A 118,517-nucleotide genomic window follows, 5' to 3' on the forward strand; every position below is an offset into this window, starting at 1 on the left:
GCCTCCCCTGCACTGGGCATTTTGCCAGGGAAGGGTGAGGCTGGAAGCCTGGGTTTGGCCCCACTGGGCTTTCTCCATAAAGGTTTCAGCACCTCATCCCACATCAGGAGCCTTTTTGGAGAAAGCTCCACTCCACTGAGCTCAGGCTTCGGTGGAGGGAGGGAGCGAAGGAGCTCTCTGTGCCCAAGGACATTGCAGCTGAGACTCAGACAAGGTCTGTGAGTTGGGGGAACCCTGTTTTCAGCTTAGGTCTGCTGCTGGTCTCAGAGATGTGTGAAATTTAAACAAAAGCAAGGGGTCTGGGAGTCTCTGTAGGACTCGACAGAGATGAGACAGGGATGTAGAGAAAAATGATGGTTAAGATGGTGACCTTCATCTTGCTTTTCTGCAGATGACAATGAACCAACTCTGCTTCCTGCTGTTTCTCATTATGGCCGCCAGAGGGTGGACAGGTGAGTCAAGCTGCTAGGGACAGCAGTTCCTTCAGCTTGGTGGCTCCAGAGATCGGGATCCTGGTCTCTCCCACAACACAGAGGATGTCTTTGAGATGTACAGAGGCCGACTTGCATGTAGACCGAGTACCGTTTCCCGGTCTCTGGCCTGTGGCAGTGAGGGTGTTGCTTGTGTGGCCCTGAGGGGGCTCTGGTAAGAACTGTGTCACCTCCCAGCCACTGCCCAGTCCTGTGGCCTTGCCTGTGGGATTTCCATTGGAACTACATGGTCAGCTTGGTGCCTAGAGAATGTTCTCTTCAGTCTTCTTCTTTACAACAAGAATAACAATGACATTTTAAAATTTGTATTTTTCTTCCTGTTTTTAATTTTTTTTTTAAAGAAAAGCTATTTCTAAATATCTTCATCTTTGCAAAAACACCATTTATTAACTGTGTTTTAGGTATGAGAAAACTGAGGTCAGTCACCTCTGACCTCAAAGCTTTCCCCCAGACTGTTAGAAGAGTTTGCAGACTCTTTAGAGTAGAAGTTGGTCTCACCACCCTCTGGTGCACACCCCATGTTTCAGCCATATTAAGCAGCTTGTATTTCTACAGCTGTATTGCACCACATTTTTTTTTTTTCCCTCTAGACCTTTGGATATGCTGTTTTCCCTGCTTTGAATTCTCTTCCTACTGATAAATCATATGTATTCTCTCAGAATAAGCTAAGATGTCAGCTGGACTGGAAGCTCTTCTGTGACGAAGACATGAGACAACCCCTCTTGTCTCCGCCCAGGCACCTCCCCTGCCCACTGTCTGGCCTCTCCATTCTGCGGAGTCTTTCTTTTACCATTTATTCTTCCCAATACAATTTTCTGTTGACTTGTCAGTAATTCCCTCTAGAGGCAAGTTCTTGCTGGGGATATTTAATGTCTTTGATTACTCAGTGCTTAGGGAAGGACCCAGCACAAGGACAGGTCACGTGGCAGGTGTGCATTAAGTCTGTGCTGGCTGTCGGGTCGGATGGGCTAAGTGAATATGACACTGATGGGCTGAGTGGTTATGACACTGGCTGTCTCAGGCCTTACCACCCTGGCAGTCAGGTTCTGCTGCGGTGATGGAATGAGTGCGGGACTGGTGATAGGAGAGGCTAGGTTTTGGGTCAAACCAGGAATGAGACTAAAACTCTTGTGTATTCTGTAGATGAGGCTAATACTTGCGCCAAGGAACTGGACTTGACTTTGTTTCTGCCCAGAAGCTGCAAGGAAATCAAAGACAAGTGCTCTGATGCAGGTGGTGAGTGACGAAAACATTCAAACAGAGCTCAGTCAGGGTATCAGGACTGTGTCTTGTGGGAGTCTTTTTGTTTTTGTGTTTTAGTTTAAAAATTGTGGTAAAGTATATGTACATTATAATTTGCTATAAAATTGGCCATTTTAAGCAATTTTAAGTGTGCAGTTCATTGGCATTAATTACTTTCACGCTGTGTACCATCACTGCTATCCATATGCAGAACATTCTCATTATCCCAAACAGAAACTCTATACTTAATAACATGGAGGGGCTGGGTGCGGTGGCTCATGCCTGTAATCCCAGCACTTAGGAGGCTGAGGCGGGTGGATCATTTGAGGCCAGGAGTTCAAGACCAGCCTGGCCAACATGGTGAGACTCTATCTCTACTAAAATACAAAAAATATTTTGTGTAGTGGTGCACGCTTGTAATTCCAGCTACTTGGGAGGCTGACGTGGGAAGATCACTTGAACTCGGGAGGCAGAGGTTGTAGTGAGCCAAGATGGTGCCAGTGCACTCCAGCCTGGGTGACAGAGTGAGAGTCTGTCTCAAAAACAAAAACAAAATAAAACAAAAAATATCATAGTTATTAAGCAATAACTCCCTTCCCTCAGTCTCTGGTAGCTACCCTCTACTTTCTGTCGCTATGAATTTGTCTAGTGTAGTTACCTCATGTAATTGGAATCATATGGTATTTGTCCTTTAGTGTCTGGCTTATTTCACTTAGCACAGTGTTCTGAGGGTTTATCATGTTGTAGCATGGGTATTTCATTCCCTTTTATCCATTGTCGACACATATATGCACACACAACACGTTTTGTTTATTTATTCTCCTGTTGGTGAATATTTGAATTCTTTCTTCTGTTTGGCTCTTGTGACTAATGCCGCAATGAACATTGGTATAAAAGCATCAGCTTGAGGCCCTATTTTCAATTCTTTTGGGGACAGACCTGCAGTGGAATTGCTGGGTCATATGATAATTTGATGTTTAACTTTATGAAAAATATCACTGGGATTTTATATAATTCTGTGTTCTGCCTCAGTTACAGGAATATGATCTTCTGAACTCAGGGAGGCCCCAGTACCCTTAGGAGCACTTAGCAATGTGACTCAGGATAGAAGCCTTTAGGCCATGTTTCTGGTTCCTAGGGACTTTCTTGTCATGGGGCTGAGATGGACCCTGAGCTATAGACAGGGAGCTTCTGGGACGATTCTCTCTACAGATGGCCTATATTTTCTCCGCACCGAGAATGGTGTTGTCTACCAGACCTTCTGTGACATGACCTCTGGGGGTGGCGGCTGGACCCTGGTGGCCAGTGTGCACGAGAATGACATAGGTGGGAAGTGCACGGTGGGCGATCGCTGGTCCAGTCAGCAGGGCAACAAAGCAGACTACCCAGAGGGGGACGGCAACTGGGCCAACTACAACACCTTTGGGTCTGCAGAGGCGGCCACGAGCGATGACTACAAGGTTGGTGCCACTTCCCACCTGCTTGGGTCAGGGTGAGGAGTGGAGTGTGGCTGGCCACAGGCCAGGAGGGAGGGAGGGCTGGAAGGTGGGATGTGGGGAAGGGCTGGAGAAGAAGAGAAATACTTCCATCTTTCTTTTTTTTTTTTTCCTTGAGACAGACTTGCTCTGTTGCCCAGGTTGGAGTGCAGTGGTTTGATCTCAGCTCAGAGCAACCTCCGCCTCCTGGGTTCGAGTGATCCTCTGCCTCAAAAGCACCTGGGACTACAAGTCCCCAATGCCACACTCAGCTAATTTTTGTACTTTTAGTAGAGATGGGGTTTCACCATCTTGGCCAGGCTGGTCTCGAACTCCTGACCTCAAATGATCTGTCCGCCTCAGCCTCCCAAAGTGCTGGCTACCCTGCCCAGCCAACTTACACATTGAATCACAACTTCCTCATAACAAGACCATTAGGTCCCTGGGTGGTGGTGGGATCATCTGTTGGGAGTGGGGTGTCTGAGTGTGGCTGGCCATCTGCTCACTTGGAGTCCAGAGCTCTCAGCCCAGCAAAGGCTGCATGTGTGGGCCTTTTACCTCCTGGGACATCCTGGTCCAGTCAGGTTCAATGTCTGCTGCTTTCTAGAACCCCGGCTACTATGACATCCAGGCCAAGGACCTGGGCATCTGGCATGTGCCCAACAAGTCCCCCATGCAGCACTGGAGAAACAGCTCCCTGCTGAGGTACCGCACCAACACTGGCTTCTTCCAGTTCCTGGGACATAATCTGTTTGGCTTCTACCAGGTACACAGGACTGCTGGCTGGGACTGGTTTTCATGCATGTAACGAGAAGCACGTGTTAGAGGTTGGTCAGGAATCATTTTTTAATGGGCTTGTCTTCTCACCTAGATTTGCTGATGGCTTCTCTTAGGAATTCTGAGCCAGGCAAGAGAAAAGACTTATGGGAGAGGACAGCTGGGGTAGGAAGAGTGAGGACGGGTCAGGGAGAATGAGAGAGAGAATGAAGTGGTCTAGGCTGCTGCAGAAGCATAGCTCCCAAGTAACTGGCAGCAGTACAAGGGAAAGGTTCTCATTTTGACTGGTTTTGAAGTAATCTCAGTCCCTGAGAAAGCACTGTTTCCCCTCTTTTGAATGGCAGCAACCCAGGAGATGCTGGTAATGGCAAAGCCATTGTCTTCATGACTTTTTTTTTTTTTTCTTTGTAGGCATACCCAGTGAAATATGGAGAAGGAAAGTGCTGGAAGAACAATGGCCCGGCGATCCCTGTGGTCTATGACTTCGGCGATGCCAAGAAAACAGCATCTTATTACTCACCCTCCGGCCAGCGTGAGTCTTCAATGATCCTCTGAACTATTAGTAGGAAAGGGGATACATTCAACTATGCTGGGTAACAGTTTTGTATCCGACTGTAGCCTGGTTCTCTTCTGTAATGCTTCCCGTATTGCCTCACCTGCTTTGCATGACTGCCTTTGAGATCTGAACTATTATTCACCTCATTTTAGGAAAATGAAGCACTGAGAGGTTTAGAAACTTGCCAAGATCACAAGGCATATATGGAGAGTCAGCATTTGGGCTGAAGAAATTTGGCTCCAGATGGTTTTTTTTTTTTTTTTTTTTTTGACATGGAGTTTTGCTCTTGTTGCCCAGGCTGGAGTGCAATGGTGCGGTCTCAGCTCACCGCAACCTCTGCCTCCCAGGTTCAAGCAATTCTCCTGTCTCAGCCTCCCAAGTCGCCAGGATACAGGTGCCTACCACCACACCTAGCTAAGTTTTGTATTTTTAGTAGAGATGAGGTTTCACCATGTTGGCCAGGCTGGTCTCAAACTCCTGACCTCAGGTGATCCACCTGCCTCAGTCTCCCAAAGTGCTGGTATTACAGGAGTGAGCCACTGCGCCCAGCTGGGAATTTTTTTTTTTTTTTTTTCTATTTTGAGTTTATTTTGGGTGAAGCCAAAGTTGGTAGCATAGCATGTTTTGCAGAGGCTGAACATATAGAACTCGAAGCTGTTATTATTTACATTTGGGATTTGAGATTTTAAAATAAAGGAGAAAAGAAAAATGTAAACAGAGTGAATACATCTGTGAATTGCTGCAGCTGAGCCCCTGGAGGTGTTCAACGGCGATCTTCTTGCAGAGCTGAATTTCTCTTTACAAGCCTCTGGCAGATGAGGAGCCTTCTCTAAGGACCAGCTTTTGGTCTCTGGGGTTGGGAAAAGGTCCCTCTTGGTTAAGTTTGAGGCCAGGATGCACCAGCCATTGGCCACAGAGGTGCTGGGCTCCACCAGCTGGAATGTTGGGTTGTAGCCTGTGCTCCAGCATGAAGAATCTCTGGGCTGGCCTAAGGAAAGCGACTTCTAGCATCTTCCATGAATGCCGTTTTCTGCCTCTTGTTTTCAGATGAATTTACTGCGGGATTTGTTCAGTTCAGGGTATTTAATAATGAGAGAGCAGCCAACGCCTTGTGTGCTGGAGTGAGGGTCACTGGATGTAACACTGAGCACGTGAGTCTCTGCGGGGACCAAAAGGGCCTGTGAATAAGGTCGAGTTTGTCAGTGTGTGTCTATATGCATGTGTGTGTTGAGTGTGGTATGACTGGGGTGTGTGTATGTGTGTGGGAGTGCGACCTTCTCTTGCTCATTGCTGGGTTTCAGGGGCCAGGACTGTGGGACCCTTTGTCCAGGGACAGACGTTCTCTACCTTTGAGGACCCAAATCGAGGGCTGAGGCTTCAAAAGAACCATTGCTGGGTGCTCAGCCTTTGTGGGAAAATAGTCACTTTGGAGCTGGGGTGAGGCTTGTGTGCTGAAATATTCTGTAGAAGTCTTTAGAGCTGAGATTCCTTGAGAAACACCAGGTATTGTTTTTCTTTCTTTCTTTTTTTTTTGAGACCGAGTCTCGTCCTGTCACCCAGGCTGGAGTGCAATGGTGCGATCTCAGCTCACTGCAACCTCCACCTCCCGGGTTCAAATGATTCTCCTGTTTCAGCCTCCTGAATAGCTGGAATACGGGTGCCCACCACCACATCCAGCTAATTTTTGTATTTTAGTGGAGATGGGGTTTCACCATGTTGGCCAGGCTGGTCTCCTGACCTCATAATCTGCCTGTCTCGGCCTCTGAAAAGTGCTGGGATTATAGGCGTGAGCTACCACGCCCAGCCTAAGTTGCTGTTTTTCTTCATCTGAGGTTTAGCTTTCAGAAAAAACCTGGGCCTCCCCAACCATAGCCATGGTTTGCCTAGATACACACTGCACTGGGGAGTTGCTGGGGCAGTCCTGGACCTCACCTTCTAGAAACCTCACTCAGGCCATCTCTTGTGTGCTCAGGAATCCCAAATGGAGGGATTGATAAGTTCCAAAGATTGTAAATTGAATACCAGTTGTATTCGTCCTTTCTCTCACTGCTATAAAAAAATACCGGCTAGGCGCAGTGGCTCATGCCTGTAATTCCAGTACTTTCGGAGGCAAGATGGGTGGATCTCTTGGGTTCAGGAGTTTGAGACCAGCCTGGGAAACATGGTAAAACCATGTCTGTACAAAAAGTACAAAATTAGCCGAGCGTGGTGGCGCATGCCTGTGGTCTCAGCTACTTGAGAGGCTGAGGTGGGAGGATCTGCTTAAGCCCAAGAGGCAGAGGTTGCTGTGAGCCAAGATCACACGACTGCACTCCACCCTGGGTGACAGAGTGAGATCCTGTTTAAAACAAAAAACAAAAAACAAAAACAAAAACAAGAAAAAGAAATATCGAGACTAGGTAATTTATAAAGAAACAAGGTGTAATTGGCTCATGGTTCTGCAGGCTGTACAGGAAGTATAGTGGCTTCTGCTTCTGGGAAGGAAGGAGTGAGGTATCTCCCACGGTAGAAGCAGGAGCAAGGGCAGGGGAGGTGCGACACACTTCTAAATGACCAGATCTCATGAGAACTCACTCACTATCATGAGGACAGCATCAAGAGGCTGGTGCTAAAATCATTCACATGAAACCACCCCCATTAACCAATCACCTCCCACAACACTGGGGATTACAATTCAACAGGAGATTTTGTGTGAGCACACAGCTCCAAACCGTATCACCAGCTGAATACAGAGGATAGGCACAGAAGTTGAGAATAACATGGTTCTCATTTGGGTGAATGAGTGTCATTTATGAAGTCAGAGTGTCTGGATGATGAATAGGTTGGGGTGAATGAGGGATATAATTAACTCTGTTTTGGTCATTTGGAGCTTGAGATTCCTGTGTAGAGATCCCGGTCAGATTTTGAGGTCTTCAGCACAAGAAGCATCTTGACAGGAGATGGAGATTTTGAGGCCAGTGGTGAACTTTTAGTCATTGAGGGCACAGTGGTCATGCAGTCTCTAAGGGAGAGGGAGGTGGGTCCTCCACTAGGGAGCAGCACGTAGAGGATGCAGGGAGGGAAAGTACAGAAAGGGCCCCGAGCAGGAATGTTCAGAAAAGTTGGAAGAAAGCTGAGACAATATGTCACTAAAGCTAAAGGAAGAGAGGTTTTTTTGTTTTTGTTTTTTTTTTGAAGAGAGGGCCTTACTTTACTCTGTCACCCAGGCTGGAGTGCAACGGCACGATCTCCGCTCACTGCAACCTCTGCCTCCCCGGTTCAAGCCATTCTCCCGCCTCAGCCTCCCAAGTAGTGGGGCTACAGGTGGCTGTCACCACACCTGGCTAATTTTTGTATTTTTTTTTGTAGAGAAAATGAGGTTTTACCATGTTGGCCACACTTGTCTTGAATTCCTGGCCTCAACGGATCCACCCTCCTTAGCCTCCTAAACTGCTGGGATTACAGGTGTGAGCCAAGGAAGAGAGGTTTTTATGGGAAGGATAGATCAATACTGTCGATGAAGAGTCTGATAAGGACCGAAGAAATCACGAGATTGGGCTGCTAAGATGGCATTGGCCTCCCCGGGAGATCCCTCATGACCGCCTCTTCCTCTCTTTGTTTCTTAGCACTGCATTGGTGGAGGAGGATTCTTCCCAGAGTCTAGCCCCTGGCAGTGTGGAGATTTTTCTGGTTTTGATTGGAATGGATATGGAACTCATGTTGGTTTCAGCAGCAGCCGGGAGATAACAGAGGCAGCTGTGCTTCTATTCTACCGTTGAGAGCTTTGTGGTAGAACAGAAGACCTCTCCCCCCAACCATGGGGTCCCAAGGAGGGAGAACAACTTACCCAATAGCTAGAATGTCAATGGCAGAAGAGAAAAGAATAAATCATATTGATTCAAGGCTTGGTGTTTCTGTGAATTCCTTTCCTGTAGGAAATTTCAAAAGTCTGTGTATTCCTCTGGCTGATTGTACTTTTCAACCGTTTGTGTGCTTGGACTATTAGGACTCAGGAATCCTGACAAGCATGCCATCTCTACTTCCCTTTCAGGTAGGCCTTAAAATAGCCAGAGGAATACAGGACAAGGAGAAAGGAAGCATTTTATCCTAACCCTTCCTAACTCACCCACACGGACTGATTAATTTGTATCCTCAACCTGAAGACCCGAAAAGAAGAAGAGTCTATTTTTGGGGGGATGCACCAAAGAAGAAGGAGATATACCCACTATCTTTATCTAGTACATTCTAACCTTAGTGATTGGGGCATTCTCCTTAGGGAAGAATGGGCTGGCATGTTATGATGATGGTGACTCTTTGGGCAGTGGCTTAGCCATTCCTGGGCTCCCATCTGCAGGTGCTTATTCAGAAGGAGCCATGTGGCCAAATCATCCCCAATCTGTTATTGGTACAGATAGGATGGGGATGGCATCAGTTCTTACCCATGACTAAATATTAGGCATTTTATTGTGTTTCCTCTACATTGCAAATTTGGATTACGACAAGCCCTTCCAATTCTTCCCCATTCTAAGTGTCAAGTTACTTCTCACTGGCTAGAAAACGAAGTTTAAAGTTCTCAGGCCTTACGGGAATTAGAAGAAGAGGAAAGGGAAGAAGAAGGAAAAGAGGAAGGGGAAGAAGTTTGCTTAAAAAATGTCTAGGAGGGTTCCTTTTTTTTTTTGAGACAGAGTCTCACCTTGTCGCCAGGTGCCAGGCTGGAGTGCAGTGGCACAATCTCGGCTCACTGCAACCTCTGCCTCCTGGGTTCAAGCAATCCTTCCGCCTCAGCCTCCCAAGTAGCTGGGATTACAGGCGCACACCACCACGCCCAGCTAATTTTTTTTATTTTTAGTAGAGACGGGGTTTCACCATGTTGGCCAGGATGGTCTCGATCTCTTGACCTCGTGATCCGCCCGCTCCTTACTTTTGGGATTTTTATGAAGGCTTTACCATGTGGGTATGATCGATTGATATTAACCCTATTTCCAGCCCTTGTCCCCTCTCTAGAGGGACCGAAGAGCTGAAGATTCTAAGCTGCTTTTTTGTGGGTGGGAAAAAGGGGGACAAGGCGTGATCTCTGTTGCCCAGGTTGGAATGCAGTGACGTGACCACGACTCACTGCAGCCTTGACCTCCCAGGCTCATGCAATCCTTCCACTTCAGCTGGGACTACAGGTACATGCCACGCCTGGCTTATTTATTTGTTAATTTTTTGTGAGACAGGGTCTCACTATGTTACCCAGGCTGGTCTCAAACTCCTGGACTCAACTGATCCTCCTGCCCCAGCCTTTCAAAGCATTGGGGTTACAGGTGTGAGTCATCACACGTGGCCTAGGTTTCAAGCTTCTAATCATGGCTTTGTCTTTCTGGTGATCAACTCCCTTCCAGGAGCCCATCAGGAGTCATTTATTAGAACAAAAGACACTCCTATCACCCAGGAAATTCCAAAAGATTTAGGAGCTCTGTGTCAGAGACGAGGGTGAGAGACCAAATATTAGAACAAAACATTCTCTTAGTACTCTTATTTACAAGGCTTTTAGGAGTTCTGTGCCAGAAACTGGGAGCAGAGTATTCACCTATCTATTTAAATATAAATATAAATATATATATATATATATATATATATATATATATATATATGCATATATATGTTATTATTTTTTAAGACAGAGCTCTATCGCCAGGTGCCAGGCTGGAGTGAGGTGGCACGATCTTGGTTCACTGCAACCTCTGCCTCCCGGGTTTAAGCAATTCTCCTGTCTCAGCCTCCTGAGGGGCTGGGACTACAGGAGTGTGCCACCACACCCAGCTAATTTTTTAGTAGAGAAGGGGTTTCACTATGTTGGCCAGGATAGTCTCCATCTCTTGACCTTGTGATCCACCCACCTTGGCATCCCAAAGTGCTGGGATTACCGGCGTGAGCCACTGTGCCTAGCTGCACATATATATTTTAAACAGGAGCAAAAGTAGAAAAATTTGTTATGTGCACAGGGGCATCATGGGAAAGAAAAGTGAACACCTCCAAACCCTATGATATGGTTTGGCTGTATCCCCACCCAAATATCATCTTGTATTATATAGCTCCCATAATTCCCACATGTTGAAATGTGGGGGTGGTTTCCTCAGTACTGTTCTCATAGTAGTAAGGCTCATGAGATCTGATGGTTTTATAAGGGGAAACCCCTTTCACTTGGTTTTAATGCTTCTCTCTTGTCTGCCACCATGTAAGACATGCCTTTCACCTTCTGCCATGATTGTGAAGCTTCCCCAGCCATGTGAAATGGTGAGCCCATGTTTTTTTTTTTTTTTTTTTTTCTGAGATGGAGACTCACTCTGTCGCCCAGGCTGGAGTACAGTAGCACCATCTTGGCTCACTGCAACCTCCGGTCCCTGGATTCAAGAGATTCTCCTACCTCAGCCTCCTGAGTTTCTGGGATTATAGGTACCTGCCACCATGCCTGGCTAATTTTTGTGTTTTTAGTAGAGGTGGGATTTCATCATCTTGGCCAGGCTGGTCTTGAACTCCTGACTTTGTGATCCACCTGCCTCAGCCTCCCAAAGTGCTGGGATTACTGGCGTGAGCCACTGTGCCCAGCCACCTATTTTTCTTTATAAATTACCCAGTCTGAGGTATGTGTTTATCGGCAGCGTAGAAATAGACTTAATACACCCAGTGAGATTTAGAAGCTTATATACCCTCTTCACTGGGGGAAGGGAGTAATCATTACTTGAGAGTAATGATTCTTTTGGAAAGACGAATTGGCCCTCAGGAGAACAGATGATGGTTGGTAACAAAATCTGTCTGGGTGTGGTATCACTTTAGCCTCCTCCCCTTTGATGAGAGTCCATCTTCCCTGGGTAATGAAACTCCCTAGAGGGGGATTGATGACAACTGAGGTCCTTTGGGGGACTCCATCTTTGGGCTGACAGGGCAAGTTCAGGCTGTTTCTATTTCTTATTATTTCACAGATTATTATTATTACTATTATTTGAGCAGGGTCTCACTCTTTTCCGAGGCAGGAGTGCAGTGGCTATTCCCAGGTGTGATCGTATTGCACTGCAGCACTGCAGCTTTGAACTCCTGGCTCCAAGCTATCCTCCCACTTCAACCTTCCAAGTAGCTGGGACTACCAACATGTGTCACTGTACTGGGCCGTTTCACACTTTTCTACATAATTCGAGGGACGAATGCATTAAAAACATTATTAGTTTATGTTTTTGGACATAGCAGGTAAAAGAAGTAATTTTGTGACATCAATATCTGAAAGGGGTAAGGACAGAGCTGTAAAGGATCAGAGCTTTGGTGTGTTATTGAAGTTAAGCTGGTATAAATTCACATTAAAGTGTGATAACTTTAGGATGTAAAATGTAATCCCCACGGTAACCACAGAGAAAATAGATACAGGACATGAGAAAGGAACTTAAATATTTCATTACCAAAAAACCCAAAAACCAAAAACCAACCAAACACCAACCAAAAAAATAGTAATGCAGAACACGAGGGACCAAAAAGTTGTGGAGAAAACAAATAGCAAAAGGACAGAAAAAATCTCTCTTACCCATAATTACTTCAAGTGTAAACAGATTAAATTTTTGTTTTCTTTTTGAGACGGATTATTTCTCTGTCACCCATGCTGGAGTGCAGCTGTGCCCACTGTAACCTCTGCCTCCCCAGTTCAAGCAAAACAGATTAATTTCCTGAATATAAAAACAGAGGTTGGCAGAATGAATAAAATGCCATGATCCAACTATATGTTATTTACAAGAGATATGCGTTAGATCCAAAGATAACAAGTAGGTTAAAAACGAAAGGATGAAAAAGAATATTCCATGTGAATAGTAACCAAAAGGGAGCAGGGTGGCTGCACTAATATTAAACAAAATAGATTTTAAATCAAAAGTTTAGAAGAAACAAAGATGCACATTATCTATCAGTAAAGGTTTAATACAGCAAGAAGATATAAGACATAAACATTACTCACTTAATAACAAACCATTAAAATATATAAAACAATGATGGACAGAAGTGAAGGGGAAAACAGTTCTATAATAATAGTTGGAGACTTCAGTGCTCCACTCTCAAAAATGGATACAACAACCAGATGGAAGAGAAGTAAATAAAGCAGAGGACTTGAACAACATCATTAACCAACTAAGATGTAACAAATATACCAAACACCCTACCCAACAATAACAGAAAAACACATATTCTCAAGTGCACAATGCACATTTTCTAGAGTAGACTATGTTAGACCACAAATTAAGTTTTAATAGATTTAAAAAGATAAATACCATGCAGAGTATCTTATCTGACTGCAATGGAATAAAGTTAGAAATTAATAACAAGGAAAACTGGAATATTCACATATTTATGGAAATTAACACACTTATAAACAATGGATTATGAAAGAAATCACAGGGGAAATTAAAAAATAGAGATGAATGACAATGAAAACACAACATACCTAAACTTACGGGACGCAGCAAAAGCTATGCTAAGGGGGAAATTGATAACTATGAATACCTACCTTAAAAAAGAAGAACCAACCTAATTTTACAACTTAAGGAACTGGAAAAAGAACAAACTAAACTCAAGTCTAGCAGAAGAAAGGAAGTAAGATTAGAGATAAATGAGGCAGAAAATAGAAAAGCAATAGCAAAGTTGGTTCTTCAAAAAGCTAGACAAAATGGACAAGCCTTAAACTAGATGGCCTAAGAAAAAAGAAAGAAGACTCAAGTCACTAAAATTAGAAATGAAAATGGGCACATTATTACTGATTCTAAAGGAGTAACAAGGATTGTAAGAGAGAACTATGAAAAAAATTTTTTTTTTGTCAGAGATGGAATTTTGCTCTTACTGCCCAGGCTGGAGTGCAATGGCGCCATCTCGGTTCACTGCAACCCCCGCCTCCCAGGTTCAAGCGATTCTCCTACCTCAGCCTCCCTAGTAGCTGGGATTACAGGCATGCGCCATTATGCCCAGCTAATTTTTGTATTATTAGTAGAGACGGGGTTTCACCATGTTGGCTAGGCTGGTCTTGAACTCCTGACTTCAGGTGATCCACTTGCCTTGGCCTCCCAAAGTGTTGAGATTACAGATGTGAGCCACTGCATCTGGCCTAAGAACAATTTTACACCAACAAATTGTATAACCTAGATGAAATGGACACATTCCTAGAAACATAGAACTATCAAGACTAAATCATGAAGAAATAGAAAATAGGAATAGACATATATCTAGTAAGGAGATTGAATCAGTAGTCAAAAATCTCTTGACAAAGAAAAGCCCTGGACCTGATGGCTTCACTGGTGAATAAGAAACATTTGAAGAAGAACCAACAACAATTATTGTCAAACTTTTCCAAAAACTGAGGAGAAGGGTAAACTCCCTAACTAATTCTGTGAGTCCAGCGTTACTCTGATAACAGCCAGGTGAAGGCACTACAAGAAAAGAAAACCATAGATCAGTATCCTTTGTGAACACTGATGCAAAAATCTTTTGACAAAATACAAGCAAACCAAATTCAGCTGTGTACACACACACATATGTATGTATAAAAAAGAAAAAAGAAAAAATATATACGTATATGTATACATATACGTATATATTTATATATACATATATATTTTTTCTTTTTATTATTTTTTCTTTTTTCTCTTTGGGACAGAGTCTGTTGCCCAGGCTGGAGGCTGGAGTGTAGTGGCATGATCTCACTCACCGCAACCTCCACTTCCTCTGGGGTTCAAGTGATTCTCCCACCTCAGCCTCCCCAGTAGCTGGGATTACAGGTGCCTGTCACCACACCCAGCTAATTTTTTGTATTTTTAGCAGAGATGGGGTTTCGCCATGTTGGCTAAGCTGATCTCGATTTTCTAACCTCAAGTGATCTGCCTGCCTTGGCCTCTCAAAGTGCTGGAGTTACAGGTGTGAGCCACTGTGCCTGGTAATTTATGTAAATTTATGCAGTACATGAAAAATTTTGTTACATATATATAATTTGTAGTGACCAAGTTAGAGTGTTCAGGATGTCCATCACTCAAGTACAATACATTTTTGTTAAGTCTAGTCATCCTACTCTGCTATCAAATGTTGAATGTATTCCTCCTATTATAGTGTATATTTGTACCTTGTAATCCACTTCTTTTTGTCTTCTCCCTCCCCTCAAAAGCATATTAAAAGAATTTTTTTTTTTTTTAATTGAGATGGAGTTGCCCAGGCTGGAGTGCAGTGGCAGGATCTTGGCTCAGTGTAACCTCTGCCTCTTGGGTTAAAGCAATTCTTATGCCTCAGCTTTCTGAGTAGCTGAAACTATAGGGGCCCACCACAATGCCCAGCTTTTTTTTTTTTTTTTTTTTTCTGTATTTTTAGTAGAGACAGGGTTTCACCATGTTGGCCAGGCTGGTCTTGAACTCTTTTTTTTCTTTTAAAAATGGGGTTTCACCATGTTGGTCAGGCTGGTCTTGAACTCCTGACCTCAGGTGATCCTACTGCCTCGGCCTCCCAGAGTGCTAGGATTACAGGCGTGAGCCACCGCGCCAGGCCGGTCTTGAAATCTTGACCTCAAGTGATCCATCTGCCTTGGCCTCCCAAAGTACTGGGATTAGAGGCATGAGCCACCATGCCTGCTGCACACACACACACACACACACACACACACACACACACACACATATATATATATTTTTTTCTTAATGAGGGAGTCTTGTTTCATCTCCCAGACTGGAGTGCAGGGGCATGATCTCAGCTCACTGCAACATTTGCCTCCCAGATTCTCCTTTCTCAGCCTCCTGAGTAGCTGGGATTACAGGTACATGCCACCATGCCCAGCTAATGTTTGTATTTTTAGTAGAGATAGAATTTCACCATGTTGGCCAGGCTGGTCTTGAACTCCTCCGTTCAAGTGATCTGCCTGCCGTGGCTTCCCAAAGTGCTGGGATTAAAGGCATGAGCCATCACACTCAGCATCCTGCCTCATATTAAAATGATTTTACACCATGGCCAAGTGGGATTTATTTCTGGAATGCAAGAATGGTTGAACATATGAAATCTGATCAACCTAACACACCACATTAACAGAATGAAGGACAATAGCTATGTGATCATCTCAGTGGATGCAAGGAAAGCATTTGACAAAGCTCAGAACTCTTTCGTGATAAAACACTCAACAAACTAGGCAGAGAAGAAAACAACCACAATGCAATAAAATAAAACACACATAGAAAAAATCCACAGCAAACATCATACTTAATGATGAAAGTTTTTCTTTTATGTCAGGAACAAGACAAGAATGCCCACTTTGGCTACTTCTATTCAACATAGTAGTGGAAGTTCTAGTCAGAAGAATAAATCAAGAAAAACAAATAAAAGTCATCTAAATTGAAAAGAATAAGTAAAATTATCTCTGTTAACAGATGATATGCTTTCATAGGTCAAAAAAAACCCCTAAAGATTCCACAAAATATTGTTAGAACAAATAAACTCACCAAAGTAGCAAGATACAGAGTCAACACACAAAATTAGTTGCATTTGTATACACCAACAATGAACAATATGAAAATGAAAATTAAAAATTCCACTTACAATAGCACCAAAATGAATAACACACTTAGGAATTAACTTAGTCAAGGAAGTGAAAGACTTATACAGTGAAAACTGCAAAAAATTTCTGAAAGACATTAAAGAAGGCTTAAATAAATGAAAAGACATCTCATGTTTATGGATTTAAAGACTTAATATTGTTAAGATGTCAATACTACCCAAAGTGATTTACGGATTAAATGCATTATATATCAAAATCTCAATGATTTTTTTTTGCAGAAATAGAAAAAAATCCATTTTAAAATTCACATGGAATCTCAAGAGACTCCAAATAGCCAAAACCATCATGAAAAAAAACTAAGCTTGAAGACTCACATACCCGGATTTCAAGACTTGCTACAAAATTACAATATTCAAAGCAGTGTGCTACTGGCATGAAATCAGACATATAAACTAATACAACAGAATAGAGATCCCAGAAAAAAAACCTAGCATATATGGTCAAATGATTTTTGAGAAGGTTGCTAGGACCATTCAATGGGGAAAGGGCAGTGTTTTCAACAAATGATACTGAGAAGACTGAATATCCACATGTAAAAGAATAAAAGTTGGGACCAAGCATGGTGGCTAATGCCTGTAATCCCAGCACTTTGGGAGGCCAAGGCAGGCAGATCACAAGGTCAGGAGTTTGAGACTATCCTGACCAACATGGTGAAACCCCGTTTCAACTAAAAATACAAAAATTAGCCAGGCGTGGTGGTGCTACTTATAATCCCAGCTACTCAGGAGGCTGAGGCAGGAGAATTGCTTGAACCCAGGAGGTGGAGGTTGCAGTAAGCTGTGATGGTGCCACTGCACTCCAGCCTAGGTGACAGAGGGAGACTTTGTCTCAAAAAAAAAAAAGAAAGAATAAAAGAATAAAAGTTGGACTCTTACTTCCTAATACCATACATAAAAATTAACTCAAAACGGATCCATGACTTAAATATAAGACCTAAACTATGAAACTCTTAGATCAAAATAGGACAGAAGCATCACAGCATTGGATTTGGCAATAATTTCTTGACCATGACAATAAAGCATAGGCAACAAAGGAAAAAGGGAACAAAGTGTCCTTCATGAAAATTTAAAAATGTGCACCTGAAGACACTGTCAACAAAGTAAAAACTCACAGACTGGGAGAAAATATTTTCAAATCACATATCTTATAAAGAATTAACATCCAGACTATGTAGAGAACTCCGAAATTTCAACAAAATACCAAACAGCCCAATTCAAAAATGGGCAAAGGACTTGAACAGACCTTTCTCCAAACAAGATATACAAATGCCTAATAAGCGTATGAAAAAATGTTCAGTATCACTAGTGATTAGAGAAAGGCAAACCAAAATCATAATGAGATGCTACCTTATACCCATTAGGATGGCTACTATAAACAAAGCAAAACAAAACAAAGCAGAAAATAACAAGTGTTGGCAAGGATGTGGAGAAATGGAAACTCTTGTGCACTGACAGTGTGAATGTGTTTTAGTTTGTTCTCACATTGCTATAAATAAATACCTAACACTGGGTAATTTATAAAAATAAAAAAATTATAAAATAATTTTATAAATAAAATATTTATAAAAATAAAAAAATCTATTCCTTAAATCTCTATAAGGAATAGAGATTTAATTGGTTCATGGTTCCACAGGCTTTGCAGGAAGCATTGTAGCTTCTGGTAGGCTTCTAGGAGGCCTCAGAAAACTTACAATCATGGCAGAAGGCAAAGGAGCAGCAGGCACATCGTACAATCTTACATGGTGGGCAGAGGAAGGGAGAGAGAGGGGAGAGGTGCCACACACTTTTAAATAGCCAGATCTTGTGAGAACTCTTTTATGAGAACAGCACCAAAGGGGAAATCCATCCCCATGATCCAGTCACCTCCTACCAGACCCCACATCCAACACTGGGGATTACAACTGGACATGAGATTTGAGCAGGGACACAGATCCAAACCATATCAGAATGTAAAATGGTACAGCCTCTGTGGAAAACATTATTAGGTTCCTCAAAAGATTAACCTTAGGCTGGGCGCAGTGCTTCACGCCTGTTATCCCAACACTTTAGGAGGCTGAGGAGGGTGGATCACCTGAGGTCGAGAGTTCAAGACCAGCCTGGCCAACGTAATGAAACCCTGTCTCTGCTAAAAATACAAAGGGCCTCTTTTTTTTTTTTTTTTTGAGACGGAGTTTCGCTCTTGTTACCCAGGCTGGAGTACAATGGCGCGATCTCGGCTCACCGCAACCTCCGCCTCCTGGGTTCAGGCAATTCTCCTGCCTCAGCCTCCTGAGTAGCTGGGATTATAGGCACGCGCCACCATGCCCAGCTAATTTTTTGTATTTTTAGTAGAGACGGGGTTTCACCATGTTGACCAGGTTGGTCTCGATCTCTCGACCTCGTGATCCACCCGCCTCAGCCTCCCAAAGTGCTGGGATTACAGGCTTGAGCCACCGCACCCGGCCCCTCTTTTTTATGATGTAACAGTGTTACATTCTGTTACCCTGATGTCTTCCCTTAGAGCTCAAGAGCACTAAGTACATAACACACTTCTTGAGTGCCACAGGCAATACTCTTAACATTTTCACTTCTTACATAACATGGAGTACCATCTTTCCAACCTTCAAAATTAGTTTCTTCATCACCAGTAAGGCTATTACCAAGTCAATGCTGCGTGTTTTAGGTATTTACTGAAGCTGGAAAAAGAAGTATGTTGACTGGTGCCTTGCTTTTCTTAAAGGCTTCTGCCTGAAAGTGACCCTTTCTGTTTACATTGCTTGGCTAGAGGAAGTCGCATGGTCCTGTTTAACTTCAAAGAGAAGTACAGCCTTCCATGCCCCACCCTGCCCCAAAAGAGGAGAATTGTATCACAGTGAACAACACTGATTACCGGAAAGGTTTTATGCTGAGGTGTTATTAGTGGTCTTTGTTTCTTTCTTTTTTTTTTTTTTTTGTGACGGAGTTTCGCTCTTGTTACCCCGGCTGGAGTGCAATGGTGCGATCTCGGCTCACCGCAACCTCCGCCTCCTGGGTTCAGGCAATTCTCCTGCCTCAGCCTCCTGAGTAGCTCGGATTACAGGCACGCGCCACCATGCCCAGCTAATTTTTTGTATTTTTAGTAGAGACGAGGTTTCACCATGTTGACCAGGATGGTCTCGATCTCTTGACCTCGTGATCCACCCGCCTCGGCCTCCCAAAGTGCTGGGATTACAGGCTTGAGCCACCGTGCCCGGCCCTATTAGTGGTCTTTCTTTGTGGTTGTAACAGGCAGCAGAGATGCATGGCAGCTAAGTCAGCTCCGGTTCTCCCTCTCCTTCCCCTCCCTGTCCACCTCTCTCCCACCTTCCTTTGTTTCACAGTGCGATGGACACTTATCATGACACAATCCAACAACTAGAATGTTAATAATCTACACCTGTTTCCGCGTTCCTCTAAGTAACTCCCTCCCTCCCTTCTTCCTTAGTTTTTGCCGTTATCTCCATTTGTGGTTCAGGTACTATTGCTTAAACTACCTTGTAACAATCATGCACACACACAGCGCACATGCCTAAATGACACGCTGGTCAATGTTTCTGTTTTTAAACTACATAAAAATACTATCGGATAACTGCGCAGGCGCAGAAAGAACGCCTTTTTTCTGAGGATCCGGCAAGATGGCAGAGGTAGAGCAGAGGAAGCGGACCTTCCGCAAGTTCACCTACCGCGGCGTGGACCTGGACCAGCGGCTGGACATGTCCCACGAGCGACCGAGGCAGCTGCACAGCGCGCCCCAGCCGCGGGTGCCGGACCCGGGCCTTCGGCGGAAGCAGCTCTCGCTGCTGAAGCGCCTGCGCAAGGCCGAGAAGTAGGCGCCGGAAGTGGTGAAGACGCACCTGCGGGACGTGACCTTCCCGCCGGAGATGGCGGGCCGCATGGTGGGCGTCTGCAAGGGCAAGACTTTCAACCAGGTGGACAGCAAGCCAGAGATGATCGGCCACTACCTGGACGAGTTCTCCATCACCTACAAGCCCGTGAAGCACGGCCGGCCGGGCATCGGGACCCCTCACTCCTCCCGCTTCGTCTGCTCAGGTAGTGGCTCTGCTAATGAAGGCACACAGATCTCAAAACAAAAAACGATCATATTATATATTGCCTTTTGGTGCTTATTTTTTTCCTATGGCATTACATAACTACTATTCTCCTACGTTGTCCCACATTCATTTTCAATGCTATTGAGTTGACATTTTATGAATATATCACAGCTTGTTTTTCTACTCTCCCATTGTCATTTATTTTGTTTCCTTTTTCCCCCAATAATAATAATAATAAATGCTGCCGGGCGCGGTGGCTCAAGCCTGTAATCCCAGCACTTTGGGAGGCCGAGGCGGGTGGATCACGAGGTCGAGAGATCGAGACCATCCTGGTCAACATGGTGAAACCTCGTCTCTACTAAAAATACAAAAAATTAGCTGGGCATGGTGGCGCGTGCCTGTAATCCGAGCTACTCAGGAGGCTGAGACAGGAGAATTGCCTGAATCCAGGAGGTGGAGGTTGCGGTGAGCCGAGATCGTGCCATTGCACTCCAGCCTGGGTAACAAGAGCGAAACTCTGTCTCAAAAAAAAAAAAAAAAAAAAAAATGCTGCTATGCATATTGTCTTATGTGTCTCCAGGTACATATGTGCCAAACTTTCTCTTGTATGTGGGTATATAACTAGATGTCAAATTGCTGGATCATTAGAGTTTGTAAATATTTTACTTTACAAGATAACACCAATTTATTTCCACAAAATTGTACCAATTTACACTCCTATCAGCAGGTATATAATTGATCCAATTGATTCATATGCCCTCAAATACTTGGTATTACCAGACTTCTTTATTTTTGCCCATTAAATTCTCAAACTCAGCTTCCCAAAGGGTTGAGATTACAGGTGTGAGCCTTCGTGCCTGGCCAGAGGCAACTTCTTAGAAGGAGAGGGTATGTCAGAAAAACCCAGAGAGCTTCAGATGAAAATCATGTAGGGAGGTCGGATAGGGAAGGGATGGAGGAAGAAGAAGAGGAACTCTTAGAGGAACAGGAAGTCAGTTTTAGGTTCTTCATCTTCTGTAATCTCATATGTGAATGTGTGGGCACCTGCAACCTGTGTGGTAGATTCAGTGACACACAGAATCAGGGAAACTGTCGGCACTGGTAAGAATTCTACATGAGGGATAAACAGCAATGTGAAATAGAATAAAACAGCAACATGATGTAGAATAAAATACTCCACAGTGAAGTTTTGTCATGTTAAAACAATTTCATTTATGGTCAGTTATGGATATTCAAACCGTTAAAAAGATAACCAGTAAACTAGACAAATAGATAAACAGCAATGTGAAATAGAATAAAATACTCCACAGTGAAGTTTTGTCATGTCAAAACAATTTCACTTATGGTCAATGATGGATGTTCAAACCATTAAAATGACAGCTTGGCTGTAAGTTATATTGGTTCTTTTTCATGCTCCTGATAAAGACATACCCAAGACTAGGAAGAAAAAAGAGATTTAATTGGACTTACAGTTCCACATGGCTGAGGAGGCCTCAGAATCATGGTGGGAGGTGAAAGCTATTTCTTACATGGCAGCAGCAAGAAAAAATGAGGAAGAAGCAAACCAGAACCCCCTGATAAACCCATCAGATATCGTGAGACTTATTCACTATCATGAGAATAGCACAGAAAAGACCCACCCCTATGATTCAATTAACTTCCCCCTGGGTCCCTCCCACAACATGTGGGAATTCTGGGAGACACAATTCAAGTTGAGATTTGGGTGGGGACACAGCCAAACCATGTCATAAATTTATCTGATTACACCACTAAACTTTGATCACATGCACTTCTTTTTAGGTGCACACACACACACACAAAAAAAAAAACACAAACAACACACACACAAAAACACATGGCTTGCAGAAATGACTTTATCATTATAAGCTCAATTTTCATTTTCCATATTTGTAATTCACAAACTAGATGGTAGGGCACTTAGAAGTCATTTTTTTTAAATTGCAAAGCACCTGGTTTACTAATATGTCAAACATAAAAATCTCAGAATATAATTTCATACTAAATCAGATTCTGATTTATACAATGTAATAAAATATACAAATGTACAATACAAATTTATGTTTAATTATCTTTAAATTGTAGGAGGCTATTCTATGGTGCATTTTCCTTGCAATTTGGGAAAACTCTTTCATTCATTTTTCATTTACAAACATTTTGTTCCAACACAGGGAAGTAGAGATTGATTCCATTTCCCACACTACATTGCTAGCGTCAGAGAGATAGCTCTGCATGGTCAGAGCTGTTTCTCCACAATGAATCTGGCAACAGCAAGTTTCTTGTTATTTTGAAATTCTGCAGTGAGTTAAGACATGGATTGCACTCTTTGGCCCTTGCTCCTGGGAATGCGTGTTCTCTGGATTATTTGATGTCCCGTGAATTGTCTTGAGAGGCTCTATTTTCCATCTTCTTTTTGAGACTATTCTCTTACCTTTAACCTGAACCTGAAAGTCATTACAGCCAATTAATAAACTATAAATGGCTACTTCTCTTCCAACAAGTGAAAGCCCCCAGAAGAGAAATACAGATAGAAGGGGAAGTGATTTTCTAGCCCTTTTAAGAAAAAGAGACAGAAAAAGATAGGTTGTACTTATTAAAAATATTGTTGTGGTTTTATCAAACAGGAACACAGACAATATGCAGATAGTTAGAAATAAAGGCAATGAGTTCTCATTTAGTGTCTAGTATTACAGAATTTATTTGTTGAATTCTTGCAAGATCGGTTGACTATACCTATGAGATCAGTTGGGCTCTTTTTGAAGGGTTCCTCTTTGACGACTTTATTTGTATATATATATATGTGTGTGTGTATATATATATATATATATTTTTTTTTTTTAGTGGAGACAGTGTTTCTCTATGTTGGTCAGGCTGATCTCAAACTCCCAATCTCAGTGATCTGCCTGCACTGGCCTCCCAAAGGGCTGGGATTACAGGCATGAGCCACTGTGCCTGGCCTCATCTTTGATAACTTTAACAACTTTCTGGTGGTACAGTAAAGGATTAACCTTGTCCAAAGAGAGGTCCGACATTTGCCCTTGGTTCCTGGGAGGTAATCTCTAAGCCTTGAAATGTCCTGTCTGATAAGAGTATCTTTATTACTGGGGATCTTCTTAGCATTGTCTATGCTAATAATGTGATTTATGGTGGGAGCTTTGGCCACATAGCATCAACTCAGTTTCTGGAGGGGCCAGAGACTATGGTCAGCCACGTGAGTGGTCAGCCATGTCTATGTGACCAAGCCCCAGTACAAATTCTGGACACCAAGACTTGGAAGACTTCCCTGCTTAGGAATACTCTGTGTGTACTGTCACACATAGTTTCTGGGAGAAGTAGGCCCTGTCCGCACAGCTCCACTGGAAGTGGTGTGACTGGTTCCTTTGTTTGGGACTGCCCTGGACCTTGCCTTAGGTACCTCTTCCCTCGGTTCATTTTCATCTTTGTTTTTTGCTTTAATAAACTCTAGCCGTGAGTAAAACAGCTTTCAGTGAGTTTTGTGAGTCATTCTAGTTAATTATCAAACTGTCTTGTCTTCAAACCTGAAAGTGATCTTGGGGATCTCAAACTTAACAATTTGTCTCAGAAATGGGTGGTCTTGGGAACTCACGAAATTTGTACTTAGCATTAGAAGTGGGATTTACTGGAATGACCTGGACTCACTGAAACTGGTGAAAGCATGATTTGGGAAAGGGAAAGATGAAGGAGTTTATGAACCTTTGATTCCTAGATGGCTGCTATCCTTTAAATCCCCTTGTTTGAGTCCCCGTCCCAGACTTCATAGGGAGCTGGTGAATATGTGTGGAAAATGAAGCTTCGGAGTCTCTGAGTTTATCTTGATTTAGCAGGTCTTGCGTCCTCGTGCTAAAGTGGTGGAATTGCACAGAAGGGCACTCTGCACAAAACTTTGGCAGGGCAAGATAAAAACTCCGTGAGGGCAGGGACCATGGTTACTTAGCTAACCAGTCTATCTCAGGGGAAATATAAATGTCTTCCTTAGGGAATTCATTCCTTCAGCACTTGACACTCTACTATCAACTCGGAAGAACCAGGCGCTGGACCAGGCTTGGAAACACTAAGCTAAGAGGAGCATAGACTTTGTGTTGAAGAGCTCAGGGCTGGGGAAGTCAGTGCGTAGAAAAATTGCAGTTTTTTTTTTTTTTTTTTTTTTTTTTCCGAACGGAATTTCACTCTTGTTGCCCAAGCTGGAGTACAATGGCACTATCTTGGCTCACTGCAACCTCCACCGCCCAGGTTCAAATGATTCTCCTGCCTCAGCTTCCCAAGTAGCTGGGATTACAGGCGCATGCCACTTTGCCTGGTATTTTTAGTAGAACTGGGGTTTCACCATGTTATCCAGGCTCATCTCAAACTCCTGACCCCAGGTGATCCGCCTGTCACAGGCTCCCAAAGTGCTGGGATTGCAGGCGTGAGCCACTGCTCCCAACCTTGTTTCTGTCTCCCAGGCTGGAGTGCAGTAGCAGGATCTCGGCTTACTACAACCTCCATCTCCCAGGTTCAAACGATTCTCCTGCCTCAGCCTGAGTAGCTGGGATTACAGGTATGCACCACCACACCCAGCTAATTTTTGTGTTTTTAGTAGAGATGGGGGTTTACCATGTTTGTCAGGCTGGTATTGAACTCCTGGCCTCAAGTGATCTGTCTGCCTCGACCTCCCAAAGTTCTGGGATTGCAGGCATGAGCCACCATGCCCAGCCTACACATAAGCAGATAATTGTGTGATAGAGTTTGTCAAGGACCACAAGACAGACACACACTAAGTGGTACAGCTGCTTTGAGTCCAGTTTCCAGGGGATGGTAGGTCATCCACATGCCTGGTGGGAAGGATGGAGCTGGGGCTGTGGTCAGGATTGGAGAGGCTGATTCCTAATTCATATTTGTCAGTGGCTTCCAACAGTTGGATCTTGTTTCCCACCTGTCATATGAGGAAGTTTACCCTTCTTTGTTATATTATGTCTTGTGTACCACTTCTCAAGGTTAAGGACATGGCCAGATCGACTCAAACTTACAATTTGTCTCAGAAATGGGTGGTCTTGGGGACTCATTGAGGAAATTCCCCGGGGTTGAAGGCTGCGCCTTGGAAGGAGACGGAGGAGACAAGAGATGATAACCGTTAGACCAGCTGGAAAATGCTACTCAGGGCTTAAAAAAATGAAAACAAAAACACAAAAGCCTCGCCTATGTCCATGGTTTTTTGTTATGCATATTCTCGAGTATCATTTTTAATTTGATACTGAAAACTACCTTGTGAAGGTGGGGAGGAGGTATTGTTGACCCTACAGGCTCAGAGAGTAACTTGGCCAGAGTCACAAAGGTTGTAAGTTGCTGATTGGGAGCTCGAAGTCCAAGTCTTTGACTTGTAAATCGAGAGCTCTGTCCAGAGCCCCGCTGCTGCCTCCACTGGCAGCTGAAGCTGTCAGTCTGCTGCCCCCTGTCCAGTTCAGACAGGGTGGCTGGAAGTGGATCAAAGCATGAAAAAAGAGAAGGGTGGACTGGAAGGGAACAGAAAGTATTTGTCATTAAGGGGAAAGCAGAAGGAAGAAAGAAAGAGGCATGAACCCTGGGGCCCGGCCTTGAAGCACAGTGTTCCAGGGGAGCGGGGAAGCCGCTGCCCCCACCCCTTTATGGGGGCCTGAGCAGATCCAAAGCTGCCTTGCCTTCCCTGGAGGGTCGCATCCAAACATGGATGGAAAGGCAGCAAAACTAGGCCCATGTCACTTTTGGGAGGAGGCAAAAGAGAGAAAAGAGAACTACTATGGAAAAGTAGAAAAAGAGGAAGGGAGGTAATCTAGACACACAGATCAGAAACATGGAGCAAAACAGATTTTTCTTTTTGGGACGGGGCCTCTCTCTGTCGCCCAGGCTGGAGTGTAACGGTGTGATCTTAGTTCACTGCAACCCCACCTCCTGGGTTCAAGTGATTCTCCTGCCTTAGCCTCCCAAAGTGCTGGGATTACAGGTGTGAGCCACCAAGCTAGGTGCAAAACAAATTCTTATGAAATAAATTTAATTTGCATGTGCTTAAGCTTTGGCGTCAACTTGCATGGAATCCCAGGCTTGTTAGATTTTTCTGGTGCCTCCAGCCATTAGATCTGTCCTCTGTTCCCTCAGCTACTACTCTTCTCCTTGTACATCGTTAGCCACTTATCCTGGGTCCTACTTCTCAGCCCACTCCTTCTCCAGCCCCTCTTTACTCCATCTCCACAATGTCTGCTGGAATGGAACAGCCTGGGATGCTGGCTCTTTGGCCCCCATATGGGTCTCTCCATATTGCCAGTAGGATTCAGAGAATTGGAACATTTCTTGGGCTGAAGCAGGGAAGGAGATACGATTTTGAAACTGGCTTTGTGAGTCACTGTGAGCTTCAAGCACCCTCCCACTTGAGGCAAGCTTCACCAGTTTGGCTTGTGGGAACCAGCAGACCAGCTCCAGGTGCTGGGGCTTTCTCAGTGGCCTTGTCAGCTCACAGCAGACGTTCACGCCTCGAATTGAGGAAACTGTGGCTGGACGGCTGTAAGGCAGTTCTGCTCCCCATTGTCCTCTTGCTGACTGGGAGCTGCTGAGCCCGTGGACGGCAGAGTGTCTGGTGGGGTGGAGGGGCTGGCCTGGTCCCGCTGTCCTGTGGGGATGTTGGGGCAAGTGGTCACCCTCACACTCCTCCTGCTCCTCAAGGGGTATCAGGGCCAAGGTAAGGAGGTCCTACCTGGCATGGGGCGGGGGACTCACATGATGGGCTAGGGACTGTGCCCCTCGGGGAGATCAGAGCCAGAGCCACTGCTTGTGCCATGTACATGGTCATCTGGAACTGTGACTCCGAGCAGCTCCTGACAGCTCTGACATTCTAAATCAGACAGGACAGGCTGGCAGTGCACTGGCAAATCTGTGAGAGGGGCATCCTGTCCTGCCATCTGCAATTCAGGAAGCCTTGGGTGAGGAGATTCCTTCCCACTGGCTCCGATTTACCTTTCCGTGAAGTGGAGAGAGAAGCCTTCTTCCAGTTGCCTGTAAAGATGAAGAAAATTGCATCCTCCAATTGTGGCGTGAGAGAGGAGAAGCAGTCCCAAGGAAGCTGGGTGGTTCTGGAGCTGAGAGACAGACAGATGGATCCCTGAGGCAGGAGAGCTGAGCCTGAGAAGGAGAGGGTGAGGCCAGCAGCCATCCAGATGCCACGGGAGCCTGGAAATTATTAGGGACATGTTGGCTTGGGGCAGAGAAGGAGACAATATGAGGAAGCTCCACAGCAAACCTAAAGCTGTCAGCCAGGCACGGAGCCACTGAATGTTTACTCCCAGGGACCCCAGCTGAGGGCTGCTCTTCTCTTTCTCCAGCCTGCTCTGAAACCTGGATCCTGCATTTAATTTGATTTATTAATTAATTCATTTATTTTGAGACGGAATCTCCCTCTGTCGCCCAGGCTGGAGTGCAGTGGCATGATCTCGGCTCACTGCAATCTTCACCTCCTGGGTTCAAGCAATTCTTATACCTCAGCCTCTCGAGTAGCTGGGATTACAGACATGCACTGCCACGCTTGGCTAATTTTTGGGTTTTTAGTAAAGACCAGGTTTTTCCATGTTGGCCAGGCTGGTCTTGAACTCCTGACCTCAGGTGATCTGCCTACCTTGGTCTCCCAAAGTGCTAGGATTACAGGTGTGAACCACCGCGCCCGACCGGGATCCTGCATTTTAGATCAGTAACTCTACAGGGGTTTCACAGGGGTGGAGAGCGTGGAGTGAGAAGAGGGTACACTCTGGGCACAAAGAGGGGAAACTGAGGCATAGTGTGTGGGTTCAGGGCCGGGTACAATCCCCATATGCAATAAAGTTCCATGCCCAGGTACTCAGTTCAGTTACTGAGTCCCTGAGCATTCTTGTGTCCTTCAGGAAGATGTGGTCAAGGCTCAGGTGGACTCGACATTTGTAAGGATTACAGGCAGCCTAGGGCAGAGCCTGATGAGGGACAGGGAGCAGGGAGGGAGGTGTGGAGCCTGAGGCTCTTGTGAGTGGGCAGCGGGGACCCAGTGGCCCAGGATTCCAGGCAGGAGAGCTAGGTTGGTACCTGGTCTAAGGAGCCTTGAAAGCAGCTCAGAGAGCTGAAGGAGGACTGTTGGGATTGGTGCCTGGCTGTTGGGATGAGCATGACAGAGAAGCTGAGGTTATGAGCCTGAGGTTATGAGCCTGTGTGACAGAGGGGGATGCTCCCTTCACCCCCATTACCAGTTCTTCAGCGCTATATCTGGGCTTGGCTATGCTGGCCCTTGTAAGGTGAAGCTGGTGAGTAACTCAGGCACAGGGAGGGATGGACTTGGGTCTCCCTGAGCTGCTTCCTCCTCTGTCCTGTGTCTGTGAGGCTGGCCTGGCGTAAGCTGACTGAAGCCACTCTATTCAATTTTTAAACTTTTTAGTTAGAAATAATTGCGAAGTTCCACGGAAGCTGCAAAAATAGTGCAAAGGATTCTTGAATTTCTTTCACCTAGATTCACCAGTGAACATTTTATCATATTTACTTTATTTCTCTTTCTCTAGCTGTATGTGTATGTGTGTATAATAATTTTTGTTGAACCACTCGAGAATAAGTTGACTTTATGTCCCTTTGCTCCTAAATATTTTAGCACTTACAGCCTATGAACAAAGACATTCTTATGTTACTACAGCACAATTATCAAATTTAGTAAATTTAACGTTAATACCATCAAATATGCCACCCATATTCACTTGTTACCAATTGTCCCAAGAATATGCTTTATTTTAGTTTATTTTTTTGCTGACCCAAGATGCAATCAGGATCATGTATTACATTCAGTTGTTACGTTTCTCATGCTTAGTCTATGACCACACTTTAGCCTTTCTTCATCTTTCTTATACTGCATTCTTGATAGAGGGATAAGCCAATTGTTTTGTAGAGGGTTACTTAATCTGGGTTTGATGTTTAGGTTATCATATGATTCAGGTTATCATATACATTTTTACTTTATATCATTATCATTATTTTTTTTTTAGAGACAGAGTCTCGCTCTGTCACTCAGGCTGGAGTGCAGAGGTCTGATCTCGGCTCACTACAACCTCCACGCACCCCCATCCCCACCCCCGGTTCAAGCAATTCACCTGCCTCAGCCTCCTGAGTAGCTGGGACTACAGGCGCACACCATCACGCCCAGCTGATTTTTGTATTTTTAGTGGAGACAGGGTTTCACCATGTTGGCCAGGCTGGTCTTGAACTCCTGACCTCAAGTGATCTGTCCACCTTGGCTTCTCAAAGTGCTGGGATTACAGGCATGAGGCACCACACCCCGCATTTTATTATTATTTTTTTAACAGAGGATCTCATTCTGTCACCCAGGCTAGAGTGCAGTGGCATGCTCATGGCTAACTGTAGCCTTAACCTCCCAGGCTCAAGCCATCCTTCCACTTCAGCCTCCCCAGTAGCTGTAACTACAGGTCTGCATCACCAGGCCTGGCTAACTTTTGTATTTTTTGTAGAGATGAGGTTTCCCCATGTTGCCCAGCGTGGTCTCGAATCCTGGGCTCAGGCAATCCACTTGCTTCAGCCTCCCAAAGTGCTGGGACTACAGGTGTAAGCCATCACACCCAGCCATCATATGCATTTTTAAAATTATTTTTTCTTCTTAAACATTTTTTTTTTCTGTACCCATTGACAGCAGATATCATACGCATTTTTGTCAGGAATACCACAAAAATGATACAGTGTCTTTCTCAATGCATCCCATCAGGAGTCATGATGACAGTGAAATTAAAAGAAATTTTGTTTACTGAGAAATTTAACAGGTGTACTATTTATGTAAGATGTGGGTATAACTTACATAAATTATGTAAGATGTGCATATAAGATGTACATATAATTCTGGAGCTTTGCAAAAGTCTTCTAAAGGCTTCTTCTTTCATGCAGAGTAAAAAAACCCATTCATTTTACAATCATGCATGACTTGCGGGGCCCTAAAGTTCATTTTGAACCCTAAATTCAGGTTTCAGTTGTCCATTCTTTTTTTTTCTTTCTTTTTTTTTTGGTGAGGGACAGAATCTTGCTCTGTTCCCCAGGCTGGAGCACAGTGGCACGATCTCGGCTCACTGCAACCTCTGCCTCCCGGTTTAAAGTGATTCTCCTGCCTCAGCCTCCTGAGTAGCTGGTATATGCCACCAAGCCCTGGCTAATTTTTGTATTTTTAGGAGAGACGGGGTTTCACTATGTTAGCCAGGATGGTCTTGATCTTCTGACCTTGTGATCTGCCCACCTCAGCCTCCCAAAGAGCTGGGATTACAGGTGTGAGCCATTGCGTCCGGCCTCAGTTGTTAATTTTAAGGAAACCCCAAAAGACACACACGCTAGAGGCTGTGAATCCCTAGATGCTTTGGAGCCTGAGATGAGATACACTAGACGATAAAAGGGCATAGGTGACCCCATACAGATTAGCTCCAAGGGTTGCCAGCTGTTTGTGTAGATTGTGTTGGAACATTCCCTTCTCAGGGAGTGGTGTCTAATTGCGATTGCTTTGGCTGGGATCCAGGCAAGCTGTAGGAAGGCTGGAGTCGTTTTTGCTCTTCTCTTCCTCATGGCACATCCCCTCCAATAAAGGGTGAATGGCAAAGTAGCTAGACACAGAAAAGAGACTGGGACTCAGTGCACCCTGGGCTACAGCACCATCCAGAAAGGAATCCACAGAAATCACTTTAAGGCGACCCAGGGCATTGTCTTGTTTTTGTTTTTGTTTTTGTTTTTGTTTTTGTTTTTTTTTTTTTGAGACAGAATCTTGCTCTATCACCCAGGGTGGAGTGCAGTGATATGATCACAGCTCACTGTAGCTTGACCTCCTGGGCTCAAGCAATCCTCCTGCCTCAGCCTCACCAGTAGCTGTGACTACAGGCATTCATCACCACACTTGGCTAATTTTTAATTTTTGTGTAGAGATGGGGTTTTGCCATGTTTTCTGGGCTGGTCTTGAATTCCTGGGCTCAAGCAATCCTCTTGCCTCGGCCTCCCAAAGTATTGGGATTACAGATGTGGGCCACTGCACCCAGCCAGCCCGTTGTCGTCATAGACAAACCTTTCTTATTGAAGTGAAACATATAGAAAAGTACACAAAATTAAAAATGTACATCTCAATGAGTTATTGTTAAATGAACACACTCTTGTGTCTACCCCATGGGTCTCTCCCATTCATTACCTCCTCTGTCTTCCACAAATATAGCCACAATTTTGTCTTCTAGCATCACAGATTAGTTTTGCCTGTATATATGGAATCAAATGGTATGTGCTCTTGTGTCTGACTTCTTTTGCTCAACATCTTAATGAGATTTATGTATGCTATTATTTGTAGCTGATCATTTTCATGGGTACATAGTATTTTATTGCATGACTATATCACAGTTTATTCAGTTATTCTATTATTGATGAACCTTTGGGTTGTTTTCAATTTTGTTTTTGCTATTATAATAATTCTGTGTTGAACCTTTTGTGCATGCATGTCTGTTGGGTGTATCTTTAGGGGCAGAATCATGGGATATGTGTACATAACTCTAGCAGATGCTGCCAAACTGTTTCCCAAAGTGGTTGAACCAAATAGTGCATGAGAATTCTATGCTGCTTCAGGGACACTGGCTTTTGGTTTTGAAGGTCTGCAGATGAAAAATGAAACTGCAGGAATGTGGAGCCTGGCAAGAGGCCAAAGGCAAGGGAACTACATTCCTGTGATATCTCTGGTATCCTGCATGATATTCTGACGAGTGCCATTTTTAGGAGTTATGTGAGATGCATTATTGGATTAATTAATTAAATTGATTCATAAAACCCTTGCTTGGATTGTTTGTTTTGCTGTTGTGATGTTTGAATTTCTTGTCTCTTCTAGTTCCCTGTAGGATTCCTAGTTTGCAAACTTTTTTTCCTATTCTATAGGTTGCCTTTTCACTATGTGGATTGTTTCCGTTGCTGTACACAATTTTTTTTTTTTTTTTTTTTTAGTTTGCTATAATACCATTTGTTTATTTTGCTTTTGTTGCCTGTGCTTTTGAGGGTTTATTTATAAAATCTTAAACTAGCCCTTATTATGGTTCAAGAACTATGCAAGGTTTTTGGGGGGAAACAAAGATGAAACAGATGTCTATTCTATCCTTAGAAATCTTTCAGACAGAGGAAAATCGGTACATATAATTACAGCTATACGGGCAGATGGGAATGCTACGTGTCATTAACAGGCAAGATATATTTAGAATAAAAAAGGAGCTAAGAAGATGGAGATCCCTTCTAGGGAGGAACACTGGGGAACTGGCCTTAAAGAATAAATAAGAGTTTAGGAGGTGGGTACAAAGTAGAAGGACAACTGAAGCGGAAGAAACCGCCCAGAAAAGCAGGAGATGCTCAGGGCTAGGATGGGAAACAGGAAAGGCAGAGGCACCTGTCATCGTGGAGAAAGAGTATGACATATGAAATGATTTGGTTAATTAATGTGAAGAATGGGACTTGGGCTAGGTGAGTTTTGACAGAAGTAAGGGGGTTGCATTGCCTGAGGAGGGGAGTTAACATAGCCAGTGTGAAGCTAAATAGAGAGGAAGAAGAAGGTGGGATGTGGACCCTGTAGCATACTTTATCTATCTTATGATTTTACCTTGACTAGGGCTGGATTGCCCCATACTTTTGGAATGTCAGTGGGCTCTATTCGCTCAGTCCCCAGCAGGTACATCTTTTGATGCCTTCACCCTAAGTCTGGTAGCACAACCCTAGCTGAGAAAACTTTAACATCCATTTGCTGGCTGGTGGAAGTTCTGCTTGTTCTGAGACCCTCCCCTGCTCCTTCTCCCAGGTGCTCAGTCCCCACACCTTCCTCTGACTGGCAGGTCCAGGCTGGAGGAAGCTGAGCTGACTCAGAGCCCTGCACATGAGCTCAGGGCTGAGCATAGCTCACTGCTGGGTCAGATTGTCTCCTTGACCATCCTCTGTTCTTCCTAAGGCTGCTGTGGAGTTAATCACGTGCCCTGTGCTCTCCCCTTCAGAGTTACTGGTTCACCTCATCCGTTCTTAACCACCGGAAAACAGCCCCCAAAGCTGCCGAGCAGTAGCAGCAGCAGTGGCAGGGGCCCTGGGGCCTTCCTGGACTGTGACCTCTTTCCTCTGAACAATTTTCACTTGTTGGGTTCTCCTCTATCTCTCACAAAATGTGTGAGAACTTGCGTTGAAGTTACATTTTCATACCAGCATTTCTTCTCCCCTATCTGGCGTGTGTACCCCGCTCTGGGACAGAAACTGAGGTCTTTTTAGTTTGCTATAATACCACTTGTTTATTTAGCTTTTGTTGCCTGTGCTTTTGAGGGTTTATTTATAAAATCACAATACCCTGCACATAGTGACTTTTCTATTTGCCTTTTCACCATATCTACTCTGCACCCCGGCCCCGGCACCCACCCCTTCCAGCCCATCCGTGGAAAGTCATTCCAACTATCTGCCTCCTTCCCACACTGGACTGTTGGGGGCTGCAGGAGAAAACTCAGCAACAAAGAGCAGCTACAGAGTCATAATCTCTGACCCTAGCTGGGCTCTCTGTGTCCTGGGAATCCTTATTTCTGGCCCACAGCTTCTCCCATTCCCCAACAGGTGGAAGAATTCCACAGCTTCATCATCCCTTCAAGGCCCTGTTCCACTGTCACAGCCTCCACAAACCAACAACCTCCTTTAAGAAAACCCCAGAAGCACAAGTTAGGGATTCTGCCAACCTTTGCCAGCAGTTCTCCAGCGTCCGTGTATCTCATCTGCTCCTGTAAATGACCACATTTGCCTCTGCTCAGGGAAAGGATGCTCTTGTCCTGCCCTTGACCAATACTGCCCTGTGTGCTCAGGGCACCAGAGCTGCTTTCAGAAGTCATCTAGGACCTGGTTGGTCCATGAAGACATCCCTGATCTCTCTTCAGCTGCTCCTTTTCTGCCGGCTTCCCACCCTTAGTACAGTTTCCTTTCAGATGAAAAATCAAACCAACAAATCAAAACAATACCTGGTGTTCTCCTCTAGCTCCTTCTTATTTGCAGATCAACCAGTCTTAAGTGTATAAACTAATACAATATTACATAAAAATAAAATATAATGGCATAATTTTTTTAAAAGACCCCAAAGGCAGTAATAGCATGAGGACTGTAGATCACACACTTCATTCTTTAAGTATTTAGAAGTCTGTGGCCGGGCACGGTGGTTCATACCAGCACTTTTGGAGTCCAAGGTGGGTGGATCACTTGGGGTCACGAGTTCGAGACAGCCTGGCCAATATGGCAAAACCCCGTCTCTACTAAGAAAACAAACAAACAAAAAATTAGCAGGCATGGTGGTGGTCACCTGTAGTCCTAGCTACTCGTGAAGCTGAGGCAGGAGAATCACTTGAACCCGGGAGGCAGAGGTTGCAATGAGATTGCGCCATTGCACTCCAGCCTGGGTGACAAAGTGAGACTCCCTCCGTCTCAAAAAAAAAAAAAAAAGTTTAGACAATAACTTAACCATTTCCCTGTGTGATTCCTATTTAGTTCTGTAACAGCAGAGAACAACCTTCTTCTACACAGGGCTCTACATTCTGATCTGCTGGTGGATTATACTGGAGTTTACCTTATCATTATTCATTATTCAGGACATTCATATTCAAGTACCTTTTAATATTTGTGCTACCTCTCACAATTTTAGAAAAGATAAAAATAAAATAAAACCGCTACAAAATACCTAAAAATTAAACTCATGTTCTATTACACCACTCTCCAAACCTGCTCCATCCTTACAAGACCCATAAGCCACACGTGTATTGCATTCCCTAACCGTGCTGCTGTTGCATCCGCAATACCCCCCTTCCCTGCTCCTTTCTGCATCCACCAGGGAGGCCTGGGCTTATTCTTTCAGCAGCAGCCCCCACACACCTCCTCTGGGCAGCCACTCCTAACTCTGCAAGGCAGAGGAAGACACACTCTCCTTATGCTTGCCTCACAACCTGGGCACGCCTCCAGAGCACATTCCACATAGCATCTCAGTTGGCTGTTTCAGGTCTATCTTCCTTTTTTACTTTTTTTTTTTTTTTTTTTGAGACAGGGTCTTGCTCTGTCTCCCAGGCTGGAGTGCAGTGGTGTAGTCATGGCTCACTGCAACCTCTGCCTCCCAGACTTTTCTGATATTTAGCTAAGAGTTGGGTTTAGCTGAGATGAATGAGGAAATCTACAAATCCACCTGCTATGGTAATATTTCCACCATGACAAGTCATGCTTTGCCTTTATCGAAGTACATTTTACTTAGTTTAATGGTCAGAAGTTCCTTTTTTTATTTTTTATTGAGATATAACTCACAATGGTGTGCACAAAATTTCAATGAACAGCTTGGTGAACTTTTATATGTGTAAGTACACATTAACACTACTCACATCAGGGTGTAAAACATTTCTAGCACCCAATTGTTCCTTTTTACCCCTCCAAGTTGATAACCCCCCTTCTGCAAGGGTAACCACATTCTAACCTCCCTCATCATAGATTAGTTTTTCCTGATTCTAAACTTTATGTCAATGAAATAGTTTACTATGTACTTTTTGGAGTCTGGCTTCATTAATAATCATCATTGTGGTGAGATCCATCCACCTTATTGCCAGAAAAAGTAGCTTTTCTTTTTCACTGCTGTGTAATATTCTTTATAATGTGAAATATAGTCTTACTATAACATGATTTATTTACTCATCTAATGGTGATAAACATTTGGGTTTTTTTGAAAATTCATTTTGAATTATCATGTCTAAAGCCATTATTGACACCCTTGTACATATTTTTAGTGGCTATAAATACCAGATTTTCTTTTTCTTTGAGACAGAGTTTCACTCTTGTTGCCCAGGCTGGAGTGCAATGACACAATTTCAGCTCACTGTAACCTCTGCCTCTCAGATTTAAGTGATTATCCTGCCTCACTGCACCTGGCCCAGATTTTCTTATGTATATTCTGGATCATAGGGTATACGTAAATTTAGTTTTAGAAAATGTCATAGTTTCCCAAAGTGCTTGTACTAATTTACATTCCCACTAGCAATAAATGAGAATCTCAGTTGCTCCTATCTCTGTCAACTCTTGGAATTTTCAGACCTTTATTTATTTATATTTATTTTTGAGACCAAGTCTCAGCTTGTCACCCAGGCTAGAGTGCAATCGGGCAATCTTGGCTCACTGCAGCCTCCACCTCCTGGGTTCAAGCAATTCTTTTGCCTTAGCCTCCCAAGTAGCTGAAATTACAGGCACTCGCCACCACACCCTGCTAATTTTTGTATTTTTAGTAGAGATGGGGTTTCACCACGTTGGCCAGGCTGGCCTTGAACACGTGGCCTCAAGTGATCTGCCCACCTCAGCCTCCCAAAATGGTGGGATTACAGGCTTGAACCACTGCACCCAGACTTCAGACCTTTAAAATGTTATCTATTTTGGTGGGAATGTGAAATCTCATTGTTCTCTCATAACAAATGATGTTGGGCACCCTTTTGCATGCTTATTGGCTATTGGCTATTCTCTTTCGTAAAGCGCCTGCCCAAGTCCCTGCCTTTTTTGTTGTTATTGTCATCAGTCTATTATTGATGGAATTCTTTATATATTCTGAATACGAGCACTTTTCCAAATATATGTATTGCAAACATTTTCTCCCAGTCTGTGGCTTGCTTTTTCACACTCTCAATGTTGTCTTTCACCAAACAGAAGTTCTAAGTTTTAGTGGAGTCCAATTTATTAATATTCTTTTATGGTCAGTGATTTTTTTTTTTGCCCTCTTAAAGAAACTTTTGTTGGCTGGGTGTGGTAGCTCATGCCTATAGTTTCAGCAGTTTGGGAGGCCAAGGTGGGTGGATCACTTGAGCCCAAGAGTTCAAGACAAGCCTTGGCAACATGGTGAAACCTCATCTCTACCAAAAATGCAAAAATTCACCAGTCTCATAATCTGGTCTCAAAATAAATAAATAAATAGATTAAAATGTAAAAACAAAAAAAAAGAAACATTTGTCTATCTCAAGATGTAGAAGATACTCTTTCGTGCTTTTTTCTAGAAGCTTTATAGGTTTAGCTTTCATATTTAAATTTATGACTTACTTTGAATTAATTTTTGTATATGGTATGAGGAAAATTCAAGGGTTTGTTTTCCTTATGGATATCAATTTGACCCAGAACCATTTATTGAAAAGATCAAATACGTGTTGGTTTGTGTGATAATGTGAAATACATTGGTCTTCCACCTCCTTTCCTGGCATAGAACTCCTGAATTTTTTAGAAATTCCAAAGTGATGTCTTTTTGTAGGCTAATGAGATAACTGATGGCTGGCAGCCTGTAGGTAGCTTTGGGATAGGGGCTGGTCACCAGGAAGAACAAGGAACAAGACAGGGTTGGAATATTGGGCTCTGAGCTCATCTCCAACCTCCAGCAATGGTGATCTTCTTGCTGGTCTTGCCATTCCTGGACCCAAAATGCTCCATGGTGTCTGCAATATTCATGCCCTTTTTCAACTTGTCAAATACCACATGCTTGGATCCATCCATTCAGTCTCTGCAACGCAGATGAAAAACTAGGAACCATTTGTGTTGGATCCAGCATTTGTCATGGACAAGATGCCAAGACCTGTATGCTTTAGAATGAAGTTCTCACCGTCAAATTTCACCCCAGAGATGAACTTGCCACCAGTGCTATTGTGGTATGTGATGTCACCATCCTGGCACATAAATTTTGCAAGAATCCTGTGAGAGCAAGAGCTCTTATAACCAAATCATTTCTCTCCAGTGCTCAGAACACATTTTCTGCTGTCTTTGGAACTTTGTCTGCAAACAGCTCCAAGGAGACACAGTCTAAGGGTTCATAGTCAACTGCTCTACTAATGAACATGGTGGGGTTGACTCTGGCTGATGGTGAGAGACTCTAGGTAGTGTTGACACCTCCAAAGCACCAGAAAGAATTTACTTTTGGCTTGCTAATTTTCTCTATTGTATATTTGCTTTTTATTTTGTTGAGTTCAGCTTTTACCTTTATTTTCCTCTTTCTCTTTTCTTTGGGTTATCATTATCATTATTTGAATTACTATTTCTTTTTTGTTTCTTGAAATTGAAGCTTGCATTATTGACTAGCAAACTTTCTTTTATTTCTAATATACACTTCTTTTTTTTTTTTTTTGAGACGGAGTTTCACTCTTGTTACCCAGGCTGGAGTGCAATGGTGCGATCTCGGCTCACTGCAACCTCTGCCTCCTGGGTTCAGGCAATTCTCCTGCCTCAGCCTCCTGAGTAGCTGGGATTACAGACACGCACTACCATTCCCAACTAATGTTTTGTATTTTTAGTAGAGACGGGGTTTCACCATGTTGACCAGGATGGTCTCGATCTCTTGACCTCGTGATCCACCTGCCTCGGCCTCCCAAAGTGCTGGGATTACAGGCGTGAGCCACCGCGCCCAGCCTATCCCCCCACTTTTATTGTCACAAATTACATCTGTTTGTATTGCTCTTCACTTCTGCCTCAGTTTCCATTTTTTTAATATCTAAAGAACAACGTTTGGTATTTCTTTTCCTGCAGGCCTCCTTGTGACATATTCTTTCAGCTGTTATTTTTTTCTAAAAATGTCTTTATTTCAGCTCCATTTAAAAAAAATTTTGTTTTTGTTTTTTTGAGACAGAGTCTCACTCTGTTGCCCAGGCAGGAGGGCAGTGGCACCATCTCAGCTCACTGAAGCCTTGACTTCCTGGGTTCAAGTGATTCTTGTGCCTCAGCCTCCCGAGTAGCTGGGATTCTGAGCATGTACCATTACACCCAGCTACTTTTTGTATTTTTAGTTGAGATGGGGTTTTGTCATGTTGGCCAGGCTGGTCTCGAACTCCTGACCTCAAGTGATTAGCCTGCTTTGGCCTTCCAAAGTGCTGGGATTACGGGCATGAGCCACCATGCCCTGCCTTGATTTTTGAAGTACTTTTTCACGGGTATAAAATTCTAGATAGGCAGTTATTTTCTTTCAGCACTATAACGATATCATTCCTTGGAAAATCAAACATGTATGTTTTCACTGATATGTGGAAGCTTAGCTATGAGGACGCAAAGGCTTAAGAATGATACAACGAACTTTGGAGACTTGGGGTGGGAGCAAGGTGAGGGATAAAAGACTACAAACAGGGTGCAGTGTACACTGCTCAGGTGATGGGCAGTGTACAAGATCTCACAAATCACCACTAAAGAACTTACTCGTGTAACCAAACACCACCTGAATCCCAATAAGCTATGGAAAAAAAATCACTCCATCATCTTCCGCTTTTTATTATTTTTGCTGAAATGTCAGCTAAGTTGTTTATTTTGTGAAGGGAATTTAGTTTTCCCCAACTCTGGCCCCATAATTTTTCACTGTTTATAAACTCTCTGATAACTTTAACAATGTGCTTTTATATGTTGTTCATTTTTCTTCCCGTTACTTTTTTTTTTTTTTTTTTTTTTGAGACTGAGTTTCGCTCTTGTTACCCAGGCTGGAGTGCAATGGCGCGATCTCGGCTCACCGCAACCTCTGCCTCCTGGGTTCAGGCAATTCTCCTGCCTCAGCCTCCTGAGTAGCTGGGATTACAGGCACGTGCCACCATGCCCAGCTAATTTTTTTTTTGTATTTTTAGTAGAGACGGGGTTTCACCATGTTGACCAGGATGGTCTCGATCTTTTGACCTCGTGATCCACCCGCCTCAGCCTCCCAAAGTGCTAGGATTACAGGCTTGAGCCACCGCGCCCGGCTTCTTCCCGTTACTTTTAGTGGGAGGATTGGTTAGTGTGTCTTAACCTGGACTTTTACTACATAATTAGAATTCCTTAGATGATTCTTTATCTCGACCATTAAGGGCACTCTGTAGAATGAAAGTATGTTTTATTTCCAGATCGCAAACTCTCTATGTCAGGAACGATGTCTTATACACGAAGAGGCCCTGCCTCTTCAGGGGCTGGATTAGATTTGGACTCAGTAAGGACTGAATAATTGGCGAGGACAGTATATATCCTTTTTGTAGGTTTAGTAATGATTTTTTCCACTCACTTTTGTTCTCAGGATCTTTGTGCAATACTTGGCCAGTTGACTTGCTCTCATAAATAGTGCTAGGACCGTGGGAGATGGAGACGCAGACAGGCACTGTACGGTCTCTGCTTTTGAGAAGCTTTTGGTTTGCTAATGGGCAGAGCCAGTACGAGTTACATAAATATAAATGGGAACCCCATGTATTTTGCTCTTAGGAGCATCAAGATCAAAGAAACATATTTCATCAAACAAACAGTATTACAAGTCCTTTAATTATTTACTTAGTCTCCTGAGAACATGCCAGGGTGAAGCTGTGGCTTGGAGAGAGTGTATTTGTAATGCACTGGACATCTGAAAACCCCTCTCTCTCCATTGCTGTCTTCTTAATGGCCTCCATTTTAACAGAGCCACTTGTAAAACTCTCCCCATCTCCTGTTCCCTCCTCCAAACCCTCCCTGGCCCTTCCTCAACTCACCCAGAGACTTTTTAATTTCCTGCACCTGCTGGGCCATGCCACATAGTGTCCTTGCTAAAAATGGCTATAGGAACTTCCAGGCTTGGACACTGACTGCACTGAATAGCACTAGGTTGTCACGCCCGCATATTCATTAGCTCTCATCTTGATCCCTTGAGAGGGAAGTGCTGGGATCTGCCTGGAAAGTCTGGTTTTATTTGTACAGTTGTTTTCCAGGGAGAAATCCTTGTGGAGACTTTCTGATCACTGGAAAACTGGAAACATTAATGAATAATGATGACAATCCAATGTGCCAAGTACATGAGAGGGGATTATGAGTTAGGCTCTCTGAGAGTACAGTTGAGGGGCCATGAGTTCAGCTTGGAGGGTTAGTCTTCCTGGGCCTGATCATTCAGAATTTCTGACAGTCACTACCTGCCATTAGCAGTTGCCTCCGCACTATTTGGAGGGAGTCACATTAGATGTGGTGTTTATAACATTGTGGTTAAGAATTTATCTTCTGAAGCCAAACTGCTGTCTTTACAAAGAGTAAACAAATAAGCTGAGTACAGTGGCGTGCACCTGTAGTACCAGCTACTGGGGAGGCTGAGGTGGGAGGATCACCTCAAGCCCAGAAGTTCAAGGCTGCAGTGAGCTGTGACTGTGCCACTGCACTTCAGCCTGGGTGACAGAATGAGACCCTGTCTCTAAAAAAACGAAACAAAAGAAAACAAAAACATAACACCAGAGGACTAGGTTTCAGGCTCATCATTCTCACTGTAATTTAAGCCAGTTACTTAGGTTCTTTCTAATTCAGTTTCCTCACCCGTAAAATGGGGATAAGGGTCACTGTTAAGTTAAACAGTTAAAATGTATAAAGTGTGAAACCTGCTTGTCACATACTAAGTACTCAAGTTTTTAGCTATTGGTCTGTAGGATCCTTCAGACTAGGGGCTTAGAGCTTGGGGACAAGGGGAGGCAGATGGAGGGGATCCACTTTAAGTTAAATCCAGGCTCTGGCTCTCCTAGGCTCTGGGCTCCTGATACTCATCCCCACCCTACTGGCTTAAGGGAAGTCACATCCAGCTGCCCACATTGCTCAGGACTGACACTCCTCCCACTACCTTCAGCTTGGGTTCTCTTTCCTAGAATGCCAAGTTCCACCTTACCATAAGGTTGGCATCTCAGGACAGCGTCTTCAGTTACAACCAAACAGTACACAGATGAAGGTTGAAAATGTTCAATGGAAGATGCGGCTGCCCTCACGTGAGGAATTTAATCAGATATTTAAGTGGGAGGATGGCTCGACTTTCAATGCTTCCAATGATAGATTCCATTTTGAAATCGAGAGCCCGACTCTTCTCATCAAGGCAGCTCAGCCACAGGACAGTGGCTTCTACTGCGTAGAAGCCACCTATATGAATGGACATGTTCAGAGAACCACGTTCCAGGTTTCTGTATTTGGTGAGTCTCCAGGACTGCTCATACTGCCCTCTCTGATTCCCATAGGCCTCTAATTTCTGAATTTCCAATGCCTTTCTGATCAGAATCTCTGCTTCCAGATACAGTTGGGAAACCCCGCCTACACGGGCAGGGGAAGATCCTGGACAGTGGGAGGTGCCAAGTGGCTCTGTCCTGCTTGGCCTCCACGGATGGCAATGTGACCTATGCTTGGTACAGAGGGAGCGAGCTGATCCAGACAGCAGGGAACCTCACCTACCTGGAGGAGGTTGACGTTGATGGCCTGCACACATACACCTGCAATGTCAGCAACCCTGTTAGCTGGGAAAGCCACACCCTGGATCTCACTCAAGGTTGTCAGAATGCCCGTCAGGGTAAGTGGAACACACTGGGCTATAACAGGGGCTGAAGGTTTGTACCCTACAACCAGGCTCATGCTCAAGACAGATGTAGTATGAGATAAAGTCCCTTCGTCTCCTCTCCCAGTGCCTTGTAGCCCTTCCCAGGGCAGTCCTGGCCTCCAGGCACATGGTTCCGCTAAAGCCAGGCCTATCCTACTCTGGAAAAAAAAATGTTAGCCCTATTTCTTTCTGGGAGATGCAAGTGTTTCCTCTGCAGAGGGAAAGCTAATTGTTTGGTGAGTGACAGTCCTGCAATGGCTTGAACATAATTTTCTTCCTGGGAGAGGCTGATGGAGAACTGTTCTCTTTTCTTGAGTGATAACTTTCCCCAAGCCACATAGTTGGAGAGGTAACTACACCATGCAGCAGTAGCCTGGAGCAGGAGCAGCAAGGTGATCCCAGGGATACCTAGATGAGTTCTTGGGTTGCTTATGCTCATCCTAAGAGTTACCTGCGTTAACTTTGCACAACTTTTTATTAGATAAGCAGAGACTTCTTGGGCCAGCAACATGGGCATTATAGGAAAAATTTTTAAAAAGCTTACAGCTCTCATTCGTAAGGAACTTATAGCCAAATTGGGGCAGCAAAAATAAGTGCTTGTGGACGAAAAGGAAACAAGACTGAGGCAGGTCGGTCTCAGTGGCTCACACCTGTAATCCCAGCACTTTGGGAGGCTAAGGTGGGCGGATCACAAGGTCAGGAGTTCGAGACCAGTCTGGTCAACATGGTGAAACCCAGTTTCTACTAAAAATACAAGCAATTAGCTGGGCATGGTGGCAGGTGCCTGTAATCCCAGCTACTCAGAAAGCTGAGTCAGGAGAATTGCTTGAACCCAGGAGGTGGAGATTGCGGTGAGCCGAGATTGTGCCACTGCACCCCAGCACAGGCAACAGTGCAAGACTCTGTCTCAAAAAAAAAAAAATAGTAAAAAAAAGAAACAAGACTGAAAGACGGAGGCCATGTGTAGTGACAAGGACACTGGCTTCATCATTCATAGAAGCTCTGTGCCCTCTTAGAGGTCAGGTGTGGTGGCTCATGCCTGTAATCCTGGCACTTTGGGAGGCAGGTGGATCACTTGAGCCCAGGTGCTTGAGACCAGTCTGGAAAACATGGCATAATCCTGTCTCTATTAAAAAAAAAAAAAAGAGGAAGAAGAAACTCTGTGATCTCTAGCAGATTCATTGATTCATGAACAGGACTGCTGTTAAGAGTAAATGAGATGATGTTTGCAAAGAACCTTGTCAGTACCTGGAACACTTAATTCCTTTCCCTTTTTCTTGTTGGCTGGATTATGCATCAGGCTACATGTGTGACACAGATGTTTTAAGTAGAAGTTCAAATGAGGAAGAGCTATGGAGGCAGGAGTAGTAGAAAAGTGAGATGGAAAACTTGCCTGTACAATGAATATTTTTTGAGTTAAAAGCAAATGAACAGATAAATGAAACATTTGTTGTGCTAGATGCTTTCCATGTCCTTCAGTATCCATGGGGAATTGGTTCCAGCACCCACCCCCCAACCACATATGCCAAAATCCACGCATGTTTAAGTCCCTGGCATAAACAGGTGCAGTATTTGCATATAACCTATGCACATCTTCCTGTATACCTTACTTAAATCATTTCTAGATTAATTGTCATGCCTAATACAACGTAAATGCTATTTAAATAGTTGTTATACTGTATTATTTAGGGAATAATGACAATATTGTTTAGGGAAAAAATTCTCTATGTATTCAGATGCGATTTCTTTTTCCTGAATATTCTGGATCCACAATTCATTGAATCCACAGTTGTGGAACTCTAAACTTTGGAGGGCCAGCTGTGTTAGATCATGTGATTAACCCCTGTAGGTAGATAACATTATCCCCTTTCACAGGTAAGAAAATCTGAGAGGTTCTTTAAGAGGCCCAGAGAGCTTAAATAAATAGTGCAGAGCTCACAGAGTTAGAATTTGAGCCAGGCCTGTCCGATATTAATATCCATGCTTTTGGCATCACTCAAAAGAGGTTACCCAACAGAGCAAAGAGAAAACCTTCCAGTGAGTTCGCAGAGTGTGAGGCGATCAGCTACACCACAGAAAAGAGTGGGTTTTGAGACAGCCCCCGCAGGCTGGTGGGAAGGAAGAAGAGAGCGAGCCGACGCTCAGTCCTCATGCCTTCTGTATTCCTCAGAATTCAGATTTTGGCTTTTTTTGGTGATCGCTGTGATTCTAAGCACGCTATTGCTTGGTACCCTTGCCTGCTTCTGTGTGTGGAGGAGAAAGACGAAGGGGAAGCCGTCAGGTGAGTCCTTGGGGTGGTGCTGCTGCCCCGGGCCTCGGATCCTGTGACTTGGTCCTGCGTCCAGTGGGATGTGTCTGGGAGCACAGCATCTCCCGTTCCTCAGCGAGCTTGGGTATATGTGTGTACGTGTTGGGGGATGGCAAGCAGGCTCCTAGTCTCTCTCTCTCCCAGTTCATGCCTTCCGATCCCCAATGCGCAGATTTCCCTGCAGGCAGCTGGTTTGGGAGGAGGCGTGGCGGGGGCGGTTTGTTTGCTGCCTCTGTGCTCTTTGGGTTTCCTGGGAAGGGCACTAACCTGCCTCCTGTCTGGAACCTTTCTTAAGGTTTTGCCATTTGGGGTGGAGGTGGGACCTGCTAGAAGCAGAAGCCCTTCTGGAGATTTCTGCAGCTCTGCTCTTTGTTTTCTTCCTCCCTCAGAGACCAGTTCCAAGGAGTTTTTGACAATTTATGAAGATGTCAAGGACCAGAAAACCAGGAGGAATCAAGTATGGCATCCCAGGGGCTGGGGTCTCTCTCAACTGGCCTGGAAGATGCTCTTTCAATGATGGTTATTCAGAACTGAGGGACAAAAATGACTGCACAATTGTCCTCTTGATGTGACCCTCAGCCCTTCCCCATCTGTCTTTTCTCCACCGGCTTCAAAAGGAGCAGAGAAGATGAAAGGGAGGCTGAAGGGGCATCTTGGGGCAGAATTGCACCTGCTGAGAAGGGATGGAGCCCAGGAGAAATCAAAGGCAGAGGCAGAGTGCTGCTGTGGTATTTGTTGTCAGATCACAAATTCTTTTTCCTAATGAGTCAGGGCTTACTTTCTTGAGTCCCTTTCTTTAACGGTGACCTAGGCTGGGAAGTGTGACCAGCAAAAGCATAACAGTTTTGTAGCTGGCTCACGGGGCTGCATTCTCAGCCTTTTGAGAGAAGAGGCCCGAGTGTGGCTGAGGTACTAGAGAGAGTAACCAGCCTGGCACAAAGCCCACCAGCCTGCGTGTACTGCTCCAGGAGCCTCTCACCAGCTCTCTGTGGCAGGCAGTGGCCAACTCTACCTGTCATCCAAGAATTAGGAGAGGAGGCAATTGCAGAGGGGCTGCAGATGGCCCCTCTGCTGTGTCCTGCTCAGGGCAGGATGTGGTGACAGGCCCAGGGGAAGCTCTGATGAGGCCCACAGAACTGCTGGCAGGAAGGAGTGATGAAGTGGGGCGGAAATGCCTTCTTTTCACTGCCCCCGGCGCTCTGCCTTGGAGACCCAGCACCATGCAGGAAGCACGTGTTGGGGAGCTCTTCCGCCCTGGCCACGTGCGTGAGGCCCTGTACGGCCTCGAAGAGCAGGCAAGCATCCTCTCCCAGGTCTGGGTTCAGAGGCAGTTGGGGCAGCTTCTACGCCTGTTTTTTTTTTTTTTTTTTTTTCTCCTTTTCCCCCTAGCAGTGGCTATTGGGATGTGAAAAATAAAAGGAGACTTTTGTTTCCTTCACTGCTACAAGACTCTGGTACAAATTCCTGAGAGCATGTGAATCTACCCAGAGCCAATGATGCCTGGGTGCCTGCTAAAAATAATTTTTTTTTTTCCCCAAAAAGAAGATGGCTTGAGATTAGGAGACCATGGGGGAAAAACGACTTAGAGCAAAAGAAGCCTCTGGGGATTCAGGCCTATTAGCTGACTTCTGACTCAAGAGTTCCTCCCTGTCTGGCCTCAACCCTCTCTCTATTGTCTCAGGGTTCCAATTTGGAGGTCTCACTTTGAGACCCAGCTCTAATATTTCTAGAAACACTTCACATGAGTCTGGACAGGAGAGAAAAGTATTTTAAAACACAAATAAAGTTATTGACATGGTCAGATGCCCATGACAGATGCTCATGACTCTCCAGCCTCTAAGGACAGCTGACAGTTCTCTGCTCCTCTTAGCGCTTCTTGCTTTCAGGAGTGTTGCTTGTACCTTGCCTGATGAACCCTGCTGGCCTCCTCTGGCTCCCATTAGAGCTCAAACTAGCAATATGCTCACTGAGAAGTGGCCAGCAGCATGAAATACCTCCACCACGGATTTCCTAAGGGGCAGGAACAAGGAAAGGGAAGCAGAAGGAGCTGCTCCCTGCTTTGGCCCTTGGGTTCAAGGCTGCACCCAACACTGTAGCTCCCCAGGGGACTGGCTTGAAGTCAAGGGCAAGTTGGTCTCGAAGATGATCTAGAGAAGGCTTAACTGGGTTTGGTCTTCGAAATGTTTAAACCTGAATTTCAGTGCTCTGAGGTAAGGCTCAAATAACAGCCCAACTCAGAGCTCTGCAAGGAAGGGTTTCTAAGTTACTAAAGGAAAGGAAGTGACAGCATTCTCTTTGGGCAGGGTTGCTGGGATCCCTCACACCTGGGTGGTTCCTTGCTCCTGATACTAACGGCTTCACTGCAGACTGCCCTTCTTCCTGTCTCTCCCCATCCTGGGACGGTCAATGACTCCTCAGTCCTGCCACCTCCCTCCAAGCCTCCTGAAAGCCTCTCTTCTTTGTGCTGTTTTCCCCTGCTCAGTCTAAATCTGCACAGACCCAGATATCTGCTCATGTTACCCCATTTCTCTTTCTTGTGCAGGTGCAGGATCAGACTTTTCTTGGAGAGGGAACCTCCATCTACTCTATGATCCAGTCCCAGGTACCCCTCCGTTTTCTCTAGTCTATTCTATACCTATCTCTGGGGCTTCCTAATGCTCCCCCACAACACTCACACACTTGAGTGGCAGAATAAGATCTTCGTGCTCCTGGAATCCAGAAGACAGTTTGGGTTCAACTGCATTCACACATTATTGGAAAAGATCAGTGTGGTTCTGGAGCATAACACAGCTGGGAAGCCTGATGTGGGCATTCCTTCTTCTGTGCCTGGCACAAGGTCTGGCCCAGATAAAGTCTATGGGAGCAGAAACCTGGTTAGGGGACTCTATGTCTGCTTTCTTGCCCTGCTGCTGCTTCTGATACTTGGTGACCTTATACTTTTTATCCCTATTCCCTGTTATATTCGGTTTCAGGAAAGGATGACTCTGTATTGGTTGGTCCCTTTTATCTTATCATGACTTAGCAATAATGTCCATTTTCTTTTCTTCTTTAAAAAAATTTATTGTTGCCGGGCGCGGTGGCTCAAGCCTGTAATCCCAGCACTTTGGGAGGCCGAGGTGGGTGGATCACGAGGTCAAGAGATCGAGACCATCCTGGTCAACATGGTGAAACCCCGTCTCTACTAAAAATACAAAAAGTTAGCTGGGCGTGGTGGCGCGTGCCTGTAATCCCAGCTACTCAGGAGGCTGAGGCAGAAGAATTGCCTGAACCCAGGAGGCGGAGGTTGCGGTGAGCCGAGATCGCGCCATTGCACTCCAGCCTGGGTAACAAGAGCAAAAAACTCCGTCTCAAAAAAAAAAAAAAAAAAAAAAATTATTGTTTAGAGACAAGGTCTCTTTATTTATTTATTTATTTATATTATTATTTTTTTCTTGAGAAGGAGTCTTGCTCTGTCACCCAGGCTGGAGTCCAATGGCACAATCTCAGCTCACTGCAATCTCTGCTTCCTGGGTTCAAGTGATTCTCCAGTGTCAGCCTTCTGAGTAGCTGGGATTGCAGGCACGTGCCACCAGGCCCAGCTAATTTTTTGTATTATTATTATTTTTTTTAGTAGAGATGGGCTTTCACCATGTTGGCCAGGCTGGTCTCAAACTCCTGACCTTGTGATCTGCCCGCTTCAGCCTTCCAAAGTGCTGGGGTTACAGGCATGAGCCACTGTGCCCAAACTTATTTCCATAGGTTTTTTGGGAACAGGTGGTATTTGGTTACATGAATAAGTTCTTTAGTGGTGATTTGTGAGGTTTTGGTGCAGCCATTACAAGACAGGATCTCATTCTGTCTACTAGGCTAAGTACAGTGGTAGAACCATAGATTACTACAGCCTTGAACAGCCTTGAATTCCCGGCCTTAAGTGATCCTCCCACCTCAGCCTCCTGGGGTAGCGAGGACTACAGGTGTACACCACTGCGCCTGGCCGTATTTTCTGCTTTTTTTTTTTTTTTTCTTTTTTTTTTGAGACGGAGTTTCGCTCTTGTTACCCAGGCTGGAGTGCAATGGGGCGATCTCGGCTCACCGCAACCTCCGCCTCCTGGGTTCAGGCAATTCTCCTGCGTCAGCCTCCTGAGTAGCTGGGATTACAGGCACGCGCCACCACACCCAGCTAATTTTTTGTATTTTTAGTAGAGACGGGGTTTCATCATGTTGACCAGGATGGTCTTGATCTCTTGACCTCGTGATCCACCTGCCCCGGCCTCCCAAAGTGCTGGGATTACAGGCTTGAGCCACCGCGCCCAGCCGTATTTTCTCACTAAATCTCACATAACAGCCTCGTGAAATAGTTCTAAGACTTTAGATGTGGTCTACATTCCATATCACAATGAGGAAACTGAGACTCAGGCCAACTGATATCTCAAGGCCACATAACTAGGTAGTGGCAGAGCTGAGCCAAAGGGTTTTTGAGTCTCCATTGCCCTTCTTCACACTCTACCTCTAATATTCTGGGATTACAGAAATTCATCCATAAACTGGAGAAACATCCTCTAATAGTGACCGCTAAAATGACATTGGTAGCCCAGGCTGGGACATTGTTCCCAAGGGAAACACTGCCTCCTGGTGGCCAGTAATAAAAAACTTTCTCATAAAAATGGCTTAAAAAAAAAATTGAGACCTGAAACAGCACCATCTTCAGTTTGGTGGCTGAGCTGCAGGGCAAAGAAAATCTGATTATAAGAGTAATTGATATCCGCCAGTTCTCTGGTTGTAGCCACAGTGAACTCCAACGAGAGGAATTTGAATCAGTGCAAGAAAGGGCTCCTCTCAGACTACGGTGTTGAGTGAGAATGAGACTCCTCCTCTGGAGCGTCTTAAAAGGAGGATGGTTACCTGATTTAGAGGACACCTGGTTCAGGTCCAGGGAAGGAAGGCAAGTTGTCAAAAAGAAGCATTGAGGTGTTGAGGAAAGAGCCCTGGAGAGTCTTGGGTTTGAATTCTGCTTCTACTGTGTACACACTGCGTGACTTGGCTATTTATCTTTTTGGAGTCTCATTTGTGGCACGGGGCAAATTATGATGATTCCTATTTTATAGGAGTGTTACAAGAGTTAGAGAGACCCCAGGCACAGTAGCTCACGCCTGTAATCCCAGCACTTTGGGAGGCCGAGGTGGGCAGATTACGAGGTCAGTAGTTTGAAACCAGCCTGGCCAACATGATGAACCCCCATCTCCACTGAAAATACAAAAATTAGCTGGGGCATGGTGGTAGGTGCCTGTAATCCCAGCTACCCAGGAGGCTGAGGCAGGAGAATTGCTTGAACCCAGGAGTCAGAGGTTGCAGGGAGCTGACATCGTGCCTTTGCACGCCAGCACAGGCAATAGAGTGAGACTCCATTTCAAAGAATACATAAATAAATAAAAGGAAGAAAGAGTAAGAGGAGAATACCCATATAAAATAACTCAAAAGCAGTAGCTATCATAAATGAGACAGCGAGATTAGTACTCAGGTTGTCTGACCTGGCTGGTCCAGGGCTCTTTTCACCAACACTTGAAGCTTCCATCTGGGCAGGCTTAGGGTGGAGGGATGGAAGAGATAACGTTCATAGAGTTATGCTGGATGTGTGCTTCTGAAATGGTTTTATTTCTCTTCTCATTAGACTTCTACTTCCACATCACAAGAACCTGCATGTACATTATATTCATTAGTTCAGCCTTCCAGGAAGGTGAGTCTCTTCCTGTGGTGGTGGTGGTGGGGTGTGTTGATGCAGATGTGTATTTTGCATGTGTTTGCAGAGAGCGTGTGTGCACATCCTAGCCAGTTGTTCTTCATTGTGTGTATCTGAGTAGCTGCTGTTAAATGAATGTATTTAAATGTCAGTGGGCCAATGCTTTTCTGGGTCTGTCTGGAGAAAAATAACAGCTTCTAGACTAAGAGAACGGCAGATTAGACGAGTTTTTTGGAGTTTCTGTGGGAGATAAAGGACAATCAGAGACAGAAAGGAAGTGCTTTGCGCAGAGAGACTATAGGGTGCTTAGTAGGTCAGCTGAGGCTATGGTGAGAGATACTGGAGGGATTTGCAAAGCAGGGCATATAGCCTGGAGCTGGAGGAATGCACTGCATCTAGAGAGACACAATGCTGACCTTCAGGGACCAGACAGAGGTTCTGACCAGTCTGTCACCTGCTGCTAGAGGCCTCTAGAATGGGGCACCCCCTCCTGGTGTACTAAAATCCTCCTCCAGGCTGAGCTCACAGCTCTCTTTGTACTCGGAACCAGAGTTGGGTATCCTGGAACCCATGGTCATTGTTTTTCTCTGGTGTAGAAGGGGACGGGAGGAGTGCTGCTCCCAAGGCTGGAGCCACAGTGTGAAGCCATGATGCCTTAATGTGGCAGCATGGGAAGTTGGGAGTCCATACGACTGTGGAAGCCCATGCAGATCAGGGACCACAGGTTTGAAGGGTTTAGGACAGATTTTCAGACTTTTCATTCAACCTCCTTCCAATAAGACATTCAACCTACTTGGATCCCATCATGAGAGAGATTTATTTTGAATTGTATGCTACAGTATCAGGCCATATAGATGGTCTCAGGCACCATGTTCACATGCTTTGGGATATGAAAACTTTATGTGCTATTGAACGTGCCTCTGAAGTCTAGTGTCCTTGGGTTGGCAATTATTTATTTATATGCCTGAATTGCTTACATTAGGGGTGTGTGTATGCTATGCATTGAAGAGATACATGGTTTGCGGCAGCATTTGTATTAGGATTGCCTGAGGGATGTGTGTATGTGTGTGCGTATGCTCTGGGAATGCGTGCGTGTATGTGTATATATATGCATATATATATATGTATATATGCACACACATATATGCATGGGTTTTAGGTATATGTGGGTATGGAACACTAAATTCTGATTTTGGTTCAGAAACATCATATTATAGGCAAATACTGTACACATTGTGTCTCCCCTGGAGATAATATACACCACTGTTTGCTTCTGGGGTGAGAACCATTTTCTGGCTGAGAGTACCTCAGAAGTTTTCTAGGCTCTGAGTCTCTTTTGGGACCTCTCACATCACTTAGGAGTGGGAGAGCACTTACCTTGAAGTTAAACATTCTTTGCCCTCTGAATTTCTAGTCTGGATCCAGGAAGAGGAGCCACAGCCCGTCCTTCAATAGAACTGTGCGTGAAGAGGTAAGCTCTGGAACTCCTCAATGGCTTTGGTGTCTGTGGCACAGCCCTGAAGTCTAGCCGTGAAAGGGTGTGCTTAGGAAAATGTCATCCACACAGTCTCAGTGTTGTAGGGAATTTAGAGATCTTCTAATGCAAGTCTTTGTTTTAGAGATGAAGACACTAAAAGCCAAGGAGAATGAGGGCCTATCCCAAGATCATATCGTGTGTTTAGATATGAAGCTTATTGGGCAGCTAGGGTTCTAAATTAGGTCTGTCTCCAGCTAGTTCCCCAGCTGTGGGACACAAACATCTCTGCTTTCCAAGAGTGGCTGGGGGAGGGGTCAGAGAGGGGAAGATAAAGGACTCTAAACCATTTTCTAAAATTAGCAAGTCTTTGGGAGCCATTCCAGGACATAGGTGATCTGAATCTTCTGAAGAGGTGGACACTGCTCAAAGATGACCACTGAGCCTGGTGGCTGAATTTGTTCCCATCAGGGCATCTGGGGACTGAAAAGGAGGGAGTCAACATTTCTTGGGGGTTTATTATGGATAATGTAGCCCGCCAGTGTCTTCACATTTAATCCTCACGGAATGCTACAAGATAGATATAATTAGACTTTCTGTTTATACTCAAAGAAATTAAGGCATGGAAAGCATCCCCCAACCCCCTGTCTACCCATTAGCCTCATACTGCAGATGAGCCTCTCCACCTGTTGTCCAATAAAGCTGCTGCCATTGGTCACAAGGGAGGGGTGGGTGGCTGCCTGCTGGGATTCCTGGCAATTCCCACATTCCTGGCTATCACCCAACATTGAAGCCAGCTAGACAGCCTAGGGTCAAGGAGGGCACTGTATAGACCCAGGCAGTTTGGAAGGTCATGAGAAAGCATATGCGATTAAGAGAGCACTGGAATTGGAGCCAGAAGAATTCAAGTCCCTCCTGCACTTCCCACTACTCATGGACTCTGAGTAATTTGTTTTACCACTCTGAGATTCATTGTTTAAATTTATAAAACGGGGATGGCAATAATCCATCCCCCACAGGATTGTTATAAGGACCTCCCAGTGGGAGGGTCTGAAGTTTTTCCTTTTCTTTCGCAGATTGGAGTGAGTCTACCTAAAGCTCGGAACCCTGCTCGATTGAGCCGCAAAGAGCTGGAGAACTTTGACGTGTATGCCTAGTTGCTGTGGCTATTCTCACTTTTCTCAGCATCTGCTTTGGGAATTGGCACAGTGGATGATGGCACAGGAGTCTCTATAGAACAGTTCCTAGGTTCCTAGTCTGGAGAGGATATGGAAATTTGTTCTCATTCTATATTTTGTTTTGAAAATGATGTCTAACAGCCATTCTAAGAATACCTTCCAATATACAGATCAGACATGAATGGTGGAGGGGTTAGGTTGTTCACAAAAGGCCACATTCCAAGTATTTGTAGTCTAGGAAGTGCTATGTAAGTGGTGTTATTGGCATTGAGAGTCCCTCCACCTGATTTTCAGGCTGTTCCTTGTCTTCTTTTCTCCCCAATCTGGATTGACTGCATTTCTAGACTTTCCCCAGGCCCAGGCCCATCTTCCAAAGCAAGAGGAAGGTAAAAGATAATGGTGACTCTGCGGGAGAGGAAACAGCCCTCCTCTGACAGCCCGGACTGTCTGGCTGTAAGCTGGCTGGCAGGTTCTGCCTGGGGGCCAGGGCCTGGGCTTTACTCAGTTGCAGAGAAAAACCTTTCCCCGTGCATCTCACACCTTTACTTCTGGCCAGCTGGAGTGGGCAGAAGGGGGTGATGGTGCAAAGCAAGCCCATCTCTGAGTAGAGAAATCACCCAGAGCACATGCGGACCTGGTAACAGTACTGAAACCAGCTTTGTCCATGGTATGATGTTTGATTTACAAAGACGCATTGTTAGAAATCTATTTTGGCTTCTTCATAGAAGTGGCTTCCCAGAGGAAGACTCCTCTCAGAACATATGTTCTATTTAAGCTCTGAGTCCTCATGAGTAGCAGCCCTCAGCAGGGCTTGTTTCTGCTCCTGGGGAGATACACAGGTCCCAGCATGCAAGTGAGTGGGAGGGAACATGGAGAACGCAGCAAAGAGGAGATAGAAAGAGCACTGGAGGAGTCGGGAGGAACAGCTCGGAGCCTTATAGCTGACGAGCCTTCTGTAAGAGTTGCGTGAATGAGTGAATGACACAGAGGGGAGTGTTAACTACTTTGCTTGGTCTGTGAGCATGGGTCAGTTGCCTCTTATCACATGCCTCAACTTTATAATGATACAATTAACTGCTCTTCTGAGGTCTTCAATTACTCTTTATGCTTAAATTTCTAGAGGCTCAGTTCTGAATGGAGGCTATATAATTAACCAGTAGTCTCTTTACGATGACGTAACTTCTGTGCAAGGATTATGATGTTGTACTCTGCTAAACATTTTATGTGTATGATTATCTTTACCTTTAATCTCACTACAACCATATGAGATGGAAAGTATTTTCCACATTTTATAGAAGAGAAAACTGAGGTTCCAAGAAGCTAAACATTTTGGTCATGGTCATAGGACTAGAAGAAGATACATGATGTCCAGAGTGGCTTTTCTCTTCTCCCCACCGCCCTCCGCGTGCCGTCTCTCTCTCCTCTCTCCAAGTTTTCAGGGTGGTGAAAGTAATGCAGATTAGTGATTAACCACTGTGGAGAGCAGAACATGGGCTTTTTATTCTTTCTCTCTCTCTCTCTCTCTCTCTCTCTCTCTCTCTTTTTTTTGAGACGGAGGCTCATGCCACCATGACCAGCTAATTTTTGTATTTTTGGTAGAGACTGGGTTTCACCATGTTGGCCAGGATGGTCTCCATCTCTTGACCTCGTGATCCACCTGCCTCGGCTCCCAAAGTGCTGGGATTACAAGCGTGAGCCACCGCGCCCGGCCCCTTTTCCTCACTTTGAATTAAATATTCTTTCACTGCATTTTCCTGGTGCTCTAAGCCAGCTCACCCCTGGTTTTTTATTCTGCCTAGTTTGGAATGGAGGTGGTATGTACGGAGGAGCAAAAGCAAAAGCTTTAGGTGGCCTCAGCCCTAAAGTGGAGCTGTGATCCACACCACTGTCTCCTCTTAACTGCCTCAACCACTCAACCACTTGCCTTCCCGTCCATTCATCTTTGAAGTTTAGATCTTAGCCGTCAACCTCTGGGCCTCACCTCCATCTCTCCGTGTCCTCATCTTGTTTGCTTTCTTCCAGACTAACTTCACTCCAGGATTGTTCCTTCTGGAGTACCTTGTACTTAGCTGGGGCTGTCCCAGCCTTATACAGGATCTGCCTTGGCAGAGGAAAAACAACTCTTGGTCCCTGTCATGGTTAATTTTATGTGTCAACTTGACTGGGCTATGGGATGCTCAGATACCAGATAAAACATTGTTGCTGGGTGTCTCTGAGGGTGTTTTCAGAGGAGATTAGCATTGGAATCAGTAGATGGAGTAAAGAAGATTACCCTCACCAACGAGGGTGGGCACCATACATCTATCAGGGACCTGACTAGAACAGAAAGGCAGCGTGGAGGATTAAGGAAGGACTTGTTAAAGGTTATACAATTATAGCTAGATACGAGGAAAAGGTCTAATATTCTATAATCCATCCCAAACTAGGCAGAATAAAAAACCAGGAGTGAGCTGGCTTAGAGCACCAGGAAGATGAAATGAAAGAATGTTTGATTAAAAATGAGAAAAAGGGGCCGGGCATGGTGGCTCATACCTGTAATCCCAGCACTTTGGGAGGCCAAGGTGGGCAGATCATGAGGTCGAGAGAGCAAGACCATCCTGGCCAACATGGTGAAACCCGGTCTCTACTAAAAATACTCTAGGATGATTATAGTTAACAGTAATGTATAGTTTTAGATAACTAGAAGGAGGATATTGAATGTTCCCAACACAAAGAAATGATAAATGTTTGAGGTGACAAATATGTTCATTACCCTTATCACTACAAATTATATGGCTCTAAACATTACTATGTACTCCGTGAATATGTACATAATTATTTGTCAATTAAAAAAATAAAAGACACACCATGAAATACTATGCAGCTATAAAAAAGAATGGGATTATGTTTTTTTGTGGGAACATGGATGGAGCTGAAGGCCATTATCCTTAGCAGACTAACACAGGAACAGAAAACCAAATACTGCATGTTCTCACTTGTAAGTGGAAGCTAAGTGATAATTCATGGACACAAAGAAGGGAACAACAGACACTGGGACCTACTTGGGGGTGGAGGGTGGGAGGAGGGAGAGGAGCAGAAAAAATAATGATTGAATACTAGGCTTAGATCTGGGTGATGAAATAATCTATAGGACTAAAGCCCATGACATGAATTTACCTATGTAACAAACCTGCATATATACCCCTGAAGCCAAAATAAGAATTAAAAAAAAATAAAAATAAAAACAGAAAGGTGAAGGATGGAAGATTAGTTTCCACGCACCAGAAGGTGGGGCAGTTATTGTTTTTATTTTGGCCTTGTATCTTAGAATTACCAAATGAGACAAGTATGAGTACAATTAGCAACATTCTGTTCCAGTCAGAGTGACTTCCAGGAGCGGGGGTCTAACTAGGAGCGATGATCTTGCTTATCTTTCTATAGGGCTGTTTGTTGGGTGCTTAGATTTTTTTTTTTTTTTTTTTTTTTTTTTTTTTTTTTTGAGATGGAGTTTCGCTCTTGTTACCCAGGCTGGAGTGCAATGGCGCGATCTCGGCTCACCGCAACCTCCGCCTCCTGGGCTCAGGCAATTCTCCTGCCTCAGCCTCCTAAGTAGCTGGGATTACAGGCATGCGCCACCACGCCCAGCTAGTTTTTTGTATTTTTAGTAGAGACGGGGTTTCACCATGTTGACCAGGATGGTCTTGATCTCTCGACCTCGTGATCCACCCGCCTCAGCCTCCCAAAGTGCTGGGATTACAGGCTTGAGCCACCGCGCCCGGCTGGTGCTTAGATTTATAGTGTGAAGGGATTCTAACATGTTAGCTTTAAGTTGCTTTACATCTGCTGTTAAATTGTCATGAAAGGTTCCTCAGACGTGTTGTTTCACCTCATCCTAACTATGCACTGATTGATTCCATGGCAGAGAAGTGACAAAGACATGTTTATGTTTTTACTCAGAGCTTAATTGCTGTCGGAATGCCAGGGTATTTTGTTGCTCCCTCACATATTCCACAGCAGCCTCAAGGGCTTGCAGGTGTACAAGGATTTTTTGATCTATACTTTGCTGTAAGAGAAGTTCGTTAGACACATTTTTGACCAGATTGTCTACAGAGGCGGCTGTTTGTACTGACTCAGTAATAGATGTCACGGCAATGCTGGCAGTTGCTGGGATGACTATGGCTTTGAGTGTAACTATGAATCTTTTGTGTCTAACCTGGAAGAGGGCACATTCTAAGGTGAAAGGGCAAAGGAACCTTGCCAATCATGTGTCAAATTGGCAAGGTTGGTAGGAATGCCTCAGATTGTCTCCTTAATACTATGACACTAGTAATTTTTAAATTAGATATGTTGTGATTAGTGATACAGGAGGCAAACCAAGCCTGTCCCCTGCAATTGGCCATGGGGGCTCCAGTCTAAGATGTTATAATGGCCTAACTGGAGGCTATGGACTTGTTTCCTGTGACAGACTTCTTAGCTAAAGTGGAATTCTGTTATTCATGTCCACTAGTACCAAATATTAAATGCATTTAATGAAGAGATTTCTCCGAACAGGCTTTGTGTGAGCAACATGGCTGTTAATTCACCTGGGTGCAGGTGGGCTGAGGCTGAAAAGGGCGTCAGCGAAGGGCAGTGGGATAGGAGTTGGTTTTATATGTTTGGGGTGGGCAGTGGAAAGTTACAGAAGTTACTTTAGGGTGGTTTTTTGCAAGTTGGGAGGGGTTTGTAGGGTGTGGAGTCAAGAGACTGGGCCAAGGTCAGTTACGAAGTCCAATTGCTTTGTCAGTTGAGGCTGGAATAAGAAACAATAGAAGAATGTCTCAGGTTAGCTAGGCGCTGCAGGCGTTGATGGTTCTTCCTTCCAGCTACTTCAGGTTTTCTAATTCCAGAAGGTCCTTCGGAGGTGTACGTGCAGTTCACAGGGGTCGCCATGCTGTCCAAGGTGAGGTCAGACCTTACAGAATCTATTGTTTTCCCAGCTTTGTTCTTTAGCACAGGAAGGAGTGTTTGAGAAAGTAGCATTGATTGCATTGCCTGGTTTGAGCCTGTCTGCCGCTAGAATGTTAAAGCATGTCCTTTGCCATGATGTAGCCATACTTGTTTTAGGGCAGGTACACAGTAAAGGTTAGAACCTTTATAACTTGCACACAGTGGGAGGATAGTGGAGTGACATGTAGTGGTATCTGGCACCATAGTCTAATGTGTGCCATTATTGAGGGACCTCACTGGGGGTAAATCTGTCCTTCCTAGCCAAGTAGTCATGTTATTATAGGCTGGGAAGGGGGTGTCTGCCTAGGTTACAGAAGGAAAGAAAGGTATATCTAAGATATGAGCCTATTAGAGTGTAGCAGGTGTAGGTTGCAGACAGCATAAAAAGGATTAATAGCTTACGTGAGTTGCAATGTACAACAGAAAGCACAGCAAGAAACAGATTATCTAGAGTAAATGGTGTCTGTCTCTGGAGTAGGACTCATTCAGCCTCCTGAGTTGTCTTCTTCAGCATCCTCCAGGTGATGTCCGGGGCTTGTGTTGTCCGCGGAAGCTGCATCGTCTGAGGTTGTGGGTCTTGCAGTCATCTTCTGCATCTCTGGTATTGGGTTGAGTCTTAACCACGCCATGGTATGGTTTAACGCATCATGCTGGAATCTAAAGAAGACTTGAGGGGATGTGGACACAGCATACCTTCTTTCTCACATTAATAATTCACTTGGACTATACCATCCATTACTGTTCACATCTTTCCACAAAACTGCAGGCTTTATGTCTTGAGAGGTTTCAGCAAAGTGCTTTTCTATAGCTGATTGTCAGGGACGGTCAGGACTCTGCTGGGGATCTCTCGACCTGCAAGAGGATCCCAATACCTGGAAGAGAGAGTGCGCTTAAAGAAATCAAGGGAGACAGAAAGCGGGGTCTGGAGGGCTGAGAAGGCAGTGCCTAAACAGCGAATTTATTTTTCAAAAGGCCAGGAATAAATATACTTTCTCTGCTCTGGTTTACATCATTGCAAGAGGAAATGCGAATCTATACCTTACATGGCCTATACAGTAGAGAAGTCAGATACACAATCAGTGGTTGTAAAAAGTAACAGAATTTCCTGTGATCACAAAGCTTGTTTACATCCAGACATTGTTCCTCATGGCTGCAGGTATTTTTGGTTTGATCCTGTTTTAGGACTCACATGTGAAAAGGTTTTCTGGTTTTGCTCATCAGAATATCTTTTAACCAGATTCTCCTTTGTCTGCTCCTGACTCAGCTTATCTCAACTCCCCCTATTCAGGCATCTCTGTGTCTGGGATCAAAGCCATCCGTATCGTGGCATTTGCTTTGCAAATATCCACAGGTAGGGTTCCCTACAGTTAAACCATTATCTAGGGTACAAGGCAGTCATGCAAGTAAAGAAACGGTTAAAGCTATTCTTAAAGAGTCATAAAAGTTAAAAGCAGAAACTGGTTGCTGGTGTGGAGTCACTCAGTCTAGCAACACCGCATAGTTTAGGCTCAAACGATATCGTGGTTGATATTAGAAACTGATCAGTCATCTTTCAGTTCCTTCTTTCCAATAGCTTGACTGCCTCCAGCAGGAAACTGTGTTTGGGATCAAGCTTACCGTATAGTTAGACCCACGCCTTTTGGGGGTCTCACACGGGAACGTTCCCCACAGCTGACTGAAATTTGTCATCTAAATTTTAAAGATTAAGGGTAAACAAGGCTTGTGCCAATAGTGTTGCAGGGTCTTTTCCTATACTCCCCATTTTCTGTTTTCTGAACCTATTTTTAAGGGTGGAGTGGCCCCGTCCTGCTATTGCTTGACTTTGGGGGTTATATGGGATTCTTGTGGAATGTTGGGTGTTCTATGTGTGACAAAATTGTTGAAATTGTGAGCTGGCATAAGCTGTACCATTATCAGTTTTAATTTTTGTGAGCCACCTCAGAAATGCAAAAGTTAAAAAAAGATGTTTAATGACACATGGAGCGGATTCTTCAGGAAGAGCATGTGCACTAATTAAATGAGTGTTGGTATCAATGGACGCATGTACATATATAACTTTTCTAATTCAGGGATGTGTGTAGCACATGAATTTAACTAGGTACCAACTTTTAGACCATCACATACCTCACAAGACTAGGGCAAGGTTCTCCAGAAGGTTGTGTCTGTGCTTGGAATCAGTGGTCAACATATAGTGCTCTTTCTTCCAATAGCCAGTATTCATGGGTTGTGGAATCAAGCAGGTGGCAACAGGAGGGGCACTACCCGTTATTACTCCCTGGTGACCCACTAGCAAAAATTTTGCTTCATGTTGCTGCAACTTTGTTTTGCTGGCCTCAATGTCTTAGTTACAGAGGGAGGAATGCTTCCACTAGGAGACACAACAGTTGTTCCATTGAACAGGAAGTCAAAGCTGCCACCTGAGCACTTGGGGCTCCTCATGCCTCCGAATCAACAGGCAAAGAAGGGAGCCTTGGTGTTGGGATACTGATCCTGACTGCCAAGGGGGAAATTAGACTAGTATTTCACAATAGCAGTTAAGGAAGAGTATGTCTGGAATACAAAGTGATCCCTTAGGGGCATTTCTTATATATTATCATGCCCTGTGATTAAGGTCAATGGAAAACTAGGACATTCCAATCCAGGCAGAAGTGCTAATGGCCCAGACCCTTCAGGAATGAAGGTTTGGGTCACCCTACCAGATAAAGAACAAAAACCAGTTGAGGTGCTTGCTGAAGTTAAAGGAAATACAGAATGCATAGTAGAAAGAGATAATTGTAAATTTCACCTACAACCATATAACCAGTTACAGAAATGAGGACTGTATTTGTCATGGATATTTCCTCCTTATTTTGTTATGAATACAATTGCGTGTACATATGTTAGTCAAATATCTTTGTTTTCTTTCCTGTCTTATTCCCTTATCATGTAACGTAAGATGTAATAAACTTATATCAGTATTTAAGTATTGTTAATTTTACATCATAATATTTAAGTTACAGAATATCAGGAGAAGAGTAAACATTACTCAAAGACTACCTCTTCTAGTGAACAGGTTAGTATGTTGTCAGTTGTGTGCGAGATTTTTATATCATGCTAGATTGACTTATGCCCTTGTTATTTTGTTTATTTGCAGATTAAGTATGAGTTTTAGGAGATTGGTATGTGTGCCAAATTGACAAAGGGTGGACTTGTGATGATGAATTTTAGTGTCAACTTGACTGGGTTAAAGGATGCTTAGATAATAGGTAAAATATTATTTCTGGGTATGTCTGTGATGATGTCTCCAGAAGAGATTTATTTTTGAATCAGTAGACTGAGTAAAGATCACCCTTACCAATGTGGCTGAGCACCATCCAATCAGTTGAAGGCCTGAAGAGAGCAAAAAAGGCAGAGGAAGGCCAGGTACAGTGGTGCACACCTGTAATCCCAGTCGCTTGGGAGGCTGGGGCAGGAGGATCAGTTGAGCTCAGGAGTTTTGAGGCCAGTCTGGGCAACATACATATAAAATAATACATAACACATTTTAAATAAATTGGTCAGTTAATTAATACTGTCTAGAACAGTAACATATATGAGCCAAACAAAACAACCCACAAAACCCAACTAGACACAAGACAACCTTGGTCTCAACTACCTCCTCTATAAAATGGTTATGTTTGTTATAAAGATTAAATAAATTTATATATGTATATACACACACACATATACATATAGTTTAGAACAATAATTGGCATATTGCGAATGCTCTAAATATTAAATATTGGAAAATGATCATTTTATGGTTTATCAACTCTTCTCTGTTGCTGGCTATATTCTTGACAGAGTGCAATAAAGAGTATGCTTAGGGCTATAGTCAGACAGAACTCAAAACATCTTTAAAGTCTGCCTACAGATCCATGAACTGAGGTGTCAAGGAACCAGCCCAGCCAAAACCTAGGAAGTAACGAAGGTCAAGGGAGACAAAGAAAATTAAGAGACAAGAGTAAGAGTGCCTAAAGGTGGGCTCCCAGGGGGCCCACATGAGTAGGAGGATGTGAAGGCCCCAAGCACTAGAGCCCCACACTATTTATTGAGTGTTTAAACAAACGAGCATGTGGACAGGAATGTGGGGGCGAAAAGGAAGTGAAGCATCAGGCAGATGGTCTATAGCTGTGGCGGTTTGGCATTTCCTTTGAAGGTATAGAGCATGCTCTACTTTAGATACAATCAGTAAACAGCTAGGGAAGAGGCTGCAGCTAGAGCCAGCAAGTCTGGCCCCATTGTCATGCTTCAAAGAGGTCTTCCTTGCTTTGAGCACAGGGCATGGCCTTCCATTAACTCCCATCCTGTGCCAGATAAGCAGGTTATGTGTCAGCCTTTTTTCCCCCAGCACTGAGGAGGTTTGCATTTCCTCCTTCCATCTTCTTGGTATGAAATGAGAAGGAAGTGGCCAGGATACATCCCGGGCTGCAGTCTGGGAAAGTCTCTTCCCACCAGGAGGGTCTTGCTTATAGGTCTTATCTCCTCATGGGCCTGGATATCTCTGAACATATGATGAACGTTGCTTATGAAAAATTATTTGTAGGAAAAATGTGAGACCTAAGAATGTTATTTTCTTTTAGCGATGGTCTTTATTTGCTTAGTGTACTTGTAGACACTAATAAGCTTAGATGTCTTTAATCTACTACCAGTTTTGAGATTTTCTTGGCTGCATAGATGACTTAAAACTGGTGTACTTCTTGTTTACAAGGAGGGTAAGTCTCCTAGGGTAAGTCTTTTGGGGTTCCAGGTCAAAAAGGTGAGTGTTTTAACAGTTCTCTAACCTTGGTAGTCCCAGACTCCAAACTTTGTCCTTCTAGTCCCAAGAGGCTATCAAAAGAAAGGCCTATCTTCCCACCTCCTTTTCCAGATTAGCAAACAGCCCCAAGACAGTACTGAAAGCAGAAACCTCCTTATCCCTTAGATACCTCTTGAGAGCATCCTTTCCTCTCCCTCTCCATCCTACCATCCTTGTCCAGCGTACCATCACCTATCTGCTCGATAACTGTAGGAGCCTTCTGACTAGTTTGCCTACATCCAGCCTTGACCCCCTACAGTCTGTTTTCCATACTGCAACTAATGAAATTTTAAAAGCACAGCCTTCTCTGCCAGCTACACTGAGTTTCATTCTTTTATGTCTTCTCACCACAAGGCCTCACCTCTGGCTAGAAGGGTTTTATTTTCCCTCCCTACTTCTTGTAAGTAGCTCCTACTCATCTTCAGATCTCAGCTTGATCTTCACCACTTTGGAGATACGGTCTCCGACCACAGGAAAATTAGCCGTTCTTGGCACCACACACCTCTCTTTCATAGCAGTCATCACTGCAGCCATATTATTTAAAGGATATTTGAGCTTTGGCCTCTGTCATTAGAATGTAAGTGCCCTGAGGGCAGAGACCTGTGTTGTGGCCCACTGCTGTATTCCCTGAGTTCAGCAAAATGCCCAGCACGCAGTGGTGCTCAGTTAGTACTGCTGAATGAATAAATGCATGAATGCATGCATGATCAAATGAGTGAGTGGAAGCCTTACTGAAATGGTACAGATAACTTATTTACTTTCTCGGCAAGGTTTCACTGTTTACATATTTGTTCTTCACACTTCACAGCTTTCAAACCACACAGCTTTGGGGGCTGCATGTGATGGGGCTGTGAGGTGATGTGACTTCTCACCCCTAAAGAGCTGGTGGTTTCCTTTGCCTGCTAGTTGAGCCCATGACGGGAAGCAGCCAGCTTTGGGACAGAATTTACTGAGTGTCCAGACTCCAGATCTATTGGTCTTCCTAGGTCCTGTTTCAGTCACTGGTTAAAAAAGCCCCAAAGTATGATTAACCCCAAAGTATAATTGTTTACTATCTGAATGGGCTCTGAGGAGAGAGGGGAAGGCAGAACAGATGCATCCTCAGGCCCAGTGTCCCCCTCTCCACGCCTCTGTCTTCACACACTGTGAAGCTCCCCCAGCCTCTAGCAGCCCTCTCTGGGGAAAAGTCATCTTTTCCTGTGTCATCGCGTGGAGGGCCTCCTCCTTTCTCCCCACCCGTTCTCACTTGAGGAGGTCTTTCCATCCTCCCCCGCACCCTCACCCTGGGGGTCTCAGACTTTCCCCTCAACCCCACGTAGTGGGTAGCACCTCCTTTTCCTCACCGAACATCTACTTAAAACTTCTTCCACTCTATTATGTAAGACCTACTTTCCCATTAAGGAATATTCAGAAAATAAAGAAAAACAGGAGAAAACCAAGCCACCTAAGCTTTCATCTGCCGCAACAACTGGGGTTACTATTTTGATGTTTTTTTCTTCCAAATTTTTCCATGCGTAGATTTTTTTTTTTTTAAACACAGCTGTAATCGTAGAACACATTAAATTTTGCATTCTAATTTTAAAATTTGTGGTGTCATAACATTTCCTAACTTTACAACCCATAGTTGTTGTTGTTGTTGTTGTTTTGAGATAAGCTCACTCTGTTGCCCCGGCTGGAGTGCAGTAGCACCGTTATAGCTGACTGCAGCCTCAACCTACTAGGCTCAAGCAAACCTTCCACCTCAGTTTCCTGAGTAGCTGGGACTACAGGCATGCACCACCATGCCTGGCTAATTTTTGTATTTTTTGTAGAGATGGGGCTTTGCCATGTTGCCTAGGCCGTTCTTGAACTCCTGAGCTCAAGCGATCCTTTCGCTTCAGCCTCCCAAAGTGCTGGGATTACAGACATGAGCCACCATGCTTGGTCAACCCATAGATTTTTTTTACAATTTTTTTTTTTTTTTTTTTTTTTTTTTTTTTGAGACAGAGTCTCATTCTGTCACCCAGGCTGGAGTGCAGTGATGCGATCTCGACTCACTGCAACCTCCACCTCTCTGCAACCTCCACCTCTCAAGTTTAAGAGATTCTCTTGCCTCAGCCTCCTGAGTAGCTGGGATCACAGGCACATGCTAAAAAATTGTTATTTTAAATTTTATTTTAGATTCGGAAGCTACATGTGCAGGTTTGTTACATGGGTTTATTTCATGATGCTGAATATAACTCACAATTATTATTTTTTTTTGAGACAGCGTCTTGCTCTATCACCTAAGCTGGAGTGCAGTGGCACAATCTTGGCTTACTGCAGCTTCCCCTTCCCTGGTTCAAGAGATTCTCCTGCCTCAGCCTCCTGAGTAGCTGGGATTACAGGGGCCTGCCACCATGCCCGACTAATTTTTTTTGTATTTTTAGAAGAGATGGGATTTTACTATGTTGGCCAGGCTGTTCTGGAACTCCTGACCTTAAGTAGTCTGCCCACCTCGGCCTCCCAAAGTGCTGGGATTACAGGCGTGAGCCACCGCACCCAGTCTAACCCGTAATTCTTAATGTCTGTGTGTGAACAGACCTTCACCTGTGGTGGTCAGGTTCTTAGGCAGTTTCCAGAATTTCACTATTGCAAACAGCAAAATAATGCATCTTTCTGTATGTGAATTTCACAATACCTATTTTGTTAAGACAGTTAAGAAGACTTTTTGCGAGGGGGCCTACTACAGTAGGGTTTTGGAGTAAGGGAAGGAATCTGGCTCAGTTCCTTCACAAGGCCTTTTTGAGAGAAGATAATCTCAATCCCATTCTTGCCCAACAAGCACGTTTTTAAGTTTTTTCAACACTTTGTTGGGAGCTCTCCCTTCAAGATACGTGTCGGGGAACGCATCAAAAGCAGCCATCCCCCTTTCCCCATCCCCATGTTTTTCACTTAAGTAAAGGGATGGTGAGCTCTACGTTGGCAGGGATGTTCATCTTATGTGCCAGACTGATGTAGCATAGGTTCTTCTTTTTTTTTTTTTCTTTAGATGAAGTTTCACTCTTGTCTCCCAGGCTGAAGTGCAAGTGGCATGATTTCAGCTCACTGTAACCTCCGCCTCCTGGGTTCAAGCGGTTCTCCTGCCTTGGCCTCCCAAGTAGCTGGGATTACAGGTGCGCACCACCACACTCAGCAAATTTTTGTATTTTTAGTAGAGATGGGGTTTTACCATGTTGGCCAAGCTGGTCTTGAACTCCTGACCTCAGGTGATCCAACTGCCTTGACCTCCCAAAGTACTGAGATTACAGGCATGAGCCACTGTGCCCAGCCTCATAGGTTCTTAATAAATATTTATTGAATGAATTAGCTATCTTTAACGGTTTACAAGTAATCACTGCCCCGCGTGCCCCACCAGTCTCTACAGCTTGACTCTAAGTCTCCCATATTAGATTTAAAATGTGACTTTAGACTCCATCTCTTTAATGGGATGGACTCTGGCACAGCCTTTAGATGTAGGCTTTTCTTTTGCAGTGCAAGTGCCTGAATGAAGCCTGGCTTGAGGTCATTGTCCTTGGGCCATGCATGCTTCTGTGTCTCCATTATAGTATCTTCCAAACATCATCTACGCTGAATTCTTCATCTTTGTGTGCTTTGACCTTCAAGTCCTGTGGATCCACACCTGGCCCTCTGGGAATCTGTGGTCAGGCCTGTGGCAACTGCTCATGAAAGTAGTTCATTCATTTGGAGCCAATTTCATGAGAGCAAAGAACATGTCGGATCAATTAGTGTAAGCTGAGCATAGTACCAGGCATATAGTTTTTTGTTTTTGTTTTTGTTTTTGTTTTTGTTTTTGTTTTTTTTGAGACGGAGTTTCATTCTTGTTACCCAGGCTGGAGTGCAATGGTGCGATCTCGGCTCACCGCAACCTCCGTCTCCTGGGTTCAGGCAATTCTCCTGCCTCAGCCTCCTGAGTAGCTGGGATTACAGGCACACGCCACCATGCCCAGCTAATTTTTTGTATTTTTAGTAGAGACGGGGTTTCACCATGTTGACCAGGATGGTCTCGATCTCTTGACCTCGTGATCCACCCGCCTCGGCCTCCCAAAGTGCTGGGATTACAGGCTTGAGCCACCGTGCCCGGCCCTTAAGGCACATAGTTTTTGGAGCCAATAAATACATCCATTTTTATCAGGTGCTTCTGCTTCTGCTGTACATGTTGGTCTGTTTTGGCCTTCTTACTCTCCTGGTAGCAAGACTGCTGTTATAATCCTGATTTCCAAGCCCTGGGAGGGAATGAAACTCCAGACACTGACCTGGAGTCTTCATTAATATGACAGGCTGTCATTAATATGTGTGATGCGGCATTTACATTTTTATAGGACCACTTCTAAGCACTTTCTTGTGTTTTGCTGACAAAATTCACAATTCCATTTTGGGAATGAGATAGTTAAACCTTCTAGGTTTGAGGAAATTTCTCAGCAGTGGATGGAATTATGAACTCTCAAATCTAAAGGAACATCAAGGATAGTTTATCCTGGAAAAAAGTCAGTATTCTTCATTCTTCCTTGGTGTTTCTAGTCAAATCAATGAATTCTTTTGATTGTTTTCTTTGGGCTGAGACTTGGTTTTTTTGGACAGAGACTTACGGGTGTGCACTGCTGTCTAGATAACATTCTCATAGGTAAATAGCCTTGGTGTGTCTGGCATCATGAGCAGTGAGTGGGGACTTTCTATCTGAAAACAGAAAATAAGAAAGGAGAGTGAGGGAGGTGAACAGGGCTCTGGATCTTCCATGGAGACCCTGGCATCCAGGAAACTTTATTTCCAAGGTTACCCAACCCAAATCGGCTGCCACGCTGGCTCCCACTGGTTAATCTTAATCACCCCTAGCTTAGAGAAACTATTCTTTACATTTAACCCATATTTATCTTGTTGAATGCTTAATGAACTGAACTTTTCTTGTAATAATTCATGAAACGAACATTTTTTATTACTAAGAAAATTGCTTTAATGGTACTTATATTTTTGGATCTGTTTGGGAGAGGACGAGAAAGGAGACAGAAAGGTATCATTACTTCTGCCAACCATATCTTGGGAAGGAATAAGCGTTAAATCTACTGCATTAGTAGTTTAACTGAGCATACGTAACATAGTTGGTCTGCAGGTGAAAAGCAGAAATCTCTCTCCCCTACAGTTTACTGTCGGCTCAGGAGCAAGCTGGAGCAAGCTATTCCTCTCTTCATTCCATGCATAACCTAACCCATGGTCTTCTTCCTCATCTATAACTTCAGTCAGAAGCCTTTTGATTTTCTCTATCATTCCTATCTAGAACCTCTTTCCTACTCCATTTGCTTCAGATTGCCCAGTTCGACTCCTGAAACACAATTCTCTTCCATCCCCATGTTCTCATATTACCCTAAGCAAAGGGAATGGGGAACTACTAGGGTACTTTTTAATACCAGAGAATATGAAATCCCTGGGGCCCAAGAAATTTTGACCTAAATATGAAGCAGGAAAAGAAATGGAACCATTAAGATGAAATTCAGCTCTAAAGCGTCTTACCTTTTTTGGTATTTCCACTGTGGAATAAAGTGTATTTGCTGGATCTTCCATTGGGATCGTTCTCTATTAAAAAAACAAACAACAAACAAAAGAAATAATCACCCTCCTCCTGAGTCACATAGGCAAGGCCAGAGAGACATTCAGAATCCAGGGAGGGGAAAGCTGGGATGGGAGGAGATGGGGAAAGGGAAAGGAAGGTTCTGGAACAGGGAGGGGTAGTAGGAAGTTCTCTTATTGGCGACTGCTATTATAATAATTTTTGGTAACTTTTTTCAGGAAGCTATTGCATTATTTTTAAACTGTAACGTGTTTAAATGAATCTCAAAAATATGTAAGATACATATACAAGTCTCATTAGCTATGAGTCTCCTAAAAGGACTAAAGGATAATTTGAAGTAATATTACTAATGCTGCAAATAAACTTTCCCAACGGTCAAAGGGCCCGTGGAGAAAATCGGTATAGATGACTAACGGAACAAAATAAAACAAGAATAACAAGAACGAAAACTCCTTCCCAACCACCGGTAAACATCCTGGGTTGGCTAAGTCTATTCCTGAACACCCAGGGCAGTCCTAAAGCCCTCTGGGGATGTATCTTAAGCAGGGGAGGAAAGAACACGGCAATAAAGAGATAAATTTTGATTTAAACCAGTTAAATGGAGCACAAAGCAGCCTCCCTTGTGAGAAATGAAAGAGTGCTCAGAATACTAATGACTTTGGTAACATTTCCTCTTTGTAGGGCGTAAATGTGGGTAAATGTTGTAGGCAAATGTAGGAAGATGCAGCCTGATTGAGAGGAACAAAAGGTTTGAGTAAAACTGGGGTTTTGAGATCCAAAGTATTTTTATTTATTCACTACATAGGCTGTTGTGATAAAGGGCTCTATGACCTCTAAAGAGCTAGCCCAGCCTGGGCTGCAGTGATTGGATTGGCCCTGGGGAGCCGTTTGGAGTTGTCTACTTATTTCATTCTCCAAATTGTCTTTTGTTATTTGAGTTTCTTAAAACGTTATTCTTAAGATTTTCTTTTTGGAGACTGCTTTGAATGAACCGTGTTCGTTCACTTCACTCAGTGACCTCCACTTGCAATGCCTTGAGTGGGGACCCAGAGTCACCACAAGTGCCCTGGTCCTTCTCGTGATGGCTCCTTGCATCACTTCAGGGGAAGAGGCATCTTTAGAGAAGTCTTCTGACATCATGATTCAAACATCCTGTCAAAGTCACACTCTTCTACACACTTCCTTATGCAAAAGGAATCTGGCCTTTTGCGTGGCCGCTATGAACTGTGGAGGGGGAGCAGGTGACTTCATAGATCACAGCATGAGCATTATGAGTCAGAACCAGGTGCTCCAGAGACCACCAGCTGCTTCTGCACAGAATAGAGTCCATGAAGACTTGGAGGAGGCACAAGTGCCTTGGGCTTTAAGGCTATATGTCCTCACTCCCCTCTTCATTCCCATGTTGCCCAAACCCATGGAAAAACCTCACAAGGAGAGACTCATAGAGAGGATCAGTCCCCAGGAAAGATGAGAAGGGACTCACATTAGGGTAAGAGATTGTGTCGTACTCTGTGTTCTCTCCAGAATGGGGGCATAAGTTAGGAGTTTCCGGACGAATGTCCGTTCTCTTCTTCTCTTCAATGGACTCTAAAAGCAAGTTGGGAGAGAATCAATGCCATCTCTCCAACCACTCGCCACTCCCACTGACCCACCATTTCTCCTGGATGACCCATTTAGGGTGACCAACCATTCCAGTTTCCTTGTAACGGAAGGGTTTTCAGGACAGAGGACTTTCAGTGTTAAAACTGGGAAAATCCTGAACAAAACAGGGTGCATTGGCCACCCTATTATGGGATCACTTCACTTCCTGATCTCTGGATCAAGGTGGTCAAAGTGGGAAGCAGAGATAGTCAAACACATTTTCAGAGGGGCTTCCAGGAGGGAAGGGAGATTTCAAAGTCTACAGGTCATACCTAACCGATGTTAGCTTCCTCCCCATCACCCACATGGATGGTGGGAACCCAGAAGACCAATCAGCAGGGTTTAGGAACACAGCACAGGGTACGGATGGAGAGAGACAGGGAAGGGCTTCTCCAGGAGCTGTGTGTGTAAACTGAGGTGGGTAGTAAAGCGAGGTCTCGAGTTGATCCTGTGGACAGGGTGGGAGTAGTAGGTGGGCTCTGACAGGGATAGGGATAGGAAGGGTTGACTGGAAGATGCTGATCTGTGGGGACCTCAGAGCTGGAGGCCATCACCTCCCAGGTCAGGGGAGCAATCAGCAATGTGGGTATCAACAAAAGAGCCACATCAGGATGTCCCTCTGGGAGAAGGAGAGAACTGGGCCTTGGAAAGGGAACTAGGAGAATCGTGTCATCAGGAAAGGCCTCCAGCATTTCTCTACTCTAGAACTAAGGAGTGCGGGCTGACTGTGTGCTTCCTGAGGGCGGAGACTGTGGGTTCCTTATCTCTGTATCTTCAACACCTCATGCCAAGTCTGGCATACAGCTCTATGTGTGCTTCTTGAATCAATGAAGGAGAAAAGCGTGAATAGGGGTAAGGACAAAAAACAGTACACACTGTACCTTCTTGTCTCTCTCTCCTTATAAACCAAATAAATAGCCCCAGAGCAAACAGAGTGAGCAGGGAGGGCACCAATAGGAGACACAGGAGGATCGTGGAAGGATTCGGGTCACCAGCAGCACCTTTAAAGAGAGAATGGGTAGAGGTATGGGGAAGGGAGAAAAGTCAGCTCAGAAAAACAACCCAGCCTTTGGAGCACCTGCTACCTTCCTCCCAGCCCAGTGACCACCCAGTGGCCTCCAGTTTCCATACAGTGCCTGTTGCTATGGGGGTCATGAGCTGAAGAAGGTGTAGGTTCTGGGAAGAGGCTCCTGTGGAGAGGGGAGAGGCAGTTACCTTCACAGAGCTTCCTGGCAAGGATGGGGCTTGAGGAGTTGCTGCTGATGGGGTTCCTGGCAAAGCAGATGAAGGTCATATCACTTTCTCCCCATCTCCAGGAGATGGGGAGGATGGAGCCATTATGGGTTTCACTGGCTGCTTGCCCAAGGGCCTTCCAGGTATAAATCACATCCTCTCCCCCATGTTCCATGTAGCATGTCAGATTGGTCACACAGGTGCCATTCTTATTGCTCTGCAAACCCATGGTGACTTTAGGCCTTGACAGGTGCTCTGTGAAAGAGAAAGGACAACCAGGGATGGAAACTCTGCCTATAGCTCTCCTTTTTCTGAATTATCCTTGGATACCTTGGACCTGAATCTCTCTGGAAGCTCCAGACTGGAGAAAAAGCAGTAATTCAGAGCAGAATTCTCATTCTTATCTGGAAAGGAGACTTATCTAAGTCTGCTTTCCCACAGGTATATAGTAACAGTAACAACAAGAATGATAGAAATAATAACGCAACAAGAATGTAACTGCCTTTTACTAAGCATAGCCACAGGGGAAGCACTGTGCTAAACGCATGTTAGATGTCCACTAATGTTTTCTATTCTAGAGGCTCCCTAGTCTCTGTCCTCAGGCTTCCCTTTACTCTCTAGGAGAGTTCACTTTACTTTCTAGGAGAAAATAGTATTGGAGTAGCCTTTCTGGCCCCCTTCTCTACCTTGCACTCACTCCCCTGCATCAGAGGATGAGTAATTGGTTCATTGGGGAGATGGTAAGAGTCTGACAGTCATCATTTACCTTTCTCCACTCATGGTAGATGTTAACGTTATTTGATACGTTAAAGGTTGCTGTTCAAATGTGGTTTGCCCTTTTCCCTCCCCCCCCCCCCACCCCCAGCCAGTTACTCTGCAGAATGCGTATCTTCTGTTGGCTTCAACCATGTCTATACGGAAGCCACCTGGATCAGGTGCAGGCCTGCCTCCTACAGGCAAGTCTGGAGGCCCATCTCCTGATGTCAGTGATATTGTGGCTCAGTGAGTGAGGCAGCTATTCTTCTTGTAGCTGTTTGAGTAATTGTTTTGTAATTTTAACTTCCCTGGATGAGTGCCAAGGTCCAGACTTGGGAGGAAGCATTTCTCCTGTCTACATTTACCAGAAATAATGCTGATATTTTTATCCCCTCTTTCTTGCATCTTTGTATCAATTGGTTGAAATCTGTAGAGGAAGAGGTGTAATCGATACTTTGGCCAAAAAAATCTTCCTAAGGTAAGTATTGCTTTCCTCCCCACTACAGATATGGAAACTAAGACTCGAAGAAATTAAGTAACTTGGCTAAGGTCATGTGACTAAATAAAGAAGCCAGCATTTGACGTTGATCTATGTGATGGCCACTGGACGTATCAGCCATCCGCTGCACCATGCTGCTTCCTATAGCATCTCTGAGTTTATCCAGGCTCTGCTTAAACATTCTCATGTCAAGGAGCTCACCACCTCACCAAGACAGCCATCCACCATTGGAACTGATTCTGCTCACCGTAGACATGCAGCATATAGTCCTGGGTGAAGGGATCCTGGAGGGATGAGCTGTATATCTCCACGTGGTAGACCCCTGAGTCATTCTTCTTCAGTTCGCTGAGCTTCAGGGAGTAGCTTCCATTTAGGAAGGATACTCTCTCTTTATTACGATTTTGGGTCACTATGATAGTGCCCGCTTCTGGTTGCATGGTGACAAGAGGGGTTGTGTTGAAGGTCCAGACGATAGAGTCAACTTGCTTTACGTTAGACACCAGGGGGAATGTCACGGCTCCACCAAGGGGACCAACTAGCTCCTTCATGGCTTCAGAGGCTGCTGAACCTATAAATACAGAGAACCATAAAATAAACCCAATTCCCTGTCCTTGCCACCAATGACTCACCCGCTTTGGGTCCTAGGGAGAGCTGAGAAACCCACTTGGTCCAACGCAAGCAGCTCCTGGGAAACCTTTTGGAATTTTCTCACACGGAGTTTCCTCACATGTTACCCTGTTAAGTAAGTGCTCACATGGAAGCACTGAGATTAGAAATTGATGTTTCACAACAATCTTAGTTCACTCCCAGAGAGAATGACTTATAAAAAAAAAAAATCACTGGTTATGTGGTTGTAGGTGAAAAACAGTTAAGAATGTCTGCTGAAGAAACTTCCAGAAGTGGCCGGCTGAGCACTACCAGTGAACAGCTGTGGGGAGTGTGTCATCTTATTCTTACCTATTACACTTGAGCAGCAGACTCGGGGAATAGCACAGAGCAGTGAGATAATTTAGTTTGGGACTAGTAGTTTTAAAGCACAAATTATGATCTTGTTTAACTCTTTTTTTTTGTTTGTTTGTTTGAGATACAGTCTCACGCTGTTGTCCAGGCTAGAGAGCAGTGGCACGATCTCTGCTCACTGCAACCTCCGCCTCCTGGGTTCAAGTGATTCTCTTGCCTCAGCCTCCTGAGTAGCTGAGACTACAGGTGTGCACCACCATACCCGGCTAATTTTTGTATTTTTAGTAGAGCTGGGGTTTCACCATGTTGGCCAGGCTGGTCTTGAACTCCTGACCTCAAGTGATCTGCTCACCTTGCCCTCCCAGAGTGCTGGGATTGCAGGCGTGAGCCACCACACTCAGCCTTGTTTAATTCTTAAAACAGTCCTTAGAGGAAACATTCTTTATATCCCCATGTTATAGATCGGGAATGTGAGGCACAGCGGGGGTAAGTGACTTACTCAAGCCACATAACAGGAGGCAGAGAACACACCAAAACCCACAGGGTTGAAATCATGAAGGACACATTTTATAGATGAGAAAACTAAATAGCAGAAATGAAAAGAACTTATTCAAGGCTGATAGAAATGCAAAAACTAAGATTAAATCCTTAAAGGTGAGGCAGGGTAGGTAGTCAAGGAAGTAACTGTGTTCTCAGGAGGCAGTAGCCCCGTGGTGACTCTAGAGTCAATACAATAAGCCTCAGCACTCGCATTGTGATTGAGTTCATTCGAGCAAAGCTATTGCCCTGTAAAGACATGTGCATTTTGATTTTACTTGTCCTCAAACTGACCCTTTGCTCATTATAATAAAAATAATAAATGTATCTCTAAAAGTACCAATTTACTTCCTAAGTATCATTTAGGAGCACACATTTTTCCCTCTATAATGTATCAGTCAGTACATATATACTTTGGATTACTCAAGCTTTTATCAAATCAACCCATTCAGTAATCTGATTAAAAAAAAAAAAAACAACTATTCTCTCTGCTTCCTTAATATTAAGGCCAGGATGTTTTTTCAACTGCTCTCTTTGTTCATCTTTAGGAGTGTCAAGTCAAAATAGTGCCAGGGAATGTTACAGATAAAATTAATTTTATCCTGAATTTTTGATCAGTTAATGCATTTGTTCTTTTACTTCAACAGCGAAGATGAAAGTGGTGAATATTTTGATGTCAAATAAAGATGGGGCATCACTTGTCCCCAAGTGGGTGCAATTTCTACACTTAGGGCAATCTTTAAGTGATTTCATTTTCACATTTCGTTTTGGAGAAATATTTAAGGTGACGAAGTGGCAAAACGACCAGGATGTGGCTTTAGTTGCTGGCATGTGTGCAATTACTCCCCTCACCCTTCCACAGTGCTGTGTTCTCAGGGTAAATGACAAGGGACATGACTTGGGTGAGATACAAGAATGTCACCAAATTCATTGTTTCTTGTTAGAATAAAATTGGAGGATGACACAGGGCAAATTACCAATATGAGCCTATATATAGTATATTCTATCTTAAATGTATCTTCAGGGTAAGACGAGGGGGTAATGAAAGAAAACAGTAGCTCCATGCCATTCTCAGAACATAGGCTCAGAGAATAGGGGCAGGATTGGAGACTCCAAACCAATTTTGCTTCTTCTTCCGAACTGACTGGGAAAAGGGATCCAGAAACAAGAGACTTCTTTTTGAGCTGTCCAAGACTGAATTGAAGTTCTTTCTGTGATGGTTTTACACCTGCAGTATGTGACCCTATAGAGTTTTACCATATCTAAGCAGGTCACACTTGTCAGATTCAGTCATTCCTTCTTTTAACAAGAATTTATTTCATTCCCATTGTTTAGGAGCCAAGGATATAACTGGAGAGCAAGACAGTCATGATTCTGGCACTCACGGAGTTGGTGGACAGCCACTAAATAAGTAACTACATGTGTTATGAAAAGAGAAGATGTCGGAATTGGTGGCTCACACCTGTCATCCCAGCACTTTGGGAGGCTGAAGCAGGAGGATCACTTGAGGCCAGGAGTTTGAGACTGGCCTGGGCAACATAGCCAGACCTTGTCTCTACAGAAAAATAACTAGGCATAGTGGCACTCACCTGTGGTCCCAGATATTTGAGAGGCTGAGGTGAGAGGATCCCTTAAGCCCAGAAAGTGGAGGTTGCAGTGAGCCATGATTGTGCCATTGCACTCCACCCTGGATGACAGAGTGAGACCCTGGAGACAGAGTGGATATCAACCTCTGCCCACAAGGCCCAAGAGGATTGGGTCCCGTGGTATTCTTCCACTCTCCTCAGGTGCCAACCTTTCATCTGAGTCAGTGCAGCGAAGATTGTAACATGCCTCTTCTACAGCCATTTTACCCATTCCTCTTCCCATAGATGCCAAATGGTTTGGGATACCCAGCTCAGGTGGTAACCCTCCTCCTGCACAGTAATTAGTTCAGGGGCATCACGTGACATGGGTTGATTGTATAAGACCAGGATGACAATGTACTGCTGTGGAAAGATACGTAGCCAGGGCTGCCACTGACGTGTGGCCACCACACAAACAGGCCTCCTCCGTCTCCCGATCCTCAGCTCACTTTCTACCTCACACCGTTGTTCATGCTTTGTCGTCCTCTCTGTTCATCTCAATCTTATTCGAACCCGTGAATTCTAGTTCAAAGCCCTTTCCTCCAACTCTCCTCACACATATCCCCTGAAACTTGACCACTGATTTCACCTCACTTACACTTTAAATTCTCCAGAAAGAACTATCCTCCTTGGGTGGTAACCGAGTATGTCATTTTGCTGTGAATTAGCCAATGATTGGTCCACAGGATTAGGGGCAAGATCACCCAGTGATGGGGTCAGCAATTCCTGCCCAGAAAGGGGTAGAGGTGGCTTCTCCATGTGGCAGAGGGAGAAAGAGCTCCGGCCTAACTGGGAGTCAGGACCCTGGGTCCATTCTGGTGCCTCCATAATCATAACAACAGCAACAGACACCTGGTGTCACTCATGGTTTTTAAGCCAGGTCCATGGGCACCGTCTCTCCTGATCTTTAGAATAGCCCATGAGCTACAGCTTAAGCCCTGCTTTATAACTGAGGACACTGGAGTTTTTTGTTTTTGTTTTTTTGTTTTTTTGAGACGGAGTTTCACTCTTGTTACCCAGGCTGGAGTACAATGGCACGATCTCGGCTCACCGCAACCTCCGCCTCCTGGGTTCAGGCAATTCTCCTGCCTCAGCCTCCTAAGTAGCTGGGATTACAGGCACGCGCCACCATGCCCAGCTAATTTTTTGTATTTTTAGTAGAGACGGGGTTTCACCATGTTGACTAGGATGGTCTCGATCTCTCGACCTCGTGATCCACCCGCCTCGGCCTCCCAAAGTGCTGGGATTACAGGCTTGAGCCACCAAGCCTGGCTGACACTGGAGTTTTGAGAAGTGGTGTAACGTTCCAAAAGCCCCCAATGAAGAAGTGTTGCAATGGGGAAGAGGAGTTAGTTCCTCCGTCTGAGGTCTGTGTTTTTTCCACTACTGCTTCACCATTTACCACTTCGAGTTTTGGTTTCTGAACACTTCTATGGGAAATAAATAACAACATTTAATTTCTAGGCATTTGGGGAAGATGAAGTGTGAATACGGATTTGAAAGCATTTTTGAGAAGTACAGGCCAGCCTAAACAACAAGGTGGGATGCAGGTGACAAGGTCAGGAATGGGAGCACAAGGGTCAGGCCTGGAGGAGGCTTCCCATCTTTGGTTTTATTTCTGCACGGATAGCTAAAAACGAGAAACAGCCCCAAACACATTTGGATAGCTTCTCAGCAAAGTGAGCCAGAAGGTTAAGACGGCTGTCCCCCGCCTGTCCCCTGCCTGCCTTTGGAGGTGGAGGGAGCTGGAGCTGGAGCAGGGGACCCTTTGTTTTCTGCCCCAGCCAAGCCTCAGATGTCTTTGCAGCGGGGAAGTCAGCTGTGAGATGCCCTCTAACAGGAAGGGACAACAGGCCCCGCCCTTTGCCACCTTCCTTTCCTCTTGGTTGTTACCTCCTTTCCTGTCCTGTCCCCTAGAGTCTCAAGAGTTGAGTGGAGGGAAGGAGCCTGATTATGAGAAAGGTACACTATCAGTGCAGTCAGAACCAAGGGGTGGCGATACAGCAGTAAGATTTCGGGGAGGGGCGAGTGGAAAGCCTGCTTCCTGCTTTCCAGCCCCGACCCCGAGCACTTCTCTGAGCCCTTGGTGCCTCTGTCCAAATGCTCCAGTGTGTTACGGTACTCTCCTCATGAAAACCGCAGACCGGAGCATCTCAGAGCTGGGAGGAGTCTTAGGGATTATTTAGTCTGATCCTATTTCACAGATGAGAAGGCTGATATTCAGAGGGTTATGGTGATGTTTCCCGAGCCAGTGGAAGGTCAGGATTAGGAGCCAAGGCTCGATTTTGCAGACTGTGCCCCCTGCTACCCTAGGAGGCTGTGGCAGTGCCTCAGTGTATTTCTGGGGAGCTCAGGAGGAGGTTTAAGGGGTGAGCACAGGCTAGGAGGCTATGGGACTTACCTCTGTTAGAGAGGCTTCCACCATATAGAGTCATTTATGTATTTGTTTCTGTGTAAAATTTCATTTCATAAACTATGGATTAAACAAACAAACAAAAAAACCCAAAGTGGTTTGAAATCCATTGAACTTTACTCAAGTCCTCCTTAATGAATGTACTCACAAAAGAGCATTATAATTCAATGCCATGCAAGGCAGCCACAGAGGCTTAAAAATTTCCCACTTCAGCCAGGTGCGGTGGCTCACACCTGTAATCCCAGCACTTTTGGGAGGCTGAGGCGGGTGGATCATGAGGTCAGGAGTTCGAGACCATCCTGGCCAACATCGTGAAACACCGTCTCTACCAAAACAAAAACAAAAAACAAACAAACAAACAACAAAAAAAAATTAGCCAGGTGCAGTGGAGGGCACCTGTAATCCCAGCTACTTGGAAGGCTGAGGCAGAATTGCTTGAACCCGGGAGGTGGAGGTTGCAATGAGCCGAGATTGCACCATTGCACTCCAGTGAGACTCCATCTCAAAAAAAAAAAAAAAGAAAGAAAAAAGAAAAGAAAAGAAAAGAAAATTTCGCAGTTCACCACACACCTTTTCCAACACTGTGGCCCTAACCTACCACATTCACATTGCGTTGCCCACCACTCTGCTGCTTACTCATCTCCTGCCCCGCCTTGTTTCTTCTGGTTCTTTTCAACACTCTCCCAATTCCTCTCACCCACTTGTTTGTTTTCTTTTTGTTGATAGTCTTTTCGACACTACTGTATCATCTAATCATTGGCAAATTATTGTGCCCATTTCTCAGACAAGAATACTGAGGCCATGAGAGCTGCTCCTTGGCCCCTCTGAGTTTAGCCAGGGTGACTCCCTGTTGATTCCTCCATATCCCGGAAACAGAGCTACCTGTCCTTCTTGGGCCTTTCCAGTTCCTACCTCAGATTTATGTACCTAGCAAGGGAAGAAATCCCAATTGGTACTCCCCGAGGAAGATACAGCTCAAATGCACGTGTAGTGAGCACCTCTCTGGTGCCTGGTCCAGGGACAGGCAGCTTGTGATGAAAAAAGCACTAGCTTTGAAAACTCAATCTCCGGCTACCTTTTAAACGCTGTGTTATCTTGCCCAAGAAACAGAATCTCTCTGCTGAGCCTAGGTTTCCTCATCTATAAAACAGGGATAAAGACATCTGTCCTGTAGACTTGCAGGAGATGGTATGAAAAACCCCATGGATGTAGTCACTTAATAAATGGTGATTATTTTAATAATTGTTTTGCATTTGATATGTCATTTAAAATGTCAGAATCATTCTGCCACTTAGATTTCATTCTCTGTTACACACCTGGGAAGAGCAAGGCTCGGAGGGAAAGAGTAACTTGCCCACAATAATACAGCTACTAAGTCAAAGTTCCAGGGCAATCTCTGCCTCCTTTCAGCCTCAGGAGGTACACTACACAGGCTGCCCACAGCCTTCAGAGCAGGACAGAGGAGGGCCTGCCTGGCAGTTCTTCAGACTTGTGCCCTTTTGTACACTGGTTTCAAGTGGACACCTGGTGCTTTCAAAATCTCTGTCATTCCCCACAACCCTCCACCTTACTTCCTTCAAGTTCCACTTCTGCTCACCATTTTCGTTCAGGGAGTGGCTTTTTTTTTTTTTTTTTTTTTTTTTTTTTAAGTGAGAGCCTATTCCAGAACCACCTGGTACTTCTGATCAATCCCAAGGTATTTTCCCAAAATACAAACTTCTGATGAATACCAAGCGGGTAAGAGTCTGCTGATGCTGATCGCTTAACAAGGCCAGCTAATGCAGGGGAAAGGACTGGGGACACCAGCTGCCTGTGTGGTCTTGGGCAAGTCACTTCAGGCAGACTCAGGTACACAGACACATAATGAAACGGTTATGTGAAGTCCCCAGGGGGCGACCTCATGGTGGTACTCCATGAGATTGATGACAGAAGAGAGATTTCTCACTTATGGGGCTCTTGATCCTTTTTGAGAGCCCTTAGAGTACAAAAATCTTCAAAGACTAGAATACCACTGACAGGTGCACAACAGTCCTGGGTCCTCCGTGGATTAAACATTAAGTGTCTACGACATGAGTTGGCTCTCTAAGTAGAGATTGATTAGATTGCTTGAGTAAGGAGAGAAAATTCAAGTGGTTCTTTCCATTTATATTATTGTTTTTTTTTTTTGAGACGGAGTTTTGCTCTTGTTACCCAGGCTGGAGTGCAATGGCGCGATCTCGGCTCACCGCAACCTCCGCCTCCTGGGTTCAGGCAATTCTCCTGCCTCAGCCTCCTGAGTAGCTGGGATTACAGGCACGAGCCGCCATGCCCAGCTAATTTTTTGTATTTTTAGTAGAGACGGGGTTTCACCTTGTTGACCAGGATGGTCTCGATCTCTCGACCTCGTGATCCACCCGCCTCGGCCTCCCAAAGTGCTGGGATTACAGGCTTGAGCCACCGCGCCCGGCCTTATTATTGTTATGTATAAACAGTTTTATAAATACATTTATGAGTAAATAAAATACATAACTGTACAGTTATTTTGCTCTTAAAGTTGCCCTCAAAAGGAGGGAGGGCTAGCAGATAAAGTTTCCAAGGCCCAGGAAACCTTAAACATTCCTTATCTAACTCATGGCAGAATCTGGATTAGAAAAATAGTCTCTGAAACCCAGCAGCCCTTCCTTCAGCTCCTTCATCCCTGGGACAGTCAGTAGGGGAGTCCATTCCCACAGCCATTTTCCCCCCTCCCTCTAGTCTCTTCCTGACCTGAGATTCAGAGATCAGAAGTTAGTAAAAAGCAAATGTTAGAAGAGAACACAGAGCCTCCTGAGTTGAGCCAGAGGCCCAGAGTGGAAGAAGAAACCTGGAAATACATTTCAGGATGGGGAAGACAGGCAAGTGGAAGAGATTCTGGCTGGACTCACCTGTGAGCTGCCAAAGGATGTACATGAGGGTGACGCATGTTGGGGAGCCAGCCATATCGCTCTCTGGAAGTCAGCTGCTGCTCAAATGAACCCACTTCCCTCAGACCTCTTCCCCAGCTGATGTGCAAAAGAAGTAGGAGGGGTCACGGCATAAACACGTGAGATTGAGTAATTCTTCCCAAGAGGCTTTTCCACTGATGATTTGAACCAGCAACCTTGTAGTTGCTGACTCTACCTTAACTACTGTACTAACAGGCCACTTGAGATTGAGTAATTCTTAACTATTTTAGAGTTAATATAATATTTTACTTTGCCCCAGCAATCTATGACAGATTCAGTTGCTCCCCATCTTCATCAGCATTTGGTATATTTCCATTTGATATTTTAGCTGTTTTAATAGGTGTTGCAGTGATACCTCATTGTGGTTTTAATTCGCATTTCCCTAAAGCCTAATCATGTCGAACATCTTTTCATGTGCTTATTTGCCATCTATATGTCCATATCCTCCTTGGTGAAATGCCTGTTTATGTCTTTTGTCCATTTTATAATCAGATTCTTTCTTTCTTTTTTTTACTGTTGAGTTTTGACAATTCTTTATATGTTCCAGGTCATATGTCAGATATGTGGTTTACAAATATTTTTTCTTAGTCTGTAGCCTGTCTTTTCATCTTCTTAATGAGGTCTTTTGGTCTTTTGCAGAGCAAAAATTTTACTTTTGGTGAAATTCAACTTATCAGTTTTTTTTTTCTAACCACCACTAAGGCCCAGAGGTTTCCTCCTGAAAGTTTTATAGTTTTATGTTTTATGTCTAAATGTATGATCCAATTTGACTTAATTTTAACATAAGGTATGAAGTTTAGGTTGAGATTCATGTTGTTGTTGTTGTTGTTGTTTGTGAGTGCTCAATTGTTCCAGTATCACGAGGTGGAAAATATTATTTTTCCTACATTGAAATATTCTTGTATCTGTCAAAAATCAGCAGTTATACTTGTATGGTTGTATTGTGGAGCTATTTATTTCTTTGCCTTATATAATTATTTACGTATCAGTCTTAAGTTTGCCATTTTGTTGTTTTCTCTTTGTTTCTCCTGGGTTTCTGTTTGTTTGTTTGTTTTGTTCCTCTGTTTTACTTTCCTGGCTATCCTGTGTGTTATGGGAATATTTTTTATAATCCCATTTTGATTTATCTATACTGTATCTTTTTGAAGAGTTTTTTTGGTGGTTGCTGTACACATTACATTCTACATACATAACTTTTGATCTACCGCTGTTGACATTTTACCAGTTCCACTGGGTATAAAATCCTTACCTATATTAGGTTTTCTTTATTATTCTATCTCTATACTTGTCTTAAATAAATTGTCTATATTCATTGAGAACTATATCAGGTAATATTGTAAGTTTTGCTTCAATTTGTGAACGTAATTCAGAACACTCAAGAGGAAAAGGACAATCTATTATATTTAGCCATATTTTAACTCTTTTCATTGTTATTTCTTTATTTCTGATGTTTCAAGTTTCCTTCTTTTTTTTTGGACAAAGTCTTGCTCTGTCATCCTGGCTGGAGTGTGATGGCATGATCTTAGCTCACTGTAACCTCTGCCACCTGGGTTCAAGTGATTCTCCTGCCTCAGCCTCCTGAGTAGCTAGGACTACAGGCTCATGCCACCATTCCCAGCTACTTTTTGTATCTTCAGTAGAGATTGGGTTTCGCCATGTTGGCCAGGCTAGTCTTGAACTCCTGATCTCAGGTAATTTGCCTACTTTGGCCTCCCAAAGTGCTGGGATTACTGAAGGCTGAGCCACCACACCTGGTCTTCAAGTTTTCTTCTTTAATTATTTCTTTCTGTTCCAAGATATTCTATAGGCACTCTTTTATGATAAGCCTACTGCTAACAAATTATCTTAGTTTTCCTTCACCTGAGAGTGTCTTGATTTAACCCTTATTCCTGAATATAAAATTTTAGGTTGACAGTTCTTTTCTTTCAACACTTGAAAAGTGTCATGCAAATTCAGGAAAAGAAAATTACACACCAGCATCGTTATGAAGATAGTTGCAAAGATCCTAAATGACACTTTAGCAAATCAAAGCTGTTGACATATAAAAGCACACCATGAATAAATGGCATTTGTCCCATGAATGTGAGAATGGGTGAATGTTTCAAAAATTTATCAGCATAGTCCATCATATTGATTAAATGTAAAACAACATATGATCATCTCAGAAGACATAGTAAAAACTTTGATAAACTTAAATATGGACTTATAATTTGAAAAATTTTTAGTAAACTTTAGTAAACATCATACTTAATGCTGAACCTTTAGAAGAAATAGTATCAAAGTTAGGAATAAGGCAATGGTTTCTCTAGTCACTGATAGTATTTATTAACTGGTGTCTTGGCCAAAACAATGAGACAAGAAAAATAAATAAGATATAACTGGATTGGAAAAAGAGAGACAAATAATTGTTATTTTCAGACCATATCACTGTGGATGTAGAAAATCCAAAGGAATCTGCAAACAAGAGCTAATAAGAAGAGATTGAGCATAATATCTGACCATAATTGTAAAGAAGACATTTTTTTTTTCTTTTTTTTTTTTTTTCAAACCCTTGTGTCGAGGGCTGACTTTCAATAGATCGCAGCGAGGGAGCTGCTCTGCTACGTACAAGAAGACATTTTTTTAACTAGGGTCACAGGTTGACAACTTGTTTACTAATCTTGACCTCATTTTATTAACAGCCAGAGAGGCATTTTCCCCAACGCTACACAGCATTTTATTAGCACAGCCAGGACAGAAACTAAAACATTGTGATGACTTTAAATCCAGTAATGTTCCCATTATGAGGTATCATCCACTTGTGCAACATACTAGTACAAATGTGGCAATGGCAATAGTAAATAAGTAAATAAAGAAATAGTAAAAAGTGCCATGATTATGAATCCTAGAAATCTTGGCAAACAGAATGAGGATGGAGAGTAGATATCCTGTATAAATTTACCTAGAGATGGGTTGGGAGCAGATATTTCATTTTCATTCAAACAGTTTTACTCTTTTGTTTCTTGTCTCAGCTTTCTTTATTCCTGCGAAGCCAAAGTTTCTGGGAAGATATGGAGAAAAATTATTACGAAATGGAAAGGGGCCTGAACTGGGTGGAATGAGATCAGTGAAAAGTCCTGGGGGTACCCCACCAAAAAATATCTGAAAGAATATTTTCAAAAGAAGAACTGAAAAAGAAAGTAAAGTCTATGCTGAATTTGAAAGTAATTGCCTATGTAAACTAAAATTTTATTTAAAACATTTGATAGTTAATCATTCCCTCTTTCTTGAGACATTTTGGCCTGTGAGACTTTACTCTCTCAGTTCTCTCCTTCCCAAGTGATAAGATTTGGATATTTGTTTCTTCCAAATCTCATGTGATCCCCCGTGTTGGAGATGAGGCTTTGTGGGAGGTGTTTGGGTCATGAGGGCAGATCTCTCATGAATGGTTTGTTGCCTCCCCCATGGTATAAGTGAGCTCATGGGAGAGCTGGTTGTTTAAAAGAGCCTGGTACCTTCTCTTCTCTCTCTTTTTCTTCCTCTCTCACCATGTGACATGCCTGTCCCCCTTTATTTTCTGCTATGATTGTAAGTTTCCTGAAGCCCTCACCAGAAGCTGAACAGATGCAGGTGCCATTCTTGCATAACTTGCAGAATCACGAGCCAAATAAACCTCTTTTCTTTATAAATTACCCAGTCGTGGTATTCCTTTATAGCAATGCAAAATGTCTCTGGGTGGTTCAGTTCTTACACTTTTTTGTTAATCTATGAGGATTCCTTAGGTGATCTCATTCAGTCTCTTGGTTTGAAATACCCAGTTTTGTTTCCAACCCTCACCTTTTTCCTGAACTCAAGTCTTGTATATCCAGCTACCTACTCAGCGTCTCCATTTGGATATTTAACAGGCATCAAAAGTTTCACATGAGCCAAATCAAACTCCTGCTTGCCTACCCTCTACCTCCTCCTCCATCTGTCTTCTTCAACTCAGTGAACTGCAGCTCCGATCACTCAGATTTTTCAGACATGTATAATTACCCATAACTTCACTTTCTCATCTCTATATCCAACCATCAGAAAATTCTACTGACTTTGCCTTGGAAAAAATGCCCAGAGCCTGATCACTTCTCGTTGCCATCACCACCTTCACCACTACCATCTCTCACCTGCGCTATTGCAACAGCCACCCACCTAATCTTTTTGCCTCTGTCTTGCTCCTCTATAATGTAGTTTTCACAGGCTGCTAAAGCAATTCTTTAAACACATTAAGTCAGATCATGTTATTCCTCTGCTTGCCTGTCGTCTCCCACAGCACTTCAAATAAAATGCAAAGTTATTCCAAGGGTCTCTAAGACCCTGTATGATGGTTCTTGGCTACCTTTTTAATGTCATCTCCCATCATTTTCCCCTAGCCTACTCCACAGCTGTCACACTAACCAACTCAATGTTCGTGAATATTCCAAGCACATTCCAGGGTTTTTGCACTAGAGGAGGGACCTTCCCCCAGATAGCTATATGGCTATCTCTTTCTTTTTCTTTCTTTCTTTTTTTTTTTTTTTTTGAGATGAAGTCTCGCTCTGTCACTCAGGCTGGAATGCAGTGGCGTGATCTCAGTTCACTGCAGCTTCTACCTCCCTGGGTCAAGCAATTCTCCTGCCTCAACCTCCCGAGTAGCTGGGACTATGGGTGTGCCACCATACCCGGCTAAGTTTTGCATTTTTAGTAGAGATGGGGGTTTCACCATGTTGGCCAGGATAGTCTCGATCTCTTGACCTTGTGATCCGCCTGCCTTGGCCTCCCAAAGTGCTGAGATTACAGGCGTGAGCCACCACACATGGCCGGTTATCACTTTCTTAAGATCAACTCAGTGTCACCTATCAGACAGGGCTTCCTGTGCCCCTGCAAAACATCACTCCCTGATCTTTCACTCTCTATCTCCCTACCCTGACTTATTATTATTTTTTCCCTCTAGTATCTGCTATCCTAAAATCTAAGAAGCATCAGAAGATGGACTTTGCTTTGTTCACTGCCCTGTCCCCAGTAACTAGAACAGTGCCTGGTATATAGCAGACCTTCAACACGTACGTGAAATGAGCAAATGGGTGTCCTGAGCAATAAAAGTTGAGTAACTATGAATGATGTCCAGCATTTCCTTCTTTGTATTTGGAGAAAAAAAATGGAAGCACGAAACAGTTTGATTTCTCAGGCCCTCAGGACTCCATCTTTTGTGAGACTGGTATGATGGTAGAGCAGAGTGTGGGGGAAAATTTTGAAATCCCAGAAAATCTAAAAAGAATGCTTTTGCTTTGCTGGTGGAGGGAGTTTGTGTCATCTCAAATCGAGAAACTGTTGTTGCTATTTAAGCCATCTTTACAGTACTGTTACCACAAACGTAGTTTTAAAAATAGCATTTCAGTAGTCACCTGTTTTTCAGAACATCCATGGAGTATGTTTATAGCAAGCGTAGCAGTTACCTTCTTTTTTTTTAAAACTTTTGAGTTCAGGGATACAAGTGCAGGTTTGTTACATAGGTGAACTTGTGTCATGACGTTTGTTGTATAGATTATTTCATCACCAAGGTATTAAGCCTAGTACCCATTAGTTGTTTTTCTTAATCGTCTCCCTCCTTTTACCCTCCACCCTCCAAAAGTGTGTGTTGTTCCCCTCTATGTGTTCACATGTTCTCATCATTTAGCCTCATTTATAAGCGAGAACATGCGGTGTCTTGTTTTCTCTTCCTGTGTTAGTTTGCTAAGGATAATGGCCTCCAGCTCCATCCATGTCTGTGCAGAGGACATAATCTCATCCTTTTTTTTTTTTTGAAATGGAATTTCACTCTTGTTGTCCAGGCCGGAGCGCAGTGGCACGATTTTGGCTCACTGCAACCTCTGCCTCCTGGGTTCAAGCGATTCTCCTGCTTCAGCCTTCTGAGTAGCTGGGATTACAGGCATGCACCACCAGGCCAGGCTACTTTTGTATTTTTAGTGGAGATGGGGTTTCTCCATGTTGGTCAGGCTGGTCTCGAGCTCCCTACTTCAGATGATCTGCCTGCCTTGGCCTCCCAAAGTGCTGGGGTTACAGGCGTGAGTGACTGCACCCAGCTGATCTCATCCTTTTTAATAGCTGCATAGTATTTCATGGTGTATGTGTACTACATTTTCTTTATCCGTCGATGGGCATTTAGGTTGATTCCATTTCTTTGTTATTGTGAATAGTGTGCAGTCACCTTCTTAAGAATGTGATTTTGCACTCAATTATCATCTAAAATTATTATTTAGGCTAGATGCATCATACCTGTAGTCCCAGCACGTTGGGGAGACTGAGGTGGGAGGATGGCTTGAGGCCAGGAGTTTAAGACCAGTCTGGGCAACATAATAAGACCCTGTTTCTACAGAAAAATTTAAAAAGAAATTAGCTCATTATGATGGTGCACACTTGCAGTCTTAGCTACTCAGGAGGGTGGGGCAGAAGGATCACTTGAGTCCAGGAGTTCGAGTCTGTCTTGAGTTGTGATTGTACCACTGTACTCCAGCCTGGGTGACAGAGCAAGACCCTCTCTCAAAACAAACAAACACAAGCCAACAACTGTCTCTATAAAATAACTAAGTTTGGCATTAAAACATGATATAGAAAATTTTAAATTTTAAGTTAAAAAGAAATACAGGAACATTTGAATACCTTACACACACACACACACACACACACATATTTGTAATTATATATATTAATTATATATATGTATACATATTATTATTTTTTTTTTTGAGACAGGGTCTTGCTCTGTCACCCAGGCTGGAGTGCAGCCTTGACCTCCCAGGCTCAGGCGATCCTCCCACTTTAGCCTCCTGGATAGCTGGGATTCCGTATGAGATTTGGAAGGGACATACCTTCAAACCATATCATCCTTCAATTTGCAAATTAATGTTCGAAGTGAGAGAGTTCTTGGGGAATACCCTATAGGCGTGTGACAGTATGCCTGGCTAACTTGTGTATTTTTGTAACAATGGGTGTTTCCTCATGTTGGTCAGGCTGGTTTCAAACTCCTGTGCTTGAGTGATCTACCCGCCTTGGCCTCCCAAAGCGCTGAGATTAAAGGCATGAGCGACCGCGCCTGGCCACTAATATATTTTAATCGCTATTTAACCAACTTTTGGACATCTTGAATAGAATACTTCCCATGTCCTGTGAAATATTGATATTGGTGTTAAAGCCTTCCTGAGAATGCGTGTAACTTTCACAGTTTAATACTTGAGGCTTCACGGAAACCAGCCACAGATCTGATTAACCATCGTTTTCCTCCTTGGCGGTGGCCGGGCTGCATCATAGCCACAGTGTAGACTCCTACTGACAGCAGTGCACAGTGAGACCTTGAGCTTGCTGCCTGAAGCCGGAGCACACTCCTTTCCTCTGGGGGCTTTAGTTCCCCTCCTACTCACTCGCAGGGCTAAACTTGACTGTCACACGTGTCTAGCTCAGTATACTACGAGTCTACCGTACTTTTCTTAAACTTTCCCAGTTTCTACGAGTCACTTCTGAGTGGGCGGAGGTGGCAGATCCATTTCAGATCTCACACCTCTACTGTGCGTTCCGGTTTCCACACTCCTTCGCTCACACTCTCTGTCTGGGTTCCACCAATCACACAGCATGACCTTTGGGAAGGGAGCTCTGGGAAGGAAGGCTACGCCTTGCCTGTCTCAAGGACAGTGGCTGGTGTGACTGGACCCCCACATGCTGACCCCAAGCACTTAAAGATTTCTCTCACTATAGTGGAAGGCCTCGGACTGAAACCATAGAACACTGTGTTTAGAAAGTCATTCCAAATGGTCTGAAGTGGGGTACAACTGCTGCAAGAACTAAGAGATAAGGCATGATGTTGGACCAGCACAAAAGGGAAATGATATGTTTACTGGATCATGAAAGGAATTTACCTCCTGAAAATATAACAGCATAATCAGTTATAAAAAGTTCTTCTCGGCTGGGCGCGGTGGCTCAAGCCTGTAATCCCAGCACTTTGGGAGGCCGAGGCGGGTGGATCATGAGGTCGAGAGATCAAGACCATCCTGGTCAACATGGTGAAACCCCGTCTCTACTAAAAATACAAAAAAATTAGCTGGGCATGGTGGCGTGTGCCTGTAATCCCAGCTACTGAGGAGGCTGAGGCAGGAGAATTGCCTGAACCCAGGAGGCGGAGGTTGCGGTGAGCCGAGATCGCGCCATTGCACTCCAGCCTGGGTAACAAGAGCGAAACTCCGTCTCAAAAAAAAAAAAAAAAAAAAAAAGTTCTTCTCAAATAATGGAAGTGGTGGAGGGTAACCAAGAGAACAGAGTAACAACCGAACGCAATTTAGTCTCTTACAGTACATGGCCACCACCACAGAAAAGTAGAGTTTTAACTCCCTTGTTATGAATCCCCACCTTGGATGATTGAGTGTGCCTGCAATTCTGTAAGATCCAAAAAGGGAGGAGGCAATGGGACCTCTCACTGTATTCCCTCAACCTCCAGAAAGAATCTTCAAAGTTTAGTCAAATGTGAAATTAGTGGGTGTTCCCCCACCACTCCTACCGTCTTTCTCCACTGATTCCGTTTTCCATGTTCATTCTTGTTATTGGTATTTCCCCAAATTGTGTTTTTCATCCTTTTCTCTTCCCACATAGGGTTTCTCAATGGTTTACTCTCTCTACCACATGACCAGGCTAAAAATTTTCCAAATTTTTATGCTCTGCTTCCCTTTAAAATCTAAGTTCCAGCCAGGCACAGTGGCTCATGTCTGTAATCCCAGCACTTTGGGAGGCTAAGGCGGGCGGATCACGAGGTCAGGGGTTCGAGACCAGCCTGACCAACATGGTGAAACCCGGTCTCTACTTAAAAATACAAAAATTAGCCAGGTATGGGGGCGTACACCTGTAATCCCAGCTACTTGGGAGACTGAGGCAGGAGAATTGCTTGAACCCGGGAGGCGGAGGTTGCGGTGAGCCGAGATCATGATATTGCACTCCAGCTTGGGCAACAAGAACGAAACTCCATCTAAAAAAAAAAAAAAAAAATTACCCTGGGAAATCGTCCTGAGTCTCCCGGTTCTTTTAGCTTCCCCAGGAATGGCCGCCAAGCTAGATCCTACTCAGGCAGTGTTGTACTGCCCCCTACTGGTGGAACTGAAAAGCAGGTTAGTTGCTGGCCACGTGCAGAGTCCAATTAACAAGAGTGAAGCCTGGCACAAGAAAAGTGAATTTATTTCCGAAACTAGTTTGGGGGGAGAGCACAAACTGTCCTCGTTTACATGTGCCACTTTGCCTTTGGTGCAAAAAGTCAAGGTCAGGGTGGTCTCCCTGCTACTGGGCAGTTAATGACTGAGCAGTTGAGTTGGTGCCTTCCCAGGCAGGAGTAAGTTGTAAAAGCGGCCAAAAGGCATGCTTTCCACATGCCTTTCTGAGGCAACCCCACCCCGCTCAAGGTAGGAGTTCCATGAGGACGTGCTTTGATCTGCAAATCGACAGATCTGTCTTGGAGCATACAGGTGATCACGCCCCGTAGGGAGTGTCTGGTGAGGGGGAGGTGAGAGGTTATTTCGCATTTCAAAATGGCTAAGTAGGAAGTAGAGGGAAAAGGGGAAGGAAGAAGGAAAGGGGGGGAGGGGAGCAATTAAACAGTATGTAAAATATATAAACATTATGTAAATAAAGCATTATATCTCTTAGAATAATGGGGGCATTGGTTACACTGGAACCCGTGAAAAGCCAGCCAGGAATAGTAGTGGCCCTAGTCCTAATGGGGGTGACAATAGGTTTTCCTATTCTCTGCTGACTAAAGCATCAAATGTCTGAGCTAAGACACGGGGCAGTAGACCTTCTGAAGACTCCTGACAGGAGCACTGCAGTCCTCTGACTGGGCTCTTCAACCTCCATTTTCTTTTACACTCTGGACTCTGGAGCTCAGAGGTGGTAGGCGACTTTTTTGCGTCTTAGCGTTAGAGGTGGTGAATTCATATGGGCTTGCAGCAACCTCAATTACTGTCTCTTCAGAAGAAAAAATTCAACCGTGGGGCATGAGGCAGAGGGAGAGAACAAGGCAGGTTTCAAGAGTGGGAGTGAAAGCTTATGGAAAAGCTTTGGAGCTGGAATTTTTTTTTTTAAAAAAACTGCATTTGGAAGAGAGTCAAGCAGGTGGCTTGAGAGACCAAGTGCACCGTTTGACCTTCGACTCGGCGCTTTATATGCTGGCGTCCTGCCGGGTCCTGCATCCCTTCCGATTATTCCCTTGGGGTGGGCCGTCTGCATGCGCAGTGGCCTGCCAGCACTTGGGAGCGGCCTCGTGCCCAGGGCGTTTGCTGGAGTTGTACGCATGCTCACTGGAGGCGTTCTTCCCTTACCAGTTGAGGGTTCTTAGAGGAAAGTGATCCACCAGTTAAACGCCGTCCTTTTGCCTTTTAGTACGCATGTGCGAGCCCACTCACCCAGCTCCTGAGATCTTAATGGGATACTGCTGATCACCAGCTTCAGATTTCCTTTTATCTATTGGGTGACTGCCTTTCCCTCTCGCTGGCTGTGACTAATTGTTATTTTAGAGAGGCAGCTTAACAACTATCACCTGATGGTTACCTGACATTCCTGGGGGGGGGCCTCTCCTGCCCTGCTCATGTCTGCCTGACTACCTACTGTAACATTTCTTCCCTCAAGGGTCCAGTACCCCAATTTTGGGGAGGAAAATGGACAAAGGTCAGTCTTCTGTAAACTGCTGCGTGCTCACGGAGGGGCGGCGGTGGTTATCTGTGGGTCTTAGCCTCCTGCTGGCTGTTAGGGCACAGCGACTCTGTGCGTTCATGAAAGCAGCGTCCAGCCAGGTCCAACGGAGGAAGGGGCAGGACTTAACCTCTCTCAAATGTCCCACCGATGGGCAGTCTAAGGGCTCAGTGCAGAAGGATAACTCTTGAATGTTAAGAGGACGTATTCCTCACTGACGATCATTTGGAGCTTGATGCCCTGGAGATGAGGGAACACAGATCAGGTTATTAGCTATCGAAGACATGGACCAAAAAGGACAAGTAGCGATGTCAAAATGAAACAAGGGGTTGAGGGCAGCTCCAAAAAAATCCTGAGGCTGCTGACACACCCACATGGCTGGTGGCTGCAGTCATGCCTGCTAAGACTTGGGCACATGGGGTTGCTGCCAGTTCCAATATGTGCCCAGTGTAGCAGGTGCACAGCAACATGTTCAAGCTTGTGTACAAGGCATTTGAGGTGTAGGCATGAAAAAATAGTGAGGCACTGTGTGCGTGTTGTTTGTGCATGAGACTGTAACTCCTTGACCCTGAAAACAGGAGAAGGAGCAGAATGCGTGATGAGCGCTGAACACGGCCTCTAAGAATATGGTTTGAGTGCTTCTAGACCTAACAGACAAGGCTGTATGTGCCTCATGACACGACTGCAAAAAGCCGCCTGGTAGATGTCTCTTGCTTGTCTGAACTGTAGTTGAACAAGCCTCTCAGTAAGTACTTGGCAGACAGATCTTGGAGCAGCACTCCCTCACAGGAGCTGCTCCCTGCCCCGTTCAGCTATAACTGTCTGAATACTTCTCTGCGATCATTGCAGAGCAAACTGCAAGGGGTGACCCAGCCGTGGTCACCTTGAAATTACGCGTGGAGTAGGATAACACAGCAGTCTTTGGGGAATACTGGTAAGGGACAGTCCCGACCCGTTTTCAGGAGGACAGGACCAATGTGTGTAATACCAGGGGTCGGATTACCATGGGTCAGAGGTTGACAAAAGAGCAGAAAGTATTTTTTAATACGCTGCAACAATTACTTAAGGCTATCCAGTGCACTGTAGAGTCTGAAGCTTTGCCTAAGCTTATTCTTTTATATAATAAGCTTAGGAATGCCCTTGGACTGAACTGGGTTGGCGGGGGGTGGGGGGGCTGCTCATCCTTGGGGTTCCAGAATAAACCAGTCTTACCATGTGCCCCTAACCTTGCTTTCATCTCTGTTCTAATGGCAATCTGTCAGCCTGGGACCAGTCTTCCTCTCCGTCCTATGAATCTCTTACTCCTGTGGCCTTGGGCCTTAAAGTGACTCTTGCTAGGAGCATCCTGCAACAAAATGATTCTTTTCTCCAATTCCCATTGCCCACATGTTTAAAGTAGATAAGAAGTAGTAGGTAACTTTACTACTAGATAAGTAAGACTGATAAGTCTTAAGTAAGGTGAGAAGACTGTTGTTGCTGCTGTTCTATTTGTTTGAAACACAGTCTCACTCTGCCATCCAGGCTGGAGAGCTGGTCATGATCTTGGCTCACTGCAACCTCCACCCCCAAGGTTCAAGCAATTCTTCTGCCTCAGCCTTCCAGAAGCCTGTTTTTCAGCTCACTGTTGCAAGTAGCTGGACTTCCCTTACTTTGACTATGACCTCGAAGGCCTTCACGCGTGTTGTGAAGGAAGCAGGAGTGATTGGAGAAACGAAGTCTACTGGAGCAAGTGAGGGAGATACTCAGGGAAAGTCTTCACGTGCTCACAAAAACAGCAGCCTTTGGACTGGAGAGGACATTTATTTGCCCTCTTGACATAAGGTAGTAACTTCTGGAGGACTTAAGGCTTGGAGTAAGAAGTCACAAATGGCAAAGAGAGAATTTTCCCTGCTTCCGCAGGGGTGCTAACTCAAAAAAAGCAAGTGCTCAGGGTTGTTAAAAGGGCCACAGAGTGAGGTCCTATGCAGGTGAACAAACTGCTTCAGAAAGCACCAGAAAATTTGGCTCTGGGGCATAATGGGGATAAAAAGCGTATAGTAAGTCATTAGGAGTTGGCAGAGCTGGGATTCCCATCAGTATCTGTCCTGGCAGTGTGCCAGCAGACAGGGGAAGGGTTGGTGGTCATCTGAGCTGGTTGGGTGAGAACAAGTGTAAATCTCAGGGGATATCCAGAAGGGAGCCCATGTCTTTGCTGCTACGCAAACAGAGCCAGAGCCATGGGCCACAGCAAGAGCCATGGACACACGAATAACAGGGAGTGTGTGTCTAAGAAGTCCCATGGCATGCCAAATGAAAACAGAGAAAAGGCAGACTTGCCCCTGGGCTGGATGGTTCAGTGGGTGTGCAAGGCCATTTCAGAAGACAGGAGAATAGGCATTGCGGGTTTTCGGGAAAGAGCCAATAGCAGTTGAAAAAACAGAGGAAGCTCCAGACATTGCCGGTCTCAGGCTTTAGCCCTATGACTCTTGGCAAGCCTCCTGTCCAGGGAGGCTGAGAGGAATCGTTCTAGGGGTTGGTTAGTAAGAAGGAGAGCAAAAGGGAGGCGAAAACCACATATGGGGTTGAACGCCTTCAGCCAAAGAAGGCGAGGAAATCTCTTACCGCCAGAGAACGTATCTGAGTCACAGGACCAAAGTACATTAAAGTGTCCCTTCTCCCTTGATTCTTCCCTTGGGGTGGGCTATCTGTGTGCACAGTGGCCTGCTAGCACCTGGGAGGGGCCCCACATGCAGTGTGTTCACCGGAGTTACATGCATGCTCACTTGAGGCGTTCTTCTTTCATTTTGTCTGTTTTTGAGACGGAGTGTCACTCTGTCTCCCAGGCTGGAGTGCCGTGGCGCGATCTTGGCTCACTGCAACCTCCGCCTCCTGGGCTCAAGCGGTTCTTGTACTTCAGTGCCCTGAGTAGCTGGGATTACAAGCTCACCACCACGCCTGGCTAATTTTTGTATTTTTAGTAGAGATGGGATTTCATCATGTTGGTCAGGCTGGTCTCAAGCTCCTGGCCTCAACTGATCCACCTGCCTCTGCCTCCCTTACAGGCATAAGCCACCATACCTGGCCAGGCGTTCTCCTCTTACCAGTCGAGCGTTCCTAGAGGAAAGTGATAACACCAGTTAAACTTGCCCTTTTTCCTCTTAGTGTGCACGTGTGAGCCCACTCACACAATTCCTGAGATCTTATTGGGAAGCTGCTGATCACCAGTTTCGGATTTTTCTTTTTCTTTTCTTTTCTTTTCTTTTTTTTTTTTTTTTTGAGACAGAGTTTCGCCCTTGTTACCCAGGCTGGAGTGCAATGGCTCACCGCAACCTCCGCCTCCTGGGTTCAGGCAATTCTCCTGCCTCAGCCTCCGGAGTAGCTGGGATTACAGGCACGTGCCACCATGCCCAGCTAATTTTTTGTGTTTTTAGTAGAGACAGGGTTTCACCATGTTGACCAGGATGGTCTCGATCTCTTGACCTCGTGATCCACCCGCCTCGGCCTCCCAAAGTGCTGGGATTACAGGCTTGAGCCACCACGCCCGGCAGTTTCAGATTTTTCTATGTATTTGGAGACTGCCTTTCTCTGGTGCTGGCCGCTACCGAGTATTGTTTTAGAGAGGCACTTTAACAATGGCCTGACCATCACCTGATGGTTGCCTGTCATTACCGGTGGTGTGGGAGGTTCTCTCCTGCCCTGCTCATGTCTGCCTGCCTACCTACTGTTACATTAGCCACCTGTTCTCATCAATTCGGTCTCCTGGGAGATATATCCTGTTCCTATCTTTGCTCTAATTTTTGGAGGGAAAATTCGTTGGAATGACTTGGCTTTCCCTCACTCTTCATGCACTGCCAAAGCTGTGCCCATTGTGGCATTCGAGGCCCTGCTTAACCTACCAGAGTATCTGTCTTCTGTCCTCAGCTCAATCCCATACTCCTCCTTGAACACTTGTGGGCTACTCAAGACCCCATATTCTCTGAGTTCCTAATTTCAGATCGGCATAACTCTCATAGTGTTTCTTATGTGCTCTCCATTTCTTGTAGGCACATTGCAGACTCTGTGATAGAAATGAACTGTAAGATGCCCCTGTTGGCTGAGCTGTGGGGCACTGGGACCAATCGAGAGCTGTGACACACCCCCGTTTCCTGAGCTGCAGGCAGCAAGACTGAATAAGAGCTGTAACATGCCCTCATTTGCCGAGCTGCAGGTGGCAGGAACGAGAGAGAGCTATAACATTTCTTGGGGTCTCAGACCTTAGGACTCCCCAGGCAAAAGCTATAACAGCCCTTGGGGCTCCATTGTTGCTGGCAACTCCGAGTTTCATAGAGCCACTGTGTTTCCCTCCTTTAGACACTGATGCCCAAGGTGGAAGCAGGTCACAGCACGCTTCCTTACTTTTAGTAGAGTTGGGGTTTTGCCATGTTGCCCAGGCTGCCCGGTCCAGCCACTGGCTGAGTGTGGATCCCATGGCTCAGAAGTTCAGGACCAGCCTGGGACAACATGGTGAGACCCTCATGTCTACAAAAAAAAAAAAAAAAAAAAAAAAAAAATTAGCCAAGCTTAGTGGTCACTGCACTACAGTATGCATGACAGAGCAGGAGCCTGTGACCTCCTCCCTGCAAAAAAGAGAATATAACATTAATTTACAGTGTCTCTTTTAAAAAAAATTAACACAATGTTATCTTTTTCTTGCTGAAGGAGCAAGGTTGTGTCCTAAGGTTAAATCAGTTTGCTCAGAAAAAATACACAGTTCCAAAGTGTGGCCAATTTGACCAAGAGGAATTTGATTGTGGTGCTGTCCTGAATTTTGCTTTGCAGGGTTCTTTCTTTTCACTTTTAGGTTTGTTTTTCCTTTTATTTTCACTTGACATATAATTTATAATTGTACATATTTATGGGGTACAGAGTAATATTTTGATACATGTATACAGTGTGTAATGATCAAGTCAAAGTAATTAGGATACCCATCACCTCAAGCATTGATCATTTCTTTGTGTTGGGAACATTCAAAATCCTCTCTTCTAGCTTTTTGAACATACACAATAAATTATTCTTAACTGTATTCACCCTGTAGTGCTACGGAACACTGGAACTGATTCCTCTTCTCTAACTATAAGTTTGTATCCATTAATCAACTTATCCCCATCCTCCATTGCCCCCTGCCCTTCCCAGCCTCTGATAACCACAATTTTACTCTCTATTTCTTTTTTTTTTTTTTTTTTTTTTTTCAGACGGAGTTTCGCTCTTGTTACCCAGGCTGGAGTGCAATGGCGCGATCTCGGCTCACCGCAACCTCTGCCTCCTGGGTTCAGGCAATTCTCCTGCCTCAGCCTCCTGAGTAGCTGGGATTACAGGCACGCGCCACCATGCCCAGCTAATTTTTTGTATTTTTAGTAGAGACGGGGTTTCACCATGTTGACCAGGTTGGTCTCGATCTCTTGACCTCGTGATCCACCCGCCTTGGCCTCCCAAAGTGCTGGGATTACAGGCTTGAGCCACTGCGCCCGGCCTTACTCTCTATTTCTCTGAGCTCATTTATTTTAAGCTTTCATATACGATGGGGAACATGTATTTATCTTTCTGTGCCTGATTTATTTCACTTAACATAATGTCCTCCAGGTTTGAGGATTGAGGAGAGCAGACATTTTATTATTCATCTCCATGTTGAGAATCGGAAATGTCCCCAATTAAAAAATGATTACAAATGTGTTATATTAGGAACTGTGGCTTGCCTAGGGGTCCTGGGTGGGCAAATAACTAATTTAGATTCAATAGGAATGGGCTTGAAATTTCTTAGACCATGATGTGATTTGTCTGTGTCCGCACCCAAATCCCACCTTGAATTGTAATTCCCATAATCCCCAGGTCATGGGAGCGACCCAGTGAGAAGTAATTTAATCATGGGAGCGGTGACCCTCATGCTGTTACCCTCATGCTGTTCTCGTGATAGTGAGTGAGTTCTTACCGGATCTGATGGTTTTATAAGGGGCTTTCCCCACTGTTGCTTGGTGCTTCTCCTTCCTCCCACCATGTGAAGAAGGATGTATGGCTTTCCCTTATGTCATGATTGTAGATTTCATGATTCCTCCCCAGCCATGCTGAACTATGAATCAATTTAACCTCTTTCCTGGCTGGGCACAGGCTTATGCCTGTAATCCCAGCACTTTAGGAGGCTGAGGCAGGTGGATCACTTGAGGTCAGGAGTTTGAGACTAGTTGGGCCAACATGGTGAAACCCTACTAAAAATACAAAAATTAGCTGGGCATGGTGGTGCTTGCCTGTAATCCCAGCTATTCAGGAGACTGAGGCAGGAGAGATGCTTGACCCGGCAGGTGGAGGTTGCAGTGAGCCGAGATTGCACCACTACACTCCAGTCTGGTCTACAGAGCGAGACTCTGTCTCAAAAACAAAAATAAAAACAAACCAATGCCCCTTTCCTTTATAAATTATCAAGTCTGGGGTATGTATTTCTTAGCAGTGTGAGAACACTCTAATACAGACCACAAGGGTGGGGAATCCATTATTTTGGGCCAAGTAATCTTACTTTTCTTCCAATGTTCAGTGGGTAGACTGATGTCAAGCTTCACACGGTGAATTATCATAAAGGAGGAAGAGCTAGAAGGTGGCGCTGGGGGTAAGAGATGTTGCACTAGGGCTGTGTGGGTCTGATTTCCCTTTTCCAGACTTTCTGCTATGAATGACACCTACCCAGGCTTGAGTGAGTACCTCCTATGTCTTAGCCCCTGAATTAATCAGCGATCCCTGCCTGGAAAGCAAAGGCAGAGATTCTCCATCAGGGTCCCTTAATCTTTTCTGAGCACTGATCGCCCCCCTGAGAGTCCAGTAGAAGCTATGAATCTTCTCCCTACAGAAAAGCACTCATATACATTCAAACAAAATTGGTCTGTTTCCTTTCTGTTTCTTAGTAAAAAAAAATTTACAAGGCTTCCTGTTCTGGTTTCTGGGGCTCCACGTAAGTGTGGTGGGTGGAGAGAAAAGCTCAGTGGGTATTTTCCTCTAACCCTATATGGTAAGTTCCTTTTTTAGCCCGGATCCGTTTCTCCTCAGGCTCTCCACTGTCTGCGGCATTCCTGGAACGTTCTGGAAGGAAGCATGTGCTCCAGAGGTTGGGATCGGAGTCTGGCTCTGGAACTGCTACTGCTGCATCTGTTAGTCCTCGCTGCCAGCATTCAAGGTACTCTCCGCCAGCCGTCTACCTGTGATTGTGCACTGAAGGCATGTCTGCTGGGAAAGGGGAGATGGGATGTGGTTCAGCCCCGGAAGCGGTATCTGGGGTCTGGAAAGCAGGTAATTCCGTTCCGGTAGCAGGGCATGGCATGGCCGGGAGCCTTCCTGAGCACTGAAGAATTGAGCTTCATCTCCTTTCCCAAGGGGATGTGACCAAAACAGGACGCTGCGGAGAAGGAGAACTAGGCCCCTCATATTTTGTCTCATGGTTGGTGGTCCATGAACTTATGGGAAAGTGTTTGTTTTTGCATTTTGAATAAGAAGAAGCTGCTACATTTTGTGTTCAGACATGCTGTAATCCTTCAGGCATTCGTTGAGACCACTGTGTAGGTGAGGCTTTGTGTTCTGAGCCAAGATAAATAGTATTGTCATTGACCCAAATAAAAGATAGATCAAAACTGTAGGAAGAAAAGCTTGGAAACGATTGCCGTCTGGGGTCTCTGAATGAGGGTCTCAGAAGAGGCTGGAAGTATATCGGGATCAAAGGAATCTTAACACACCTGATTGCTAAGAGTTAAGGTCCGTTCCTCTGAGAGCTAACTTTCCTTTTCCGTTAGAGCTGCCTCACCCTCTCTCTTCATCCAGTTTCTGTCTTCTTTTGCCAGCTGAGAAACAGCAGTGAAACTTTTGACTTTCTTGCTATTCCCCCAAGTAAATACTCAGGTCTTTTTACTTTGAAGGGCATTAATGCTCACCACTATGAGTAAAACAGTAAAAATGAACAAACATGGGATAGTCGTCACACTGTGGCATAAAATGATGATGGAGTGTAGCTTTTAGGGAGGTGAGACAGAATGTGTGGAAGATGGGCTCTCACATACTCTGCCTCTCAGGTCGGCAGTCTTTTGGTTCATGGCTGTGTGAGTCCACAGTTGTATGGGTTCTGTGGGGCTGACTCAATGCATAGGACACTGGTATGGCTTTGGGAGTGGGGGGCTGACATGAAGTATTCATCTAACTATTGGCAAAAACAGCGTTGCCAGTGAGAACTGGAATACTTCAGGACTTTCTCTGCGCATACTGAAAATGTCCTGATAGTTGGTCATCCCTAGGCTTCATCTTGGTCATTGATTCTTCTTTGATTGAAATATGCAGACCCCACCCGCTTATGTTATCCTTTGAATGGATAACATTGGTTTTGATGAGGTTAGGTTATCTATTTCTATAACCTAGGTTAGTAAAATACAGATTAAGCATTTACTGTCTGTCAGACATTGTGTTAGGCATCTTGCATACTTTTTCATTTAACTTTCATAGAAAACGGTGAGGTGGCTATTATTATCTACATTTTTCAGATGAGAATATTATCTTTCAGAGAGATTAAGAACTTCGTCTAAGGGCACACAGGTCTAACTTCCAAACCATTTTATTACAAGTATGCTTTTCCTAGCAGGGAATCTTGATGAAGGTCAATGTGTCTAAATCTCTTAATTTTACTGTTTGCCTTAAAAGAGGTGTTTTCTCTTGCCTCTGGGCTTATGTCCATGCCTTCTTTCCACCTAGATTTTCCTCCCTCCCCTCTCTTCCTGTCTTTTAAGCTTCCGTTTTCATGTGACTTCTGCCTGGACTGTCTGCCTGTGACTGTGTTCTGGAGACATGGTCACACGGGAACCTCCGGCTCCAGATTATGGTTTGTGATCATCTGTTTCCTAAAATTTATGAGGACAGAAACACGTGCAGTGTTGTGCTGCTGAACTTAGCACAGTGCCTGGGGTGTGGCATGTGGTCAATACATAACTGTTAAACAAATGAATGAACAACTTCAGAAAACTTCCTTTTGGACTCTATATCCATATCTTCCTGGAAGGTGAAGTAGTTCTCTCCTCTGCAGTAAGGGATGCTTCTGTGGAAAAGTTTGAGAGGCACTCTTAGCTCTCTTCTTCCTTCTCTCCTCAGACTTGGGTTTCTCAGCTCTTTGATTTCAAGGCAATGATTCAGGGCACACTCCACAACCAGGCAATTCCCTATCTGCCTACAACACTTAGCAGGATAGAGAAATAGTATTGTACCAGAAATACTATTTCCTCAGTTCTATAATGAATGTAATAATCTGTTCCTCATTTCTTCAAGGGGTTGCTATTAAGATCAAATCAAATAAAAAATTTGTGGACCGGGAGCGGTGGCTCACACTTGTTATCCCAGCACTTTGGGAGGCCGAGGCGGGTGGATCATTAGATCAGGAGTTCAAGACCAGCCTGGTCAAGATGTTGAAACCCCACCTCTACTAAAAATACAAAAATTAGCTGGGTGCGGTGGCACGTGCCTGTAATCCCAGCTACTCAGGAGGCTGAGGCAAGAGAATCGCTTGAACCTGGGAGGCAGAGGTTGCAGTAGTCTAAGATCGCACCATTGCACTCCAGCCTGGGTGACAGAGTGAGACTCTGTCTCAAAAAAAAAAAAAAAAAAAAAATTGCAATTGCTTTAAAATCATGACATGCACACAAGCTGATACAGATGAAAGCCTGGGAAGAGCATACGTAAATTCCTAAGCCCAAAGCAGTTGCCTGAGGCCAAGACCTGAATTTCTGTCTCTTAAACATCTTCTCTAGACTCTCCAGACACATGTCTAAAACTTGACTCATCATCCCTATTCCCGATATGTGTTGCTGTTTAACAAGCTGCCACAGTACCATGGCTTAAGGTGGTAGCAATGATTTACTTTGCCCACAGATCTGGGGGAAGACTGTACATTGTGTCTTACTCAGGGCTTTTCAGGTGCTTGCAATCAGATCATGGTGTGGCCTAGAGTCATGCAAGGCTCTTCACTCACAGGGCTACTGCCTGAACTAAGGGAGACTCAAAGAGCTGAGTGGCTGGCATCACCCAGCACAAGTCTCCCAGAGTTGGTGTCCCAAGAGAAACAGGCAAACGGTGCATAGTGTTTTCTAAGCTAGCTTTGCAAGTCTCACTTCTGCTGTATTCCATTCATTGAGGCCATCACCAAGCCTACTCGAGTTCAAGGAAGAGGGGCACAAAGTCCGTCATCTGATGAGAGGACTGTCAAAAATTTACAGACTTAAAAAAAACAACTGTAATCCTTCTTTTCCCTAAACCTACTGCTCCTCTACTGTTCCCCACCTCTATAAAAGGCATCTCCACTTGCCCAGTTGCTCGGGCCAGAATTCTAGGAGTCATCCTTGATTCTTGTCTTTCCCTTGTTTCTCATGCCCAATGAGTAAGTCCAGTTAATTCTAGTTTCAAAAATATCTCTCAAATATGTCCAATTCCATGTACCCCCGTGCTACCTATCGAGCCACCATTTTCTGTTATCACCAATTTCCACAATGATCTGCTATCCTAACTGCTCTATTTACTGCATTCTCTCTAGCTAACCTGTTCTCTACCCTGCCGTGAGTATACATTGTCCAAAATGGTTCTCTGTTTACTTCACTCTTCTGCTGAAAACTCTTCAGTAGCCACTGTGGGAGATGAGAAAGCAGTTGTGAGTGTAAAGTTTACATTTTATAATAAGCTCACTTCCCGCCCTCCTTAGTCTGTGTTTTAACCAGTGAGCTACTTTCTATTCCATAAATAAATCTCATTTTGGTGTCTCTGGGCATTTAACTCTTTTCCCCTCTTGTTGTAATATTCATTACCTCCAGTCCTCACCTTTCCCTGGCTTAAGCCCACTCAGACTAATTCCTCTTGCAGAAGCCATTCTCAACCCCCAAATTCAAGTGACGTGCTCCCTTTTATATGCCCTCCAAGCATTCCATATTTTCCTTTTCCTAACACTGTCAATAGTGGAAGCATCTGATGAATTGTGTTGATTCACTGGACTGGAAGCTCAAGGGAAGGAGCTGCATCCATCTCTTGTATGCATACAGAGACTAGCAGATAGTAAGTGCTTACTGTGTAGTTATTAGATGAGTGAATACATGAGGAAGTTCATGTACACATGTATGCGTGGAGAATCAGGTGAATGGAGGGAGGAAAGGAGCAAAGGAAAGAGGGAAGGAGTAAATTTTGAGTCATTGTTTCAGTCAAGCTGGGGTCTCAGAGTAGCTCTTACTGGCCCTACTAAATTCTTTCTCCCATTTCCCACAGTGACTATTTCAAACCTTCACCCTTATCCTCAAGGCCCCTTACCTCAGTCCTCTGCCCTCTCAGCAAAGCACATGCCACCTTCGTTGCAGAAGAAATGGAAACTAGAGACCATTAGGCAGGAGGCCCTTCAACTTCCTACCCACCATCTTCAAACTAGTAGCTTCTCTCCATCACCTCCTCTGCCTCTCCTGCTCTTTTCCCTCCAGGGAGGAAGTATCTCTCCTCCTGGTCATCAGGGCTGCTCTGAGCCCCACTAGCCCAGGCTCAGCAATCACCTCCCTTCTCTTCATGTTTTCCCTCCACTGGATCCTTCCATTGGCTTAGGTCTTTTTCCTTTTTAAATACCACTAAGAACAAAAACAAAAACACTCTCTACCTTTTCTTTACACAATGCCCTGCCATTCTGTTCCCCATTCAAGTGGGAATGTCTTAAGAGAACAGTCTATTTTTATTGTTTCTCCTTCCTCAGCTTCAGATTGCATTGCAATGTAAAAGAACTTCGCACACAAGATTTTGCAACCCTCATACATATATCCCACTAACCCCAACTAACCCCATTTCTACTTGCCCCTAGCCAGGCCTCAAAATGCCCATAATTGAGATGCCACCCAACAAAAACAGAAATGGGACTGAAGGGGATTTTAGCGTAGATGAAGGCAGTGGGCTAATTATTTGTGTTTAAAGATATGTTTTGCAAAACGGATCACATGAATACACTGCTAGAGCGCCTCCACGGCCAACCAAGAAGCCCCGAAGCTTCAGCTTCATCCCCTTCACGGGAAATCTGCCTCAGATCCAAATTTTGTGAAATAATAGTTTATACAGTCTCCACTTTCTTACCTTCTAGTAACTTGCTTCTAAACACATTGTAAATGTGCACACAAGACATGAGCCATTTTTTTTTTTTTGAGACGGAGTTTCGCTCTTGTTACCCCGGCTGGAGTGCAATGGCGCGATCTCGGCTCACTGCAACCTCCGCCTCCTGGGTTCAAGCAATTCTCCTGCCTCAGCCTCCTGAGTACCTGGGATTACAGGCACGTGCCACCATGCCCAGCTAATTTTGGTATTTTTAGTAGAGACGGAGTTTCACCATGTTGACCAGGTTGGTCTCGATCTCTTGACCTCGTGATCCACCCGCCTCGGCCTCCCAAAGTGCTGGGATTACAGGCATGAGCCACCACGCCCGGCAAGACATGAGCCATTTTTACAGGGTAACATTTTTGTTTTTTACAGGATGAAACATTATGAATAAAGCTAAAATGTGTTCATCCACTCTGTCCAATCCACTCCTCTCTCACTGTCTCTCAACACCCACTCCCCTTGCTGGCTCCACACTACCTACTTGCCGCTCCTTGCTATTGTTCACATGTGGCAGGGACACCCTTGCCCTAGGGCCTTTGCTCTGGCTCTTTCCTCTCTCTGTCTGGGTCCCTCTTACCCAAGATATCTGCTTGGCCACCTTTCTCCTCCAAGTCTTTGCTCAGATGTGACCTACTTATTGTAAGGCCGGTTGCCTTGCAGGGAGGCCGGACACACCCACCTCTGCACCCAGCACCAGGCTCTGCACTCGGCACCTAGCTCTGCCGCATGGCTCCCTTGGAAGGCTCCGGCTAATGCGACCCTGGCCAGCTCTTGCACCGGAAAACCCACCCAACAACCCGCCAACCAATAGCGGCCCACCCCATCTCAATCCTGCTCCCCTGGACCCAATAGAGCACCCAGCTGTTGCTCCTTCTTCCTAGCCATAAAACCCCCCTGCCCCAGGAAGTCAGCGCGACTTCTCTGGCCCCCTTTCCCTGGGACCATAGAACCTCGCCTGGGAGCTGAATAAACATGGCATTTAATTTTCTTATGCTGGCCTCAGTTTCCTCATTTTAAACTTGGCAATAGCCCTTACACTTATCACCTTATAAATGAAGTTCACCCTTCTACCCCTAGCAGCACTCGTGACTCCCCTTACCCTCTTTTAGGTTTTCTCCTTTGTCATGGCAATTATCACCTCCTTACACGCTAGATAGTGTGTTCGGTTAGTGTATTTATTGCTTACTGTCTTTTCACCCAACTCTAATGTCAGCTCTGCTGAGGTGGGGATCTTTGCTGCTTAGTTCATTGATGTATCGCAAGCGTCTCAAATAGTGCCCGACAGATAGTTCTCAACAAATAATAGCTCTTAATCATCCTTTGGCTTACCTTAGTGGTCATCTCCTCCAAAGAGATTTTTGTTCGTATTTTCTCCATTTTCTATCCCTACCCTCTGGATAGGAATACATTCCCATAGCACACTGTGTTTATTGTCGGGACTCAGAAAACAGTGCCCCAAAATCGTGGCCTCAGAAGCAGCCTCAGAAGTGAAAGTTTTTCTCTGACCTTCTGCCCTTCTGTCTCTCAGTCCTGTCCTCCCCTAGGCTAGCCGTAGACACTGTAATCCCTCTTTCCCAAGGCAGGTCATAGAAACCCAAACCCCTTTTCCCCAAAGCCAGCCATAGAACTTAAATATACCACCCTAACTTTCCTCGAGCCTTTCTATGTTAAAAACAACAACAACAACAACAACAACAATAACAACAACAACAAAAAACAGCCACAGAGAAATTATCTGACCTATCTTGTGTGACTGTGAATCATAAGACCCCCATTCCAGAGACAGCCTGCCCCACACGCGGGAGGAAGGAAGGAATGTGGCATAGAAAGGCCAGGCAGAGTCTAGACAGGCAGGCCTTGCTGGGTTCCCTCCATCAGTCTATTAGCATTCGATCATATCCTTTCGTCCAATCATATTTCCCCACGACTGTCCGTACTTTGTTGAACCTAAGCATAAAAATGGACAATTTGCCCTGTATCTTTGACCCTTCCTTCCGAAGGCTCTGCATACACCTCAAGTTCATCTGGATGCCTTTTCTCCTTAATTTGCCTCTTGTCAGTGATTTCTGGCAAATCTTCAGAAGGTGAAGGGGAAGCTTTCCTTGGCTCCTCCATTAACTGTATTACAGTCACCGAGATATTAGGATTATTTGTTTGGGTGTCTGTCTTCCCACATTGGTGTATTCAATCTTTGATAATGGAATCATGTACTTTTTAGGTCTTTGCCTCTAGGAACTAACAAAATGCTTATGGAACTATATTGAACAGACAGGAAACACAAGACCAGAGAGGAGGTATGATTTGTCATCAGTTTATTTGAAAGCTTACTGGTATGGGAGTAAGGGAGAGAGCCGGGCCCAACCTCAGTTGGCCTTACTCAATTCTTTTATTTTCTGGGGGCAGCACTAGATGAATTATAAGCAACACTCCCTCCCCTTGTGTCCACTTTTCGATCTCCAACTTTTCTTGAATTCCTGAGCAGGCGACCTGGACCACCAATAAAAACTATACTCACTGCTCCTAAGCAGAAATCCCTTCCTTCTCGCCTGTTCCATCAGCCCAGGCTACACCCTGGGTCTCTTAGCAACACTGCCTTCTCTAGGGCAGGTCTCACTCTGACTCTCATTGGCAGGTGATTCGGTACCTGTTATAAACGCGGTCTCCGGCGGCAGTGTGACTCTGAACATCTCCCAGAGCCTACCTGAGAACGTCCAAGGAATAACTTGGTTTTGTACTTATGACCTGAAGATTGCAGACTGGGATGTCAGAAGACTTAGGTACTATGAAAATAAATTTAAAGGCAGGGTCAGACTCGATTCTCAGAGTGGTGCACTGTACATATCTAAGGTCGAGAAGGAGGATGCCAACATCTACATCATGAGGGTGTTGAAGGAGACCTTGTTTGAGCAAGAATGGAAGGTCAGGCTGCAGGTGTTCGGTGAGTCGGGGAGCCAAAGAGCTAATCCCCACTCCAGGGGCCCCAGATGGACTACTGTGGGGCTTCCTGGGAGGCATGGGCCACTTGGGGAGGAGGAGAGAAAAACCTCAGGACAGGTTTGGTTCATTTTCCCTGGATCCAGTTCTATTTGAGAGTGAGCCTAGGCCAGCAGATCCTCAAATTAACAATCTTAGGACATTTAACACCTCTTCTGAAGTTAGTGAGTCTAATATTTGAGGAGAAGGAAAACTAGAGATTTTCTTCTCTCTATTTCTTCATTCTGTCCTGTGAGCAACCTAAATTGGCTCTGCTCATCTTAATTATACCTCTAAACTTAGGCTTCATTGGACTTAAAAAAAAAAAAAAAGAGAATGTATTAATATCAAGAATGGGGCAGAAGTTACTAGGAGAATTTTTCACCTTTCATAACGAGCGGGACGAAAAACTTCCACTCACAGCTCCAGTCTAACCAGTATATATGGAATAAGGAATAAGGACTAGGGCATTATGCTTGGAGTCAGACAGACTTGAGTTCAAAACTCTGGTCAGTTGCTCACTGGCTGTGCAACCTTGGAAAAAGATCTTCACATCTCTGTGTCCATATTAGGTAAGATTCTTTTGATAGCAAGTAACAGAAACTAATTCAATGTACCTTTACCAAAAAAAGGAGAATTTAGTTTAAGGAACTGGGCCTATTTAAAGCAATTCCGGGAGTTTAAAAGAGCCAGGAAGGGCTGAAGGGGAGGAGGATTGAAAACCAGGGTCAGGCTGGAGCCCCTAGCCTCAGGAATCTCTGGAACGTGCCTATGGATTTGGATTCCTGCCATTTTACACTCGTTAGCTCTCAAAGCTTAGACTTTTGCTCCACTGAGTTTCAATTCTCAGGGCAATTTAAAGAGAGAGAAACTGACAGTCCCAATTTAGTTCAGGTGTGTGTACCTGATCTAAACATTTATGGTGAAAGGGTCAGCTCACATGGCAGAAACCGATCTCGGGAGGTCTCCAGGGGTTGGGGTATGCAATTCTTGTGGAAGGGTAGGGGGCTAAATATCCAAGAGTGGAGTTCCCTTGGGAGTCTTGGGTTCTTCATCATGTTATGAGGCTAATTCTACCTACCTTTTAGGATGTTGTAAGAATCAAAGTAGAGAAGAAAAATGAAAACATTTTAAAAAATGTTAAAAGATGCAAATGAAGAGTGTTGTGTATATTCAGGTTCCACCAGCCAGAGAGTCCCTGATCTAAGGAGTCAGATTCCCCTTCTAACTCTTCTTCCGCATCATATAGCCTGAAAATTCAGAAAGTCCTGGAAACAGAAAAGATTCAAAGTCTCTTACAGTGGTGTTAACAAGTTCTCCAAGATAAATTTTTTTTTAAAAGCCCTAATGTGTATCATTTACCAACTTGTAATTTCTGTGGTTTAAATACTACTACCACAGTTGATTTCAATAAACTAATGGTTTCACAAAAAGCTTGCAAAACTTCTGAATACTTAAGAATCCACAAACTGGTTTGAGCTTCCTGCCTGAGGGAAAGCACATTCTGTCTGAGGGTAAGATTTCCAGGATGTGATTAGCAGAAAAATAGTCCTCTGGTTCAGCCCAAGCATTTGACAGCTCAAAGTGAGTATCTTAGAGCTGGACAACCCAAGCTGGTCAATTAATTTCATCAGCAGAGTGTCCAGTGCTGTGCTGATCACCATGGGATCTGCAGAAGGAGTGTAAGAGAAGAGGCTAGAATACAGGAAATGGTGAAACTCAGGATAACAATTGCTCAATTAAAGCATGTAGGGGAAGTCCAGTTCACTTTTAACTCCTCTGTAGTCTGAACAATCTCTTAACAATCTGAGATCGGCTTCACAGAGGAGATGAAACTAGAGTTCCCGGGTCCAGACTGGTAGAGCTTCTAGAGCCCCACATGCAGTCGAGAGGCAAGCTCTCATCCGGTCAATTCTCTGCCGTCTTTTAACCTTATGGAGTTTGAGCTGCATTGATTCTGCAGATGTTTTGCAGAATGAAAAGATCTCAGAGGATTGCAGGTAAACCAGCCTTAGCCAAGGAAGGACCAGATACTGGGACTATCTCCCCTTCTGTCTGGCAGCAGGACAACAGTAATAATGGTAAAGGGACCTCTAGAATGTCTGCTGCAATACTTACACTCTGCAAAAAGCAATTCTCCACGACAAGTGACATTTTAGCTTACTAACATTGTGCCCAGGCTGGTCTCTAACTCCTGGCTGCATGCAATCCTCCTGCCTCAGCCTCCCAAAGTGCTGGGATTATAGGCGTGAGCCACTGCACCCGGCCATGTTTTATCCTTTCTTTTTTTTTCTTTTTTTTGAGACGGAGTTTTGCTCTGTTGCCAGGCTGGAGTGCAGTGGCGCAGTCTCAGCTCACTGCAACCTCCACCTCCTGGGTTCAAGTGACTCTTCCACATCAGCCTCCCGAGTAGCTGGGACCACAGGCGCATGCCACCACGCCTGGCTAATTTTTGTGTTTTCAGTAGAGATGGGGTTTCACCATTTTGGCCAGGATGGTCTCGATCTCTGACCTCATGATCCGCCCACCTTGGCCTTCCAAAGTGCTGGGATTACAGGCGTGAGCCACTGCACCCAACCCTGTTTCATCCTTTCTATCTCATAACTACTTCATTCATTCATCGTTTCATGAGATACTTATAGAATACCTGCCATGTGGCAGGGATTGTGCTAGACACAGAGATCCCAAAGTCAGCAGACCAACCCGTTTATCACCATTGATGAGGCTGGAAGTTACATGAAGTTCTTCTCTGTAGCTCTGCCGGAGTCCAGAAGGCTGGCACCTGCACTGGACGGTTGTGCAAAGGGCTTTGCCATGTGCAGGCGGGTACCGCTTACCTAGGACTCTTGATGAATGTGAGCCCAAGAATTCTTGAGAGGCAGACCAGCCAAGGTGCCCACTGTGAAGCATTGCTAGAGAAGGGGCCCTGAGCATCTCAGACAATTGGTACCCTAAGTCTGACCCCAGCAGGTCTCTGGGCTGTTCTTTCAGGTTCACACATGATCATAACCCCATTTTGTTCCCAGAGCATGTAATGGACTCTGGCGCCCCCTCAGGGACCCAGCTTAGTTTCACTGCCTAGGAGATGCTCTTGCAGTCTGCGAGGCCTCAGGAGGTCAAGGCTGCTCACTGGCTCCCTCTGTAGGACTTCTTCCTCAAGACTCTGCCTCCTGGGGCAATCAGGCCCCTTCCCTGACTCCCTTCGCTCTTTGTTGGCTAAACTCTCACGGCATGATCGCCTCCTTGTCTCATTTTATAACATCCTCCTCACTTTCAGACCCTGTACCCAAGCCTGACATCAAAATTGAGAAGACAGAAAAAGCGGAGGATGGCTGTTATCTGAAACTGTCATGTGTGATACCTGACGAGTCTGTAAGCTACACCTGGTACTGGGACAAAGGGCCCTTCCCAAAGGAGTTCCAGGGCGGTGTGCTGGAAACCACCCTCAAGTCACAGGATTCCTCCAGGTGTTACACTTGCCAAGTCAGCAATCCCGTGAGCAGCGAGAATGACACGGTCTGCTTCAGTCCACCCTGTACCCTGGGTAAGAAGGATCCCCGGGGAGCTGAGCGGTGCACAGGGTAACTGGTAACGAAGAAGGGCTGGGGGTCCTGCTCAGCCTCCTTGCACGGTGTGGCGGTGTCTGGGAGAGCTGGGAGACATGGGTTCTGCCACCAGCTCTACCACCACCTCCCAGTCAGCTGACCTCACCTTTGTGGAGCTCAGTGTCCTCACCTGCAAAGGGGGTTTGGCAGAGACCCCTGATGCTTCTCTTCCCCCTCCTGCTCTAACAAAGCATAGTCCTAACATCTGAGGCCAGGGTCATCGTAGAGCAGTCTGAAACATCAGGGTGAGCAGGGAGAAGGAAGGGCAAGTGGGAGAGCAGCTGTCTAGAGGGGCTTCATTAGACAGACGAAGTCAGCCAAGGAAAGAGGGACGGAGGAGATGGGGATGAGAGAGGCCGTTGAGCAGGCATGAGAGCCTGGGCCTCAGGCGAAGCTTCTCCTCCCCAGGCTGATGTACCTAGGTGAAGTTAGGAAGCCAAATTCCCGTCTCCTGGGAGGATCCACTCACTGGAGTGTCACACCTGGCTCTAGATCAGGCCTACACTGGTGCTAGCGTGGGACAGCTAAGGCCATGGGTTTTAGAGTCAGTCACACTTGGGGTCACTTCTAGGACTGTCACTTACTAGCTAAACAAGTTACTTAGTTTCCCCAAGTCATGATCTTCCTAAATAAAGGGTAAAATAACAGTTCTTTTTTCTTTTTTTCTGAGACGGAGTTTCGCTCTTGTTATCCAGGCTGGAGTGCAATGGCGCGATCTCGGCTCATTGTAACCTCCGCCTCTTGGGTTTGAGCAATTCTCCTGCCTCAGCCTCCTGAGTAGCTGGGACTACAAGCATGAGCCACCATGCCCAGCTAATTTTTGTATTTTTAGTAGAGACGGGGTTTCACCATGTTGACCAGGACGGTTTCTATCTCTCGACCTCGTGATCCACCCGCCTCAGACTCCCAAAGTGCTGGGATTATAGTCATGAGCTACCGCACCCGGCCAAAATAACAGTTCTTATCTGGTGCTAAGGATTCAATGAGACAAGACACATAAACTGCCTGGCACAGTGCCTGACAGGTCCTTAGTAAGCGGGAGCTAAATGAAACACAGTCTCCTAGAGTTTTGGGGACCCCTGGATCAATATCACCAGCACTCTGGGCCCCCTACCTCCACAATCCTGAAGTTAGATCCCTGAGTCCTGGTGTACATATTGTTTTAGAATAACTCAGACCTGAGGTGCTCACATTCACCTGTGACCCTGTCGTCAGGGATCCTGGCCACTGAGAACGTTGATGCTTCGTGGTCTTCCTGGGCTTGATCTACCCTCCTCACCTGCACTGATTCCTTTACCTCTACTCCCACATGTGGACTACAGAGCCTGCATGCTCTTCCTTATTCTTCCCGACTAATTGGCCCGGTCTCTACTACCCTGTCCTGACAGGGCTTTCTCTTCTGCCACCACAGACCCACTCTGACAGTTTGGTGTCTGACCATGATACAACAATTTGGCTGGTGGTTTCAACACCACCCTCATATCAGTATCACATCTTGAGATCCAGAAAAAGGAAGAAGCGCATTTCCTGTCCTCCATAAAATCGGTGTGAAGGTTCATCCACAGAGAGGATAAAAGCAGTAGTGACACATCCATTTTTTTTTTTTTTTTTTTTTTTTTTTTTTTTTTTTGTGGAAGGGTAAACGCCTCTGTCACTTTTTAGTCACGCAAATTATCCTAGAAAGCACCTTCAACCACCCTTCGCCATTGTATCACTCATTGCTTTTTTGTTTTGATTTCCTCCAGCTCGGCTCCGCCCCAGCCCCGCATCTGAGCTTTCCTCCCATCCTCTTTCTTTTTCTCTCCTTTTCTGTCGTCCTCTCCCTTCCCTTCTTTTTTCTAGTTGGTGCAGATAATTAGTGGGGTGGAGAAATAAGAAAAGGAAGTGGTCCTTTTCTCTCTCATGTCAGCTGTGCATTGTATTACAAAGACCTGCCGTATCTTGTTGATGTCCAGAGTACGGGAGTGACGCTTTCCCAGGCCACAGATATGTCAAGGGAACCTTCGAGCACGGGACCCAGCTAAGCCAGTGCTGTTTATGAAATTTCTGCACTTTCTATACTTTATGTTTGGGGAGATTAAGGAAGAAGATGTCCCAGGCAAATAGGATTGGATTCAGGGAAGAATTCATTCTTTTCCTCTGTGAGCTCTCACACCAGTGTCCAGTACCCCTGACCCTTCTCAACACATTAGTTAAGATGCCTAAGTATAGGGTTCTCTTGTTCTTTCAGCTCGGTCCTTTGCAGTAGAATGGATTGCAAGTTGGCTAGTGATCGTGGTGCCCACCATCCTTGGCCTGTTATTGACCTGAGATGAGCTCTTTTACCTCAAGTGAAACTTCGAGGCCAGAGGATCTTGCCTGTCAGTAACCATGCTCTTCACCGGGACCGAAGCTGTACAGGAGGAGCCAAAGTGTGCTGCTGAATCATCACTGAGAATTTTCAGGTTAACGTTTAAAAACTGACTGTGACTTAGTTTTATATCTCCTTTTAGTTTTCTAGTACAAGCATTTTTCCCACCAAAAATTGTAACAACACTATGTGAATGTTTTGTTTTTTTTAAAAATAAACCCTGGATATGATTGCCAACTAACTGGATTCCTGAAGTTTTCCCAAATCTTTCAGACAGTGCCTGCTCCATCAGCCGGGAGAAACTGGAATCTGAGAACACAGGGAAGAGCCTGGGGCCGTAGGCTCCTGTGTGGCAGCTCAGCCGAGAAACCAATTTGCGGTACCTCTGATCCTTATTCCAAAATCCATGCCAAGCCTCCCGGGGTTCCGGCTCCCCTGTCAAGCCTTCGCCTCCTTTCCCGTGGCTTGCCTTGCTCTGGCCTCTCTGAGGCCCACTCTCCTTGAGTCTCCTGCAAACATAGGTTCAGGCTTGCGCCCTCAGAAGGATGGATGCAGCTGCATCTCACTTTGGATGACACGCAAATTCGTGAAGTGTTCCGTATTTTTAAAAAGTTTTTTAAATAAAAGAAAAAATTAAAAAAAAAAAAGAAGCAGCAGCCTTCCTGCCCCACACGCCTTGCGTGGGGAGCTGAGTTCTCTCTCCTCTTTGCCTTTGTCGCTGTGTAGGCAACTCCTCAACTCCTAGCTGTGTCACGGGATCCAATAAAACCATCGGACTGACACAGTGGTCTCACCAGAGTCATCTACTCTATGCAGATAGGATCCCGCAGGTTCACCACTGACATAACCCCTGGGGATTCTGCTTAATGTCCCCGCCCCTAAGTCTCCTCATGTACCTGGAGCTGAGAGGGTCGCCACAGCATGCACTGTCCGTCAGAAAACCGCCCAGCACAGACTGCTTGCCTTTCAAACCAGACCAGTCTCTTCCACTCCCCTCGCGGCCATCCCCTCCCCACTCCAACTCCTCAGTGACAGTGACAGTGCTGTTTGCCAGACCTTTCATTTTTCCCTGGGTGAGTGAAAACTCCTTTTCCCAGCTATCTTTGTGTTTAGCTGGAACCATGTGATGGGATCTGCCCAACAGAAAGTGGGTGCAATGGAACTCACCTCTGAACAGCCTGCATCTCCATCCAAACTCACCTCTGGGCAGCCTGCATCCCCATCCAGACTCACCCGTGGGCAGCCTGCATCCCCATCCCAACTCACCTGTGAGCAGCCTGCATCCGCATCCCAACTCACCTGTGAGCAGCCTGCATCCGCATCCCAACTCACCCGTGAGCAGGCTGCATCCCCATCCCAACTCACCCCTGGGCAGCCTGCATCCGCATCCCAACTCACCCCCGGGCAGCCTGCATCCCCATCCCAACTCACCTCTGGGCAGCCTGCATCCCCATCCCAACTCACCTCTGAGCAGCCTGCATCCCCATCCCAACTCACCCGTGGGCAGCCTGCATCCCCATCCCAACTCACCTCTGGGCAGCCTGCATCCCCATCCCAACTCACCCCCGGGCAGCCTGCGTCCTCCAGGTGGGCCATTTCCATGTTCTTTCTGTAAGCAAGCAGCACCCTTCCCCTTCCCCTTCCCCTCACTTTTTTCAGTGGAAAAAGAGGGTTTTTTGGGAGCTATATGCAAATACACACATACACACAGAGGAATGGAATAAACAAGCGGTAAGAAGGAAACAAATACCACTGTCTGTCACAAATAAGCACATTCCTCAGCTGCTAAGGAACCACGGCAACCTCTGCCGAAATGGCGCCACGGCGCTCCAGCCTGTGCTGCAGAGCAAGACTCCATCTCGATAATAATAATAATAATAATAAGTTAATGAGAAGCTGGGCACAATGGCGTACACTGCAGTCCCAGCTACTCCCAGGGCTGAGGTAGGAAGATCACTTGAGGCCAAGGTTTGGAGGCTGTAGTGTGCTGTGATCACACCTGGGAAAAGCCACTGCCGGTCCTGCCTGGGAAACAAAGCAAGACCCTGTATACTTAAAAAAAAAAAAAAAAAAAAAAGGTTGGTGTGTTCCCTTATCAGTATATGCAAGCCCATTTGTCTTTGTGCAAAGAGGATACTCCAGAATTTGCCTCAAGTTCTAGTCATGAGCATCCTCTTGTGAACTGAGGTCTCAGGATAAGTGGCTTCCCCCTCGTCCCTCAGGCCGCTCAGGCAAGCTCCTTTGCACTGCCCTCTGCTGGCTCCACCGCAGCGAGTTTAAGTAAAACTTAAAGCCTTGGATAAGGTCAGGGCTTCTCACACTCCAGCTTGCCAGTACATCACCTGGGCATCTTGTGAAAATGCAGACTCTGAATCAGTAGGTCTGGGATGGGAACCAGCTTATCTCAACAGCCAGCATGAGGTTACACGTGGAAGGTAGGCAAGGCCAGGAGCTCCTGTGGACTAAGAGAATGTAACCCTCACATCTGGCTTTGCACAAACCAACAGCTTGGTATGTGCCCTTGTGTTGGGAGCAGGTAGGGGCACATATAAATAGACGGGGCAGCTCCGATCAATGGGTTTATTCATTTACCGCCTATATTTACCAAGTGTCTGCCTGTGCTAGGGGTCTCATGCTGGAAGCTGCTTATTGAGAAGGAACACTGACTGAGCCCGTGTACGTCCTGGCTCTGTGCTGAGCTCGTTACCTGAACGGCTTTCTTTAAGGAACGGGGCTGTGGGGTGTTGGGAGTGGAAGTGTTTCCGAAAGTCTTCACTGAGGATTTGGATTTTAAATGGTTTCTTTGGCCAGGATAATTTTACGCAACTGTTGGTATGGTCAAAGCAGCCTTAGAAAGCTTCCGTCTCTCACTGTCACTTCTCGTCCAGTAATAAAAGGATCAGCCTCCTCCACAGTGCTGTCGGGCTATGTTCAAGTGCATTTGTGAAGGTGGCAGCCCCTGCACCTGGCGAGTGTCCTCTCTCTTCCCCACAATTCTTTCCACTCCTCCTCCCCCATCTCTAACCTTCTTAGAAGACTGCATGATGGGGCAGAGGAAGGATTTAGCTCAGAGCCACCTGCACCAGCTGGCAAATGCTAACCACAGGCTCTATTCTCTTTCACCAGCTGCTCTGCCCAGCCCTTTGTTCCAGTTGGACGAGTCAGAGCCCACTCCTTTTGCCCAGTCCCCTCCCCCAACTCCAGCCGATCTGTCTTTCTTCTCTCTTCCATCACCTTCTACACATTTTCATCACCATTATGTTCTATTCCCATCATCTTTCCATCTCTCATTGTTCCATTCCTCTGTCCCACTCCATTCTGCTGATACAGTTTTTCATGACTCCCGTTTTTCACTCAGACCTCACCATGCCGATTCTGCCTCTGATGTTCCAGCTGCCCGTGAAGGTCTGCACATTCCCTGATAGGCAGGGCCTTGGTTTGTTTCCTTCTTCCTTTACTGACATAGGAATCACAGTCCCCTCAACAAGTGCCTCCCATCCCCATGACTAACTTGGACAGGGACTCCCTAAGGAGCTGACAATGTAGCAGACACATTGGTTGGTTCTCTCAACAGATATTTGCAATAGGATTCCCAAAGGCACTTTCCCTGATGCCTCATGTTTAGAACTAGGACAAAAAGACTTCACGTTCCAGGAAGCTGCAAATAAAGTGGGGGCAGCACCACCTCTAGGGCTTAGGGAGGGGGTGACCGAACTGGTTTTACTACCCCAGTGCTCTTTACCCCCACTTTATATAAGCAGAGGTCTAAGGAGAGAAGAGAGAAAGAGGATAATCAGGATCAAAAGTGTTGGAATTTGGGGAGACCTGCAGCTTTCCCCTTCCCTCCCTGTGGGTAAGGTTCTCCACCGATAGTGCCACATGAAAGAGACCTCCAAGAGTACCACGTGAGAGGTTCGAGGTATGCAAAAGAAAGGGAGCCTCATGTCTCGTTTCTTCGTTGGGTAGTAGATCTGTTGATTTTCTTCATGACAGAAACACAACGTTGCAGCAAGATCGGGAGCAGCCTGCACACCCACTGTTTGGCATGGCGAGGATGTGGTGGTTTGGACTTTGCAGCCATAGCCAAGCTTCAGTTGTCTTGCCACTCTAGCCACCAGGTAAGCAGATCCCAGCGGCAAGTTTTATTGATACATCATTGGTGGGAGCTGAGTGGGAGGAGGGCCGGAAGAGGCCAAGCCAGAGATCTCCCACATCAGCACACTTTTCAGTGGAGAGTCCCCCGCCCCCATCCTGACAGCCGTTGCACCTGTGTTCTACAAAAACCAGAGACAACCACCAGGAGCCAGGTAACTAAGACATAATTTGATCCTCTCCTCCTGGCCCTGTATCATTTGAGAAGCTGGAACTAGATGAGGTACAATCGAAGGGGAAAGATCAGACTCTTCCCTATTACGGATTTTTAGATCATGAGACAAGCCTGGGCTGAAGTGACAGGAAAAAGTAAAAGGGGAGTTTTACATCTGAGCTGTACTGTTAAGTTACTGGAAATGCTAGAAATGAAACTGAATGATTTTCCCAAAACATCCTTAGGCGATGGGAGGCAGATTTGACATAGTCCTCATGTGAATGGGGACAACATAAGCTCCCAACAAACCAAGTTCAGACTGTTCAAAAAACTGGTTAGAAGTATTCACTGAGCAGCTGCTATGAGTAAAGCACCTTTCCAGATTTAACACTGAGAATGGCAGGCATAGTTCTTGCCTTCCTACATATATCATTCTCATCTGGAAGATCGCCATAAAGAAAATCAGTAATCTAATTCCAATAATGTCAATGGCTGCATGTGTCAAATCTGACACTTGCTAGATGGAAGAACTATTTAGGTCTGAGATAAGTCAGGAAGATTGAATCTTCTTTTGAGGGTCAGAGAGAGAGCTTCCTTTTGGAATCAGAGACTGAAGAAGGAGAGGTGTTAGAAAGGTCAGGGGAATCTGTGTGGAAAATCCTTCAAGGAGGGGGAGGGAAGAGGATGCAGGGATGGCCCAGAAGGACAAAACAATCTGGTTGCTGGGAAAGATTTCCATAAAAAGATATCTAAATAAAGCCGTTGTCTAATTTCCAGATGGTAAATAGCCATCCTGGCTGGTGGCTCTGGAAAAGTAAACCAATTCTCAAAGTATGAAATGTTCTTTGTCTTAATAATTATGGGATTATGATTTCACAAAATCAGAGTCATATTAATGAGAGAGATCTCTTTTCCTAATGTGACTGAGGCCTGCTTACTTTTTTTTTGAAAACTAGTGAGAAAATCTCACCGGTAGGGAGATTCAGCTAGCATGCATTGGACCCATTTTCTACCTAATCCTTTACACCTGCGTTTATCTTTCAGTTTAAAATCAGCTATGAGTGAGCAAAGGAGAATTTCATTTAGCATCTGGCCAAATATGAGGCATCTGCATTTGTGGGAGATGAGGAATGATGAAAAGTACAGGAACTGTGCCTCCTATATCAGCAGGATGTATGCAAGATACCCAAACAAAGATATGCAAACAAATAAAGGTGGGGAAGAATTTTACGGGAAAGGTTTTGTG

General features: G+C 44.9%; 4 protein-coding genes across 5 annotated transcripts; 3 read left to right on the forward strand and 1 right to left on the reverse strand.

The window, feature by feature from the left end:
• The first annotated feature begins 395 nt into the window (after positions 1–395).
• On the forward strand, positions 396–8,368 carry LOC101042938 (intelectin-1). The gene is made up of 7 exons (XM_003937961.3): positions 396–452; positions 1,635–1,727; positions 2,946–3,193; positions 3,816–3,974; positions 4,397–4,517; positions 5,589–5,692; positions 8,147–8,368. Exons 1-7 carry the CDS (start codon positions 398–400, stop codon positions 8,297–8,299), a joined length of 933 nt encoding a protein of 310 aa, XP_003938010.3. The 5' UTR covers positions 396–397; the 3' UTR covers positions 8,300–8,368.
• An 11,373-nt stretch (positions 8,369–19,741) lies between these two features.
• Positions 19,742–56,631, forward strand: CD244 (CD244 molecule). The gene is given in 9 exon segments (XM_074390106.1): positions 19,742–20,162; positions 41,812–42,126; positions 42,225–42,497; positions 44,695–44,805; positions 45,222–45,289; positions 47,375–47,434; positions 50,480–50,545; positions 51,963–52,019; positions 53,099–56,631. Coding segments are annotated over 9 exon segments (1,446 nt in total). The 5' UTR covers positions 19,742–19,747; the 3' UTR covers positions 53,180–56,631.
• A 9,314-nt stretch (positions 56,632–65,945) lies between these two features.
• SLAMF7 (SLAM family member 7) lies at positions 65,946–81,250 on the reverse strand. Of its 2 annotated transcripts, XM_003937958.4 has the most exons (7): positions 81,130–81,250; positions 72,939–73,259; positions 71,419–71,691; positions 71,085–71,204; positions 70,046–70,149; positions 68,505–68,567; positions 65,946–67,676 (listed from the first exon to the last, which is right to left on the reverse strand). In XM_003937958.4, exons 1-7 carry the CDS (start codon positions 81,182–81,184, stop codon positions 67,605–67,607), a joined length of 1,008 nt encoding a protein of 335 aa, XP_003938007.3. In that variant the 5' UTR covers positions 81,185–81,250; the 3' UTR covers positions 65,946–67,604. The 2 variants fall into 2 exon arrangements, with proteins under 2 accessions (XP_003938007.3, XP_003938008.3); XM_003937959.4 differs by lacking the exon at positions 70,046–70,149 and having other exon boundaries at positions 67,530–67,676.
• Positions 81,251–98,917: 17,667 nt separating this feature from the next.
• Positions 98,918–113,747, forward strand: CD48 (CD48 molecule). The gene is made up of 4 exons (XM_003937957.4): positions 98,918–99,076; positions 106,670–106,975; positions 110,288–110,554; positions 112,846–113,747. Exons 1-4 carry the CDS (start codon positions 98,995–98,997, stop codon positions 112,923–112,925), a joined length of 735 nt encoding a protein of 244 aa, XP_003938006.3. The 5' UTR covers positions 98,918–98,994; the 3' UTR covers positions 112,926–113,747.
• The last annotated feature ends 4,770 nt before the right edge of the window (positions 113,748–118,517 follow it).

This window comes from Saimiri boliviensis, chromosome 19, assembly GCF_048565385.1.
Source record: "Saimiri boliviensis isolate mSaiBol1 chromosome 19, mSaiBol1.pri, whole genome shotgun sequence".
NCBI classification, from domain to species: domain Eukaryota; kingdom Metazoa; phylum Chordata; class Mammalia; order Primates; family Cebidae; genus Saimiri; species Saimiri boliviensis.

Excerpts from the sequence above, each read along its gene's own strand:
- LOC101042938 (XM_003937961.3), top strand. The coding sequence starts at position 398 with ATGAACCAACTCTGCTTCCTGCTGTTTCTCATTATGGCCGCCAGAGGG. Across the intron at positions 453-1,634 it reads GGCCGCCAGAGGGTGGACAG|ATGAGGCTAATACTTGCGCC; the intron begins GTGAGTCAAGCT and ends TGTATTCTGTAG. Across the intron at positions 3,194-3,815 it reads CCACGAGCGATGACTACAAG|AACCCCGGCTACTATGACAT; the intron begins GTTGGTGCCACT and ends GCTGCTTTCTAG.
- SLAMF7 (XM_003937958.4), bottom strand. The coding sequence starts at position 81,184 with ATGGCTGGCTCCCCAACATGCGTCACCCTCATGTACATCCTTTGGCAG. Across the intron at positions 71,692-72,938 it reads CTATATGCTGCATGTCTACG|AGCACCTGTCAAGGCCTAAA; the intron begins GTGAGCAGAATC and ends TCTCTTTCACAG. Across the intron at positions 70,150-71,084 it reads AAGGAGAGAGAGACAAGAAG|AGTCCATTGAAGAGAAGAAG; the intron begins GTACAGTGTGTA and ends ACTTGCTTTTAG.
- CD48 (XM_003937957.4), top strand. The coding sequence starts at position 98,995 with ATGTGCTCCAGAGGTTGGGATCGGAGTCTGGCTCTGGAACTGCTACTG. Across the intron at positions 99,077-106,669 it reads CCTCGCTGCCAGCATTCAAG|GTGATTCGGTACCTGTTATA; the intron begins GTACTCTCCGCC and ends TCTCATTGGCAG. Across the intron at positions 110,555-112,845 it reads CAGTCCACCCTGTACCCTGG|CTCGGTCCTTTGCAGTAGAA; the intron begins GTAAGAAGGATC and ends TTGTTCTTTCAG.